The 130,665-nt window shown below is 31.3% G+C and overlaps 11 protein-coding genes and 1 non-coding gene across 20 annotated transcripts; 3 read left to right on the forward strand and 9 right to left on the reverse strand.

The window, feature by feature from the left end:
* Positions 1-16,037: 16,037 nt before the first annotated feature.
* Positions 16,038-22,160, reverse strand: LOC102667655 (AT-rich interactive domain-containing protein 1). Of its 3 annotated transcripts, none has more exons than XM_006602748.3 (3): positions 22,027-22,160; positions 20,206-21,349; positions 16,038-17,326 (listed from the first exon to the last, which is right to left on the reverse strand). In XM_006602748.3, the coding sequence occupies exons 2-3, from the start codon at positions 21,283-21,285 to the stop codon at positions 16,451-16,453; spliced, it is 1,956 nt and encodes a 651-aa protein (XP_006602811.1). In that variant the 5' UTR covers positions 21,286-21,349; positions 22,027-22,160; the 3' UTR covers positions 16,038-16,450. The 3 variants fall into 3 exon arrangements, with proteins under 3 accessions (XP_006602811.1, XP_025982496.1, XP_006602810.1); XM_026126711.2 differs by lacking the exon at positions 22,027-22,160 and adding an exon at positions 21,627-21,929 and having other exon boundaries at positions 20,206-21,455; XM_006602747.4 differs by lacking the exon at positions 22,027-22,160 and adding an exon at positions 21,627-21,928.
* A 10,251-nt stretch (positions 22,161-32,411) lies between these two features.
* On the forward strand, positions 32,412-34,508 carry LOC102666559 (Yae1_N domain-containing protein). The gene is made up of 2 exons (NM_001289237.2): positions 32,412-32,581; positions 33,836-34,508. Exon 2 carries the CDS (start codon positions 33,859-33,861, stop codon positions 34,273-34,275), a length of 417 nt encoding a protein of 138 aa, NP_001276166.1. The 5' UTR covers positions 32,412-32,581; positions 33,836-33,858; the 3' UTR covers positions 34,276-34,508.
* Positions 32,450-40,262, forward strand: LOC100527413 (uncharacterized). Its single transcript, NM_001248788.2, has 7 exons — positions 32,450-32,581; positions 37,236-37,385; positions 37,548-37,603; positions 38,509-38,632; positions 38,732-38,838; positions 39,703-39,772; positions 39,882-40,262. The coding sequence occupies exons 2-7, from the start codon at positions 37,304-37,306 to the stop codon at positions 39,983-39,985; spliced, it is 543 nt and encodes a 180-aa protein (NP_001235717.2). The 5' UTR covers positions 32,450-32,581; positions 37,236-37,303; the 3' UTR covers positions 39,986-40,262.
* Positions 40,263-42,976: 2,714 nt separating this feature from the next.
* LOC100786991 (protein DETOXIFICATION 34) lies at positions 42,977-47,386 on the reverse strand. Its single transcript, XM_006602749.4, has 8 exons — positions 46,455-47,386; positions 45,151-45,776; positions 44,726-44,782; positions 44,383-44,621; positions 43,946-44,064; positions 43,446-43,532; positions 43,257-43,315; positions 42,977-43,137 (listed from the first exon to the last, which is right to left on the reverse strand). Exons 1-8 carry the CDS (start codon positions 46,752-46,754, stop codon positions 43,107-43,109), a joined length of 1,518 nt encoding a protein of 505 aa, XP_006602812.1. The 5' UTR covers positions 46,755-47,386; the 3' UTR covers positions 42,977-43,106.
* A 2,679-nt stretch (positions 47,387-50,065) lies between these two features.
* LOC106797038 (uncharacterized mitochondrial protein AtMg00810-like) lies at positions 50,066-51,046 on the reverse strand. The gene has a single exon (XM_014770717.1). It carries the CDS (start codon positions 51,044-51,046, stop codon positions 50,066-50,068), a length of 981 nt encoding a protein of 326 aa, XP_014626203.1.
* A 6,648-nt stretch (positions 51,047-57,694) lies between these two features.
* LOC100812687 (probable E3 ubiquitin-protein ligase RHB1A) lies at positions 57,695-61,478 on the reverse strand. 3 transcript variants are annotated; one of them, XM_003552356.5, is made up of 5 exons: positions 61,309-61,478; positions 60,261-60,442; positions 58,805-59,171; positions 58,556-58,665; positions 57,695-58,079 (listed from the first exon to the last, which is right to left on the reverse strand). In XM_003552356.5, exons 2-5 carry the CDS (start codon positions 60,321-60,323, stop codon positions 58,065-58,067), a joined length of 555 nt encoding a protein of 184 aa, XP_003552404.1. In that variant the 5' UTR covers positions 60,324-60,442; positions 61,309-61,478; the 3' UTR covers positions 57,695-58,064. The 3 variants fall into 3 exon arrangements, with proteins under 3 accessions (XP_003552404.1, XP_006602813.1, XP_014626426.1); XM_006602750.4 differs by having other exon boundaries at positions 60,261-60,445; positions 61,309-61,449; XM_014770940.3 differs by lacking the exon at positions 61,309-61,478 and adding an exon at positions 61,077-61,260.
* A 2,792-nt stretch (positions 61,479-64,270) lies between these two features.
* On the reverse strand, positions 64,271-74,407 carry LOC100787532 (uncharacterized). Of its 2 annotated transcripts, XM_006602751.4 has the most exons (14): positions 73,866-74,407; positions 72,675-72,733; positions 71,550-71,667; positions 70,745-70,818; positions 70,276-70,344; positions 68,776-69,348; positions 67,169-67,704; positions 66,848-66,912; positions 66,677-66,756; positions 66,440-66,544; positions 65,980-66,119; positions 65,756-65,884; positions 65,023-65,175; positions 64,271-64,936 (listed from the first exon to the last, which is right to left on the reverse strand). In XM_006602751.4, the coding sequence occupies exons 1-14, from the start codon at positions 74,056-74,058 to the stop codon at positions 64,798-64,800; spliced, it is 2,433 nt and encodes an 810-aa protein (XP_006602814.1). In that variant the 5' UTR covers positions 74,059-74,407; the 3' UTR covers positions 64,271-64,797. The 2 variants fall into 2 exon arrangements, with proteins under 2 accessions (XP_006602814.1, XP_006602815.1); XM_006602752.4 differs by lacking the exon at positions 72,675-72,733.
* Positions 74,408-76,375: 1,968 nt separating this feature from the next.
* LOC102666938 (delta-like protein B) lies at positions 76,376-78,560 on the reverse strand. The gene is made up of 4 exons (XM_006603509.4): positions 78,116-78,560; positions 77,350-77,627; positions 76,911-76,972; positions 76,376-76,822 (listed from the first exon to the last, which is right to left on the reverse strand). The coding sequence occupies exons 1-4, from the start codon at positions 78,298-78,300 to the stop codon at positions 76,607-76,609; spliced, it is 741 nt and encodes a 246-aa protein (XP_006603572.1). The 5' UTR covers positions 78,301-78,560; the 3' UTR covers positions 76,376-76,606.
* Positions 78,561-85,658: 7,098 nt separating this feature from the next.
* Positions 85,659-86,718, reverse strand: LOC100813224 (brassinosteroid-responsive RING protein 1). The gene has a single exon (XM_003552357.5). The coding sequence runs from the start codon at positions 86,337-86,339 to the stop codon at positions 85,827-85,829; it is 513 nt and encodes a 170-aa protein (XP_003552405.1). The 5' UTR covers positions 86,340-86,718; the 3' UTR covers positions 85,659-85,826.
* An 11,719-nt stretch (positions 86,719-98,437) lies between these two features.
* Positions 98,438-100,666, reverse strand: LOC102668560 (uncharacterized). Of its 2 annotated transcripts, none has more exons than XR_005889729.1 (6): positions 100,239-100,666; positions 99,860-99,929; positions 99,703-99,781; positions 99,496-99,579; positions 99,259-99,419; positions 98,438-98,700 (listed from the first exon to the last, which is right to left on the reverse strand). It is a non-coding gene; the product is annotated as an uncharacterized protein (transcript). The 2 variants fall into 2 exon arrangements; XR_005889728.1 differs by having other exon boundaries at positions 100,179-100,666.
* Positions 100,667-105,998: 5,332 nt separating this feature from the next.
* Positions 105,999-119,077, forward strand: LOC100813760 (guanine nucleotide exchange factor subunit RIC1). 2 transcript variants are annotated; one of them, XM_003552358.5, is made up of 23 exons: positions 105,999-106,371; positions 106,829-106,936; positions 107,076-107,224; positions 107,931-108,012; positions 108,168-108,583; positions 109,142-109,574; positions 109,657-109,880; positions 110,132-110,327; positions 110,458-110,597; positions 111,020-111,194; positions 111,338-111,391; positions 111,821-112,000; positions 113,657-113,769; positions 114,169-114,348; positions 114,594-114,651; positions 115,916-115,975; positions 116,070-116,111; positions 116,225-116,352; positions 116,445-116,580; positions 116,674-116,751; positions 117,325-117,441; positions 118,355-118,417; positions 118,523-119,077. In XM_003552358.5, exons 1-23 carry the CDS (start codon positions 106,225-106,227, stop codon positions 118,607-118,609), a joined length of 3,366 nt encoding a protein of 1,121 aa, XP_003552406.1. In that variant the 5' UTR covers positions 105,999-106,224; the 3' UTR covers positions 118,610-119,077. The 2 variants fall into 2 exon arrangements, with proteins under 2 accessions (XP_003552406.1, XP_014626416.1); XM_014770930.3 differs by having other exon boundaries at positions 106,834-106,936.
* A 1,057-nt stretch (positions 119,078-120,134) lies between these two features.
* Positions 120,135-125,815, reverse strand: LOC100814642 (ferric reduction oxidase 2). Of its 2 annotated transcripts, none has more exons than XM_041012134.1 (9): positions 125,684-125,815; positions 125,099-125,338; positions 124,875-124,977; positions 124,537-124,734; positions 123,260-123,494; positions 122,049-122,376; positions 121,351-121,594; positions 120,540-121,246; positions 120,135-120,452 (listed from the first exon to the last, which is right to left on the reverse strand). In XM_041012134.1, the coding sequence occupies exons 2-9, from the start codon at positions 125,289-125,291 to the stop codon at positions 120,313-120,315; spliced, it is 2,148 nt and encodes a 715-aa protein (XP_040868068.1). In that variant the 5' UTR covers positions 125,292-125,338; positions 125,684-125,815; the 3' UTR covers positions 120,135-120,312. The 2 variants fall into 2 exon arrangements, with proteins under 2 accessions (XP_040868068.1, XP_014625860.1); XM_014770374.3 differs by having other exon boundaries at positions 124,537-124,740.
* Positions 125,816-130,665: the final 4,850 nt, after the last annotated feature.

Consider the following 130,665-nt stretch of genomic DNA (forward strand, 5'->3'; position numbering starts at 1 on the left):
ATAATGGGACAATATGTGTTTAACACGTGGTCAGTCTTACTCGGTTTAATCAAAATGATCACAAGTGATATATGTTGCTTATATAAAAAAATGTTTAATTTACTTTTCTTAATTTTGTCTCAAATTTCTTATACTATTTGATTTTATCATTATATTAATTATATACTAATAATATTTAATAAAGATACCGATGTAAAATTTTATTACATTATCACATCAACACATTCATATAGATGTGATATTTTATTGTAACTTTACGTAAGTTTACATAATGAATGTTAAGTTGAGAAATTTGAGTCTATGGGATATAAATTAAACAAAAGGATAAAATTTAGAAACGTGAAAAAATAAAGACATAAAGAATGCAATTAATCACAATAATGAGGATGAAGATGTTGTGTTCTACGGTGTTCTAGTAGATTTTCGGTTACGTCAAGGAACAATAATGTTTTGGAGTTTTGTTACCGTAATTGGTAACTGGGCTTTTTATAATAATTTCGATGAATTTGAGTTGTGCTAATTTTTAGAATAATTATTTGATCATCTATTAATGATTTGTATATGCACTAAAATGGTTAAAGTGATGTTTAATTTGAGAAAATATTTTTATTTTTATTTTTATTAGTATATATAAATAATTATATTTATTTATTATTTCTAAAAATTTATATAGAAAATTATTAAAATAATATTTGTTATTTTCATTACTTAATTATAGATATTTTAAAGTAAAAAAATAAAAATAGTATAATCTTTTAATTATAAATAAAAATAAATTAATTTTTTATTAGAATATTATTTTCTTTTCGAGTCGACTCTTGTTTTGTTTAAACTAAAATATAGAGTTAGTATTTTTGTTGCTAAAAATATAGAGATATTTCAAAGTAAAGCAAATCGATCAAAAATTTGACATAATAAATTAAAATGGATAATTTCATTCATTTTAATTTTAAAGCATGATAAAATTCAAATAAAAAATATAATATATTTTAAAATAATATGCCATTTATAAAATCTTTGTATTACGCATTCTTAATTTTGAAACTTTATAATAATACATCAAATCAAACCTGACTTTTTTTCATCATTTTGTTTGACATCTATCATAAGATTCATAGCTTATGTTTGGTAACAAATAATAAATTATAAATTATTTAATGTTTATTTTTATTTATAAAGACTTAAATTTTAATTTCATTTAAAAGAAATTAAGTCTCCTATTATACAAACTAATAAGTATTAATTAATCATGCTATGCTCAAAATCAAATAAGAAGTTCAATTTTTAAATTTGAGATGGATGAAGAATTGAATATAAAATTATAATTATGAATTAATTTTATTGATAAAACACTAGCGGCTGCAGTGGATACAGGAGGAGGAAGGTGGTTGGAATTTGGAAGGTACAACCAATGGTGATGGTGGTAGTGGATGACAGCAACAACTCTTACAATATATTATTATTTATGTCTCGTTTATTTTAAAAATTAAAACAATTTATTTTAATAAAATTAATTTTAAATTGTTAAATAAAAATAATCTGTAAATTTAAATCAAATTGAATTATAAATTTTTATTTAAATAATTTTTTAAAAAATATGAAAATTAATTTTTTAATGTCAAAATAAATAAATAAAATTAAGAACATAGCAACGGAAGGACTCTATTAATTATTACTTTTATAATTATACCTTGATAAAAAAAATAATGTATAAAATGTTAATAAATAAAAGAAATCAATATGTATTAATAAATTATAATTAATTTTAGTAAAAAAATAAAATTATATTTCCTTTCCTATAGACTATGCAAGTATTACAATGTCTTTCTTTTTTCTGTTTAAATATACTAATTTATCCATTTAACTTTAACACTAAACCAAATTACACTTCCATTCTCTAAGAGAAGCAACTATTGCCATGCTCTCCTTTCTTATGTTAAGTGTAATATAAATTATACTTTCCATCATTAGGAGATGCAACAAGGAATTAATCCATCAACCTCATTGTGTTCTGATACTCAGAATCATGATGAAAATTAAATGCAGAAGCACTAATGAAGTGATAAAAAATTTATAAAAAGATCAAGATTGATTTTATGATCTTAGAGAACTTTATTTCTTTCTCTGAATATTTTCTCTACAAGGATAAAGAGAAGAAGAAAGAAAGCAAAACTCACTTCTTTCTACCACTTACTCCAAATTTGATAATTATAATTTGGTCCCGCATCAAATTATAATATTACTAATAGTATCTACATAATTAATCTTTCATGATATATATGTCGTTAGCCATAATTTTATATTGATGAGACCATTTTAATATTTTGACTAATAAAATAATAACCATAACTTATTCAATTATGTGATATATATATATTATGATCCAAAATTGCTAACTGATGCAAGTATCACCTAGTCCCTCCTCTCGTGTGATAAAATATATAATTTAGTATATTTAACTTATTATCACAACAAAATATTCATTATGAAATTTTTAGTATATTTTTTTAATTAAAATATATGCTAAAATATTTTTAGTTTACTAAGTTATAATTCACTCACTCGATAAAGGTCTTTTGAAATATATAATTAAATTTAAAATATAAATATAAATATAAATTTTGAGATAAATTATCTATATGCCAATTTATAGGTATTATATGAAACTGAATAATATTTGTACATTTAATATACATATTTTAGCATTTTCATTTAATAACTAAACTAATATATTACATAATAAATATAATATTTAATAATAATATTATTAAATATAATTATATATTATAATAATAATTATAATAATTAATATTATATAAAAAAATTATAATTATTTATATATTTTTAAAATACTATATTAATAAAATCAATTAAATCCTACCCTAAAATGAATTTCATGAACTAGTTTTTGAACAATCATATATAAAATAAAAAATTATATGGAAATTATTTTTTCCGTCCAAAGTAGACTTTTTTTTAATTATTTTTTATTTTATTTAATAAACTGTACTAATTGCAAGGGAATTTAATAAATAGTGGGTTTTTAATGTAAATTTTTTAAATATTTTATTTTCATTTTTTTAATTACTAATATTATGTATTTGGGAATGATAATAGGTTTTAATTACTTTATCGTTAAGTATTAGAATGCATGTATTTATTTTTTTACTATTATGAAATTATTTATTGTCTTCATAAATTTTAATTTTATTTTAATTTTTAGATAATTGGTTTAGTCAAATCTAACTTAATCTAACCGATGAACACTCCTAATTTTATAGATATTTGTATTGTTTTCTAATCAAAATAACATTTCATCTAATAATTTATGTAACAAAAATTTCTATTAAATATCAACATATATTATCAAAGTAAAACTTTAATCAACTCTAATTAAAAAAATAACATAAAAACACCTAAAAAATTGTATCTTGCTTTTATTCTTAAAAAAAAATAGTATCTTAACTGGGGGTGACTAATTTAAAGTCCTCAATTTCTGGGGACTAATTCAGTGGGTTATTATATGGTGGGACTTGATTGCTTAGATCATCTGTAGTCCCCTCATCTAGTCAACAACTTTAAAACCATAGTTAATTGGAAAACAACTTGTTACGTTACATTTATCCAAAAAATAAAAGTTGTTACGTTACAATATTACATAGTAGCTAATATTGACTCATCTTGTTACTCACCAACATGCGCACGTAAGTTAATTAAAATAAATTAAACGTGCAACACAAATGTAACTTTTTTTTTATCAGCCAATGCAATTTAATTGTACAACTAAAATATCCATACAGTTAACGTTAACGTTGTTTTAAACATTGAGCTAAACCATATCATCAGTCTTCCATTACTTATCAGTTGTGTTTTAGTCTCAATCAAAAATGGACAAATTTACACGAATAAAAATACCAATCATTGATATATATATATATATATATATATATATATATATATATATATATATATATATATATATATATATATATATATATATAACAGCGTTATACACATAAAATTACCAACAATCACGTTATATATGTTGGTGGTGACGGGATCATGGCAAAGGTTGTCGGCGCATGATAACAGTTGTAATTATTGTAATGACAAATAATGATAGTCATAATGTTAAGTTTGAGATATTTTAAGATGTTATAAATTAATTAATTTAATATTTAAGATATTTTGATTTTTCTATTCAGTAAATTTTATAAAGATTTTGTGATTAAATGAGCTTTTAATTTGAATTTAAAATATTTTAATTTTAGTCTTTTATTTTATAATCTAATGATTGAGATTAATAATTTTCATAAGAAGATCATTCTCCTATAAAACCAATTAATAACAAATGTTGGATCAAGAATAAAAATAATAGATTGTTGAGATTAAAATACTTAAAATTTTAAATTAAAATCTAATATATCATCCAATATCTAAAAAGTTAACCAAACAACAAATAAATTTACAAAAATCTCAATTATCATTTTCTAAAATATCTCAATTAACTTAAACTTATCACCATCTTACAATTGTCATTGTCATCTCACCATTACAGCTACCACCACCTCCATCAATCGCAGCCACCTACATCATCATGACCTTTCTCGTTGTTATAATTATCAACACCATGACTATCCTGCAATCACCATTATGATTGTTACCGACAGCATAACTGCTATTGACAGTGGCAGTGACAGCCATAGTGATGATGATGTATTAACATTAGCTAAGATATTTTAGAACATGATTATTAGGTAAATTTTTTAGAGATTTGATAATATTATTTTAATTTAATTATTTAATATTTCTAATCTTGATTTAACGATGGTTATCAATTGTTTTCATGTAATAAAGTAAAAAAGTATTATGGTGATTGCTAATGCACATCCACTTTTTTTTTTAGTATGACCGTGTTAATAATCAATATCATAAATATTTGGAAAAAAAAATCAATAAACTTCTATGTGTTAGTAAGTTTAATATAAGGTTATTATAATAATTTATGATTTAATTTTAAAATAATCATTTCTCTCTCCCCTCTCATCTCTATTACCATTAAATTTTCATACCCTATTGTTTTTCCTCATTCTTTTTCCTCTCTCATAAACATTAAATTATGAATCCTCTTTTCTCTTTCATAAACATTAAATTATAATATATATTTATTTTAAAACAAATTAAGTGTGTTTGATTCAGATTCATTTAAAAATAATAATAATAATTGTTCTATTTAAATAAATTTGAAAAATAATATTTTTCTAAAAACAATTTATAGTAAAAAATAATAGTAAATTACATTTTTTTTTTATTTTTTTCAACCAACTTGTTGCTCTCTTTGAGCCACAGTTTTTTTAAAATAACATTTTTGTAATCTTTATGAAACATATTTTTTAATTACTCTTTTAAGAAAAAGGTAATCATTTCTTTAAAAAATTTGCGTAATCTTTCCTTTGTATTCAATCATATGTTTATTGTGTAGTGTATAAAAATCAACCTTTTATATTAGTATGATTTATTTTCACTTAATATGTTTTGAAATTATAAAAAATACTATGAATTTAAATTCACATTTTTTACAATACAAAATTTTCATAATATTTATATTATGTTGATAGATGAGAGAGGAGAGAGATTGAAAAGTTAATGTTTACAGGAGAGAAAAAAAAAAAGAGAGATTGATGATTTAATGTTATGCGAGAGAAAATTTACTTTTGTAAATTAATAAATCATTAAAATAATTAATTAAAATAATTACTACAAGTAAATTAAAAATGCATTTTTAAATTAAAAATATAATTTTAAAAGCATCCACATATAATAATAAAAACAACTAAGCATAACATTAATTTATCCAAACTCAAGTTATAAATAAACAACATTACAAAGATAATCATTCAACTTGGACGTGACAATTCTTAAAGTTTATAACGTTCTAATCACTTAACAAAAACTCTAATTAAACTTGGACATCATGTGGGGATGAAACTTTATAAGACTCCTAAAAAAATACGTTAAAACTAATTAGCTTATAATTATATATTACAAAATTATATTAAAAAAAACACAAATGGATAAGATATTTGGCCTCATCATTAGAATCAATTTTTCCATATTTTTACAAACGCTTATCTCCTAAGTATATATATTGCTTGGATCCATTAATACCAATAGAAACTAAAACATGATAATAAGGCTAAGAATTAGACTATCAAAAACAATAATTAAAACTTCCAATAAAAGGTAAGTCAGAAATGAATGGATTAGATTTAAGGTTTCACTCTACTACTCTAAGTATCTATTACTAATAGAGTATTATTCACAAAATTAAAAAAATACACAATTTTCTTTTCACATCAAATCAAATATATAATATATATTATTTATTAATGTAACATATTATAATTAAATATATATGACATATGCAGGGGTTGGGTACTATTGTACTCGTACCCGCACCCACACCTATATAAATTTGTGGGTAAATACTTGTCCATGTACCTAGCCTCAATATGCAACTAATTATTTTCTCCACTTATGGATATTTTTGTGGATACCCCTGAGGTTTGAGTACACTTTGTTATCTATTGAGAGGAGAATAAATACTATGAAAATTTAATGCTGATATAGATGAGAGAGAAAAGAGAAATGATTATTTTAAAATTAAATCACACATTACTATAATATTCTTATATTAAACTTACTAACACAAAGAAATTTATTGGTTATTCTTATATTAAACTTACTAACAATTCCCATATTATCATATTTAAAAACTCTATATTGTCATATTTTATAGTTGATATTATTAAATTTAAATTTACTTTGGTGATGATTTTGATCACTCAATTTAAATTGTTAAGATTGAGTCATAAGTCTCACAAAATTATTTGTTGGGTTTAGGTTAGTAGTATTTTTTTAAAAACCTAAAATTTTTCTGGCTGATAATTAGAAATTAATTTCTTTAAAGTATAAAGATCATTAAAGTGGATATTATTACTCCTAACATTTTTTTTAAGGTTAGCAACAATGAATGACATCAATGAACTTGTGATTCAATTATTGACTCTTATATATATATATATATATATAAGAATTTAAGATGTGAATATGTGATGTTGATGTTAGAGGTTAATTGTTAGATAATCCTACATTTCTTTTTCTCTCCTAGTTTACAATTCTTAATAGTGACAATAATGATGATGATAAAAACAAGAAAAAAAAGATTATTAATTTTCATTTTTTGAACATCTAAGATTCAATAATTCAACTATATATCCAGTTATTCAGGCAAAAGCTAGGACTCGATCTATTAACACTTCCATTATGAAAATCAACCAGGATTGAAGATTATAAACAAGTCCAATATTGATAGCCTGATTGTTGGCTTTGAGGTTTAATCACTTATAGAGAAAATGTTTGTTACACCTAATACATATTTAGTTTATTATTCTATATCATGAAAGAAGGATAATCAATTTACTTCAACAATAATTTTATAGAGTTACTTTACATCCTAATCATTGATTTTTTAAAATCTAATTATTAAGATTAATTACTCAAAACAACCATATGATAAAACTAAATGATTAATAGAGGAAAGTAATACTATTAATTTAAATGAGGAATTATATAGGAATAGTCGTAGCCATACGAAAACTTGAACCTATGAATCTCATCCAACTCGACTTTGACGAAGAAATCCCTCTTTGAGTTTGAATTTAAGGTTTCCCCGATCAGATTTAGGTTCTGGGATGTAACTAACTCTCAGCCTTGCTCCATCCCTGTCTCATTACATTTTTTTGTCACAATATATATATATATATATATATATATATATATATATATATATTAAAGTGAAAATTTATTTTTATAATTTTAAAATATAAATTAACTAGTTTCATAGTTATATTTGAAAAAATATTTTAATACTTGTCAAAGTATTTGAATACTCCATCTAATACTATTTTAGAGTATTTGAATATCATAAATATGCTTCAATTTTTGAATACTCTGTATTAGCGGCCCATTTTGAAAGTCCATTATCTCTTTTTATTTATTTATTAAATTTACAGATTTAACAATGAAAAATCTTTGTAAAAAGGAAAAATTCTGCCAAAATACTTACTCATTTGATTTCGTTGATTTCTTCAATACTTATTAAAGGTTTGCACAATAGGTTGTGTGATTGTGATGCTTGCTATGGTTTTATGTGAGATTGGAAATATTGATGGTTGATTCAAGTTCCTAAGCTTATCTTGACCTAGAATGTCTCAGTTGAAACTACAAGTGTTAACTAAAGTCAATGCCTAGATCACTTGTTTTTCATATTTTTCATTCATAGGACCGTATGGTAGGGATCATGGGTTGAAAGGCACAAATATGTTTTGTTTGGTATAACCAAGGATGAGTCTCAAGTTATGTAATATGATCGCTAACACTTCTTACACATAATTATAATGGGAGGGAGGAAGTAAGTGAAAAAAGATAACTAATGTTATATTAAAAAGTTAAAATAACAATTATTTTAAAGATAATTGTTTTCTCTTATACGACAATCATAATGAGACGAGAGAGAATTAAGTAAATATTCAATATACATCATCATTTTAATGTGATTCTTATTAAGTAAGCATCTAATATACATCATTATTTTATATTTAACATCTTAGTTGCACCATAGCTCGACCAAACTCGAAAGATCTCAAAACTTTTAAAAACATTTTTCTGTCTATCTTGAACATGTGCTAGTATGCATTATTTGGATTTATACAAAATAAGAAAAAATGGAATATAGGAACTAAAACTCAAATGAAACATGATCATAGGAATGAAATCTAGCCTAACCATTTATTTTTCTTTCATACATCAATTAGAGCAGTAATATTTGCCACAAAACACAAATGCACGTATATGCACAAATACATGTACATGTGTTTTATTTGTTAATTGAAAATTAAACACAAAATAAAATTAAAAAAAACAAAATTACCTGTTTAATGGAAATTATGGGAATACAATTTTTTCTCAACAGATAGTATTTCTCTATTAATCAATATTCTTTTGATAGTGAGACTAATAGTGTAAAACGAAAATAAACTGTTACCATGCAAAAGACAGATTAGTTGCATTCTTTCATTTCATAATTATCAAGTTTATTTATCATAGACCAAGGAGATAACCCATAGACTGAGTTGATCAAATATAAACACATACACGATACAAACACATGTAATTCTTAAGTGGTGAAAATTTTACACAATCCAAAGTAGTTTTCCTTTGTTTTCTCTTTATTATTTTCTAGAATGAACCTACATGAATTTTTCTTGACTATTTAAACAATCCCATGTGAATATTTTTTGAATTCATGATTAACAAGCTAAAATTTTACACATTGTTGTTTAAGGCAACTTGATAAAATGACTACTACCCATTAGGATCATGTTGGAGTGTAGGGCTAAAATTTCCATTCTTAGATGGCAATGTATTGGTTGATGATCAAGTGAGTGAAGCACATTTGTTGAGTATCCATGGTGCTTCTTTTCTAACTCATTGAAATGAATGATATCCTTTTAGATAAAGAATTCAATTGAGGTTCTATTTCCTCCTCATCAACCAAAATCTATGAGCTACCAAGCAATGTTTTGACTTTCATGGAATAAGTTCACATAATATTATTTGTTTTTTGTTTAAATATGTTTTTGTCTTAATAAATACTCAATTTGTGTTTGTTACCCAATAAATTCTTGTTTTGTGTAAAGTTTTTAATAGAACAACAATTTTATTTCTAATCCTTGATATTTTATTTTAGTTTATGATAAATTAGCGAATTTTGTGTGTGATCATGATAAATTAGCAAATTTTGTTTTAGAGACTAATTACAAATGAAAAAATATATATTAGTAAATAAACACAAAATACACAAATTTATCATGAATTAGAAAAAGTGTCAAGAATCAAAAATAAAATTATTATTTTATTAGTTATTCAACGTAAAATAAAAATTTATTAAAGTAATCACGAATTAAATATTTGTTATGGATTAAAAATATATTTAAGCCTTTATTTTTTAACATATTTTTCATTGAGAGATCCTTCTTTTCATTGCTTTCCTTATCTTCAATGAGGATCCATGCACAAGATTTTAAATTTCACATGACAACTATTGTTCTTTAAAATATAATTTCACGTGACAATTAAATAAATAGATTTTGAACACATATTTTCTAAGATTTTATATCAGTAGATAAATTAATATTTTTTTAAAATTAATTATTTAATCAACGAAGTTTTTTTTACTTTCCCAAACTATTTTAATAAATACTCATCAAATTTATTTAATCAATATTACATGCAGTAAGACATTATCAAATCATAATTAGTAACTCCCTGCTTCCAATTCAGCAACAAGCAAGTCAGTAACTTTCGAATGTTCTCTAGCGTTGGACAAGTCCTGAATTAGTTAATATCTTGAAATTAATAACTCTCATGCCTCCAATATGTTTTTATAAGTTTTACAGAAAGCGCATATTGGATTAAGTTATATTAGATTAGATTTCATTACATTCTAGAGCTATTAAAAATATGAATTCGTTTAAAATAAGTCTACATGAGTCTAGAGTTGTTGCTACCAATCAACCAGGAATCATGATATCCAATGCCTTAATCGACCATTCAACAAGATAAATATAAGAATAACATAAATATCAAATTGAAATAGATAAAATCATATGAACTTTAAACACTAATGAATTAATGATATATAAGCAAAGGTCTAAAATTCAGTTATTTAAGACTAGACCACTATAGAAGATAAGACCCCAACATAGTAGTTCTAAAAATGCATTATTACCTAGGAATAAATAAACTAATAAACTATTAAGTTAATTTAGGGTGTAATCACTAATCACAATACATTTCCTCCTTGGGTTACTTGATCAAAAGCTTGTAGGCAATAAGGTCAGTTTTGGATTTCCTAACATGTGTTAAAAGCATATATTACCATAGTAGGATTGTCTGGTTAGCCATCATCAATCTGTCAGAGTATTCATTAAACAAGCTTAGAGCAAGTGCTTTGGAAATATCGAGAGGATGAAAAAGAAAGTGGAGATCACTAACAACACTAATAATTTTATTCATACTTTTATCTATTTAATTACTGATTGAAGATACGTGGTATGAAATCAATATGAATCAAGAAATAAATTAATCTCCATTTCAAAATCGGGAAGAGACTAAAAATACTAGTGTACATTAACATTATTGTTGCTGTCAAGTTCCCAAGAAACCTTCCTAAGAAAACCTTAAGCTTAATAGTTAAAGCCTTTAAAAAAATTGAAATTTTAAGGCTAAAGATGTGCTTAATGGATTCATGAATTAGTAACTCACTTCCAGAATTACAAAACATAGCAGTGAAAAGTATGTCAGAACTCTAAACCAATTTTTAAAGAATCTACTCAGCAGCAACAAGAAAGGAACAAGAAAACATAATAAAAAAAACCCCAAACCCCTCTGCATGTAGATTATAGCAATGACAACAAGAGGGAATTTTTAACTGTATCACCATTTCACATTGGGCATTCAACAAATGCTAATAGCTACACAAAATAGCACAAACACCTCCACAAATAACAATTGATAGAATAAGACTAAATATGATAAATGCAAAACAAAAAAAACAAAAATGTTAATATAATGAAACAACCCATTCACAGGTACAACTTGTAATATCATCCATGACCATTAATTAAAAAAAAAAGATCTTTCAAAGAAATAAAGAAAGCCTAGATAATCAAAACATGAAAGCAAACTTGGGTTTGAACTGAAAACTCAAATCCAAGCAATCAACTAGCCAAAGAAAATAGAAGATTAAAACTTTTAAATGTAAAATGTAATTCAAAATGATCAAGCAAAACCTAGGGGAAAAAATCAATGAAGGCAATGTGTGGTAAACAAATCTATTGACAGGAAGAGAGTAGCTAGCCCTTACACTCTGAGGTGACTAACGGTGAGTGGTGACAGGACTGGGTGGCGACGGTGCGGTCTAAGGGAAGTGAACAACGCAGCACAGTCTAGGACGAGAAGTGAAGTGAACGAGTTATGTGAAGGTTTGAGCTTTGAGTGAGACTCAATTGTTAAGTTTCTTAAAATATAAGAGTAATTTTGTAATTTTCTCAAATCAGGGATTCCTGGGGCGGGGGGAATGATCTTCGTCCCCGTCCCATCCCTGTCATGTCCGCAGGGAGATATTTTTTCCCGTCTTTGTCCCCCTCGAGGAAAAAATCTCTGTTTGTGGGACCCTAAATAGGACAATCTCCGTAGGGATCCCCATTAACTGTACAAATTGACACTCCTACACACATTGTATAAACATTTCAAGCTTCTCACTAACCACATACATCGTTCCTTCCCTCTTAACACATAAATACCTTTGAAAAAAAACAGTTATTCTTTCTCCTCTCATCAGGAGCACACACACACTAACAAATCATCAATTTATCACCTATTCCTTTTTTTTCTCACTCTTACACACTCTCGTTTCTTTTATCCTCATTCACATTAGACCTCACATAAGCACAACACATAGACTTCGACATAATATTTTCTCTTTCTTCATGTCTCACCCACAACGATTATTCTCGTTGCTCCTACATCACCCTGATACACCAGTCATCATCACCACCAATCACAGCCCTGCCACCAACGAGTCCATTTTGCAAAACTAGCGTATACCAATGCAACACCCTACAACTATGGTTATTGCCATAATGTTAGGTTGTCAATACATTATATTTCATTTGTTTGGTTTCTAAACATAATGAATAAGTTAGAGGTTTATCATGGAATAATGGTAGAATTCCAAAAAACAATGGTAGGAAGATATCTTTAAGTTGGTTTTCATGCTCCGTTGATTGATGACTTGAGTGATAGATTTTAATAAAAGTCTTAAAACCTAGATTAGTATGTAAGATGCTTGGATCAAGAAATATTATAGTTTAAGTGATATTTATTTTAAGTCAAGATGCAATCTCTATTTATGCAATGTGAGTAATCTTATAGTGATGAATGAGGAAAACAAGGGGAAAAATATAAAAATGTGTGAATTTAAGTAATATTTTTTCTTATTTTTTAAAACTTTTATTTTATAGTATTAATTTAAATTAAATTATATAATATATTTAAAACTTAAATATTTCTACATCTACATTGCTAGAACCAACCACATTGGATCATACCTAATGAATTTAAAACTTTTATTTTATGGTTTTGATTATAACAAATGTATTAAAATTTGATAGACTAATGGATTTTATTGAGTATTATAAGAATACTATCGTCCAAGACATTTTGGTATTGAAATCCTTAACCTTTGTATTACTTTAATTATATATAACATTGAGTCCAATACAACTTTAGTCTTGTTTTTCTTAAAAGATTATCTAGTGTCCAATGCGATATAACTGAATAGGCATTTAAGAGTTTGTGAATGCTAACACTTAATGTGCTAAGTTGTTTTTAAAGGTCCAAATTGGAGATAAAAAAAACTTACACAATATTTTTATATTTAAGTCTTCCATTGTCCAAAAACATATAGTACACATGTGCCCGGAACAAGAATGGTTCATGCTTAAGAGTTTTGTACCTTTTAATATTCTCTCGTCTTTTTGAATTGCTTAATCATTTGAATTTCAAGTGTATACTAAGACATGTAAGAAAAAAAATATATTATCTACAAGACAATTCATTGTATTAGTAGTGGAATGTTGCTCATAAAAGGGTAGTAAGTACTACCATTCTTTCTCCATTTCATGCTGCCACATGCATATACGGAAAATTCTAAGAAAGAATGAACAATTTTGAAGAAGGCACCGAAATCCACAATAATAATCTCTTTAAGCCTATTAAGAATAAAGCACAATAGAGAATAACTTTTACATCCAAGTGAAATCATCAAGCTTTGTTTTTACTCTGATACAAGCCTTTCTCTAGATGATCATACACAAGTATTCATTGTGCAATCCTTTGCTTAACAAAGTTTCTATGTAAATTGATTGTAATATGTATCCTCTTTTTGAGAGTTATTTTAAATTGTAGTCATTCAAACTATTGTTTGAAAAGTCAGGAATAATTTAGTGATAAAAACAGTACTGGAATGTTTATCAATCTTAAAAGAAGACTAAAGAAGTGGCACAAAGAATACTTGTACAAACCAAAAATGATAGAGTAAAATACTTGTTTTGTAATATTTTTTTATTAGTGAAATCCTTCAAGGATTTGAAGGAGAACTAGACGTAACATAATATTTTCCAACCTTTTTTCTTTTCCTTTAGTTGTGTACTCTTCCTCATCATCTCCAGTGTACCCCGCACAACCATCAACAAAACCTTTCCTCTCGAAACTCCTTCTACCACACCAGAGATATAGATCTTGAAACTGTAGAAGAAGAACTCAAACACTTGTCCTCTTCCCTAAACACTTGATCTTGAAACTCTAAACACAAGGAAATCATTGATGTTGCCTAAAGAGGAAAAGTGAGTTAACGAAAGATTTTTGGTTCTTGTCTTCCTTTGTTGTGCGTGTAGTGCACTTGGTCAATTTTGAAGAAAAAAGGATAAAGAAAGTGAGAAGAGGTTGCCAACAGCGACAAGGGAACCTAATCACCCTTAGTGGCACCACGAAGCCTTCCATGATGTCCGCAACAACGTCTAACTAAATGTTTATCGCATGCTTCATTCTTACACCAAGACCATTTTTTCCTCCAACAGAAAATTGAAATAAAAAACAAAATCCAGACTGATTGGGGTTAATGTTGATGTATCATTTGGGTGTATGTGGCTCATGTGGGTTCCATTTCAAGTTCTGCTTGAAGGTAAAGTGAATGTGTGCATCTATGCTTTCACGTCTTTTCAAAAATGTTTGGAAAATGAAGGTTGATACCAAAGGAGGGTTTGGGTGACGACAATAATGGAACAATGATTATGGTGGTCATTGACTTAGAGTGGTGGTCATTAACTCAAAGAGTAGTGGGGCAAAGATGGTGGTAGTGGCCGCCAAGGAGACGAACCTAGGGAGGAATGGAGTTGGGAAATGAATAGTCAAGTGTGTGATGGAGTGTATCCTATGACTGTAAGTTAGATGAATCCAACAACAAATATAAATGGTGCACCGTAGACCACCTTTGCTAGGTGGTCCATAGTAGCATTTGCCCAATAGTATATTAGTGAAGAAACAAGGGGATATTGAATTGTGATAGTTTTGGCTGCTTACTTTGAAAAACATATATTTTAGGTTCATCCTAATGTGACTTGTACTTAAGTAGCTAAGGAAAAAAGATATCAACTTCTCAATGTTAATTATTACAGGTTTAAGTACTGAAATTTGCCTGCCAAAAATATTTTTTATACAAGTAGTTCCAATCAATATTTGTTACTCATCTCGTCACAATGATGCACATGCAACCACTTCAGTTCTTTAGATATTATATAAGAGGAATATTAGGCAGTCTGATGCTATTTTTCTATCTCTAAAAAGAGATGAGCGGCACGTGAATATTCACTACAAAAAATATTCATGGAAAGACAATACACGAACCAAATACAAATGGCTGTGTTTTCCCTGCTTTATATACATAAGGGTCAACAGGGTCTTGGTTAACTGTGTATATATAATATACTTACCAAAGCATGGATACAACACAGAATACTTGGCATAGAAAAAGGACAAACCTTAGATACAATTCCTTAAGTGTTTTTATTGTTATTTTCCAATTAAAATTAAGTAACCTAAACTTTAAATCAAACCTTTATTACCTAGATTACTAAAGTAAAACTCCAATTTTAATTAGAGAATAACATCAAAAACACATTAGAAACTCTATCTAAATTTTGTCCATAAGAAAAGTAATAGACAAGCTTGCAAATACCTGATCTAAAAACAATATCTACATAGCATTGCAAGAAACATTCAAATAGAAATTCGCATCAGAAAAAAGGTTGAAATTTAAATAACACTTCACTGCATTTGTTCATGAAACTCTATAACAAAATGTTGCTCTATATATTCCATATGCTGTTCTTTTAACTTTAAGTAACCCTTGTCAAAACCTGGTGAAAATAAAATGTGCAACAGTACCTGTAGCTGCAACATATCACTGCCAACAGACAGAAGGGATGTCTCAAAATTGGAAGCATGTAAACTAAAAGCAACCCCCAACTTCTTAGCAGTCGGATCTTCATGGTTGTCAGCTTCTGAAAAACATCATTCATCTCTCCTAAATTAACCCAACACCAAACCAAACTTTAAAGTTACATTTTTTTACTCCCCAAAATCAAGGGTGATTTAAAATTCTAAGCTAGGAGACAAAGACCCATTGATACTGAAAGTTGGTGCAGTGAAGACGCACAAAATTGTTGATTCACATTCTCAATGAAGCTCAGGATATGACTGAGGTTCACTTGTTATTTTCCCTTTTGAATGTGGCTTTTTTGGGGGATAACAAGGTGAAGCTGCGAGGTTTTGGTGTTTGATGTCCAAAAACTTTCCTCAATGGTGTGAATTCTGATTCATCATCATCACTGTCAATGTTATCAGGAGTATGCCTATTCTGATATGCTCTGCGCTGCAAAAGAAAGACATTGAAATAGTAGCTGACTAAATCTTCTCTGCTCTTCTTAGGAAATGTTTTGAAAAGATGATCCCAAAAACATTTATCAAGTGAAGCAGGGTTTGATTTCACCACATCTTTGAACTTCTTCTCTTCTTGCTCTGTCCATGAACCCCCAACTTCTTCACCTACCTTATGTAAATTCCATTGGTGAAACGCCTCACCCAATTCCAACTTAACTTTAGCCCTTCTCTTAGCAATGTGGAACCGGACACACTCAACAGAACCTTGTACTTGGCAGCCACATGAATTTTGTCTTCCCTCTCCAATGGGGTCCCTTTCAAAAAGACGACATTTGGAATTTACAGTTTTTGGAGGCCATATTTGGGTCCCCAACCACTTTGAATCAACCTCATAAGTTATGACAGTCCATTCTGGCACTTCAGCTTGATGGTTTGGCCCCAAAGGGATGTGCACTCTGGCACATCTATCAAGGCTTGAGTGAGCAGTACCGGAGTCAGGTAACAATTTCTCAGCACGATCTTCAGCATGAGAACTTGGGGTCCTCTCCAAATCCACATGTGTTCCTCCAGATGAAGCTAAGGAGACTCCTCCAGATGTAGTTTTTCCCAATAAAACTCTCTTGTCACATTTCAACCTCTGTCTAAGATTGTACATTGCCCCAACACGATCATCATACATAGAAGGATGCATTTTCTGTCCCTACAAAATGGCATAAGATTTTGTCTTTAATTTGACACAAGGGTGTTTTCAATTTTCAATAGAAACATGGACACTAGACATGACACAAACATAGACATTCTTGACACATTTAATGTACAAATAGCATGTTTGGATTTGATTTTACGATCCACGTTCTCCAACTATTTCAAGTCAATAACCTTAAATGACACAGAAGCAAGTATTTTTTGCTTCAACTGGATCCACGCTGACACGAGCAAACACCAAACTGAACAGGCTAAAAAATATAGGACAAACACACGCGCACACACACACTAAAGAGAGAGACGCTTAAATGAAACTAAGCATAAGCAGCATAACAAAAGATTTAAATTGATAATCAATATTTGTATACTCTTGCAGATCCGTTTCCTTCCAATTATAATGAACCTCACAAAAAATAAATAAATAAATATTAAGATCATTTAATAGTAGTTAATTGCACCCTGTAGTGGAGTGGGAACACACCTGAGCAGTGGTGTGCCACTATCCCACTCCTGGAGTAATTTCTTGTCCATGACCCACCTTTCTCTCCAGCGAAAGTGTTTTCTGACAAAACTACCGACGACCACTCCGGCGAAGAGAAAGAGATTAGGCAAAACAAAAAGAAAATGGTGGATAGGTGGTGCCTAATGGGAGAAAGAGAAAAGGACTAGGGTTTTAAACTTTCTTTTGCTTTTTGGGCCAAAATAGGTATTGCTTTTTGGGTCAAACTTTAGAGTGGGCATTGGACCACCACCTTAAATAGGCCACTCTCCAACCCAAACAATATTAATCATATATAAATACTATTTTTGCAGGGGAGGTTTTTTTTTATAATTAACCATATATTATTCCCATTGCATATGCATGGGTAAGGCTACATACAATAACCCTTCCCATACCTTCTCCTTGCGAGGAGCCTTTGGCACTGAGGTACATTAGTTTTATTTTAATAAAAAAATACTGTTACAAAAATATAAATTACTCTATAATATTTAAAAAATATAGAAAAAAATATTAATATGTAAGTATATATTATATAATAGAAGCAAATGTATAAAATACTATTAAACAAATATATATTATATAGTTATATAATAGATATTTTATATATAAAAATCTAGAATATATAGATATATTCAGAATAGCGATCAACCCACTCCCACTACAGTGTTTTTAGGGGGTGGCCACTCCACACCGCTGTCTACCAGTGACTGCTATAGATGGATCATTTTACAATGTAAGCACTCTTTTAAAAGGAAAATAAAAAACAAGTTGAATTATATCTTTCATAAAAGGTATATTCACCTCAAAATAACTTGCTATATTTTATAAAACATAGCAAGTTAAAAAAATAGAATATAAAACTAGCTATATTTTATGAAACATAATGAACCCTTCTCTCTAACACACGATTAGTAGTTAAAAAAAAATTAAAAACTAGTTAAACTACAAAATCATGAGTGAGGCTCATTAAAAAAGTGAAACCTACAAAATTTTGTAATTTTTGATAAATTTCAAACAATAATAAAAAGTGTGTTAGAGAATGTGTTGCTAACATTTTTCTTTTCTATAATAAAGAGCCTCACAAAAGAAAATAGAGATGAATTAATTTTTAATATTTTGTTATATGTTAATTTGAATTTTCTGAATGCTGAAAACAAATTTCCTCGGTGTCTTTTGATAATGTGTGAAACAATACAGATCAAAACAGAGGTAACTTTTATGGAATATTTTACTCCAAAAAAAAAAACAAGCAGTGATGTTCCGGGGTTAAAATTGGGTTTTTGAAGCCTATACCATGGCAGTGCCGCTATAGTGCACAAAAAGCCACTATTGCGGCCACTACGTCCGCTACTGAAAACCACTCCACTATTTGAATCTCATAGTGTGCTATTGACTACTACAGTTCATATTTTTTTTTATTTGTTTGGTTTTCACCAAGGATATTCCCCAACCAATAGTTGGAAACTAATTCCTTTCAAGGCGTAAAGATAACTAAAATGGGTTTTGCATCTCCCAACAAAATCTTCTCCATACATATAGCCAGGAACCTAACCCCTAACAACATACCTAAGGAACCCGTCTATCTACTAATTGTACTGGACCTTGTTGGTATGATTCATATTATATATCAATATCAATTATATAAATGGTCTCCAAAAAGAAACATGGATTAACATTAATAGAATTGCAGCATCACATTGAAAAAGATTAAAAAATTACTATTCAAGAGTTAAATTATGAAGTTCTGCAGCGAGATTTAAGTAATGAGTACATCATAATTAAAGACCCTATAAAGGAGCTCTCTAAAAACTTAAGAAAAAATTAATTATTCAAGAATTAAATTATGGAGGACAACAGGGCAAGATTTAAGTAATAAGCAACCATAATTGGAGACCCCATAAAAGAGCTCTCTAAGAACTCAGAGAGAGAAAAATATTCAACAGGAAAAAAATAAAAATCAATAAAAGATTTGCAATATGAATATTAAATATAATACAACAATATCAATAGGTGCATCCAAAAACCAAGAAAACAGGTAAGAAGATAGTAACCAGTAGTTATGAACAAATACCAATACATTAGTTAATCATAGGGAAAAAATGTATAAACGTGCCGTCCATGATTTCCACATATAAATCATGAAAGGGCCTAGACAAGAAAATATGATAATAGTTACCAAACATAAAAAATATCACATGATGACATATATTCAATTACATAATTCGAGAAATAAATTTATCCAAGATTTATAAGGATTTTTTCCATGATGTATGATCTCAGCACAAAACAATGACATAGAACCCTATACTATAGTTCATATTTCATTAATGACCGGCATGGCAAACAAAGAGCACATGATGTTTTCATATTACCTGCCAATTAAGCTGTTCACTGGTTGTCTCAAAATCTTTCTTCAGAAAGACAGCTTCTCGAAACAACAAAACCTGCTTCCAGATCTCCTGACTACTGTAAAACTTCCACTTAGACTTTTCAGGAATCGAACCGACTGTGGAATCACAAGGATTTTTAGCAATGCTAGTAATCCAACTTAGCATTTCTGACTTAGACTCTCTCTTCCTCTTACGACCAAATATCTCTTTGTCAACACCAGATGGATCCAATATCAAGACTTCATCACTATCATCATCATCATCATTATCACAGCACTTGCTTCCATCCGACAATCTAGGCATGTTGCTCTCTGCATCAGATGCATCCACAGTTAATATTTTCCCCCCATCAAACTCTTCCAGTATATTCCTCTCAGTATTAAGACTGCACAAGTTTCTGATAATATGCTCATCCGTCCCATTGTCCAGCATATCCAAATCAACAAGTCCTTTGCTCTGAACTTTCTTGTCCCCATTAGACTCTGGACTCACACCCTTCACCCTATTAGTATCACACAACTCCCTCCCATCTAGAAAGTCACATACATTATCAAATTCATCCCCATTAGAATCTGATTTCTTGCCCTTCACACTATCACTAACACACGACTTCGTTTCATCTAAATACTCATATACCCTCTCGAGTTCAGCCACATTTGACTCCGGTTTCACATACTTCACTCTATTACTACCACACAACTTCCTCCCATCCTTACAGTCACACACTATCCTCTCGAGTTCATCCCCCGCCTCTTCCTCACCAGAGTCATCCAACAAGGATTCAGCTTGCGCCTCCATCAAATGCTTGTGAAACTTAACTCTATCATCTATTAAACCACACTCAGGGAACTTACCATCAGTAGCATTCTTTAAGCATGCCTCTAGAGAACTCAAATGTTTACTATAAACAAGTTCAGCAGAGGAACCAACCTTCACACCCAACCCATATTCTTCCCCCACCAAATCCCACAACTTGTTCTTACAAACAGCATCATAACCACCCTTCTCCTTCACCACCATGAAAAGCTTATACAAATCCAATGGATCACCATTACTCATCATTTTCTAGACACGGATCTCTCTCATAAACAATCCACCAAGGAATTGATCAAAACAGCATGCACCCCTAAAAAATAAACCAACAAAAAACTTCGCACTATCAGCTTCAACTACAAACTCTTTTAAGGGGTTTTAGCAAAATCAAAGACAACTCCATCAAGAAACCACACCACCTGACCATGTATATCAAAATCAAATCCAAAAAAAGAAAAAAATAAATAAAGCACCATGTAAAGGTTCCATTTTTATTCTCCCAACGCCACTAAAAAAACGAATAAATACGGAAACAGAAGAACGAAAACTAGGTATGCAAGCATTCAAGGTTGAGAACTGAAAAAGGGTACCGATTGAGAATCATGGTTCGTGGCTTTTGGAGAAAGAAAACTATATTTTTCTCTTTCTACATCAAGCTTGTAAGAGAGAGAGGGAGAGATTTCAGAGTCCCGCCGCGCTTTGTTTCTGCGACTAAAAAACTAAAAATTGCCGATGGTGTTTTTTGGAGAATGAAGGAGGGTCCAAAGTTCAAGTTTTGAACCGATGCAGACCCTCTTCTTCAAAATCTGAGGTTTTTGAAAATCTGAAAAAGAAAATGCCTTGAGAAAATTAAATAAAAAAAGGGGTTTTCAGAAATTAAAAAGATAATTGTCAAATGATACCATTCTAGATTTTCATTGGAAGTAAAAAATAAAAAAATAAAAAAGATTTTTCAATGGAAGTGAAAAAGAGAAAGAAAGGGAGGCATACCAGTATCAATAAAGAGAAACTTGAGAGAAATGCTTCCACAACCAACCTAATGTGACCTCATTTAACTTTTGGTTTGGCACCAACTTGGCTCTTAATTTTCCAAACCCCAATGGTATTGTGTTTTTGTTTTCCTAAACCTCTTTTCTTTTCTTTTTAATATCATTCTATTAATATCATTCTAGAAGAGAGAGTGGAGGGGAATTTGAGGAGTTTAATTTTGAAAATAAAAAAGTTTTTTAAAGAAGGGAGAAATCGTGTAACACCGCCTTTTTTTAGGCAAAATTAAATAATTAGACATAAGTGATTAATATATTGAAATTGAGATTGAATCATTTGAATAATATCTTAGTTTGATTTTTTTGTAGAAATAATTTTTTATCAAACTTTATTTATTTTTAGAACAAATCTCAAAGTATTCAAAATATATTTTCTCAGATAAATCAAAAGATTAAGACAAAATAAAATCTTTTTATATGAGAAATTTGGATTTGGAGTCGTTTTACTAACCATGATTACTATTTAACCATGGATGAAATCGTTGAGTTGAATTTCTAAATAGATGCATAGTGGATAGTTGTTGGGGTTAAAAAAAAAGAGAGAAATATTTATATGAAAAATAGGAGAAATGACTCGTCAATGTATATAATCAATACAATTTGAATGTTATTCAAAAGTAGTTCATTAATAATGACATTTATAATTATTCTTATTTCTAGAAAATATAAATATCAATTATTTTTTTTATTTTTAATTCATTTATTATTTGATAGTTTTTAGTTCAAATAACAAGTATTTTTTGAGGAGACAATTATGTTTGAGTTAGGTAGGACAATTATGAGCAATAAGCCTTTCCCCCAAGTTTGCATATCCAAGACTCAAATCCGGAACCACTAGTTAAGATGGAACAACTTCCTCAAGTAAGATAATCCATGTGCTTGGTAGTTATTATTTTGAGAGTTTTGATTTGTTGTAAAATATTTGTTATTTTAAAAAATGAAAGAAAATATCAATTGTTCTTAATAATATTTTTATTTATTTAAAAACATTAATTATTGATATAATTCACAATACACTCCAATTATTTTAAATTTATACAAATACTTTAGGAAACAAAATCATTTTATCTTAGTAATTGGTAAATTTAATGTTTATTAATTGCTAATGTCTGTTGACACAAATGGTTAAGAATTTAGTAGGAAATATTGTCTTTCCTATTGTGGGTTCAAATCCCCTTGACATTTTCCCCCTTCTTGTGGGCAACCTTTTCTAAGGAGATCTCCTAACATCAAGAAGCTAGTTAAGTAGTTAGAAGTGGGTGGGAATGCTTGTAAGTTGACTTGTGCAATAATCCTCTACATGAACCTTTATTGGGAGACTCAAGATGCCATTGGTGCTTCACCTAATAGTATTAGGGTTCCTCCCATCTACCACTTTTAGTCTACAAAAATATATATATATATATATATATATATATATATATATATATATATATATATATATATATATATATATATATATATTACCTTCAGGCGACATTTGTAACACGGCCAATTTTAGTGGTTTAAAAATTAAATAGAAATTAACTTTCTTAGTAGCAATTAATTGAAATTTAATTGTGATCCTTAATCTTATGGTAATTGTCTTACAATTAGACTATGTTGACTCGGTTCAATCCAAATATAAAAATATTTAACAAATCCATTAAATTTTAAAAGACAAGTCTTATAAGTCTTGTGAGAAGAAAATTAAAATAAAAATCACAAGGTGTTAGAAAATAAAAATAACCAAAATTAATGCCTAAATTAAGGGATTACCTAAAGCATAAGAAAAATAGAAATGGATTGGATCCACTTTAATTGGCCCTAGTGGGCCCAAAGGTCCTACTCAAATTAGGGCAACATGAAACAAAAGGAGAGGATTTCCTTTAACTTGGTTGCCAATTTTTAAGAGAGAGAGAGAGAGAGAAGGAGCTCTCAAACTCTCTCTTGGCATCTCCACTTTCCATCTTTCAAGCATTCCTTTTTCATTTCTTGCAATAGGGAAGTTCATCAACACAAAAGCTAGCTTCTTTATCTTCTATATTTTGTTTTTCTCAAGACTCTAACGTATAGGAGGAGATCTCCTAATTCTTTTAAGGTTTTTTTGTTTGTAGAGAAGCTTTTCACTAAATATTTCGTGTTGAGCATGTGTTCTTAAAATTTCGAAGTTAGAAATGTGATTTTCTTGTTGCTTTGAAAAGTTGAGTCCTGCCAATGTGTAAAACAGTGAGTATTTCATAATTTTAAAGCTTAAAAATGATATCCTTTGTGTTGGAAAGATTGGGGGTTCGAAACCCTAACCTTGAGTAATTTTTTTTTTGTGTTTTGATTAAAAATAATTGGTTTTGACATGTTTTTGCGGGATTTATTGTGTTATCACCCTTAATACCCTTTAAAATATATTATCATGTCATTAAATGTGTATGTTTAAGTGTCCTTTGATCAGGAATAATTTGGTTGTTAATTGTCTTTTAATTGAAATGAATTGAATGTTGTTAATTGAAGATTAAAATTTGGTAAATGGAAGAGTTGTTATCCTATATATTTTAATTGAACAAAATTAATCATTGGAAGTGTTTGTTGATGCCAAATGACGTTGGAAATGGTCCCTGATCAAACTGCCTATGTGTTTGTGAAAGAATTTGAAATTTTGAAGTTGATTTGAGATGTTTTGTTAGATGGAATTTGATTGTTTTTATTTTTACTATTACAAGACTTAATTAGTGAATTTTATCATGTTTTTTAGGCCTTTTTTGTTGAGGAAATGGTGTGGTTATGTCTTGAGTTAATTGCGTAAAATATGGCAAAAAATGAAAGTGATTTTGGGGGCTTTTGGAAAGTGAAATTGAGCTAAATTAAAGTAAAAAGAAGTTGTTGTATATTTTTGTAATTTCTCTAAAATGATGATTTGAACTTAAAAATGAGAAAAGATGTGAAAATTAAGTACCAGATTGATATTATAAGTTATATGAAAATATATAAAAAAAAATTGTTAGCACATTATAATATTTAGAAGAATTGATAATTACGTTATCTGAAAAAATATATTGATATATATGAAAAAAATATTAATAAATTGGCATTTGAATGACAACTAATTGATGTATTGAATATATTTAATTTTAAATATATTATACTTTTTTTACCTTCAAAATTTATTATAACAGATTATATTAACTATCACTTTAATAATTTAAACTTAATTTAATCGAATAGAACTTTTTTTTATTATATTTATTCTACATGTGATTTTTTCCTCTCTTCTATTTTTAGTTTTATTTACATTTTAAAAAAATTTATCCATAGAAAATTTAATAGGAATATATAATCAATATTTATTCTTATTAAACATGTATCTTAAATTTAAATTCTGGATTGCCATGACTTTTAAAAATCCTTATTTTAATATATTAAAAAATCAATCAAGTAATATAATTATCAATTTAATATATAATAATTGTTAATATTTTTATTTTTACTCAACCATTTAATTACAAAATTTAGAAAATATATTTTATCATTTAATTAAAAATATTATAAAAATAACTATATAATAAACTATTTTATATTTAGTAAAAAATAGTATGCACATTTAGGAATGATAACAAAATTTGTACATGTATTTTCACTACCCATTTGTTAATAAACATGAGGTGAATATGATGGTACCATCCATGCGGATACATATTATTCATTAATATTAAAATATTAAAATATTCTCAATATGCTTTTATGAAACTTAAATACATAAATATTTTTTATTTGTACTTATATTTTAGAGTATGATTTTATTTGGACATATAGTTTATTATATATATATATATAAATACATGTTAGTATATATATATACTAACATGTATTTATCTTATAAATTTTTTACACATATATAAAATTTAAAACATAATTGATAAATGTATTATAAAAATAAAATAATAATGGAAAATCATAAGGGCCCTGTTTTTTACACTAGTTATATATAAGTGAAAGCATTAAATATTTATTATAAAAATTCAATATGATTTATTTATTATTTAAAAGTTATTATTTTATTAGTATATATATAAACTTACATGTGATTTAAATACTTTTTTTACGCGTACTTATTGCTGTTAAAGCTTAATGAATATGCACGAATAACACATTGAATATGTGAAGAGATTGCACACTTTATTCAATCATACAAAAATGACTTTTATAAGCCTTACAGACTTGACTCTCAAAACAGAATAACAATAAAAACAAAAACCACAAACCTGCATGGCAGCAATCTAGGCGTAAACTAAGCAACTAACCAGACCCAGTCAGTCCTATAAAATAGGACTGTTTATTGACACGTTAAAATAACTAACAATCCCTCCCTTAAGCTTTAGCTTATTTCATTAACTGCAAGTACTCCAAGCATACATCTAAGTTTTTCAAATTGGTCAAGCTTCAAAGCTTTTGTCATAATGTCAGCCACTTGCTTATTTGTATTAAGTGTGACAATTTGATCATTAACTAAATCTCTAAGAAAGTGAAACCTTACTGTAATATGCTTACTCCTGCCATGAAAAACAAGATTCTTGGACAGTTTTATGGTAGAACTATTGTCACAGAAAATATCAGTAGTTTCTTTTCCTTCTACTCCAATATGCTCTAGGATTCATTTGAGCCAAATACATTGACATGCACAATATGATGCAACAATATACTCAGCCTCAGTGGTAGATAGGCTTACCATAGGCTGTTTTTTTGAAGCCTAGGAAATAGCTGCCGTTCCAATCATGAACAATGATCCAATAGTGCTTCTTCTATCATCTGAATCCCCTGCATAGTTGCTGTCACTATAGGTTGTGAAACTCATATTTCTTCTCTTTTGATGGAAGAGACCGTGTTCAATAGTGCCTTTTAGATATTTGAAGAGTCGTTTTGTTGTTGCCCAGTGGGACTCCTTGGTATTGGCCATGTATCTACTGATTAAAATGACTCCAAACATCAAATCTGATCGTGTGACTGTCAAGTATATGAGACTGCCAACAACTTGTTTAAACTTTGTAACATTTACTGGAATTCCAGCATCATCCTTGGATAAAATGGTTCCTGGTACCATGGGATTTCGTACTGAGTTACTGTCCAACATATTAAAACGTGCTAGGATCTCACGTGCATATCGCCTTTGGCAGATGAAAATGCCTGCTTCATTCTGTATTACTTCTATTCCCAGAAAATGTCTCATTTTGCCCAGATCTGTCATGTCAAACTCCAACTGCATTGAGTGTTTAAACTCTTCGCATATAGCTCTGCTATTTTCAGTAAAGATTAGATCATCCACATACAAGCTAACTACTAAAATATTGCCTCTAACCTGTTTCTTGAACAAGGTGTGTTCACTGGAGCAATGTGCAAACTTTTCTTTGGCAAGGATGCTTCAATTTTACTATACCAGGCTCGCAGGGCTTGCTTGAGCCCGTATAGAGCCTTCCTCAGCTTGTATACTTGTCCTTCTCTGCCTTTCTTGATAAAACCAGCAGGTTGGTGAACATAAATTTCTTCTTGAATTTCACCATGCAAGAAAGCACTCTTCACATCAAGCTTCACATCAAGCTGAAACACTTCCCATGCATTCTGAGCAGCCACAGCTAACAACACTCTCAATGTATCAAGTCTAGCAACGGGAGCAAAGACTTCTGTGTAGTTGATTCCATATTTCTGAGCATACCCTTTTGCCACTAATCGGGCTTTATATTTTTCTGCATATCCTTTTTCATTGAGCTTTGTTTTGAAAACCCATTTCACACCTATGGGTACCACGCCTTCAAGTGGGTCAACTAGATCCCACGTGTTGTTTCTTTCAATTGCTTTCATCTTAGTGTCCATGGCCTCCTTCCATTTTTGACTCGTACTAGCTTCCTCAAAGGTTTGAGGATCTTCAGAATCGGTCATCAACATTGCTAGCAAGCTCTCCTCTTCTGCAAATAGATTGGTTTCATAATCTGTCATTCACAAGGGTTGTTTCCGAGTCCTTGTTGCCCTTCCTTCAACTGGAGGATCAGTAGATTCAGAATCAGAAGCTGATTCAAGCGGTTCTGAATTATTATTGCTACCTCTAGTTGCAACAAGTTGAGGTGTAGAATCAGCATTGTCACTCCCTTCTTCGTCTTGGCCCTCCATATCAAGAGCAGGAGGTGTACTCTCGGCTATACCCTTGTGCCAACTCCAGCCTTTGTCTTCTTCAAATACCACATCCCTGCTTACAGTTACCTTCTTTAAATGGGATCAAAGAGTTTGTAAGCTTTTGCTTCATCACTCACGCCCAAGAGAACACATGTGTGACTCTTGTCATCTAATTTGCTTCTTCTTTGATTTGGAATATGAACGTGTGCAACACATCCAAATGTCCGAAAGTAATCAACACGAGGTTTTATTCCACTCCATACCTCTTCTGGAGTTCCATGATCTACTGCAGTAGTAGGACTTCGATTTTGAACATGAACACACCATCTCACTGCCTCCCGCCAGAAGGACTTTGGAACTTGCTTTTCATGAAGCACAACTCGTACTGCATTCATGATGGTGCGATTCTTGTGCTCTGTGACTCCGTTCTGTTGAGGAGTGTAAGCAACTGTCAGTTACCTGGAAATACCTTGATGAGTGCAGAAATCTGAAAACTCCTTGGATATGAATTCCCCTACTCTGTCAGTTCTCAGACAAGCAATATGAGTTCCAGCTTCCTTTTCAACACATGCTTTGAAGCTCTTGAATGTATTGAAGGTTTCGGATTTTTCATGCAAAAAATAAACCCACGTTTTACCGGAATAATCATCAACAAAACTTAGTATGTACCTTTTGCGGTTGTTTGAAGCAAGTGAGATGGGACCACATACATCAGTATGAACTAACTGTAATTTAGTTGATGCGCGCCAAGAACTTAACTTTGGTATGGTATCACGGTGCTGTTTACCAACAAGACATGTAGTACATACAGCTGTGGAAATTTTCAGTGAGGGTAGCCCGATCACCATTTGCTTCTGTGGGAGTGTATTGAGTCCTCTAAAATTGAGATGACCAAATCGTCTATGCCACAATTGCGTTTCCTTTTCTGAGATATCTTCCACTTGGAAACACTGAGAATGTTGAGGACACATTGAGGCTGACAAATAGAACATTCGGTTCCCTCGCATGGACTGAGTGAAGAAGGAGAGATGCATTGACTGGTTTCTCTACATCTTCCCACACCTTGTCATATGGTCCATAGAACAGCTATGAAGTAGTTATTTTCTATGTTGTCAGAGCATAAAGGGGATGTTATGGGGGCATTGGAAACCTATAGAAATAAGCTTTTTCCTTGAAGGAATGCATGCATCCGCGAGCTATAGGCACCAAACGAACACTTTGATTTTTTGCGGAATTTGAAGCCTCCATGTCAGAAGCCAGTGACGATAATTCTCGTGCAAATGAGAATCATCTACCCTGTTTTCCATAATGTGATAATATGCAGATTCAACAGAGAACAAACCATCCTTGCTGAAATTCGATTGTCAATTAAAATTGATCTGATTTGTTAATATATATTACATGGTCATTCAGACAACCAATTAAAAATTAGAATAATAATAAAATCAGAATCAAATCAAGAATATAAAATTTTGTATGATAATCATTTAATATAAAATGGAATCTATTTATATTATTTGAATAGTTAAATAATTTTAAAAAATAAATAAATGAGATTATCACGTTACATCATTCCATAAAATTATATATATATATATATATATATATATATATATTATAGATATGATTAGATGATTTTTTTTATAGCAAGTGATTTCTTTTCTTATCAAAACATAATTTTTCTATTACTAAATGACTTAGTGTAAAATCATATACATTAAAGAATAAATATTTATATTAAATTCCGAGCCTCTCTGAATATACATTTGTGTTTTCTGATCAACAATAGCTAAATCTGTATAAAATTGATAATTAATACAGTAATTAATAATTTTTTATCAAAGTAATTAATAATTAATAAAGAATAAAAATTGACACCTTTAATAAAAAAAATAACTAAATATTTAACTTTATCCTTAAAAGTGTTAAACACTAATGTCGTCTCTGAAAGATAAAAAATTATTTTTTAGTCTCTAAATGTGCAAAAATAATGACAGATTAATCCTTTCGTTAAACCATCACCGTTAACGTTCAATTTTGTGCCTATGTAGTACATATGTTGGAAACTTTGTATTGAGTCACATTAAGACTAATTTGTTAGGAAAATATAATATATTTTTACTCTTAAGTAAAATATCAAAGTTACATGTTTTCACCGTCCTTGTTAGAGTGAGAGAAAGTTTGTGTTTTTCTTCTTTCCACCATTGTTAGAGTGAGAGAGACGACTCACGTGACCTCCATAACCATCTTGCATGAATTGCTAGAGATTCAATAAGTCCAACATTGATTCATTTCGACATGTCAATTGGATAAATGTGTCCATAGTGACTAGGGTGGATATCTCATATATGAAAACTAGTAGTTCATCCCATCAATCCTCCAGGGTCTAAATAACTCAATTTTCTCCCATGAACTATTTGGGTCAATGGATTAGTTTGATCTAAATCGTGATAAAGCTTTTTTGTTGTGTCATTTGAAGACAAAGACCAACCTGTTCGTCTACACCACATCGTTAACACGTGACACATTTGGTGCCACTAAAATACAAGTCGTTGACAAATAAGTCCTTTAACAATAATACTTAATGTCAATGTTGTCCCTGAATAATACCTCTATCTGTCAATATAGTCCAAGAAATTAATTCGACCGAAACCCATAGTATGGAACCAGTTACAATATTCATCAACTAACAACTTACATTATAATTTTATTCACTTACAACATCCCTAAACTAGCCACAACAAGTAACAAACCACTACCAACATATATAACAGAGAGTATTTTATAATCTTTAGCTCTTTGTGCAACCCATCAAACTTCACTCTCGTCTATTCTATCCACCTCTCTTCAATAGGATTCACCCAATAAAAAAATCACAACTTCCAACATGATGCACATCAACATGACAAACTCAATCAGTGCATAAATCTTTCATGACAAAAAATAGAGCTACAACAAGCAAGGGTTATGACATAAATGGAACCAACCTTTGGCAATGGGTAGTGTAGAACATCCTCCCTTTTTTTTTTTGTTTTTGAGGTTCGAATAACAACCTTCCTCCCATAGTTACATTCCACATAACACCCATTGCAACCGCTATTGTTGGAAGACTCAAAATCACCATGATGGCCACAATTGTGCACTTTCATTTTGCTTCCACTAAACCCAAATGCTAACTCTCAACCCATTTGATATCAACCCAAAATTTTTTATACAAGCCACTCATCAAAAGAAGAAAACAAAATAGTTGTATGGGAAAAGATGTGTGCAGATTGATTCGTTAGGGAAAGGAAGAATAAACTTATATAAAGGAAGAGAGGAAAGAAATAGTCGTTGCCATTCAACAATCACAAACCTTGGTTATAGTAAAGAAAAAAAGTAAATATTTTAAACTGACAAAATAGTCCATCGAGAACTTAGTGGCAAATTAATCCATCTGATTCATCAACTAACGTGGTTAACATTTGTATACACGAATTACCACGTAATTAGTCCAAATGACACATGTGTGCTCACGTTGAGGTTAACACTCGTGAGTTAATAGAAAGACTAATTTATCGTCCATTTTACACATTTAGGGACTAAAAAATAATTTTAGATCTTTTAAGGACAAGATTGTTAACGCTTGACACCTTCAAGGATAAAATTAGGTATTTACCAAAAAAAAAAAAACTAATACCTATAGATTCTCCACGAGCACTGCTATATCCTCCAAATAGTAGAGGCTGAAAGATTGGCCGAGCCATGTAAAATTGGCACCTACCAGTCCTTTTAAAGTTGAGATGGAGAGAGAAGTCAAAGGACAATAAAATGGGATCAATATGAAATAATCATGATTTTAAAAAGTTACACTCAAGTATTTTTTTTGGTTAAATTAATTTTTTATTTAAGTTTAATTTCATCATTTAATTTTATTTAATTTTAATTTAATTCTTTAATTTTTAAAATTGATTTAATTTGATTCTCTAGTTGTTTTATTCAATTTGATATTCCACTTTTATTATTGATTTATTTTTTTTTGAAAAATATGCATTTTGTGACAAGTTTTTGAAAGATCAAATTAGATAGAAATATCAAACTAAACTAATTTAAAAAATTAGACAATTAAATTAAAAAAAAAGACCAAGTTGAATTAAAAAATAAATTAGAGGATTAAAACAATTAATTTAAATATTTTTTTAAAAGTTGACAGATGACTACATTTTAATGGTTCGAAGGATGTCTCGGCAGGTGAGCTTGGGAGGAAATAATATCATTTCCGTTCTCAAAATCATAACAGTACTTCGCGTGCCCTAGCTCACTCCGTCGCTCCTCACCCTTCCGGCAGTGCTTGGTCGTGGCCGTCACGGTTCAAACTTCAAAAGGTGCGTTTCCGTTTCGTGAACCTGTCTTGCTCTTGATTGTTCTGAACAAATGGAAGTAAAAGACTGTTTTTTTTTCTTCTCTATTTCGTGATCTCGACTCTGTATCTCTCATCTATCAGTTAAATCAGCGTATGTGATTGATTTTAGATAGGCAGGCACATTATGCTTTTATGTGATATTCAGATGTGTTTGCAAGTTAGACCCGCAATTCAGGAGTTAGAACCGTGGTGGGGTTGTGTGAATGTGTATTATTTTAGGTCATAGTTACTAGAATTTTGTTTGAAAGAAATGTGTCAAATTAGTCAATACCCTCTATTTGTTTGATTAAGTGCCTGATTGTATTATACCTTTCAATAGAGCGATCTGTCTTTTGATTATGTAAACCCACTTGCTACCAATTGGGATCACAGCCGCAGGTTTTTCTATGATCACCCATGTTCCATTAGCTTCTAAGGCTTGCAACTCAGCATTCATGGTATGAATCCAATGCTGATGTTTGATGGCTTGGGTATAGGTAGAAGGTTTTGTATCAAGGGAGATAGAGAGGGAGTAGGCTTTGTGTTGCGGTGAAAAGGAATCATGCGAGAGGTGGGAACTGATAGGATAGGAACATTTGGATCACTAGTGGGATTTGCATGAACCTCTGTAGAAGAACCACCATGGTTATGTTGCGAGGCATTGATAAGTGTGTTTGTGCAGCACTGCTCCAAGATGGAGCTCTGCTACCATCAAATAATTTTGAAGGAAGTGAAAAGTATATTGAGCGACTAAAAATGATGCATCAAAGACGGCTATGTATATCTGCCCGCTAGCTAACAGAAATCTTACATACTGTTTCTATCATAACAGATTTCTAACTAAAGTAATAAATTTCTATCATAACAGAATGCACTGTCTACATTAACATTCCACCGGTGGATGTATGTGTATATATATATATATGTATGTATATTTGTAACAGAAGTTTTGCTCTATATTCTCTATGTGTGTTGTTTAATTTCTTATGAATTTCTTGATTATTGCATTTGGGCTTGGATTTGTGAACAATTACAATGTAGACTTCTTCCAATATTTCCTGGTACTGTTGACATTATGTTTTCGCCTGTTTTCTTATCATTGCTGACCCATGTTGTTTCTTTGTATAACATTTATTGATTAAGTTAGTGGCTCCTGCATTTTGGCTTATCACTTGGTTGAAATTGGTTATGGTCTTGTTATGCTATCTTTAGTTTGAACTCAACGCCAGTTTTGTAGCATTTGTTGTGTTGGAGTAGGCTATGGATGACTTGTTTGATTCTTCGCTGAACTTGGAGGACACCCATTACAAGGAAGGCTATGACGAAGGCTACAGCCATGGCCTTGTCACTGGCAAGGAAGAAGCTAGGCAGGTTGGCCTCAAGGTTGGCTTTGAGGTTGGCGAGGAGCTTGGTTTCTATAGGGGTTGTGTCGAAATCTGGACTTCTGCGATCCGGCTCGACCCAACCTGTTTCTCTCCACGGGCTAAAACATTTATTTGCCAGATGGAGGAGTTGATCCAGAAATACCCTCTCATGGATCCAGAAAATGCACAAGTGCAAGAGATCATGGATAGCCTCAGGCTCAAGTTCAAGATGGCTTGTTCTTCCTTGCATGTCAAACTTGAGTATAATGGGTATCCCAAATCTTCTACGGAGGTCAATGATATTCAATTCTGAGCTAGTTATGATATTTTCAGTCTTTAGGGATATCCATGTGTAGGGAACCTCTGAGTTGGGTTAGTTGATGAACAAATTACGCGTTATCATTTTACAAACATTTGTGCAAGTCAATGTATCGAATAATTATTTTATATTAAAAATGATGATATATACATTGTTTATGAACGTAATCTTGGTAAATTGTGTAGAGAATATTTAATATTTATACAAGAATCACTGCTTTCTTTTGTTATTTTTGTGCATAGTTGTTAGAATTGTGTGGTTTGTAACTATGAAGCACGGACACTCTAGTCTCTTGCCGTGTCCGGTGTCCGACACGCGTCCGTGTCAGTGTTCGACACCGACACGACACCCGTACTATATTCTATATTTTGGACATTACAGGTGTCCACGTGTCCATGTCCGTGTCGGTGTCAATGCTTCATAGGCTTGTAATTGATTCAACACTATTTAGTAAGGCCAAGGTTCATATTAGATGAGTTTCATGTTGCTACAGGAGCAAGTATTATTTATGCTTAAAATGCTCTTAACTTTCCATTAAGATAAAAAGTAATGAGAATTTTGATCGGAAAACACTATATGAGACAGTAAAAAGACAGTAAAATATTCCTCGTAAGTGTTAAGGATGATTTTTTTATTGTTGATCTATCCAAGGCACTAGCTATGTGAGGCAAGTGGGTGTTAGACTACAACTATTTTACATTGTACCATTAATAAAATTATAAATAAATCTGTGAAGTTTTAGGTTTCCCAATATGAATTGTTGAATCATGTGATTTATATCAATGGTATGGAAGTGCACCGGTTTATGCACCCGATTCAAAGTCATTTCCTATTTATCACGCAATATGAATCCTTTGCTTATTAAGACACATCAAATTGATTGTGAATTGTGTGACACTGACAATTATGCAGAAAAATAACAAAAAGCAATGATTATTTTATCAACATTCTCTACACAACATATCTAGAATAAATAAGCAATCATACATCATCATTTTTAGTATTAAATAGTTATTTAGTACATTGGTTTGTGCTAATGTTTATAAAAGTTTCTGTGTAATCTGTTTAACTATCCTAACTTAATATTATTCTGCACACAAGTTTTTCTAGAAGAAAGATTGAAAAAGTCCCAAGTGGTTCAAAACTAAATATGATATCATGCAAGATTTTGGATAACCATTATGCACAATCTTGACATGCAGCAAAAAACAAATTATTTTGACTTGGAGTGATCTCTTGCAATTGCAGATTTTAAGGATCCATGAGAGGTTTTTTTATATCAATTCCTGCATCTGGGAAATACTTGTTTTGGCTCACGGATAGTTGCTGGTCAGGTTGAATAGATGTCTAGATGTTGACATATTGTAGAAATTGAGCTCCTTGCCTACCTTGATTTGAAGTCATCCTTAAGGCCAACCTTCTAGTCTCTTCCTTACTGGTGATCAGGTTGATCGAAGAATTGAACATGTCATCCACATCCAATTTACAACTTGCTCCAACACAACTTATGCTGCAAAACTAACAAGAGTTGTGAACAATTTAAAACTAAGGCAGCATAGCAATAAGACCAAAACCTTTATCATTTCATAGATAAGCCATAGAGCATTAGGATTGTTGTCTACAAGGTTTTCCTCTAAATCAAACATGATTTATCATACCATAACAAGAAAGCAAAACTTTGATTGCTATCATGTGCTGCAGAGATTGAGAGAACAACCTGTTATGTCTAATTCTGATATATCACGATAGACGGTAGTCAATATAGTGTTGGAAGTTGATTCCTGAAGAGTGTTTTATGTGAGCATCACAATATTTGATGTTTGAATTTTGCTTAAAATAATTGTTGGCTTTAAGCCTTTAACCTATGATTTTTCTATGATAGTGTTTTAAATCCTGGATAGCGACTGGCCCCAAAACTACTACAGCAGGATAGTGGGATAGGCACTTTTCTGAATTTTTTATATGCATATAAACATTAATTTCTGAAAATAAAAATTACGCAAAATTCATGACATTCATAATTAACAATAAAAAGTCACAAGTGTCTTAAACAAAACATACAAGTAAATACCAACAAAAAGTTAAATACAAGTTTCCTAGATAGGAATCATCAATCATCATCTTCTAAATCCATGTCTGCTTTATCATTCTCACTACATACATTTGTAGATTTCATTTTTGGAAATTGAAATTCTAAAATAGCCCCTCCAGAAAGCCGTAATGTCTCTGTTTAGAGGGCTTTTGCAGAATCAACACATTGCCACTATCTTGTTCGCTATGGCCGCTATTCAAACATAAGAGTGTAGTTATGACCAGCTACATTGCCCCTGAAGCAGTCAGTGGCCACTAAGCTCCTATGGCGCACTATTTAAAGTTATATCATTTTCTTTTCTAAGGAGAGAAAAATGTCTAACTCCTAACAGAACAACACAGCTATAAATCCTAATTAAGAGGGTAGAGATTAGCAAATTCTAAGATGGTCACTTTTTTCTTGACACATGGTTTTCCTAGTAAATTGATTATTGTTGTTATTTCTTTGTCTCATTTTTGTACTCAAAAGCTGTTATCTTTATGTTCCCATTGTATTTTGTAAACTCCTTAAATGGGTTAGAGATAAATAACACTAGCCAGTTGCCATCTATTTAAATATATGTAATCTCAATCAACTTCTTTAAGAACTTGGGAATGAGGAGAGAAATTGATAGAAACAAACAATGAAGTCGAACAATTTTATTCAAGCATTGAGAATAGGAGAGCCATCTCTCCTTTGAGTGTTTCTTCATTCACAAAGAGCAAATGCTCAAATTACAAATGGTAGCAGATAGTAATGAATTCTCCTTCCTTCAGTTCTCCTATTTATTTATGTCACTAACTCCCTCCCTCTGACTAACTAATGTTCTACCTTTCGCCACTACCCCTTCCCCACATTTCTAACAACTCTAATTTTCTTGCAGTTATAATTGGTTCAGCTTGATCAGGAAGGAGGGTCATCTGCAGTTCAAAAGGTGTGAAAGCAAAGAAGATGCAGCATAGAAAATTGACTTCTGGAAGGCCTTCTGGAACTGATGGCTCTGATTACTCCTACCGTATGGTAGTTGATTCAAGTTAGCTTCAATCTTCTACCTTAATCTCTCTTTATTTTATTTTATTAATTAATGATATACATATTTTTAATACAGTTGCACTTAGTTGATTCTATAGCTTACCTTTTAGCTATATCTTCTCAATATTCTTATTGGTCTTTGTTTTGATATTATATCATTTAGGGTATCAACTGGTTGCAAAGGGGAAGAAATACCTGTCTCTGCACTTTATCACTGAGGTATCATGGATTTTATTTATTTTTCCTTTTATTATTATTGGATTTCTATGTCTACTGTTTGCAAAGAAGAAATGCCTGTCTCTAGTATAAACAGGTCAAATATTTTGAGAATTAGACAGTTTATGCCAGTTCTAGGCAGCAAAGAGTTTAATCTCTTGTAGTTTCTCTAAAATGGTTGAATCTTAATACCTGATAAAAATCATCTGCTTGTTCTGTGGGTACCGAATGAATTGGTATTCTCTACTCTCTAGGGCCTGTGTGATCTATAATGTCAAAAATGTTTTGGGAGAACCTGAAGTTATCAGGAGTTTAGGACCACTGATGTTATTTAGACAAGGAAAAGGGAGAGAATTAGAGAAATATAAATAATTGGAGGCCTGGGTAAACATGATGTATAGACATTTTTACCTAGAAAGCATTCTAACTGAAATTTCTGGATAGTAAAGGTCTCTACTAATTAATTATGTCCTTTCCTATAAAAAGAAAACATGAAAAAAAATGTTGGCCTTGTTTTGGTTCTAGAGGTACAACTCTACAGAACATGTTTATTTTCCTACACTGGACTAGCCTTGACTTATTTGTCTAAGCAAGATCGAACCCATTGGATTAATTTGAATTATTGAGGGTCGTTACTTATATTAATGAAGAACAGTTATTAGTTATGAAGTGTAGTCAACTATTTTGGGTTGCTCTCAAACTACAGTTCATTATGAGTGTTTTTATAATAAGAGTTAAGGATTCATCTCATGAAGTTTTAGTGGATGCAAACCAGGAGGAGCCTTGTAGTGTAATATCATTTCTTTAGCTAATGATTTGTGATTATAAATGCTGAATCTGTAACTGTTGACATCTTTGTTTTGTCTAATATATGTTAAATTGTTAAAATTTGAAATTGTTCCCCGCAGGCTGTGTTGCTGTTAATAGGAGCAACACTTGCATATTTACCAGGAATAGAAGCAGATGCTCCAAATACAGTTGCCTATTCATCTGTTATTGTTAGTGTTGTTTCACTAATAATTGGGAATATAGGTTGCTAAATGCCTAAACCCAGAGTTCTTTACTTTCCTTTGTATTATATTGAGCTTTTATTTGAACCTTTTATTAACCTATCTCTCAATTTTGTGACAGGTCGAAGACGAAGCCGGTCCGGTTTGTTGAGATTTTATGCTGTTGTATCATCTATAGTGATGCTACTCTTGATTGCTTCTCTTGCCACGCAGCATTTGCTTCTGAAGGTAAATATGTCAGTGTTTGACAGGAGATTTTATAAGAAAAACTTCATTAACTATCAAGATAGAAACACGACAGCCAAGAAATAAACATCTGATGTGAAACTAAATTCTAGGTGATTTTTGAAGTCAGGAACTAATGTCAATAATATAATTTTTATCCTTGTTTTTTGGTACATAATTCTTATTCTTATTTAATATTAGTCATTAGTCATCTTGATCATTTCATGGGGATTCACACCAGTTGTGCTCAAACAGTACTTCGAATGTTGGTGTTTTATTAACTTGTGGGGATTTGGTTTTAGTTTCCCTTCTAACAGAAATGTACTTGGTAGCTATGTTTTTAAATTTGGACTATTGAGGGTCTACACCAAGAGTTCTCATGTGCTTTGGTGTCTAGTTTGGATTTATTTGTAACGTATTTATTTTTTCTTCCTTTTACGAGCCTATTCCTCAGTCAAGGTTCTGTTTTTTGTGTAAGCCTCTTTCTCCACCCGAGACAAAACAAGTGTTTGAACTTTGAACCTTGTATAGGAAAAATCCGAGTTTAATTGTTTATTGTTTGCCCTTTTGTATTATTTCTTTTTCTTCTCTGCTTGGGCCAATGATCCCACCAAAGGCATATGACGTAAATGATATTGAACAATAAACTTGCAATTATATTAGAGTACATCAGTACAATAAATGTATTGCTCTATCTTATGGGCTCTACAAGTTATGAAATTATGGTTCCATCAGGTTTAATTGTCTTCGTTTGTAGTACTGTTACATATATGCATAACAGCATAAGTGCATTGTTTCATAAGTATATGGTTGGAAGTTGAGTGTCTTCTTTCTAAATACTCATTATTGCTTGGAACTCTTCTGTAGGCTATCCAGGATTCTAAACTTTGGAGAACAGGGAAGTATGATGTCAATGATTTATCGCATTTTCAAATTGGCAAGTTTTTCTTTTCAAATTCTAAATTTGTTGTTCTTGGTGCAAATTGGTGTCTTAATTTGATTATTTGTAGAATTGTAGTAGTAAGTGAGCTTCACCTCTTTTGCAGGTTTGCTGTTATACATGGTAACCTTATCCGTGCTTAAGCTTTGTACCGTCAAAGCAGTTGCTTTCCTTCTCTTTAACATGGTGCCCCCCAAGAAAACCTCTTAGCTCCTCATCGGTTTTTTGGTCCAAATCCAAATTTATTTTCTCATTCATCTATTTACAACAGATTGATCTATATCCATGACTATCTTCTATGAAGGAGATATTTTGAGGGAAACTCAGATTTTACCTACAAAACATTTTGAAGACATTTGTTAATTATAGGTTTTTGTTGTTGTTTTGTTATTGTTTTTGTGTTTCTTTTGAGTTCTAGTCTAGGGAGGATCTATTGAACCGTCACCATATAAACAAAACGTAGTGTTGAGGAGATAATATTTCACCCTATTCCGGTAGTGTTCCCTACTTATTTTGTTAGTTCTTTTTACAAAACAAATATTTTCTGATGAGAAATGAGAAAATTCAATTGCCCGCTGAAATTTTAAAATATTTAGGTTTGTATTATTTTAATTAATTAATTAATTATTATTATTTTTTTTGGGGGGGGGGGGGGGTGAAAAATAAATTGAAGATTAAAATGAATTACTTGCTATTTAGCGATTTTTACTAAAATATTATTTTTTAAAATTTTATATACTTTTTTTCATCTTTTAAATTAAGGGTAAATAACCACTTTTGTTTCTCAACGTGTAATTCGCTGAAAAATAGACTTTTGAAAGATGAAAATATAAAATTTAGTCCTTGAAAGTGTAAAAAGTGCAATCCTGTCGTTAACTTTTGTTTGTCACTGTTAATAAAGTAGTCTATGTGGCACAGAAGAATAAATTTGTCACTGAAATGATCATCAACGTGGATTGTCAGCATATGGACATATTTGTCATATTATTTTTTTGATTTTTCGTCTTTCGACTCTGTTGACAAATGTGTCCCTGAAAGATGAAAATATTAAATTTAGTCCCTGAAAGTATAAAATGTATGACAAATATATTTGGACGTTAATAATAGATTGTAATATTATTATTATTATTATTATTATTATTATTATTATTATTATTATGTGTTTCTAATTTACTGTTATTCGTTTAATACTTATGCAATATATTTTTGAACTATCTTTTAATATATATATTATTATTATTATTTATGATTTTTTCATTAAACCTTAATCTTTATTGTTAAAAAATTTTTATCTTATATTTTATAATTTTATCAAGTTTTTACTAAATTTCTTACTTTTAATCTTTAAAATTATTCTATATCTCAATTCCAACTTAAGTACTCTAATATTTAGATTGAAATTAATATATCAAGTATTTCGAGTAGAAAAAATGCAATGAGTAGCATGACCAAATTTATTTATTTATTTTTAAAAAATAATATAATCAACTATTTTTTTTTAAAAAAAGTCTCAGAAAATTTAAACTAGATAAAACAAAAGTGAAATTATAAATCTTTTTTTTAATCAATAAAATGTATATATATATATCTCAAATATGAAAGAATCTTGTGAATAAATCTTATATATTTCCATTCGAGACCGTAGTTATTATACACATAATATGAATGAAATGAAAAATAGTTACTAACAAATAAAGAGCTCAAATAAATTTAAATAAAAAAAATAAAATAATGCTCTAACTAATACAGAGATTAACTTAAAAAAAACTAGTACAAAAGTTTATTACGTGCAGAATTGTAGAATTGTATCTCTCGCTGATTTAGAGGCCGGAACGACCTTGCATCCCATTTGACATATGATGGAAGAACACATAATAAAGATTAATAATTAATTGAAGAAACAACAAATTTCAAGAAAGAAAAGACTTTTATTTTTTTAAATGATAACTCAATTGATTTAATTTTGTGAGACTTTTTTTTTAAATTCCACTTTAGTTTTATCTAGTTTAAATTTTGAGACTTTTTTTTTTTAAAAAAAAATAGTTGATTAAATTTTTTTTCTAAAATAAATAAATTTGGTCTCAAAGCCGATTGTGTTTTTTTTTTACTCAAAACTCTCGACATATTATTTTCAATCTAAATATAAGGTTACTTAAGTTGAAATTGAGATATGAAATAATTTTAAAGATTAAAAATGAAAAATTTAGTAGAAATTTGATAAAATTATAAGATATAAGATAAAGTTTTTTTTAACTATAAAGATTAATTTTTGAGAAGGAAATAAAAATAATAAATATATATATATTAAAAGACAATTTAAAAAATATATTGCATAAGTAGTAAACAAATATGAGCATTAAATTATAAACACATAATAATAATAATAATAATAATAATAATAATTAGTCACAATCTATTATTAGCAATCAGATATATTTGTTGTACTTTTATATTTTTGAGGACTAAATTTTGCATTGTCATCTTTCTGCATTTGTCAGCGGAGTGAAAAGATGAAAAATCAAAAAAATATTATGACAAATATGTCCATATGCTGACAATTCACGTTGACCATCATTTCAGTGACAAATTTGTCCTTCTGACTTTATTAACGGTGACGGACGAAAATTAACGGCAGAATATATTTGTCGCACTTTTTATATTTTCAAGGATTAAATTTTGTATTTTCATCTTTCAAGGACACATTTGTCAGCGAATTACACATTGAGGGACAAAAGTGACTATTTACCCTTAAATTAAATTACGTTAAAAAATTACTAATAACAATTTATGAAACTTATTAATATGTTAAACCTTCTACAATAAAAATTATCAAATTTTCATCAATTTTAAACCAAACATATCTTTAAAAAGTCGTCTAAAAAAGAAAATGATATGCACTATATAAATTTCATACACATAATATTATAAAATAGGTGAAACTAAAGTGATATATATATATATATATATATAATACATAACACTAAAATAATATAAGTGTTGATATAAGTATTGCGATTTGGTTCGATTTCAAAAACATAAACTGCAATCCGTACCAAACCAATCTGGTATGAGAAAAAAATTATCTGGACAAATGAAAAAAGAATCGATTTAGTTCAATTTTTTATTTTTATTTTAGATTGATTTAAATTTAAATACCCTTACAAAGTGTATTCAAAGAACCTAGAAGAACACGTGTACAAACGAAAAGGAATATAGTATGAATATAATTACAAATACAAACTGTACTAATTATCACATAAGAAAAGGAAGCTGGTCCACCAAAAGTGTCTTAACAAAATTTGCAGATGATTAAATTTCTTGAGCATATTGATCACCGAGTGAATGTTTGCTGAGAATTTGCCCTTCATTAATAAAACAAACAAAAACATAAGAGACTTCTGCTATAGCTAAGGCATGCACATCTTTGTCAAATAACAAATATACACAAATTATGAAAGGGTTTGAGTTTTGTTAATTTTACAAATTAATTTCAATTTCTTGTCCGGTCCATTTCCGCATTCGTTCTGATGCTTGCTCAACCTGAAATTTGAGATTAATTTGAAATGAAAAGAAGAAGGCCCAATATATAATTGTATTTGTTCATTTTTTAGTCAATTATTTTAGTTGATGAAATATTAATTTCATGATTGAGAAAAGCACTGATTCTCACCTCCTTGTTCCAGTTTGTTTTATAGACAATGTACAACAAGATGAGCGTTTGCAACATTGTCCCACAGATCATTCCAACCCAAATACCCTGAAACAACAGTTTCCATAGTCAATTTAGTCTCTAATATTACTAAATCATTCAATTTAGTTCCTTAAGTTGACAACCATTACCTAATTTGGCCCCTAATAGTAAGAATCGAATTAACTAATTAATAAACATTTAAGCCAAAAACTAAATTGAATGATGATTGTCCTGGTAAAGTATCAAGTTAGATTAGTTTAATAAATATGTACTGCTAGTGTAAAAGTTTTTATAGCCTCAACTAATCAGAAGATATATAGTTTTTAAGATTATTATAAATATCAACAAGCTTATTATAGAGTGTTAATACATATTTTAGTAATTACTTTTTCGTAATGTCGAAAGTTAAGAAAAAAAATTAATTTGATTGGACCAAATGGGTCAGTGATTCTAATTTCAAGTTTTAATTGATACTTTACCTCCACTCTGTAACCCAACTTGTAACCTAAAAGGAAGCCAAGAGGGAGCCCCATGATGTAATAGCAAAATAGATTGATGTAAGCTACCAAAGCTTGCCACCCTCCTCCTACAGCAACACCTGCCAGAATATAGAAACATTTCATAATTTTGCTTATGACATAGTAATAATTTATAAAGTAAATTATATTGATATTCCTGAAGTTTTGTGAGATTGTACAAAATTTTTCTATTTTTTCTACACTTACATTAATTCCTTTAGATGTTTGAAAAACATTACACGGATCTCCCTTATACATTACGCTAATCCCTTTAATTATTTTAAATTTTTTTTACTGTGTTCTTACAAGGGAGGTTGCTTTAAACGTTGAAAAAGTAGAAGAAGTCTATGAAATCTCAAGTCTAACTTACATCATAGAAGTTATTAAGATCCTAGTACCTGATATAACTGGCTGAACACTATTCAGAATCATGGTTATGCCAAGAAGACCTGCTAATTTAGAAACTGCTTTTATCATCTCTTTACTCTCAGTGAAAATGATGGCAAAATGATCTTTTGTAGCTAAAATAATGGCTGCACTAATTAACCCAATGATGAGGGACTCAATAATTGTGACAATGACTGAATATTTTGCTGCTCTTGGGCGTCCTGATCCAAGCTCATTTGAAACCCTCACACTGAGAAAATGAAAAAAATAAATAAAAAAATACATCATTCCTAGAAGTTGAAAAATAACCTTTACACTAAGGTGGGGAAAAGAATCAGCCATAAATTAATTTACCTAATTGCTGCATTGATCCCTATAAATAACATGCCTTCAAATCCATTGATAGTCATGCTGAAAGAGGAGAAACAGAACAAGTATCAAATCAGTAACCAAGACTATTTAAGAGAACAACGTTAAAATAACATAATTAATATTGTTCCACGTTGTCCTCCTGGAGTCCTATTTGGATAAACTTATCAATAAGTACTTATAGGAGAAAAATAAAATAAAAAACGTAAAGTGAATTAGCTTCTGCTGCAAGTCTAAAATTAGTTTATGTATAATATTTATTGTTTTCTATTTTTTCATCTCCTGTTTTCATTATTTTCAATAGAAATCTTTGAAAACAGAAAACGAAGCGAAAAGAACTTGTTAAGTCCTAGATTTGTTTCAATTCAACAAGGTGGGGGAAGTGTAGTAGTTTGGATTTGATATCATACCATATTGAAAGAGAACCAACAGCAATAACTGCATTGTCAAGGTGTCCAGTGAGCACAATCAAGATCATGAAATACCAAATCTCTAGGCAAAGCATGACTGCTGAAGCAACAGACAATTTCACAAAGGCCCAAAGATCTTTGAATGCTAACCATGAGAAGCCTCTCCACCCATCCTTGCACCAACCAATCACATAAGCCGTTTGAGCCAAAGCAATAATCCAAGCTGTTGTGCAATAGGCTACAGCAGCACCAGTTGTACCCAATGAAAACACTTTAAGTAAAATCCATAGAAGTATAACATGAAAAATAAATGCTCCAAAACCAAGCCATGCCAGAAACCCCACTTTGGTTTGTGCCTGCAAGAACTTTTGAGTGGGGAAATTGATGGCTAGAGAAAACATCTGAGGGATGGATTGAATGGTAAATGCCCCAGCTAATTCTGCAATTTCGGGTTCTTGTCCTAGGAGTAGCAAGATTGGCTCAGCATAAATGTAAATTGGTGTGAGGCAGATGCATGCACCCAATAAGATTAACCAAGAACGTTGCATGTAGACCCCTATCATTTCTACTTGTCCAGCACCAAATGCTTGCCCACATAAAGTCTCTAGTGCACTTGCCATACCAAGCTGCAAATTTGATTCAAAAATTCAATGCCCCATTTTTTTAAAACTCGAGAGAAAAAGATGTTAAAATATGCAATTTGCTCCCAGAAAGTGACAAATTGTGTTACTTGGGACCTCAAAAGTGCATGTCTATACAAATGAACTTGTTAATGTTTCCATGGATCAAATTGGATATGAGAGCAGAAAGTGCAACAGAAAACATGACCCTCCAACACAAGGGGAATTGGTTGATGAGGAATGATAAAATGTCCACTCCAAAATGGAGTGGTTTTAGTTATAGTGATAGAAAGAAAAAAAGAAAAGGAAGAGAAAGAAAGTGATAGATACGATAATAAGTTATGTGATACAAAAGGAAGAGTACCATAAGAAAAAAAAATAAGGTGCAAAGAAAATGGGTGTATGCTGAATATTTTCCTTGGTTGATTTGCTAATTGAAGTTAAAATTTGGGTCAATTAGGAAGGTTTTCTTATAGTTCAACTAGAATATGTCTATTGTCTAGTAACAAGTGGACGTCACATATTCATGTGGGGAGTTTATAAGTTTGGCTCTTAAAAAAGGTAAACATGACATACCATTCAAGAAATCAAGAAAAAATAAACCAAGCATGAATAGTCTATATTGCTGTGTATATAAAAAACATGGGAAAAGAATCCAAGAGTTGATAGAAGTTAGAAGCTAACCAAGAAGCCAAAAGAGAAATTTGAAACGACAGAGAGAGAGAGTGAAACTGAAGAGAGTTCTAAATCTCCAAGATGACCAACAAAGATAGTCGTGAAGGAATTGACAGCATAATTGCATAGTATGCTGAAGGCAATGGGAGCAGCAATTGTCCAAAGCTTTATAGATTCCACAGAGAACACGTTTTTGAAATCTGCAAAGCCACTCATTTCAGTGTAGTCTCCTCCATTTGTGTCAACAAGACCCTCAGGAGCATGGTGGAGCTCTGTGGTCTCCATGGAATTGAAACCATTGTTGAACATGAATGGTGCCTCATCAGAGGAGGATGAGCTACTGCTCTCTCCTCCATTCTGCTCCTTGCTTCCTTTACCTATTTTGGCAGATTTTCTTTGAACCCTTTTTTGTTTTTGTTGTTTTTCAGGTGTTAGAATTGCATGAAAAAGCTTAACTCATGCAAGAGAAGAAAAAAAGGTGCCTTGAAAACAAGGAGAAAAGTGGTTTGTGTCAATGGTTTTTATTTGTTTCTATTTTTTTTTCTTCCTTATTTGTTTGTTTTGATCAGTTTTCGTTTGTTGTTTTCTTTGGTTGCAGAAACATGCAAGATTTTTTTGGCTATAATTTAGGCTTGCCTTAGAATGAAATAATCTAGAACAAGAAACGGATAGGGAGACTGGGTCTCCTCCATTATTATTTTTCAGCAAAATTACCGTTATTTACTGTTTTTCTACGTTTTTCTTTGCGTTGGCCAAATGTAGAAATCATAAAATGACACTACATGATTTATTAGTTTCTCCTTGATTTACTAATTTTTCTTGATTTAACTTCAACATGTTCCCCCCGCAAAAAGTCAAATAAGTTACATTTCCTTTAAACTATTTTAATTGTTTGAGTTACTGTTTGCATTATTTTTTTTGAAAGATACCATTTGCATTAATTATTTAAGTTATTATTTGAATTGTTTAATTTATCTTAATTATTTGAGTTACTATATACTTAAATTGATCACTTTCCAATCTGACTCAATAAGGAAAGGACCATAGATCAAGTATCAAAAGAAAAAAATTAAATAAAAAGGATTGAGATAGAATGCATGAGGTCATAGATTTAAATTTCAATGTGATCATTATAAAAAAAAAAAAGAAAATCAAAGAGTATTTTTTACCTAATTAACCACCTTTGTCCATTGTTATTTTTGTTGTTGTTGACAGAACCTTAATTTGTCCATTAATACCATTACTACAAGTTTTAGGAATATTTGTTCATTACAATTGGTATTGGCTTTTAATATGTTAGCTTGAAGGTTCAGCATTAACAAATATAAGAATGAATCATATATTTTATCGTTTATCGTAAAGACTTTATCAAATCATTGATATTTACAAACTACACGTAATGTCGTAATTGTTTTAACCAAAATTGTATATAAAATAAATCAGTTTTTACTATAATATATAAAGTATAAATAGTGAGTTTTTTCTATGCTGATTTGTTAGATTTTTCTTTTTCTTGATTTAGCTCCCCTCAAGATTTCACATTTCAACTTACACTCAAGAACAACAAAAATTAAGTATCAAAAGAAAAATAAAATTAAAGAGTGGTTTATCATCCACCATGACCACTAGCAATATTGGTCATTAATAATTAGAATTAATTTTCAATATACTAGCTTAAAGTACGCCCGTTACATCATATATATATTTTTTGGAATTAATCATATATTTTAGTGTAAACAATATTTTACTAAATCATTAATTTATATTCATAATGTAAATATAATTATTTTAACAAAATATTATATACGCACGCAAAATTAGTCAGAAGAGCACATATGCAGTTCTCCGTGCAGTTGTAGTTGTCGCTATGGTCAAAAGATGTGGAGGAAGAAATAGTTCCAATTTTGTGTAGTTTAATGTACAAACATTATGTTTCATAGAACCGCAATGATAAGTTGTAACTTTATGTCTTTTAAGTGATATTGAGATTAGGGTTGAATTAAGGAAACAATCTAGGAATTTGAGTGACATTGAGGAACTAGGTGGGAATGATGGTGCTGCAGTGCAGGGGAATGAGCTTAGTAAGTATGGGTCTGTGGAGGTGAAGTTTTTCATTGAGAAGACGAGTGGGAAGTTGAAGATCTATTTTTAGGTTTAGTTTTTTGATCCTTTTGTTATAGCGGCTTGCAAGGAAGGGATGAATGGACATGTTTTTAATTTTAATTTTTTTTTGTTTAAATTTAACTCTAATTTAATTAAAATATAATGTCATATCAGATGACAAGTGATCAATTTAAATGTTACACTTAATCTGACTTAACAGGTAATTTGTCAACGTGTCAAGTTAATCGTCATGAATCTCTTTTAATGACAAGGACCTCACATAAAACTTTTCAAATTTTAGGGATTCATCTAAAAGGAAAAATTTATGAGATCAAATGTAAAATTTAGGTATATTTTAGGATCAAAAACATATTTAAGCCTTGAGTTTTTATATGCATAAATGTTATGTTGTAATTATTGTTGAGTTACTTGGCAAAGTGGCATTATTCTTTGAAAAGAAAAGACAAAGAAAAAGAAAACAATAGAAAAATGCAAAGAAGGTAAAGAAAAAAAAAATTGCAGTAAAAGGATGTGGCAGTGCAAGAGAAGTGGATTGAAAAGGAAGGAAATGTTGAAAAGAGACAAAGTGGACTTGTATTGGATTGTTGTTTTGAGATAGATTTGCATGCTTATTTTGATTCACTCCTCATTGTTTCTCTATTCTCTTTGATTTTATAGCTTAGTATCATTTCTTATATCCCACCTACACCTTAGCCTCATTATAGCTCTAATAAAGTCCTTTTGATCTTTAATTGCATGTGTATCAAGTGGTGGAAATTAGACGCTTGTCAAAATTTGGTAGTGCTAGTTTGCACGTAGTGCTTAAGTGTAAACACAAACCTAAACACTTGAGAGTCTAAGAGTGTACCTTGTGAGAATTCTATCACTTTTGGTTCATCTTTTAATTCTGCTTGTCTTCTTGTTTGCTTTAGATGTTAAGGATGTGTTCATTAATTGTTTTGAGTCCTTGATGCTTTGGATGTTTGTACTCTTACTTTTATACATTTTAAGGATTCAATAGAAGTGTGTAAATATTTTGTTCATGCATTGGTGTTTGATTTTGTTCATTCGCGTTTGGGTCCATAATTGAGTTTAAGATTTATGCCCGAGATTCTAAACTTGCTACCGGTTGAATTTGTTAAATGGAATCTGCACTTTGACCAATATAAAAGCACTTTATTGGCCAAATATACAAAATTGAGTTCATGGTTTTGGGAGGCCAAAATCCCCAGGAGAGCTACGACAAGAAGGAGCTCAGTGCTGCCTCCTTCTCATTCATCTTCGTATTTTGCTTCCTCTGTCTTGCTTTGCTTGCTCTCCTATTTTTTGTTTGTTTTTTCGTTTTCTATGGTATTAGAACAAAAGGTAAAAGCAATTGAAAATTGAATTCTTATTATTTTAGCTCATTGTACAATGTACAATATATACAATAACAGAAATAGAAAAGACTAACTAAAAGACTAACTTAACCAACTAATCATAATAGACTAATAGCTAAGCTAACTATGGTAATAATCCTAACTAGAGTTGGTTGTAATACTCCCCCTCAAATTAGGTGCATAGATGTCTAGAAGGCCTAACTTGGGCAAAAAAACAGAGAATTTGCAGTGAGGCAAGGCCTTGGTGAAGATGTCAGCAAGTTGTTGATGAGTAGGTAAGTATACCAGCTTGATAAAACCAGAGTGCACATATTGCCTTATGAAATGACAATCAATATCTATGTGTTTAGACCCATCATTTGAAGTTGGATTCTCAGCCAATGCAATAGCTGATTTATTGTCACACATGATCATTGTGGAATCAAGAGTAATCTGGAACACACGAAGAAGCTGCCGCAGCCACAATAACTCACTGGTAAGAGAAGCTAAAGCTCTATACTCAGCCTCTGCTGAGGACCTTGCAACAGTGGGTTGCTTTTTTGACTTCCAACATATGAGAGATGAACCCAAGTAGATACAAAAACCAGTTGTTGACCTTCTAGTATCCTTGCAATTGCCCCAATCAGAGTCTACATAAGCTGTGACGGTGGAATTGCTGTTTGCAGAAAAGAACAAACCTTGGGCAGGAGCTGCTTTGAGGTATTGAAGGACTTGATGAAGAGCTTGAAGGTGAGGTGTCCTTGGAGTTTGCATAAACTGACTAAGCTTGTTTATGGGAAAAATAATATCTGGCCTTGAGATAGTCAAATACATTAACCTTCCCAGCAGTCTTCTGAATTGAGTAAGGTCTTCAAGAACTTCACCTACAGTGCCATCCAATTGAAGACCAGGATCCATTGGAATTTTTGCAGGTTTGCAATTGGTGAAACCAGTATCTTCTAACAACTCTAGGGTGTATTTCCTTTGGTTCAAGTGAATGCCTTTTACAGACTTAGCTATTTCCAAACCAAGAAAATACTTTAAATCACCTAGGACCTTGAGTTTGAACAAACCTTGCAACTGTACAGTGACTTCAGTAATTAGAGGTTTGTTTGGGCCAGCTATGATGATGTCGTCCATATAGACTAACAGGAGAATCAAAGAATCATTGCTCCCTTTAGAAAATAGAGAGTTATCTGCAATAGATTGATTGAATCCCAGCTTGATGATGGAATTGGAAAATTTCTAGAACCACTGCCTTGATGCTTGCCTCAAGCCATACAAGGACTTGTGTAACTTGCACACTTGATGCTCCCCCTTTCCAGGATAACCTAAGGGCAGATCCATGTACACTTCTTCAAATAAATCTCCATTTAAGAAGGCATTGATGATGTCAAGTTGTGTGAGATTCCACTATTTTTGAGCTACCATGGCAAGCAATAACCTAACTGTAGTCAACTTTGCTACAGGTGAAAAGGTGTCAACAAAGTCTACACCCAACTACTGTGTGTAACCCTTGGCAACTAGACGTGCCTTATGCTTGTCTAGACTACCATCAGAGTTGAATTTGTTCTTATACAACCACCTGCAGCCTATTGTTTGCTTGCCTGGAGGTAAAGTGACAATGGACCAAGTCTTGTTCTCTTCCAAGGCTTTTATTTCCTCATTCATAGCATTCCTCCATTGAGGATACTTCACAACTTGGTGATAGTATTTTGGTTCATAATGTTGATCAATATTGCATATGAACGTTTGATAAGGAGTGGATAGAGCAGAGAAACTCATGTAGTCAGACATAAGGTAGGTAGTTTGATGTATGTAAGCATCTAGGTAGGAGGGGGGATTAGATACACGAGTTGATCTTCTAAGGACAGTATCAGGTTGTGTCACAGTGGCTGGTTCAGTTTCCTGACTAGGCTCATGTGGTTCATCTGCAGGAACTGGTTTATTTTCTGCAGTGATTGGAGGTTCGCCTGTAGTGGATGCAGGCTCTGTTTGAAGGTCAATTGTGTGTGTTTCAATAGGTTTGGGCAAGACAATGTGCTCAAAGGGATCCTCAATGGTTGCTGGTTCACTAGCAGATGTGAAGGGAAATTTATGTTCAACAAAAACAACATCTCTTGATATAATAAACTTCCTGTTAACTATGCCATACAATTTATACCCCTTATAACCAAGAGGATATCCTAGAAAGACAGTAGGAACTGCTCTAGGTGAGAATTTGTTTCTCTGATGCAATGGTACAACAACATAACATAGGCAGCCAAAAACTCTAAGGTGTTCATATGGTGGTTGTTTTTTGTAGAGAAGCTCATATGGTGAACAACCTTTAAGATCAGGAGTAGGCACTCTATTAATTAGAAAAACTGCAGTGTTTATACATTCTCCCCAAAAATGAAATGGAGCCTTTGATTGAAACAATAGAGACCTAGCAACATTCAACAAATGTTGATGCTTTCTTTCCACCACTGAATTTTGCTCAGGCCTATAAGGGCAACTAAACTGATGCAATGTGCCTTGTTCACTTAGAAAGTCATCAAGTTTTAGTTCTTTGGCATTGTCAGATCTCAGTTGCTTTATAGGCTTGTCAAAATTTGTTTTAACAAAAACAAAGAAATTCTTGATCAACTGAGTAGCCTCAGACTTATTTTTCATTAAATATAACCATGTAAACCTAGAACTATCATCAACAATAGTCAAAAAGTAATGCTTTCCATCATGAGTAGCATGTTGATATGGTCCCCAAGTGTCCACATGTATGAGATCAAATGGGGACTCAGAATAATGGTTATTTGAAATAAAAGAAAGCCTTCTAAATTTGGACAGGGGGCAGACCATGCAATCTTTAAAACTATGAGATGTCAAATGCAATGAATTTTTATTTGCAAAAAGTTTCAAAATCTCGTCAGATACATGTCCCAAACGGGAATGCCACAAAGATTGTTCACTAAGAACATTATTACAAACTGTAACTACATCATTACAATTTGAAGAGTGTGAATTCACAAGTGTACGTGAGGCGGCAAATGTGAGTGTGTGTGCTCTGTATAGAGAAGAAACAAATCAAGATGGAGATCACCTCTGCCAATCGTCTTGTGTGTTTGAGTGTCCTGGAAAAGAACAAAAGTGTCTTCAAACAACACACCAATTTTACAATTGGGAGTGATCTTAGGCACAAAAATTAGATTGACATGAAAAGAGGGAATATAAAGGACATTATGCAAAACAATGCGAGAATTTATCCTAACAGAACCAGTTCCAACCACTTGAACTCTAGTTCCATTTGGTAGAAGCACAAACTTGTTTTCCAAGAATTTGAAGTTAAAGAGAAATTCAGGAAAACAAGTAATGTGAGTTGTTGCTCCAGAATCAACAATCCAAGCATTAGGTGCTTGGAAATGGGAATTTAAAGTAGAGTTTGACATGCCTATGGTTTCAATACCTGCCGTGTCAGAGGAGTCTTGCTGAGAGGCACCAGGCAGTTGTGCCATTTGAGCTTGAAGGAGGGCAAGAACTTGCTGGCATTGTTGTTGAGACCAAGGTTGACTTTGTTCTCCTGATGCAACTTCAAGAATGTTATTCACTGAGTTATTTGCAGCTGAAGTATTCCTAGATTTCTTAAAGCTTGGAGGGTATCCATGGATCTCAAAGCATTTTTCCTTTGTGTGCCCATGGATGTTGCAATGAGAGCAGAACGGTCTATCCTTGCGAGTAGGTTTTCCCTTGGCATTGGATTGGGTTACAGCACAAGCCATTTCAGCAGGAGGAGCAGAATTTGGTTGAACACCAACAAGCCTCTGAGTTTCATCTTGAAGCAATAATGAGAAGGTCTCATCAATATCCGGAATCGGTTTCATCAACAAGATTTGACCTCTAGCATGGGCAAAACTCTCATTGACACCCATTAGAAATGACATGACAAATTCCTCTTTGATGGAAGTAAGAAGTGGAGCAACCCCGCCGCAATTACAACTGTGATTGGCCTTGAGTTCACCCAGCTCAGCTAACTATGGTAATAATCCTAACTAGAGTTGGTTGTAATATATGGTGTTGTAGAATCTTTGACAATGAATGAGAAGTCCATATTTTTGAAGAGGTCACTGCGAACAACGACAAGGGAGGGTGAAAATCATAGGAGAGCTAGACAACATGGAGTTGAGTAGGGCCTTCATCTTGGTATTTTGTTTCCTCTATCTGTATTTGTTGCTTATGCTAATTGTTGTCGTTTTTTGTTTTCTATGGTCTTGTAAAAGGTTTACCATGAACAAAAATGCCAACTTTTCCAAGGTGCTGACGCTCAGAACAAGAAGGTTTTCTCCTTGATTTTTTCTTGCTATTTTAATTTTGGCGTGAGTTTGCTTGCTAATTTTGTCAGATCGTTAATAGGAAATGGATGACAATCTAATAGATGTGTGTGGTGAAATTTTGAATGGGACACAAATGTTGCCTTGGTACATTTTTTGGTGTTTTGACAGAATTTAAAGAGGAAAAAAATGTTGCTAATGCAACAACTAGAAAAAAAAGGTAACTCAATATACTACTTTTTCTGACTTTGTCTTATGGAATCTATTAATTGGATCACTATATTGATGTAACAGACATCAGAGTAGTAGGGTGATGTACCAAGTACAATCACAGATTCAACAGTAGCAGTGGAAAGAGGGAAAATTGGTGCAGCAACTGAAATACCTCAACCAAGTGTAGCACCTGAAGAAACAGTTGTTTCCAACTCAAATTTGGCCCCACCGACTCAAGCTTCATTAGTATCTGAGACTGCACTAAGATTTGAAGAATTCCAATTCAGTTAGGAATGAGATTTTTTTAGAGATGGCATGTGATTTATAGGAATGGCCTTTTTCTTGTCAACAACATGATGGTTTTAGTTTGGGTGATTGTATGCAGAGGATGAGTAGTGCTTCTGGTGTCAACCTAGTTGGGATCATGGACTATTTTGATGCTTGTTGACTTGTTGGCAAGTGTACCAAATTGTCACAAGTAGTAAAGTGCTCGGAAGTCCGAGTGTCGAATCCACAAGGATTTTGTTTGTACTTAGACTAATGCAAACCCAATTTACAAGCAAGAGATAATAAATTTAAAATAAAAAATAGAAAAAGGTAGAAGATAAGAAAAGATAAAATTAGAAGATAAAGGAAAAGATAAAAGAATTAAAGATAAAATTAAAAGATAAAGAAAAAGGTAGAAGATTAGAAAAGTGAAAGATAAGAAAGATAAAAGATTTAGATAAAAAAAAGAAGATAATTTCAAGATAAGATAATGTTGGGAACTGACTTGCCTAGCCTGTCTAGGATGTATGAGTTTATGATTTTTTTCTTTACCAATTCAGGTGATTCTATCCCACCCACATCTATTCATTTACTTGACCCTGATGTCTAACGATGACAAGCCTATTTTACCTATTTATCCCCCAAATGCCTTTGCAAAGACTCAATAGATAAAATGCATGAAGTTCTAATTCTAGATGTTTGCTTTGACGCATGAGCATAATGCAATCACTCTATGTCTAGCAATGATTTTATTATGATATCTTTTCTTCTTGTTCTATTAGAAGTTATCCTCCCCCGAGCGTCTAACCCCTAAAACTAATGCATGCATATCTTCTTTAAATCTTATTTAGAAGTTACCCTCTTTCGAGCATTTAACCCCTAACATAATATAAAGATGAATATGCAAGATAAAAACAGAAAAGAAAATGAAAGAAAGAAAGTAAATGAAACCCCTAGGAGAGGGGGTTCTGTTGTGGTGTGTTCTTTCCTTTGGACTGACTCTCTATTTATAGCTGTTGAAGTGGGCTTTGAGCCTTCGTAGGCGCACTCAGCGCGACACCCCTCGCTCAGCGCGTGTAGATCGCGCACTTAGCGCGCATGTTGCAGGCTTAGTGCGTTCTTCTGTTGGATCGCAGCTTAGCGCGCGTGTTGCAGGCTTAGCGCGTTCTTTTGTTGAATCGCAGGCTTAGCGCGCACTTCTGTTAGATCACGGGCTTAGCGCGTGACACGCGCTTAGCGCGCGTATTGGGCTGGGCCTGCTTCAGATTTTCTTCTTTTCTTCAATTTTTCTGGCCTTTTTGCTTGTTACACCTCCAATTTTTATATCTGCAGCCAAAATTCAACAAAACATCAATTCTTTAATATTTAAGCGCAAATAACTGCTAAATAATTATTTTTAAAGACAATTTTGCCTTATTTTCTATTATCAAAATACAATTATTTAGCAGTTATCAATGCCTCTCATGTTGCACCCTTGTTAAAAAAAATAAAAGTTTGGGTGATTGCGAACATTTTTCTTTTTTGGGAAAACAATTAGGGGTCATTGGTGTTTTCATTTTGGAATTATTGTCAATGGTTTTTTTTTGGAGACAGTATTGTTGATGTAGACAATTATTTCACTTAAATTATCCAGTGGTTGAAGATTTTGGTCTTTTGTTTGGTTTCTGATTGCATCAATTTTTTTACATAATTTGCACTATATTTGCACAGGGTGGTACATACTGTTCTGCAATGCTACACAATTGTTGCATTATGCACTCTACATTTAGGTCATTTGCAGCAACATGCTGCATATTGCCTGCCCCAAACCACATTCAAGGACTTCTCATTTTACTGAAAGTGTTTTGGACAAAAATGTTTTAGTGTGCTGCATCACAATTTTAAGTGCTGCATAATGTGAACAATTAAGCTATGATCCTTGATTGATAGCAATATTGCAAGAATTAGGTGCAGCTATTGTGAAATTTTAGCTCTGTCCCTATACTGATACAAACTGTATTGTGAATTTTCTTTTAATGTTTCTCTTAGCCTTGATTTATAAAGTAATTTTATGTCATTTTTTGCTGTCGTTTTTGGAATGCTGTCATTATGCCTCTTAGGAGCATGATTTTGGACGCTGGTATTGGTATATTTTTACTATTTAAACTAATAATTTGGTTAAGATGACTGTCACTATGCCTCAGTCTCAAGTTACATGCTATAGTATATTTATACATGTGTAATGTTTAAAATGACTGCATGACCATATTACACATTTGTGTTCTACTTGTGAATCCTTAAAACAAATTATTCCTAACTTTTTTCAGCTAGCAATTTTTTTGAAGTAGCATCACAAACAGCCGTGGTAAATGTATGCAATCACGTGATTTTGAGAAAGAAAGAGACCTCGTATGTACAATCACCAATTGGTGGGTCCCATGGCATAAGCTTCACCAATATATGTTGCTAGCTGAAATTTGTTATCAATTTCTGAAAGGAACATATATTCTTCAGCACCAGATTTAGCATGACTAATTATTTCCAATTTCATAAATTATGCAATACACAATATGGACCCTTTCCACGGACGGTTTAACACACAGAAATAGCTACTTGTTTGATGAATTTCCAATATGTTGTTGGAATGCCTAACTGCCTTTTCAAATCGCATCCTAATTGCTATAGGAATTGACCTTATGCATTGGTTCTATCATAAATGGTATGCCACCAAAAATTAGTGGCGCAAGAAATGAAATAAGCATCTTTTTTTTTCCTTGGTCTTTTGAAAAGTCTAAAGATTACTAAAAAAAGCAAGGGAAGAATTGAAGAGAAAAAGAAAAGGTTATTGCAGTACTTATTAGTTAACTTCATAATTGGAGTTGGGAGGTATTAATGGAAAAGAATGGAGTGAAGAAAATTTAATAGGAAAAGGATCTTATTATTGTATTCTTGATAATTACTTATTGCAAAAACACTGAACCCCAAGAATCCACTAGTGTATATATATACACAATGAAAATGTAAATTAGGCAAGACAAATAAATATTGAGAATTTTTTTACAAGAGAATGGAGAGCAGTAAATAAAAATGCATCTGTGAAAATGAATGTTGGCATCTAGAGAATTGCTGCATTTTTTCACTAACAATAATGGGCAAATTCTGACCAAAGGAATTGCATTTGAACAGATATGCTATATCATATGGTTTAGCATTCTGTCAAAACCTCGTGACTAGAGGTTGGGCCTACTAAAATGAAGACTTTGTCAATGCACCACGAATTGAAAATGAATCTGTAGCTACCATCATCTAACCAATTATCATAAAATGATCTTCATCTATCTTCCATTCATTTTACAAGCTTGATTTTAGAACAATCAAACTAATTCATTGTCTGGTCAAAATATCATCTCCTGTAACATCAAAGAAAAAAGAGTATTGCCAAGAATACTATTGTCAACAAGGAGAAAGAGTATTGATCATCTCCATATTCAAAATATCATAATTGACTTCCTATATAAAAATGGTCGTACAGATATTATTTTATCGTTAAAAATAATCAATAATCAGCATCTAACTGGGACTGCTAGAGTTAGTTTGCCAAGAAAAGAAGGTAGGGGAAAACACTTTTGTCACCTCTCTTTTTAATTCCAATATTTGGTGCACCTGAATTAAGGTGCAGTTAACATGATTATGACATTTAGTGATGTTCGAATCAACTTATTTTGAAGAAATAATCACTTCTTTTTACCAGTTTCCTGAGATAACTAATGAAAAATAAGCAATCATTTTTCCAAATTTAAGCATTACCAAACATGCATTTAATGCAAATTGGAAACAAATCTAAGATGAGGCTTTTCATGTAATAGAGTTAATGCAAAAGCCAAACCTGATCACATATAGGACATGAGTCACTTCTTTCCATCCACTCAAGAATGCATGATAAGTGAAAATGGTGTTCACATTTTGTCAAATTTCTAGGATTTTCAACATCAAATTCTGCATTGAAAAAAAAATATATCAAATTATTATTCTCATCATTCACGTGGGAGAGAGAGGACTGATTCCTCTTGATTTGCATGGCTGAAACATGGAAAATCTCTGAAAAGATTACTTTTAATAACACAAGCAACAGTACCTTCAAGACAAATTGGACAGACATCCTCTTCTTCTGTCACTAATTCTTGAGTTACATTTGATTTTGATAGTTGTGCCTTCTTTGGAGATGTAGGAGCAGAATTGGCTTGAGCTTTACAATCTGATTCTTCAACATCTTCAAGTGTAATTGAAGTTTCAAAACTACTAACTGTTTCTCTGCCAGATTCAGAATCTGTTGATGCAGAACCTCCCAAGACCATATCATAAGGTAGAGGCACAGGAGGGGGCTGGAAAGTATCAGGCATGGATGCTTCCAGGTTCAAACCAACAAGAAATCCAGCATTGACTGAAGCATTCAAGCCATCATTAGATGTTAAAGACTCACGCTCTTCAAAAGTTGGTGGGCACTGCAAACAGGATTTTTTAAGCTTCAAATAATAAGCTCATCACAAATAATTATAAACCATAATCTAAAAAGAACAAACTGATAACCACACCAGATTACTGTTCTGGAAGTATTTATATTTTAAAATTGAACAGAATAATGAAAACAATCCATTTCATGCTTCAACTGAGCCACCTTCTAATTTGGCATCCCCCAGGGGATCATGCCTTGAAGTAAAAGAAAGAAGGAGCAAAAACAATAGGTCTTTTAGGTAGAGTTAGATTGCAAAGTATCCATAACAATTTTGTTCAAGTCAAGTCCATATTCTTTTCAGCATACTATCCATAAAGTCAAGTCCAAGCATAGAAAATACAAATTGAATATGAAGGTAGGTATGGATTTTTATTTGATTTCCTTTGCATTTATCCACCAAAACTTAGAGGGCACAGAACCAATGTAATAGAATTGGTTTTTAAGAAGGAAAAAGAGAAATAATTCCATTTGAACAATAATAATATTCCATTATTTAGCTTCCGCCCATACATCTTCCCCTACATTCAATCCATGTAGCAGCTTTCCAGAATTCACTTTGAGCATCATGAATGTGAATTCTGTCAGCTGCATAACTTGATTCAACTATAACAGTAATATTCACTAGCTCTCCTTTTTGCAAGGAATCTGATATTTATGCTAGAAAAATGTGCTGCAGTCCAGAAAATGGCAATAAATCCATGTTGTTATATTCCTACACAGGAAACTGTTTGATCTTTTAATTAAGTGAATATTCAGGGCCATTGAATCCAAAAGAAAAAAAAATGAAAATAGTAATTTTGTAAACAAAATAAAGCAGAAATCATATATTATGAATGCAGTGGTTCCCCTATAGCAACCATTTTAAGGCTTTTAATAGCAAGTTGATTATGAAATAGTTTGAATTTTCCTTCAACAGTTCAGCAAGTAGTCCTTCACTCAATCATTGCTAATGCTAATGATTAATAGGGGAGGATGTTGAAAATAAAAATGATGGAATGAGATTACTAGATAGATTCTTATCAGCTACCATACAGTCTTAAGTTACAAATCAGGTAAGAGAGGATAGAAAACTACTAACATAGTAATACACTGGTGCCCCTTGCAGATGAGGTTTTCTGGCAGAACAACAGCAACCTCCCATTTTCCACTAATTCTTTTGTTAAATCAAAACAACGTCAATCAATCATAGTTTCATTCTCTTCTGGTATTTGACATCAAAAGGGGATCACATCAGAGGCCACCAGACTTTATACATCAATTCTGCTATGACAAGCCAAATAATAGTATTAAAGATTAATCCACATAAGAAATGAATTTAAATTTCATAAAGCCACAATTACATTGATAGATATTTCAAATTACACAAACAAACACAAGGTAAAACAGGTTATAGGAAGCCAAGCCCTACATTTTGAGAAATGATTATAGAATCCATAAGATTTCCATAGAAATTATTCTAGGTACATAATAAAGCCATATAGCATATAGATTATAAGAAAAAACTCATAATGTTCTCAAATTAGAATTAGAGTTTTACCTCAATACTTTGTGTAATAAAGGTTTATATTAAAAGCCAGCATAGGTTTTTCGGGGTGAAACTCCAATTCAAATCGGAGAACAACACCAAAAGCACCAAAGGAACTCCATCTAATCTTTGTACTAGATTATAATGGTTGCAATAGAATATAGACATAAATACCTTGGCACGGAACATCAATCTTCATGTCTATTATGACTGTATTTTAACAAAAACCATTAACATCCCAGTTACAGATTACTTGAACTAGCATATAAATTTTATCAAAAAAATAAACTTTACAAACAGAAAAACAATCCAAAGAATCAATACTATAGAAAGAAGAAGAGGGGCAGAGAAACAATCCAAAAAATTTACCATCAGACACACGGCATAACAGAGGAAACAACAGCTTGACCCACAAAACCAAAACAGCCCAAAACAACAATCCTTTTGAAAAAAACAAGAAAAGGGTGGAAAGTAAAAAGCATCACAACCAAATTTAGAGCATAAAACCCTATTTGCAAGGCACAAAAGGGTGGCAAGTAGATGACCAGTTACACTCCATGAAAGCTGAGAAAAAGCGAAGGATGCAAGCAAAATAGCTTACCTTTTGGAAAGAGTAGATGAAGAGAAGGGTGAGAAACTATTGAGGAATTGGGTTTCAGGAAGGTGGCTATGGCTTTGGTTATGGTTCTCTGTATCTTTGAATATTTTTTGTTTGTTTTATTCTCGTCGACATAACACAGTACAACAGTGGTATTTTCGTACGAGACTACTAGTAACAAAATTTGACAGCTGAACTTTTATGTTTGATTTATCATTCATGAAGAGAAAAAAAAAAAGTAGTTGCTAAAATTTATTTTATTTTACTTAAATGAATAAATTTTCAAAGTTTGAAATTTACTTATTTTAAAGATACAAAATTGAAATTAATGGATTAATTTATTATTTTTTATTAGTTTTCTTCCCAGAATTATTTTTAAAATTATTAATTTAACAGTTATCAAGCATGGTATTAAGAAAATAAAATGCAAATACTATATAATTTTGTAATAACTGAGATGACTTCGAAAAATAAAACAATAAATTTTGATGATGAAGATATGAGAATTTTGTACAGAAGGTTGTTGGTTATTTATTTAAAATATACATCTTAAAAATTAGAGTTGGGTAAGTAGTGAATATAAAATTATTTTAGATTTAATTATAATCCTTTAAGCATATGTATAAATAAAATTACAACTCTTTAAAGAATACACAGATATATATTTACAAATTATTAATGTTAATTTCTTATTTAAATAAATAGGTTTAAATTAAATCTTGAATTTATTTGTTTCATTAAGCACATAAACTCATGAGTTAAATTAAAATAATTTATGAATAGTTGAATTCTTTTATACTGCTACGTACTATATTCATATTTACATTTTACATTCTTTGCTTTTTTTTAGCTTCTATTAATTTGTTATAAATAAATATATTTTTTTTGGAAAGAAAAAGTGATAGTATTATTGTTAAGTTAATGTTTGTGAGAATATTCTGGAGTATTGAAAAGTAAGTTTTGATTAGGCAATGTTAGGTTAATGTTTGTGAGAATAGAATATTCTAGGTAATTTAGTTTAATAAAAAAAAAGTGTTGAAAGACGATTATAAAAATGTACATTTTGTATAAAAATGACCTGGTCGAATTAGGCTTTTTTGGTAAGTTTTTTTTTCCTTTTATCAATTACTTTAATTGTATTTAACTTTAAAACCTCAACTACTTAGACATGTTATGAGTTTTTATGGTACCCATCTTTGTTTTAGTTTTTTATTATGTAACATTTCAATCCTATCATGACTTTTATGCCTATTCTCTCGTGTTTTAGTAGGATCCCCACTTACATAAACTGGTAAAGGTGTTTGTCTTTTTTGCTGCTTTGGTTTTTATTTTCTCATTGCAGCCAAAGAAATTACCACAGAAGTCAACTCAAATAGTTTTCTAGCTTAGCCACTGGGTCAGGGCTGCTTAACAAGATAAAGACTACAACAAGTGAATTGGAATTCAAACAAACAGAATAACTTATGTTTCACGACTTTATGCTAATAAAAAAGTTATTAATGAATTGAAATTTCTTAACATATTGACAAATGACAAGTGCAATCACCCGACTGATTGGTGTAGTGGTTAGACACCTTATGCTAACACACTGTGGTGATCATCTATTTAGTGAAAAATCTCATATTTAATCTTTACCATGGGCAAAAATCCTTTAGGCTAACAACAATTATAATCCAACAAGCAAGATGCGTCTCTGATCAAGTTGATTGGAGGTACCCATGGCAACAAGACATAAAAATGACAAGTGCATTTCTATCAATTCATATTTCTAAATGCAAGAAATTCCCCTTACAATAATATGTATTACCAAAATGGTAGAATTTCCTTCACAATAATATAAGTGTGAAATATGAATTGGGAGGGGGGGATTGACGAAAGAAAAATCTTTTCAATCCACAAAAATTAGTCAAATTAATTATTTATTTAATATTATCATTTTTAATCAAGAAAATAAAGAAGAGAAATTTAGACACAACATCTGTATAAAAGCATGAATGTAATTCACAATTTTTCCTTTTAACTTTCAGTCATCAATATTAAAAACCTCGAAGGAAAAAAAAATTGTGAATACATTTATTCCGGCAAATACTTGCAAAATCTGTTTTGAATTTGGTTTAGGTTTTAGGAGTTGCAAAATGTAAACAAGAAGACCAACGTTGCTCTGTGTTTTTTCACTTTTTTGTATTGGTCAGCAGAAATTGAAGAAGAGAGAGCAAACATCCACACAGGCGTAAATATGAAAAATAATTTTGTTCCTTGTGCCTAAATTGAATTCATCGAGGAAACAAGTATTTTGTTACTTTCCAAAGAAAATATTTTGTATACTGACATAATAGGTAGCTTTTGTTTTGTGGGGGAGAACCTAATAAATAATAATTGGTTAATAAGTTGCTCAACTCCCCATGAATTAGGTTAGGTTGGTCTATTTCTAACCACAAAGATTACAGACTATAATATATCTGTATAAAGAATTTTTTTTTTCTCGATGACTCCTGAGTTAAAAACAAATGAAGATGACGAAATCCTCATTAATTAGCTTAACAAAATAAATGCAATCTCTTATTCAAGTACAATTTTGTTTTGAGCTTGATTCTTTCTGTACTGGTATAAGTTATTTGAATTTTCAAATAATTCCTCAGCTACCACTTGAATTTTATAAAGCTGTGTGCATGGACGGCGGAACTTGGGTCCACATAACATTATCAAAATATTGATGTAAAATAAAATAAAATAAACCAGACATAATAATTATAAGGATAATAAAAAGAATTAGAAGATTCATACATAATAAACAAAAGGAACATTTGTTAGACTTCTAAAAATATCATCGAAATGTTAATATCATTTTATTTTTTTTATTTTATTAATGTTTTTATGTCAACCTTATATTTCATAGGTGTTGCAAAGTTCTCCATTTTTTAATTTTCATAAAATATCGAACTAGAGCAAGTTATAAAGAAACTGCTGGCGTAAATTAGATCTATCATGTTGAGTTATTTTTATAAGAAAGATCTCTAAATATGATACAGTTCAAAGGCAAGTTAACTTCTAAATCATAATTACATGAACAAAGCTCCTTCATCCTATGACAAAAATATATCCGTAGTTTGATTCTTTATCCTAGACACAGTCATGCCAAAATTATCCTATAAAGAATGGCAGAAACAAACCTTATGCTGCAAGATTTACAAGAGACTGCTTTGCTTGGTCATTGTTTTTGGCATCAAAATTCAATAGCAGTAGCCACACATTCTTGAGCCGTCTCCACAACTTGCCTCAAAACACCAAAATTTTTAACAAAAATGATTTATGGACACTCAAACCCAATATACATACACCCAGAGAAAGAGATACAAGAGAGAAAAGTGTAGATGTAGTAAGAAATATGATGTGATAAGAAAATAGAGATAGGGATAAATGAAGGGTGTTGATTGAGTGTATACACTATGCAAGTATCCATAAACCATTACTCGGTATTCCATTTACTTTATTCTAACCAGTTCTTGGAAGTGAATCCTGATGAGTCAATTCATAGTTTCCATTTGTAGGAAGCTGATTCTCAGTATCCTCAATATTTGCTTTTGAACAAAGGAAGAAGAAAGAAGATGTGTATATTGTAATATGCCAAATGCTGTAAACATTTCAAAAGAGAGTAGTATTAGGCAGGGAAGACGAAACGAGAGAGAAATAAAGAGGATAGTAGTAATTTTGTAATACCTATGCCAAAACCAGTAGGTTTCACTGGTTTCAAGTGTCCAGCTTATTGCTGCCATGGCCAATGCAAGAAAACCAGCCAAGGCAAATGCCCAGTGGTACCGTCTCAAAAGTGTCTTGACAAGATTATAGAGCCACTGCTTTATAGTTTGGAAACTGCAGTTAAAGTTCATTACTATCACTTATTTAGTTATAAATGTAATATTTGAGAGAATGAATAATTGTGTTATATTTACATTACTATCACATATAATATTTATATACATGAATTACACAATCTCAATACCTAAAGTTTAGGGACTAGAATGAGCTATCTAAGGAAACTAGCAAAGAACCAAGGCAAACAATGAAATCTGATCAGTATCTCTAATATCTGCTAATATCTGTCAATATCTCAACAGTAGCTTTCTCCATAAATTACCTTGTTTGGCATCATTTCCAGAAGTGAATCATCCTAGATCCATTTAACTTGACACTCTTGGGCAACTTACTAGAGTGAATTAGGGAACATACTCTATACGGTAGCATAGAGCTAGATCATGCCAATCAACCCCAACAATGAGGGGCTTAAGGGTGGGTTCACAACAATGACTAACCAAGAATAGGCAGGGAATGCATAAAAAATTTATAAAAAAAAAATTCATTGTACCATCAATTGCTACTGTGTTGTTTGTAAATCAATATAATATTGTATATCTTATTGAAACAAATTTATATCTAAGTTCAGAGAACTTACCAGTGAGAGAAATTAAATGAGATTCCAATTGAAAAGGAAAGGGACCTATACTTTGTTGAGATTTCTATCAACCATCCAATAAACAAACCAAGAGCACCAATCACAATTACAAGAATAACATTGGAAGACCTGCACAATTCAGCAAAGATAAATATGAAAAATACTTAAACACCTTTAGTGGTTGGTTGGCTGTGCCTAAATTGCCAGTCTACTAGTTCATGTACCTGGTTGCTTTTGTTGCAGCCATTAGGGCAGTAAGGATAGCAACAGCTGTGTGGATTGCTCTCTTAAGTACTTCATCAATGGTAGCTAGATAAAGGAAAGTGCTAATCACAGCCATGAAAGAGAGCCAGAAGTCCATGAACTGAAACATTGATATGTAAAGCCATTGTACTTACATTCTCAGAAACATAAATATAGCCATTTTGTATTATGTTGTATTTAGGGTCACCGGTCATTCTATGAAATCTATTTTTTGCTTCTCATCCATCCAAGCATGTATACATGTTAAATATGATTGATGCCCAAGGCTCATGCTTCCACAGCATAATTCATTCCATTAGATAGTCAAATTACAATGGTCTATTTAAGTTTGTAGCACCTATGCCAATGGCATAACATTTCTACTTCCAAAAATTCTCTATATATTTTCAGAAAGAGTAATACTGGAGGTGAAGCTCTAACCTGTAAGACATTATAGTTCAATGCACACCAGGTTCCTACATCACACGCATGATATAGTCCACTTGAAATCCCACTGGATGTGTATAAAACCCATTCTGCTAATGCCTGCACAAAGGAAATTATTTGTGGGTTTTGTACCATAAAAAAGGGGAAACTATGGGTGCTGTATCAACTAAAAAAATCTATATGATGAAATAAGAGTTATCAATAGTAGCAATACTAAAGGGAAAGAACCACCTTCTTCCGAAGGGCCCAGTAGGCAGGAAGTATGGCTGCAGCATTTGATACAATGAGAAAAATTGATTGCCGTACATGTCCTATACAAATTTTTAATAACTGGATTAAGGAATTTGTACACCATATTAGCAAAATGAACCAACTTTGTCAATATGAAAAATGAGCAATCACCTTGATGTGTTACAATCTCAATGCTACAGTCGAAGCCTCCATGGTTTCGATCACAAGAGCAGAAGCTGACAGCAAAAAGTAAATATTTAAAATGGTCAACTCCTTAATAAGTTGGGGAACAATTGCAAAACATGCAACCAGAAAAGTCCACAATACGGCATTCGATTTTTTTGCCATGTGTCTCAATCATTACCAAGGTGTCTAGAACCAAGAAAGTCTTCGCCGAGGACTTTCTTGGTTCATGTCTAACAACATAAAGAAAACAAATAAAACATAAACACCACTGATAAATTAAGAACAAGCAAAGGGCCAAAGGTAAACCTGTACGATGTCAATCCACTAGCATCAAAAGAAAATTTACATTCTCCATGAGAGGAGCATCGTTTTGGGCATCGCTCAAGTGAAATAGACATGATAGTAAGCCCTTTCATGGAATCACTGCTGGTATTAAGATGTCTTAGACCAATACCCCAAGTTCCTTCTCTAGCATACATAATATAAAAATTAACTTTGTTATCACTTGAGTCATATAGTGTGAAAAACATAGATGGATCACTCCTCCTTGTCTTGTTAGCATAATAATAGTCCCAGCTATCAAGAGATGGTAATCCACCAAATCTAGCATACACTTCATAACTGATCTTCATATCTGAGGATAGCTGTATGTGAATATTTCCTCCAGCTGCACCACGAGGAATGTTCAGAAGAAAGTAAGTCCAAATGTTATCAGGTTCTCCACTGTATGATGAGTCGTCTAAAAGTGGCTCGAGAGGGAAATTGGCAGAATCATACGATGCTCCTCCAACAACTGGTAAATAATATGACTCAAAGGGGGTTGAACCTCTCCTTACAAATGTCTGCAGACAACCATTCTAATCTTGTCAATAATTTATTCCAGTGCATAAATATTTTTAATCATCAAGAAATAGAACTGATCTACACTTAGTATTAACCAACCAAGAAAAACTAATATTTCAGTATCCTGTTGGTAGTACATAGTACTTCCTTGGTGAAAAACACCAGCATTTTAATTTTTATACGAGTAATATTAGTATTAATAACCTGAACAAACTCTTGAACCCTTTTCTTTAAGCATTGAGCATAAAGTATTTTGAATCTCAAAGATATCAAAAAGAAATTTATCCCAGTGAAGAAGCCAATAAGTGAAAATGGTGTTCACATTCCTATGCTACATTCATCTCTACCAGTGTACATATCAGATGTTGCCAGAGTGGATAATTTGCTAACAGCCTAACAGAAAGTTTATATTAATACTTTAATGTTCTTTTACTTTTGTGATTTACAAGATATGGATACATATGATCATACTCTGATTCTACCTATAAAACTTGTAGCCTAAAATGCAGTTTTGTAGACTCAAGGAATATCACATGAACACAATTTAGAGTTCATTGTCATATGTTACAAAGAAATCTCTTAGAGTGTGTTTGGATGGGAAAATTTAAAATTATGAGAAATTTTAAATTCTAAGAATCTCAAATACTTCAATTGAAATTCTTTTATTTTCAAAATTTTGTATTTGGATAAAAAAAATTAAAATTATGAGGGTGAAAAAAATGAATGAAAAAAAAAGAGAAGATATAGTTGGTGTGCTAGTTATACGTGTTCTTTTACGCTCACACCCGATCGATATTCCACAAACTCAGACGGTGTTTCTTGAAGAAGACTGTAAGAAGAGAATTTCAATTTCTCACCTTTTAGAAGGAAATTGAAATTCCAGATTTTTAGTTGTTTAAAATTCTGTTTTAAAATTCCAAAATTTTAAATTCTTCACAAAAAAACATCCAAACAATGAATTCTAGATTACAGAAATTCAAATTCTCTAATAAATTACTTTTCTCAGTTAAAATTCTCTATCTAAACGCACTCTTAAGGTGACAGAATCATGCAAAGAATTAGAATACTACCTGAAGCAAGTAGCTATCCATTGTACAATTTGGTCCAGCTTTCCCAAGTGGGCATTGAAGCACTTGAGATTCCACTGAATAGCAAACTCTTACACTGTTATCCTGAGTCTTTGTAAGATTGACTGGCACTATACTAATGTACCAACGGCCAATTAATGGTGAATGAATAACCAGTGGGCCTTTAGCAATATTAATGTTATAATCATTCGAAGTCACAGAAGGCATTGCACCATGGCGGACAAAACACATTAAACTAATATCATTTGATCGACTAACATTGAATCTGATATTTGCTGCCGTAATGATAATTTCTTCTGCCACATTCATAATATCCAGGGAGAAGAAGTTTGGCATGCCTTCATGAACACAAAAAGCTTCAAAATTACTTTTGCAGGTCACCAAACTTTCCAACATTGACTTGTTCATTTTAGCTTCCAAAGCATTAGAGACATCAGATTCTGCACATGAAAGTGGATAAACTGAACTGTTACAGAAATCCCCCCTCATCATTGAATTTGTGCATGCTTCCACACTTATATTAGCAATGAAGGAAAATGATGGACCACGGATAATCTGCAGAGACAGAGAAGTAATTGTTTATCCATCCATATGTGGTTAATGCATCAAGACCTTTGCTACGAGAGATAGGATGAGTCAAATAGAAATAAGTTACAGAATTTTATTTTAGCATGGAACGAATACAAAAAACAATATAATCAAATATTAGAGCTACTATCCAATCTGACATTGTATGCCCAGAGTACTACTCCATTTCTGGAAATTGCAATCTATTCTCTTGGCCTTAAAACCCACTTTCTAAGTTTTTGAATTTAGAATCTTTCCACTGGCTTTGAAAGAAAGTGGGTTTACAAAGAAATTATGTGTTACACTGATTTTTCATGCGAATGACAATTAAATTTGGTTCAAATGTCAAGCCCCTAATGAAAAAAATCACAAGTATACGCCCACATTGAAACATGGAAATTATCTTACTCCAAAGAGGACTCACTTGAAGAACAGAAATCATTGGCTGAAAATTCTATCATTAAGACAATAAAAATAAATTAAATAATAATCACAATATCTTCTTTTTCCAAACAATAGTTATATATTTAAAGTATTATTTGCAGAAAACTTAATTAATCACAGATTGAATTGTGTATTTATTAACAATATTATTATTTTAGATGATTTAGATTACAATAACATTGATTAAAACTTATAAATGTTGTCAACTGAATTGGCAATAAAGGGGTAAAAGTAACAAATGAAATCCACCACCAAAATCGTGATTAAAAAACAAAAATACAATTTATTTAGTTATGCACAGTATTGCAAAAAGGTAGTAACTTCGCCAACATTATATTAGCCCTACCAGTGTATAAATGTATTTAGAAGAGAGCATGTAAAGGATAACAAACTTTTTCAACAGTGATGAAACACACTTTGAATGTTCATATTTCTTTTGGATAAAAGTAACATTTGCACAATAAACCTTACCATCTTTGACTGCGTCCTTGTAGGTCCAATGCCATTGAAAAGACCAATGTACCAAACACCTGGAGATATCTGAAGAATAATTTGTTATGTTTACTGTCTATAATATTATAAAAGAACAAAACAAAATTCACTAGTGAACTAACCCTTCCCAACTAATAATAAGGGTGTTAGAGATATAAAATTAATCTTGTTCCATCACATAATAACCATTGCTCAAGGTAGAGTGGGCAAGTACATAGTCTGCATTTCAAGCCCTAACAGGCTCTAGGGGGGCATGTCGAAGATTGGCTTATCTTCACCTAATAGCTTAAACTTTTAAGAGAGTTGATCCATGACAATAGGAATTTCAATATTAAGGCAGGTATTTCTATGTTAAAAAAAGAAAATGGAGACACTGAGCAAGAAGACACAATGCCAATAAAAACAACTAACAAATAATGCTTCATGTAAAAGGGACCCATAACAATACCTGATTGTTTGTCAGTTTCATAGTGATATTTTTCTGCATAGGAAAGCACCGCTCCACATCTAGATCATTTATACCTAAAGAAAATGGGAAACAGAAAGTATTTATAATAGAGAGATGGCACTAGAAAGTTCAAAAAAAGATATTTTTCAATTTTTTCTTGTCAGCAAAGGAGATTGACAATGAGAGGGAGAACAAGTGAAAGGGGAGAATTGAAATCTGTTGTCTCCCTTTTCCTGTCCCTCTAATTGAATAATGACAAATCAGCAAGAACAATTCTCTTTTAAATGGAAATACCTTCACTCTTAGTTGTTAGTTTTTTAATAAGTCATCAACATTCAATTGCAAGGGAAATGAAAGGAAAAGGGATAGAAGATTCAAATCTCTGAAGTAGTACTGTCAAAGCATTTTGAAACAAAGAACAACAGGCAACAAAAAAAAATTATACATTCATGAGTTCAGTACCATCCATTACATGATAACCAAAGAAATCATCATAGTAGAGAATGTAAATTAATGAAAGAGGTGGAAAAACTGAACATGTTCAGTTGAGTCAAAACAAGAACCTTCTCCTTTAGAAATTAAGACACTAATTTAATAAATATTGGGAACTTGGTAGAGCTCCAACATTTCAATCATATTGATGGATTATAGGGTATACTAAAATGCAATTTCTTGGCCTTTCACAAAATGAGTTCATAAATACTTCTTAAAGAGAAATTTAAGACAAAATTTATGTTCTTGAACTTCAATGTAGAAAAAGTAGTACAATTAACTTTAGTTAAATGTATTAAGGTGGGTCCCCTACCAGAGGTGGCTGAATCCTTCAGAGATGTATTTAAGGCATCTGGCAGTGGAGGACTTCCATCTCTAAAGCATATTATTGGCAATGTGCTCATTGGAACCCTTTCAATTCTTGAGACATCCTGAAAATGATGTGTCTATGAAGTATGAATAAATGAGGAAAGCAAATAAACTAGATCCAATTAAAAGGAAAGACAATATCCTGAAGGGAACTCCATGGACTTTTTCTGTTGCACAGCCAGCAAGGACAATTTAAAAAGTTACATAAAAGAAGAAAATTGTAAAGGGGCATATAAATAGAATTTTTTTATCATCGAAGAACTATATCATTTGCACTTTTATGTCATACAATATGCATTGTAAAACAAGAGATATCAAAATAGAGAAATATGGAACCATCCAACAGTCACAACCATCATATAGATGCTACCTATCTGATAGGGACTTGGGTATTATGGGGGAGAATCTCACCACAAAAGCTAGCTGTCAAGGGGGGGAGAACCAAACCACTTATGTACTCTGTCAAGCATCCCATACTTATCTATGCGGGACTAAGGCACCCCATAATACCCAAGTCCTCTATCATAGCACCAACCCTAAGAGTTGATGCCCCGGTGACTGCATTCTATGATGTCTTTCTGGTCAGCCTCTTCATAGATAGCCCTTTCCAAGACATTGGCAACAACTCTAATACCAACTATAAGCATCCCCTAGCACTTGGGGAACCCTCCCTTAAAGGCTGGCCATTGTGGTTGTAGAACCCAAGGCATTATAAACCTCACAATAAAATCCCATACTTCGCAAGTGGGACTCAAGTCCTATGCCTTGCAATTGGATCCTAACATCCCACCACACTACATAGACCCCCAACGCTCATGCGAGCTGATTGCGCACTGACCCAGCTAGTCCTAGGAGAACACTGCAATGCTGGCATCACTGCTCGCTTGCAGCTGAAAATGGTGGAAGACTCTGATACTAATTGTCTAATTGATAAGAACCTTGGGAGATTCACATCATGAAAGCTACTGTCAAAGGGGGAAAACCTAGCCAAGCTACTCCATAATACCCAAGTCCCTATCACTTTCATTCTAAAGTGGTCCTATCTACAAAGAGGTTTGAATATACTTACAAGGTCTACATCTGAGTTCAATGCTATAGACAGTGCAGAAAACCATGGCGGCAAGTCAACTGGAGCAATAGAAAACATCAAAAGACAAGATCATCCATACGTCATCAATTCCTTATATATCTATAAAAAGATATTTATTCCATGCATGTCGAGGGGATAAAATGCTAATTTTAGTAAACTTTTGTGTTAGTTAACATTAAACTTCTTTTCAGATTATTTTTAACAATGAACCTTTTACAAAACTTTAATTCATTTAAAAGATATAATTTTTTATTAATATAGTTCGAATTTTAATTCCAAATTTTTATGACTCGGTATCATGGAGATATAAGGTTGATTAGGTGGTTAAGAAAGAAGGGAAGGAGGGAAAGGTTGCGGTTTCGATCCCTCTTGCCAATAGAACAAAAACTAACAAACTAATATTTAACATTTGCCGATAGAAAAAAAATCCTTATATATCTAAAATGAGTTGTTTTTAATCTTTAATGGTTTGTAAAAAAATGAAAGAATTCAAAACCATATAACTAATTGAGTAACCAAAACAGAAGGAAGGGAAAAAATTTAGCTTCTTCGGTGATACTATCTCACCTCTGTCTCCATCTGAAACTTAGCGAAAGTAAATGACACAGTTGATTATTTTCCATTTCTTGCTCATATAGGGATTCTAATGATGGTAGTTAGAATGCATTATATTTAATGCATCAGAAAATGTACTATGGAATTTAATGCATTAGAGAACAAATGAAAAACACCCAATCAAATAACATTATATCCTATGTTTCAAGTCAATTTATGGTTCTTACAGTGTTAAGGCTACACTGATAAAATACTGCCATATAATCTGTAAATGCACCCTGAAATTTCTCTCAGAATTATTAACAGAAAAGCATAAGTCTGGTAATTTAATAAAATCAACTCCTTCATAGCATAAAACAAGAAAAAAGAGAACAGTTACATTGATGCCAGTCTCCTAAAATTCCTTAGGCTTATATAGAAAACCAGACCAACAATAATCCTTAGGAATTCAGCAGACGAAGAAAGATCAAAGGAAAATTATTCTCCAAAAAATTCACCTTTACATTGAAATCCAATTGCAACCCATTAAAAATCAGACTAGATAGTGCTTCATGAACAACAAGACAAATAATAATCACTAAGAACAAAGGGGTCACTGCCAATAGGCTCACTCACCTCTGATATAGCGCAAATCAAAGGGCCTGAGCCTAGTCGCAGGGTATCTGAAGCTTGAAACAGTAAAGGTTTCACCTTCACCAGTGCCCACTTCATCATTTGCAGAGAAAAGGCAAAAGGAACAGGAAAAGAGCACCAAAACACTGAGAACCAGATTAGGATGATGACACCACAGAATCAAATTGAAACCCATGTTGGAGTGATTTTGAGGCAATTCTCACTCTCAGATCATGCAGACGCCAGAAAGTGAGTGACGCAGAAGGGTGTTGGTGGATGATTAATTAATTAGATAATAATGAGAAATCTTAGTTAGTGGGGAATGTGGTAGAAGACAACTAGAGAGTGGGAATTATGAGTCAGGGGTTATGTACTTAAAAAAAATAATCACACAATTGACACAAAATCTATGATACCATGAATATGATTATGATGCTGTTTGCTTAGTTAAAAGTCTTGTTGGGTTGACTTGAGTCGAAGGTGTTAGACCTCGGTTAATCAACCGGATCTGTGTGTTCTGTTTGGACTTTGGAATGTTCAGAACAAATGCTATTTTTGCATGTGAACAAAACTAAAAATAACACAACAAGAGGGAGAGTAAAATTAGACTTAAATTTTTAGTTTTTATAATTTAGTATTTTTTTTATTCTTATAAAATTATTTTTTATTTTTATTTTTTACAAATTATATTTTTTTCTTTTTATTTTTATAACACTTTAAATAATATTTTATTATTATTCAACATGCTGTCTAAAATATTTTAAGCTCTAAAAATAAAAACAAATATAATGTGCAAGAATTAAAAAAAAATTATATGAACGAAAAACAAAAAACACTCAATTTCAACAACTAAAAATATATTTAAATCATAAAATTGTTAAGAATATATTAAATAAGGACTTCTTTAGTAATAAAAATATACTTAATTCTACAATATATATGTAAATAGTAGTGTAAATAGTATTTCTAAAAAAATGTAAATATTAGTGTAAAAACTCATGCCGTGCACGAGTGTTATGCATGTATAATTTGTTTATATTATTCTTCTTTTTTTAAAATATATTTCTTAATTATTTTTAGTTTTATATAAGTATATGTTAATAAATAGATATATAAATATTTAAAATATGATAGTTATAAAAAATATTATATATATATATATATATATATATATATATATTAAATAGGTTTCTTGTATGAAAATTATGATGAGTATCCTTATTTTAGATAATATGTACATCCTTATTTTAAGAAGAAAAAAAACTCTATTTATGTGTGTTCAATCCTTATTTAATCAAGTATTAAATAAGTTTAACTGAATGCCTTCTTATTTTCTCAAGAAAAACATAATATAGGCATTCATATTTCAAGTAACATGTGCATTTTAATTATTATTTATATGTGTGTGCATATGTGATTCTTATTTATAAAGAATCTCTATTTATACACGACATTTTTTCAATGTTAAAGATTCTTTTCTCCCAGTTTGTGCAACTATGTGAATTAGTAACGGAATTCATGCTACTTCTTTCTAGTTATATAGCATTTATTGTCGTAATTTGTTTTTGTTTTATTTTTCTGCACAAGTATAATATAGCTTTAGAGAAAGAAACTAAAAAAATGTAACTTGAATTAATTTTATGATTTTCCAATTATCCATTGGTGAGTTAATTTTAAGAATACTTTTAGAATTACACTACAACAAATGCATTAAATGTGATAAGTAACAATAACAATTTCTATTACCCCTTCTCTAACCCTTTTTAGGTAAATAATAATTTCTTACATTTGCTCCTTTGTGATACTGTCTATTATTTCCATTTTCATGGTAATGTTGTTGCATCCCGGCTCCAAAGTCATTTTTTCAAATTCACTAATCAAAGAGCATTGCTTGTCAACCACCTTTTAGTTTTATCTTTATAATTAGAATATGAAATAATGTTTTTATTAAACTAAAATGTGGGTAATAGCTTTAAGTAATAGATATTCACAGAATATGGAAATAAACATTAAAACTACTACCCACACAATATATAAATATAAAAACGGATATTTTTCATATATGAATACGTGAATGATTATCATTAATTTATTTATTATACTACCCCACCCAAACCTGGTAGGTGTCATCCCCATCCATTATCTCAAGGAAAGGATGCCTATTGAGGAAAATTTTGGATGACTTAAAGAAGACTTGATTGAGATATTTATTTATGAAACTTGAAAAAAGTACTTAGAGAACCACTTTAATTAATATCTTCCCTAACCCTTATGGACACCATTCTGGTACTAGTATGTACCTCTTCTAACCCTTAGTGGGGTCAAGTAAGAAAATTTCAAATTAACAACTTTTTTTCCTTTTTTATTTCAGCCCTCTTCTCTGGACTTTAGGTGTTTTTAGCATTTTCATTGTCCAATTTCAGCCTTTTATTTTTCTCCAGATTGCAACTTTTTTAACCAAATTTCCCCTAAGATGTCCTAAGCAAATTGCTAAAGAAAGAAAAATGGGAAATATTTTGGACAAAACGAACATAAGCCCATGCATTTTCTGGTTTAAGATCCTTGGTAGCTAAAACTAGAAAAATGTGCTTGCATGCCATCTTTTTATTAAGCACAATCATATAAATATTAGTACTACTCAAGCTTACCAAATAAAATGCTACTGCCAATTATGAAAACTGACAAAAAAAACTACTTGAGCTAAGAGTGCTAAAATGTTCTGATGCTGGAAAAGGAAGTGCCCACTAATTGTGTGAAATATCACCATGGACCCTTTGGGGTACCATATTGTGGTTTTCATCCTCCTCATCACCATCACCATCCAATATCCCTTGAGTCTGCATTTCAGATAATTGCTGGAACCTTGCCTCTCTTTTTTTCTTGTTGAATAGTTTCTTGCCATAAATGGCACCAGCAGCAGCTCCTCCCACTGAAGAAACTGCCAAGACAGCCAGTGCCTTCTGCAATTGGCAATAGCACATGGTTATCAAATTGTAGGATGGAATAATAAGAACAACTAGATCTAAGGAAAATTTCTATCATACTCACATTGGAGTCACTGCTGCTGCTGACTTTAGATGATTTTGTGTCAGTTGAAATTGAGTAAAAATCTGTAGTAGAAAATCTATAGGGTAAGCCTTAATATATTAAGTTCTCTAACACATTAGTAACTATTAACTGTATAATGCATTTGAGATTCTTCAGAACTTAGGGTATTTTTATTCAATGCCATTAGCATAATTAAAAACCTCTTGCATGTTTGGATGAGTATATAAATAAAATAAATTAGAGGAATGTTTATGCAAGATCAAAACTTCTAGCTTGTAAGTTGGACAGAGTTTGAAGTCATTGTTCAAGATATTTCAAATGGTTAAACATGCATGTTTTAAAACAACCAAAACAAGTATATATTATCATATAACTCTCATCACTTCAACAGAATCAAAACTGGGTTGTGAATTGTGAAAGGAAGAAGGGAGAGTAGAACCTGTTGGTGTGGTTGGAAGAGAGCAATCAGCACTGCCTTTCCATTCAGAAGGGCACTGGCAAACATCACCTGTTTCAGCCAAGCATTCAGCATTATGGAAACAAAAAGTATGACCACAGGGTGCTCCAGAATGCTCACAATGCTCCCCAGCAAATCCTAGGGGACATTTGCAAGAGTACTTCTCTCCTTGAACAATCTCCTCACAAGTTGCCCCATGTTCACACCAGAAGGAGTTTGTCCCATCACACATGGTCATTTCTTCGTCACAAAACTTCCCCCTATAGCCTCAGGCCCCCAATAAATAATCTCATTCAGAAAGTTGACAAAATCAATGTTGAATCAAAAAGACTAATACTAATAAGATTCAGGATATGATATCAAACAAGGTCTTAAAAAACAGTCTACGCCTCAATTTCGGTCACAACGTTAAGGTTTTGGGGGTTACAATGACCACAACACGACCACAATTGGTCACATTTGTTTATAATTTCCTACGATATCAAGGATCATGACGAAACTACGATATCAACCGCAATTTAAAACCTTGATTTAAATATGATCATCGGAAGCAATATTGGAATTCTTTTCATTTAATTTTTTAAAAAGTAAGACCCTTTTACTTTGATAGGCCTAATTGATGACACAAAATTTTCCTTCCCACCCCTTAATTTTATTAATGCTAAAAATAATGAGATATGGCATTTCTCGCTTCAAGAAATTAATTAAACGAAGTATGAATGCTTGGAAGTTGAACTCAGTTTTTTACCCGAAGAAAGTTCTATCACCATTCAAGATGGTGGAAGGATCAGGGAGGTTGCAAATGCAGGCACCAGTGTTGTTGCACAGCCCAGTTTTGCAGCGATCATCATCACATTCCAAGGAATACACACTCAGTAATCCCAAAAGCAATGAAACAGCAACTACTTGACATATTCCTGTTGTGATTGACATTTTGAAGATTCTCTTTTTGAGAGAGAGAGAGTTTTCCTTCACTTTTTATTTCTTTTTCGTTGATACAGTGTTTAAGATCCGTGAGAGAGTTACTTAGGATTCAAGCAAAGATTAGAAAATTTGTGATGGATTGGTACTAGTGCCTACTGAGCTCAAACTTGGAAGAGAAGTTAAATATGTGAAAAAGGGGAAATTTTAATTTTAGTTTACCAATATTGGGCTTCACAATATCCTTAATCCTTGAATATTAATTGTTAGAACTTGGAATTTTCAAGGTCAACAATGGCATTTCTTGACAATAAAGTTCGCATGTGGTGTTTATTTGGATTTTGGAAGTCAAACCAGGTTGTGTTCTACTTTATTATGGAGTCTGATCCAAGGAACTTAAGGGAGTAAGATTAACTACTTTTTTTTTTTGTAAAAACTGGATTGGGTTGAGCAAAAAGTAAAGGCTGTTGGTGCGCACACCTACCAGTTGCTACCCAGCACCCGTTTTGCCTTTCCGTAAAATTGATACGGATTGTTGGGCAATCTATAAGTGGCCAATACATTTTTTTTTATTTTTTTTTAAAAATATGTTTTACGAATTAATTTAAGATTAATTGTCCGTGCAGAAATCGAATATGTGACTTTCGCATTATTAACACCACACTCTAATCAACTGAATTAATAAATCAATTATGTTATAAAATAATTAATGTCGCTATATGTAATACTAAAATTTCTAATGTATATTTAATGCACATGTAAATTTAGATAATAAATTTTGTGATAATTAATTTTGATCTAATAATTAATTTTTTTACATTTATAAATTATAAATAAAAATCATAGATTTATTAACATAAATATACTAATGTATTTTTTGATCTTATTATAATTAATTTTGATCTAATAATATATTTTTTACATATATAAATTTTAAATAAAAATCATAGGTTTCATAAAAATTCATATATGTAAACATATTAATTATTATAACAAAATTAATTTTCAAAAAATTTATTATCTAAATTTACATGCGCATTAAATATACATTAAAAATTTTAGTGTTATATATAGCGACATTAATTATTTTATAACATAATTGACCTATTAACTCAGTGGAGGATTGTGTTAATAATGCAAAAGTTACAAATTTGATTCTTGTTTGAGCCATTAATTTTAAATTAATTTATAAAACATTTTTTTTTTTTAAATCATATGGCTCACTTATGAATTAGACAATCCGTCAATCCATAAACTTTACAGATTACTCAATTCGTAAGTCTCATACAGATTAATATGATATTTATGGATTCTCTAAAAAATCCATATGAGATTTATGGATTACGTAATTCGTATCAATTTTATAAAACGTAAAATTGAAATTTGGCAGGTTATGCTGGTATAAAACCTAAAATTGAAATTTGGCAGGTTATGCTGGTACCGTGCGCAACACCCAACAGTAGAAGCACAAATTTAAGTAAGATTTGGGCTTTTGCTATATCCGCACCACTTTTTTGCTGAGCACACTCCCCTCCCTTTTTCAAAAGTCAAATGACATAAATGGCCTTTTTCCTTTAAAACCTCACGTCAGATACACTCCCTCTCTCTATAAAGCTTTTTTGTGCATGCTGCAAGCCCTCTTAAACCCTAGCACGTTGGGTTTCAATTTGAAACCACAACCAACAATCTCTAAACCCTTTTCATCCTTTCTCATGAATTTTCCCTCCTTCCCTCTTTTGTTGATCAAGGCATTAAAATTTTACCTAAACATCATTCCATTATATTGATACTTTGATCATCAAAAAAATACATGATGATTGAAACTGTGAGAAATCAGATACATGCGCGGAATTTTGTTTCTTTCTTTTCAATTTTTTTATTCTAGAACGATCAAGCTCGATGTATTCCGGAAAGCATTTTCCAAAATAAAATTAAAAAAAATCTCTAAAATTATTCTAGAAAGTAATTCCAGAATATAACAAATATATTCTGGAAAGTAGTTTCCAAAATTATTTTAGATATCTTCTATTATAGAAAGTACTTTCCAATATACAAAATACAAAGTTCTGGAGATTCCAAAATGAAATTGGGATGAACAAATATATTTGTCTCGCTGAATTGATAGAAGCTTCGTTGGTTGTGTTTTCGAATTGAAACCCAACGTGCTAGGGTTTAAGAGGACTTGCAGCAAGCACAAAACAACATTATAGAGAGGGGGAGTGTCTTTACCGTGAGAGAGCAAACAAATTTGGCGAAAAAGAATGGGATAAAAGAGAGAAGTGTCTCTGACGTAAAGTTTTGAAAGAAAAAGGTCATTTACGTAGTTTGACTTTTGAAAAAGAAGAAGGAAAGTGTACTTAGCCAAAAAGGGAAATGGATATAACAAATGCCTAAGATTTGCTTGAGCTTTGATATGCTTCCAATTGACCCAATGGTCTTGTTAGAGCCCAAATGTCATAATAGCAACGTAGGCTATATTTAGGGCAATAAAAAAATTTCAATGTACCACAAAATCAAACACTATTAAATTCTGCAAAACATATTTGACTTTTTTCCTCTGAGCAATACTACTACTTTAAATTCTTACTTTATTGTTGTCATAGTCTCACAGAAGAGATTGGTAAGAAAAAATATGATTCATGTCGATGAATAATATTAAGTTCACGAGTTGTTATATCAACCTCCAAACCTAAGAGATCATTTTCATTGCATTTGTTTATTTATTCATTCAATAGGACATTCTGGGGGCACTACTTAATGCCACATGCATATGCATAGTATTAGGAAAAACTCTCTGGCACAAAAACTCATTACCAGCATGCATGCATTTCCTGATAGTTTAGGCTTAGTTTTGTACATATTTTTTTGAATTTTTCTATGACATTGCTACATCTTTTGTGTATTTTTGGTTGCATTGAAGTTGTTGTATGGTGTTGAAAAGTCACCTTATATAATTGGAGTTACTTTTAACCTATTAATGGTCTTAGCTAATAATTATAAGTAAAAAAAGATATGTTAAAGTTTTTCATTGACTAAGAGTAATATTGAGATAAAATATACAAGACAAACCTCACTTTCTTTCAATTCTTCTAAGTTTGATTTCTTTTTTTATTTTCTTTTGAATTCTTCTAAGTTTGATTTCTTTTTTTATTTTTTTTTGAAGTTCTACCATACCTAATTTTAGATCTAAAATTAGGCTTAACTCACAGTGTGCATGTGGGAATCTCCCAACATCAGATTCTTTATTTTACAATTTTTAGCTTCGTTTAAGAATTATAAATCTTATTTTATTGTAGCAGATATTGTCTTTCTTTCGCTTCTTTTCAAATTTGATTTCTTTCTTTATTTTATTTTGATGTTCTATATCATGGGTATGTATGACTAAAATCCTCTTTTCTAAGATTAGGCTTAACCCTGGATGATTATTGGAATTATTTAAAAAGGCTAAACTATAAGTATATCTTTTTTTAAAGAAAAAAATGTTAATAAAAATTTTATAAATAGTTTAGAGTTTAATTATCTTAGATCTCTCATGTCCTAAATATAAATACTTTGTATTTTTATAATAAAAATACAGATATACACAAAAAGGTTGAGTTGACCTAAGATTGTTTTAATGTTATATCCTGAAAATACTCATTAATGTTAGTTTAATAGCGAAAGTGACATTGTGTTAAAGTAAGAATAATGAAAATAAATAAAAAATGATAATGCAATTTTTTTAAGAGTAGGTTACTTAGTTGGGCGACTTTTGCTAATCCATAATAGTTGCCCTCAATATTCACAAGTCAACTTTAAATAAAGTTACAATGTTATATTCAGAAAATGTTCATTAATATTAGTTTAATTAATAGCTAAACTATTGCTTGTTGAGTAGGTCATATGTGAAAGCAAAAGGATTTCAAATTTTCAATACCAATATGAGTGGACAAGTGGAAACACATCTACCTAGTTGACCGACAGGCCAAAGCCTGCATGGTGCTGGCATAGAGTCACCATTGTTGAAGTTAATGATGCACACATGTTACCTACCTTCTAGTAAGTATTACTGTAAACACATGTCTTTCTTAAAAGAAAATTTAAAAAAAAAACTATATTACAGTAACCACAACTAGCTAGTACTATTTTTTCTTCTCTTGGTCATATCTAGTTATTATGCACTATCATCATACCCATTCATTAATGATAGACTTTGATACTGTATGTGAACTTTCTTTCTTCTGGGTCTTTTTCACTCTCTCAATCATTAAAGATAATTAATGGTTGTCCAAACTTCATTGCCTTAAATTTCTTCACTTCGTTACTTTCCTTCTTTGACTTGTTAATTCACGCGTGTAGAGTACAAAATACAAATCTATCGTATGCTATATTTTTTTGAATTAAAGTAATAAAAATATAAAAAGCCTCTATTAATTAATCTCGTCAATCTATTTTTAAAATAATATTCAGTTTCGGAGATGTTCAAAACATAAATTAACAAGTGCATGGCAGTTAAATTTGAATGAACTTTATTTTACAGAGTGAATTTGTAAAAGTAATCTTTCCTTTTCTTCTATTTTAAATGGAGTTTTAAGGTAAAATTGAAGCATAACTCAATATACAATTAAATAATTTTAAATAAGAAAATTTTCAATTTTAATAGTATATTAGGTACTTATGAATAGGGATGTCAAAATGAATCTGACTTATTTACTGACCTGATTAATTCGATATATAGATTAAGTTGGAGTTTAAAAATAAAAAATATGATACATGTATAATAATTCTTACAATATTTTATATAATATTATTTTATGGGTTTATTTTTTTCTACCATATCTTTTATTACATTTTAAAATTTTCTCTCCTCTCTCTTTTCTCCTTTTCTCTCTTTTTGTTGTAAAATTTATTATACAAAGTGTCATTTCTCTAAAAATTAAGATCCAAACTTATTTTTGTCTAATGTGATCCAAATTTTATTAGCTTGAAATAACTTCATTCGTGATGGGTTGGCCAGTCTGTTGGTTGATTTATTTTTTATTATTTAAGCGGAATTGATAAAGTTATAAATGATAAACTCAATATTACATGTGTTGTTCGTCCATTTTAGAGTTAATATTTTATACACATTAGTTTTATTTTTTAATTTCAACTAGTACTTATAATTAATACATTCTATTATATTTTCATTATTATGTACTATATTTTATTGTTTACAGTACAAATAATCAACTATGTTTTTTATTTTAATTTATAATGATTTAAAATATTCTATTAATTTTTATATAAATTTCAATTTGTTTTTAATAGTTTCAATGTTTATAATTTAAAAATGTCCACGAACCATTTGCTTTAAGTTTAACCTGCAGCCGCAGCCCATCAAACACTAATCTAAATTATCATAATTTCAATTTGCCTTTAAATTAATCCAATCTAACTCATTCTAACCCTATCCTTATGTCTGGGAAAGAGAGTGAAGAAGAAAAAAAATAAAATAAAAAATTGAATGGAAAGGAAAGTGAAAGAAAAAAAAATTATTTTTTATTTTCTATAAATCAATTTTTTTATTTTTCTTTTCATTTTCTCTTAATTAATATATATATATATATATATATATATATATATTTTGTTGTCCATATTTTTTCTTTCTTTTTATTTTCTTTCCCATATTTATTAAAAATAAAAAAATGAAAAAAATTGAAATTTAAATTAAAGAAAAAGCATAAGAAAAGAAAAAAATTTATTTTTCAAAATCAATTTTTCTTTCATTTTCTCTCCAACTGAATAAAATAAAAAATATTATTGTACATACTCTTTTCCTTTCAATTTTATTTCTTTCACTTTCCATCCTTCCAAACCAACCCTAATTTCCTACCAATCATACCAAAAATTCATTAACACGTGACAAACTCGAATTTGTAGTTGAATCAGTATTATTACGAAGACCACTCATTAATTTCTATTTCGGGCAGGGCAATCATACCACCGTCCCGGAACAAAAAAGGGAAAGTTATTCCTATTATAAATTTACAAGTGTAACTTTTTGGCATACGACAAAGGTGAAGTTGTTAAAAAGGATAATGTTAATAATAAAAACATTAATAATAAAAAAATATTTCGATGAATATATAACTATTTTCTCTTTTACTTTTTAATATCATTTTTTATTTATTTTCTTTAGCCATGCATTATTTATTAAATTTGTTAGATTTTTTTAAACCTTTTTTCTTTTATATCTATTGCAGTGTATCTTAAAAAAGATGCAGATCAATATTTTTAAAAAAAAAATTGAAAAGTAAAAAATTAAATATTTAATTTAAATACACTAATAGTATAAAAAAGATTTCATTATCACCTCATTATATATAATGAATTGTCATCTAAGATAAATTTATTAACTTTTATAATAATTATATTAAAAATAAAGAGATATATTATGAATTTGATGGTTAAGAAAAAAAAAGAAAAAAACACAGATTTCATTTTCTCCACTAACAAAAATTAACATTCTAATAATTAATATTTTAAAAAAATACATTGGAAATGATATAAAAAATATTTATAATTAATTATTTGTATACTAACAGTCATTAAATTCTATTAAAATTAAAACTCACTGTTAAAAGAATACAGTATCTAGTTATCTTCAACTACAATGAATGATCACTAGATCTGGTCCCCCGATACCTGCCTGTTTCCATGTTCATTAACAATGCCACGGCAACCATAATAGACAAGACAATTAACAACCACACATTAATTTTTCAAGTTAACAAGCATCGTTAAAATAATACTACTATTTCACACTATAAATATTACTAGTAAAAAAGAATAACTCTAATTTCTATGCCCCGGTTTAGGAAGACCCAATATCTCTAGCAACATAACAAGAATATTGCCATCACATATCATAACAATACAAATTAAAAACACTTAATCCAAATCCACCTTATTATTAAATAACTAAAATTTGTTTTTCCTTTTCTTAAATATAAAAATATTTAAAATTTATTAGTGTAAAAATTTAAGTATATTTTTTATTCTCATAAAATTAAAATATATTCTTTTTTCAAAATAGGATTCAAGACATATGAATTTATGTGCATTGTTTTTTTTATATTAATTAAATAAATAATCAATATAAAAAATATCATATTTCATATCAATTAGATACATAATTAATAAAAAAATATCACATTTATATTATTTATTAATTATCAATTATATACATAATTGTTATAAAAAACCATCATTGCAAGTATGGATCGATTGACTCCAACCTACTTCCACGTTAAAAACTGACACAATTTCATTTTATGAAACCTAAAAACATAATGAAAATTTGTACGTAGTACACAGAATGATAGAAGTAAAAGTTGGAAAAAAGTATATACCAATCCAAAAAATTCTGATTTTTTTTATTGATACAATGTTTTTGTTTTAATTAGCTATATACATTTCGCTACACTAGCTGTCAAGTCCCCCACCATAATAATAATATGAAAAAAAGATATAGTGCTATATAATTATAAATATATAAGTGGAAAAAGAAAAAAAAATCAGAGAGAAGCCGTGTAATCGTCTTGGTAGTAAAACTGTGAAACTCCAGAAGCTGCCCACAGTCGCTGATTGTATTCTTCGAGCTTGTGATGCGGCACAAACGGAGTTCTGCAGAGCGGACACGTCTTCTGATCGTGATCGACCCAACGGTCCACGCACCACCGGTGGAAAATGTGCTTGCAGTTCGCCATACACCGGATTTCTTCTTCCGAGGAGAATTCGCTCAGGCACACGGCGCAGCCCGACGGCGGAGGATCCCCGTCGGCGGCTGCCAGGTCGCGGAACGCCGCCACGGGGAGAAACTCGCGGATGAGGAGGGCGGAGAGAGTCGGCTCGCGTGGCGGAGGCGGCGGAGGGAGGTCAGAGGCGGCGGAATCGGTGTCGAGGAGGTCGGAGATGCGGAGGAGGCGGAAGAGGGCGAAGACGAGGGAGCGCAGCCACGCGAGGAGGGAAAGCGCGTGGAGGAACATTTTCGGAACCAGCAGCTCCGGGTACCCTACGGGAAAACCCATCGTCGGGCGCGTGAGACTATACGCGCTTTGTTTTTTAAGAAAAATAAAATAAAAATGGATGAATTTTGAGTATTATATTCTTTAGAGAGAGAAAGTGGGAAGAGCAAGAGATGTTCTTTGTAAAGAGTGAGTGAGGGAAATGAGGAAGTGGGGGTATATATACTGGAAGTGTTTGGAGGTGATAGAGTTACTGGCTGTGACTTAGGAAAGGAGAAAGACCAATGAGAGATGACGTAGGTTAAGGGCAGGGTTGGTGGATGACGTGTACTTGTGAAAATGGGAAATCCAGTACGCTTCTTGTTTGGTAAACGAATATAAATCTAATACACTTTTAATTTTGATAAGTAATATAATGTTATTTTAATGGAGTAAGTAATTAAGGAAGCTTCTTGTATTTTTTAAACGGTTTTCAGTTTGAATTGTTACATTAATTGTTTTTTCTCTCCGTATTATTATTTATGTGAAATATTTATTAAAAAATTTAACTAATCATTTTAAATAATTTTTTTCTTCTCAATTTTCAAATTCAGCTTTACGGTATATTAATCCTACTTATGAATTGGACCCATTTTAAAAGGATATATTTAAGAATTCTACACCTTCACGCTCAATACATCTTACTTAATCGTTAAATCAAAATTGTGAATGTTACAAATTAAGGGAATCGAAAGTTTAAATAAGAAAAAAAAATCAAATCGTGAGTTTTACAAAAATAAAGAGATCAAACGTGCAGTTTAACCTTTATTTTTTGCATTCAAATTCTGAAGTATTTTAAATTGATTATGTATGCTTTTATAATTTAAATACTTTTTATTCTACATTCTAGGGATTCCTATATATTAGTTGATCAATATGATTGTTTCGAGTATATATATATATTGATTATACATATTTTTTCTATAAAAAGAATTAGACAGATATCTAGTCAGGACTACAATTTTTGTGGGTCAGGTTAATACCATATTCAACAAAAGAATAAACTTCCAAATGGACTAACCAACACTCCAACGGACAAGGCTACAATTAATAATTCCATCTAAATGAACGTAAGAAAGAGAGCACTGGAAGATATGTGACACGTTTATATTATTATTTTTCAATGATGTTTTGCTGATAATTTGATAAAAAATAAAAAAAATAATTGGATAATAATACTGTTTTTATTTAACAAATTGTTCTATTATATAGAGTCGTTTTAACAAGCCAAAAAGAGATCGAGTACATTTTGCAAATAAAGAATAATCTTAAAACAATGTATATAATTTTTTTAGATAATAATATGCATTTGGCATAAGTACTTATTATTTACGGGAAAAAATCTAATCATGTCAGGAGAAGATCCAAATTTAAATAACACTTACATTTCGTTTTCAACAGTTTGGATACCATGTTGTATATTTAATTTAATGATTTAATGATACGGATGGATATGGACGAATTAGCTAGGTTAAGTTTTTTGTTTTGTCTTCATAAATTAAAGTGCGTATGGTTTGCTCTATCCTTTTGCAGAAGCTATGTTACTTAAAAAATATTGCACAAGTCTCACATGCTTCAATAGGGAAAGAGTGTGTATAGAGGGCAAAATCATCATCATCATCCTTTTCCTATTAACAAAAGAAGCAAATTAATCATCTTCTGAACGGTCATATATAGAATCATAATCTACGTGTGAAGAGCACGAACGATTATATGATTATGAAGAACATGAACAATCCATCATGTCCTGTCTCAAGTACAAACATATATTTAATTATGTTCTATATCGATCACTTTCTAAAAATATGTGGTATATTCATATCATGAGCCTATAAAAATAAAAAATAAAAAATAATACAGTTTAAGACAAACATGTGTTTACGCTTTTCTGAAAGCCGCATAAATTATTAGAGTTCTTTTTTTTTTTCTTTCAATTTCTTGAGGTGAAAAAAAATACAACTATGATGCTTACTATCAATTTTCTAAAAAGAATAAGAAATCCTATCTCTTATTATGCGGCTGTTCCTGTATTCCAATCCACTACAATCCAAACATACACTATATAAGTATAGTACGTTTGAGGATATTTTGGAGAATAAAAATATAATTTAATAATTATGTATGGTTAGTGTAAACATTTTTATATTGTTAATTAATAAAAAATTATTATTTATATAATTTTTAAGATAATAATTATAAAAATTATCAAACTTATCATATATCATAATTTATAATAGATAACAATATAAAATTATTTTATACTAACATAATCTATTTTTCAAAAAAGATAACTTTTATTGAGTTGTATAAGAAAAAGGTACATATATATACACCAATAGTACTATAAAGATTTTTTACTCAATCGTGTAATCATAAATTATTCATGAACGAACGTAAAAGTGTATTAAAGAGGAGATCGAAATTTGGTTACACAATTATTTAAATATCTAAATTTTAGTAAATAATTATTTAATACACAATAATTTTTTAAAAATATTTATTATTACTTTTATGTGTAGAATTAGAAGAAAATTAAACATATATCAACTCAAAAATTCAAAAATATAATTTTCTTATATATTTTCGTTATTTGTGTTTTTAAATTTTAATTTTCCTTTTTTTTCTCTTATATATACGTAAAGGTTTCCAAAGAACGAGTAGCAAGATCCCATGTCCTCCCTTGGATCCGTCACTTAAGTTACCATAATGATTATCTAAAATCTTTCACACTAAAAATATACATCTATTAAATTAACACATTCTATATATCAAATCACTCTATGAGTACAGGTTACATAAAATCTTTTTCTATTAAGACCCACCACATAAATTATAATCCAAACACACCCATTTATATACTTCTTGCTCGTTGCGTGAAAAGTTTACAAACAAATAAAAATACACACAAATACAAAATGATGTTATTTCATCAAAATATTTTTGCTTGGCATAATATATTAATATTTTTTGTAATTAATATAAATAATGTTTTTTTATATGGGTTGTAGTACTCCTTATATTCCTGTTGGTAAATACTTTCTTTAAACAAAGAAGAAGAAAATATCCCTTAATAAAATCTTGTTAAAATTTTACCAATAAGGGTTAATTAAGTGTAAGGAATCATTTGTTTTCGCAAAATAACAAACTACTTATTCTTATGAGAAATTCACCTATTTAATATTTGTTCTTACAAGTTTTCCAAAGACCCTGAATTAGTTTTCTTACAAGAACTGTAATTAATTTTATTAGCCAAAAATATATGATGAAAAAATAATTTTACTTATAATTGATTGGTGACATTATATATAACTCTCATCATTCTATTCATCCTAGTGTAACACAATTTGCTAATATATATTATTTTAATACACTCGTTTTATCAATTGTCATTTATTGCAAATCATATAATTCTCACTTTCTATTTAATAAATTTTCACTTATAATTTTAATAAACTTTAACTAATAAAAAAATATGTTAAAAATAACTCTCCTCGAATAAAACATATTCCCTCATGGCACATGTTTCCATTGCACTTGACACTTGTTTTCAGTATCAACAGTTCAACACCGATGGGGTAAAATCTAGGTCAAACTGTTCTTTGGAAGGATTGCGTATAGACTAGAAAATCAATTACGCGTCAAACGTTCAAACTTGGTCAAACAAGTTTACTCGGCGATATCCGTTGGATCAGGCTAACATGGACTTACAAAGTGAGAGTTTTTGTTAATTAGTGTTATTAGGATATTAGTTAAGAAATTAAAACATAATATATTTATTGTGTAAATTATAGAAGAGTGTAAAAAAAAATTATGAATAGTATAATTTTTTAATAAAATTTTTATTTTAAATTTTTAAAATAATATCCTTAAAATACTAACTAGCATTTATCTAAAAAAAATGATATTCATACACTCATGCAGTTTGTTTTTGGTACATGCAAATAAAAGATGAGAAATTTTAGACTGAGAGAAAAAAAAGTAAAAAATTTGATAAATTATTAGATGAGCTGAAAAAGTGATAAATAAAATAAAAGGAAAGTAAAAATATTCTAACTTTTTTTTATTTGTTAAGCATAGTAATTAGGATTTTAGTCTTTCCAATAGTACTCAAGATATTTCCATAACTTTCAAACCATTAGGTGTTTATAGATTAATTCTCCATTGAATGAAAGTCATACTTAAAATTTCTTGTTTAGTATATTTCTAAGTTTTGAGTTTTTTTTATCGATTATATGACTAATTTTTGATTGAGGTATAATTATATTTAAAGTTTTTTTTCTCTAAGAATGTATTACGTGTGAATCAAATCTAAATCATCTGTACAAACTCAATTTATACTTATTGAGTAAATACTCTAAAAATATTAGTATATGATTATATGGATATCGTTATTTATTATTTATTATTAATAAAAATATTGTTTTTCACCTGTCAATTCTATCTTGATTGGGGGGCTTGACGTACGAAACTCATTATAAATCTCTTGAATCTTGTGTGACAATAACGAATCAAAACGATGAGTGAAGGAAAAGAAACCAGGAGCGTAGGACCATGCATAGTGGTTGAGAGAGCATAAACAAAAAATGCACGTCGAATTGAAAGTTGGAATGAAATCCTTCATTCAAGATTTATAATTGTTTTTCTTTCTCCAATAAACAGAATTCGCATTTGATAGGAAGACTTTACACGTTATATTCCTTAGAATATAAAAAAAAAGTAGTCATTCTAACTTTTTTTATTGTAAAAAAAAATAAAATTTCTTGTTGAAGATATAAAAAGATACACGTTAAATATATAAGAGAAAATTAGATCAATTCAAATCACCTCAGTCTAACGAGTAACAACACATTGTATCCTTTTTTTTTCACACACAAAGGTTTTTTAATGTATATCAAAAGTATATTTCATTCAGCCAATAAATATGGTCAATACATTTAAAACATTTAATTATTTACAAGCATACCAAGTTTTGTTAGCTATTTATATACAAAAGTTTAAATGAAACTATACAATTATTGATCTGTTGAAACTATACTCTTCTTGAGTGGCATTTTTCCTAACTCCAGTTAAACCACACTAGCAAGCTAAGGTTCCTTGTCAAGGTTTGACTGTGAAGTATTTCATGTTATGAAGTCACCAATATACGTACGCTCTAAGAAAGTACTAAGAGTACTCCTTCGAGAATGAAGTTTTCCATTTTCTACTTAATCACTAATGAAGTACGTGAAGAAATTTTCAGTAAATATTAGAGAACCAAAATCTTTCATTACTTGTTGTAGTAAAGGAAAAATTCTGAAAGCAACTATGGTCTATGGACCAGCCAAAGTCTGGCGTCAGTTCCATCAATCAATTCCAATTAAATATTAAAAGGACGCTCCCTCCTGTAATCCAGAAGATCCTAATTATTCATTCCTTTCCATCATCCAATACAATGATAATATTTTTTTTTGGGTTAGATTTTATAATGATAATATAATTGTATATATGTTATTAAATTAAATTTATTAAAATAGTACTCTAACTCAATTGACTGAGTAGCAAGTTGTTGTAATTAAATACTTTGAGACCTGTTCTTAATTCTTATGGGAAAAAAATTAAATTTAAAATACCACTTAGCGTGTGATTGTGGGATGAGGCTCCTCTGAGGATCGTTTATTTAACCAGGGAAAAGGAATCGGAAAGAAGAATAGAGAAATTGCAAGAATCAAAACCTGCGTCTCTTTAAAGAAGTACTGGATTCCCACAATATAAAGTTCTTAACAACTTTTGAGGGACTGCAATTACTTTTTAATTTTTTTTTTTTATAGATTCTCCATGGGAGGAGACAATCCTATTTGAGCTTTATATGATCATTATGGGTCATAAATTCTTCCTACTTTCCGTTGATTTACATGTTCGATAATAATTAAATTTTAAATTAATTATGATTAAGATTAATTAAGAAAACATAATTGAATAAATTAAACTATATTTTTTATTTGTAGAAATCAAACAGTGTTAAAGAATTTAGAATAACTCACCTAATACACTTAACCAATTGAATTGGACTCTTTATTTTTTTTTTTTTTATGTAAATGAGTTAGACCCTTGACATAAATTAAACTATATGATTTCGAAAACAAGATATTAATAAATAAGGCGTAACTTTTGTCCAAAAAAAAACAAATAAGGTCTAACATTTAAAATGTTTTATATTTGCCAACATTTAAATTTAAGTTTCTTTAAAAAAAATAAAATTGAAGAAATCAACCGTGAAGGTATAGATTTTTTTTTCAGTTTACGAATAAAATAACGCCATTCATTTATCATTTTACATTTCAGTATTTTACAAACTCTTCTCTCTCTCTCACTCACTGTTTTACAATTTGATTTATACATTTTCTATCTTTGAAAAAGTTTCTTTAAATAGAGTTTTTTTTTTTAAAAAAAAAAACTTTCTAAAATTTACAAAAAAGTAAGTTTTTCTCCAATATATATTAATTCAATGCATAAACACCATATATTTTAAAAATTAATTCGCAAACAATGTTTCAACGCACTTCGATGAATTACTTTATGTATGATTCTATTTTTTCTAAACATTGTTAACATATATTCATTTTTTTATAGGAATACACTAGAATTTTACAAAATTCTTATAAAATATCAATAATAACTATAAATAAAATACAGCAAAATCTAAAAAATATTCACAAATAATTAATTTTATGATCTTTCTCAACTATATCACTTTATTCTTTATAGAACTATCCGTGTTTTCTTGAAAAGGAAAAAGGAAGAAATTAATTTTTGATTTGGTGTGTTTACATCTTAAAGTGATTTTATTTTTAACATATTATGATTCTCATTATCGCATAACGGATCAAACTGGTTTTTAGTCATTAAGCTCATATTAATTGATAGTCAAATATGCTGATCAAATTAGATCACTTATGTTAAATTCATAAAAGAAGATAAATAACTAATATAAATATTATAATATAATATGTAACTTATATTAATTAATTAAAAATTATTAAATTGGTAACACTTGTTACATCAATTTTGTAAATAACATTTGGTTTTAATAAGATTTCTATGAATTCTTTAGAAAAAAATGTTTTCTATGAATTCTTGTTTGGGTAATTAACTTGCAAGGTGACCACAAAAAAAGTAAAAAGGAAGAGAAAAGAGAATCAAAGCCATGAAATCAAACATGCCAAGTATTTCAAAACGTATATGAGGCTATGAGCTATATCTCCCTGGCAGTTCTATTGAACAGATTTATTGACAATGTTTGATATTTGAAGGTTAAGCATATATTGCTCAAATAAAATCAAACAATTCTTTTATGTTATACACGTTGGCACGTTGCTGATCACAATAAATCACAATATTATAAATTACAATAGTTGTCTGACACAACACGATTGTAAACATGCTGTAACAGCACAGCATCAAGTCATTCATTAACCAAAACTACAATTCAGTCCTTGAGCTTAAATGATGATACCAAAAAGTTTTTCTGTCTAATTCATGTGAGTGCTTCACTTAATTAAGTATAAGAAGAAAGTCAGGAGGGTTTCAACAACTTCAATCACACTCTTAATTAACATTGGCTTATTTATATAAACAAAACAACAAAAGGGAACATAATTTCCATGCAGATGTAGTTCTGATTTTGAAACCTGGCCTACCTTGTGATCTGTCTCTGATCACATATATAATGGCCTCAACACTGTTGACCACACGAAAAGAAAGATATAGATAAAAGGGGGATTAACCTAATAAGCATCACGCACATATATAGGGGACCAAGTGAACAGGGTTTTGGACATGTCCATTATTCAAAAGGACAAAGGGAATCAAAAGGGGCAAAAGAAAATTAATATGGACCATTGGTGATGGTGCATGCGAACCCGATTAACCAGCATGCATAGTAACATGGCTGGGTTAACATTACCGAGCATATAAATCAACTGATATAGAGTTGTTTCAATTTAATCAGAGATCTTGAGTTCAAAATTCTAAATATGCAACTACATATTTCAAGGAAGAATTTTACTAATTTTACTCAATCGGTTTAAATAAGATTGTCTCTAATAAAAAATACGTGATAGATAAAAAAAAATGGTTGGATTAACAAGAGGACATGATCACCCTGATGAAAATGAATGTGGCTTGATTCGTGCACCATAATACATGATTCATATGAAGTGATATCAAGTCAGAGCTAACGTTTGAGGTTTGATTGGAGTGCTATGTTTTCGGCTCTGCCTGGCCATTCCAAGACACTAATGGCCCAACGGTTAGAATACCACATTGCAAAGCTATAACCTTTCTCTCAACTTTTTCAATAGCGCCAAGTTCCTACATATACTGACATGAAGTTGAACTGAAAATGTATGGATTATGGGTGAGACACGACTGTCAATGATATTAAGAAATTTGCCTTAGAAAAGAAAGTCATCATTATTTATTATTACATCAATTAATAATCATAGTTAGGTGAGGCTATTATCATTTGTACACTCCCTAAGGAATAATAACTGAAATTTAGGTTTGGTTCGGGGATCCTCACATCATATGATTTTTTGGTATCGAAAAATTTAACGGGAGAGAATGATTCTTCTGTTCACCCTAAGGAACGTCTTTAATTAGACTCAAAGAACCAATAGAAATATTTACATGCCACTTACAAAAAGAGGAGTAGAGATTTGAACTTGACATATGGTATGAAAGACTCTAATAGTCAACAATTAATTCCATTAGGACTCCTCATATCACATGTTAATTACTACAAATCAAAATAATAAAGTTTATTAAATATTTTTTTTACAGCAGAAGTTTATTAAATATTGAAAAACACAAATACTTAAATGCCAAATAATGTGTCCAATACACTTAATTTTAAGTTATTAAGATTCATGATAAATATTATTTTTATTATTTAATATGCGTTATGCATAGTTTTGAATTGCAGACTGAAATTAAAATTTTCACAATCGTGTATTATATATAACCATGGATTTGCTTGTAATATAATATTTCAATATTGTAATTGTAACAACAATTTAGATCGACATGTTTAGTAATTATTGTTTTAAGAAAAATAACTAGTTTTTTTATTAATAATATTCTTAAAAAGTTTAAAAAATAAACTAAAACTAAATACGTAATTAATTAATCTATAGGAATATTGCACATGTTATCTTAACCGATCAAACCTGCAGTATTTTTTATTTATTTATTTGATATCACATTCGAACCCATAAATGATTCAATCAAATATGCACAAAATGAATTAACGTGGAAGATTTCACTACCACAACTCCATTTGTTATGATATCATAAGAAATGAGCTTTACTGCTAGGCTACAATTTTTGTCTAAATTTTTAGAACAGTGTTGCCAACAGCTATACATGTGCCAAAAACATAGAGTAGGGGACAGAAGAACAATTGTTCAAGTAAAGGTCATTTGAAAAAAATGATATGCTACAATAGTACTAAGTATTATCCCAATACATAAAACCAATATGTTCAATCTGTGTCTCCCATTCGCACTTCACATCAAACATGCACACCCACGTGCTCACCTAAGGTATTGCCTTATCCCTCCAATTACTGAGTTGCTAATTCTTTGACTCTTGATTTGGATCTTTTAGTGTTAAGTCTTTCGGTGGTCCTCATGATCTGCTTAGTCTATGTCGCAACTCCATCATTTTATTCCTTCTGATTTCAGTATGATTTATGATGTGGACGCTTCAATTTCACTTCCTTTCATCTTATCTTATTATTATAAATATTTATCAGTGTCGTTGCGTGAGACAATTAGCCGAATGAATAGATTAAGTGTTTCAATGTGATTCTAAAATAAGATCAATCAATTTAGTAGTAGGAAGAGGAATATGTAAGATAAATAAATCTATTAAAAATGAATTTATATGAATTTAGAATATTTACATATATAATGCTTATTTGTTGAAGATCGACAAAGTGATCCTAACTATATCGAGTTTTAATATCATTATATTTTAGTTTCAATATTTTGGTGTTGATCACCAACAACACCGATCCTAACGACACCAAACTTTAATAATCTTACATTTCATATACACACAAAAGGTATCATAATAAAAATTAATATCATCATTTATACATCAAAGCAAATGTAAATTGTCATTAACACGTCATTTTTTAAAATTCAAAATAAGGACCCAATAACTTGAAAAAAAGGAAATAACATGAATTTAAAGCTCCCGCTAACCAAAAATATCAAAAGAACTCGCAATGCTCATGTTTTCAACATATCGTCTAAAAACAACAGGCCAAAGTTCCTTGGTCAACGGATCAACCAACATGAAATATGTGTCCACATGATCTGCCAGTGTGAAATTGTCTTTCACAAGATTTCTAACAGTCAAGTACTTCAACTCCAAGTGCTTAGATCCTCAAGAAGACTTATTATTCTTTGTATAAAACACAACAACATTGTTATAAAAAAAAATCTTCAGTGACCTAGCAATAGAGTCTACAATGCGAAGTCTTGTCACAAGATTCCTCAACCAAACAACATGAGTACTATCAACAAAACAAGCAATGAACTTTGCTTGCATAGTAAAAGAGTGAACACGAGTTTATTTCTTACTCTTCCAAGATATTGCACCTCAGTCATCCTAAAGATGTATCTAGAAGTCGATCTTATCATCAGGGCACCCACCAAGATCTAAATTTGTGTATCCTACAACCTCCAAGTTGTCAACTCTACTATACATAAGCATATACTTCTTAGTCTTCTGCAAGTACCTCATCACCTTCTTAGCAGTTATCCAATGATCACTCCCAGGGTTTGACTGGTATCTACCAAGAACGACAACTATGAAAGCAATATCAAGTCTAGTGCATACTTGAGCATACATGAGACTACCTAGAGTACTCCCAAAAGGTCTATCATTCATATATCGATTCTACGACACTTTCAAAGATAGTTTTAAACCGTCTTTGTAAGCAACATCTGGAAAGTCAAAACTTTCTACAACAGTTCTTAAAAAATCATATTAAAAAACTATTATTCTAAGACAGTTTTTTGGAAAATAATCATCTTAGAATATATTTTTTTAAAAAAAATTGAGAATTCTAAGACAATTTTCTCAAAAATTGTCTTAGAATGTTTACAATTTAAGACGATTTTCCAAAGAGTCGTCTTAGAATATAATTTTTTTAAAAAAATAAATAAAATAATATTAGGATTCTATAAGATTTTCCCAAAAATCATCTTAGAATATCTACAATCTAAGATAGTTTTTTAAAAAACTGTCTTAGAATGTTTTTTTAAATAAAATAAAATATATTTATGATTCTAAGATAGTTTTCTCAAAAACAGTCTTAAAATGTAAAAATTCTAAGACAGTTTCAAGAGAATCATCTTAGAATATCATTTTAAAAAAAAAATTAAAAACTCAGTCAGCATATTCAATTCTTCTCTGTCTATTTGTTTCTTTTGCTTCATAAATTATTTTATAAAGTAATTTGTTTCCTTTATTTATTAATATTATGAATTAAACCATAATTAATTCATTATAAGACATTATAATTAAGATATAGATAGCCTAATAACCATAATTGTAATCTATACAACAACCCATACATACTAGAGTAATAACCAACCCAATACCAGTAATCATCAATTGGTATATCAAATCCATTGAGAACATTGTAGCCAATTGTGTCGTTCTTGAAAGCCGAATGCTAAAACATAGTTTTCATAATTATTTTTACATAAATTTCTATAAACCACTAGCAATAAGGATATAAAAGCAAGAATAAATTTAATTAGCATGTATGAGATACATGCATCCATCTTGTGGCAGTAAATTCATTGAATGAAACTACTCTTTGTACATAGGTAAGAGGTGACAACCAGTTACCCCAAATCCACTATGGCTTAATCATACCTATATGAGTAAGAATCAAATCATTAATTAAAAAAAACTCCATTATATCTACATTTTATGTAGTAGTTCTTGGTGTAGCCTACCTTTTGGGATAATAAAATTTCCACTAACCATGAATATAAAGACATCTATAATTTTAACATGGGGAATAAAGATCTGTTGGGTTTGCATTGCAAAAGAACAAGGTGTTGCAAAATAAACCAACAAATCTAGATTACTAGCAAGATGTTTTAAGGGAATTCTAGCATCCACAAGTGCACTGCATGCTGCATTTATTGCACATGGAAGAAGTTACATATTAAGTCAAGAAAAAAGAGCAAAAGATCCAGAAGCATAAGTTATGAACTGCATCCTCTGAATGCATGGCATTAACAGGGTGAACAACTAGTATTTCCTTTTGGAGAAAGCTGTTTTGATTTGGCCTTTGGAATAAACTTGGCACCCGATCAAGCTACAAAAGAATACTATAATCATGACAAAGATTGTCTTGTTCCATTACAACGAATTTAAAACCAATGATAATGACTGATGACATAATTTTAATGAAACGTCTATAACTTGAATTTTATTCATTAATTAAGAAAAACAACACAAGCAGATGACACAAAATTTGGGTGACCAATATAATGCAGTATGCAATTTTGAGTTACTAAAGTTAGCCAAATATTCTTTTTATTTATTTTGAGTTAAGTAATTCAAAGTCCAAACAGACATTTACAATATAAATAGATAAAAATAAATAAATAATATATGCACATCAAACAAGGCTAATTGTTTTTCATGAAATAGAAACAACAAGAGCCAAATTTGGAGTCTGCATATAAAATAAATAAATAAAAAACACATGGGAAAAGAAAGTTGGATACAATGCTAATAAAATTGGATCACAGTTTTGCTACCCAAAAGAAACATGGCTAAGGTTATTGATATTCTTACATTTATAATGATTGTAGTATAAACTATAAACTGAAATGGACAAACATCAACAGGAAAGGATACTAAAAGCTACCTTTTTTTAGTTTCTGCTACTACCAAAGCATTCATGACATTTATAAAAGATTCATAGCATTCAATCACAACACACTTCATATATTCATCTGCACATATGCATCTCCAAAGATCAGAGTCTTTTCCTCGAAATTGAGCTTCCATATCCAATGCTATGGGAATCTACAAATGTAGACAACAAGTCAATTATATGAACTGGTAACAAACATAAGCATATGGAAAAATAAATCTCACAAACCTTGCTTGCAAGCAGAAACAATGGCCATTGAATTATTTTCAAGTTAGGATCTGATGAGTATGGAACCATCAAAAGATCCATCTCCTTGGAGTAATGCAATCATAGTTCAGTAATCAAAAGATGAAGGAGAAATAATAGAAGCTAGGTTTTAGGAGAAAAAACAACTAAAGAGTTTGGCTCTTAAGCCTTTCCTATCACTTATGATACCTTCCTCACGGAAACTGCAAATAACTTCATTCTATAATTGAGCAAATTTAGCAGCTTCCCTCCTTCTCCTTGCAGAAATCTACATAAACACGGAAAATATATGAAGATAAATAGTTATTCAAATAAAAAAATAAAACAAATGAATCTAGAATCTCACCTTTGGGATTCCACTTTGGTTTCACAGCTTCCAGCTCAGCTTTGTTTTTGTCGACGCCAAATCTGTTCTTCTGTGAATAAAAAACTTCGTACCCCATTGCCCAGAGGCTCTTCGCTATGCGAAGGTATGGGGGAGAGATATTGTACGCAGCCTTACCCTTGCATATGCAAAGAGGCTGTTTCCGGATTCGAACCCATGACCAACAAGTCACCAAGGCACAACTTTACCGCTGCACCAGGGCTCTTCTGTGAATGAAAGAACAAAAATCGATTAATTAAAGGAATTGAACCCAAAAATGAACAGGCTCGACAGGACCCACCCACGGACCCAACTTCCTTCCATGAAAGCAGATCCAACCCAAGTAGCATCCTAGTTAAACCTCTCTTCATCGACAGAGAAGACGAGGGAGACATTCATGACGACCATGAGGTAAACCTCGAGGGCAGAGGTGAAGGTGAGTAGGAGGAGTCGGGGAGCCTAGTAGCGAGGAAGGGGTGAGGAAGCGCGGGAGGGTGGAGAAGACGAAGATGGTGGTGGCAAGGTGAGGAAGGGGGAGCTGCCAGATGCTGAGTGAGGAGACACGACACATATAAAAAATTAAACCCTAAATCAAAGACGGTTCTCATGGAATTGTCTTTGAAATGTTGGCAATAATTATAAAATTACCACCACGCTTAAAACTAAGACGGTTATGAAACAACCATCGTTAAGCACACATCTTAAAAGACTCATTTTTAGTAATGATTCTTAGGACATTGGTCCTTGTTGAATTTGTCACCTTTGACAACTAGAACATCTCTAAGGTTACAATTCTACATATTGAATCTCTCTAAGACTATCAATGTAAGCCTTTTGAGATAACCCGAGTGTATGCCATGATCTATCTCTGTGAATCTCAATCCCCAACACAAAAGAGACCTCACCAAGATCCTTCATGTCAAAAAATCTTATTAGCATATGCTTTATCTCATGTAGCACGCCAAGGTCATTAGAAGCCAACAATATATCATCCACATATAGTACAAGGAAGATAAATTTGCTCCCACTGACCTTGAAGTATATGCACTAATCAACCTTATTCTCCTCAAATCTCATGAAGGTCACCACTTCATCAAATTTTAGGTACCACTATCTAGAAGCTTGTTTCAAGCCATAAATCGAACTCTTTAGTTTACATACCAAGTTCTTACTACTACTAATACAAAAACCTTCAAGTTGTTGCATGTATACTGTCTCACTCAAATCACCATTCAGAAAAGTTGTCTTCACATCCATTTGGTGAAACTCCAAATCAAAATGAGCTATGAGGGCCATAATGATTCTAAAGGAATCATTTGTCGATATAAGTGAAAGAATCTCTTTAAAGTCAACACCCTTCTTCTGCATAAAATCTTTTGCCACCAATCTAGCCTTAAATCTCTCAATGCTACCATTTAAGAACTCTTTTATCTTGAAGACACATTTACAACCGATTGCCTTGAAATTCTCAGGTAATTCAACTAGCTCCCATATGCCATTAATTGACATGGATTGCATCTTTTCATTCATTGTATGCTTCCACATTTTTTATTGAGGGCAAGAAACAACTTCTTGATCGTTCTTTGGATCAACAATATCTCCAATGTCATATGCATCCTCACTAAGATAGGCGTGAAAGTCATCACCAATAGCAAGTTTCCTCTCTCTAGTTGACCCCCTTAAAGGAACTTGTGGAATCTACTCAACTGGTTTGTGCATTCTCATCCACACTAGGAGGATCAAGCATCATTGGCCTAAGACCCAACTATATCTCTAGTCGCAACTATGGTCTCAACTAGATGTAAAAGGTTGTTTTCAAGGCTTTTCCCCACATAAATTCTGAAATTTTGGCAAGTTACATATACTCATCATGCTTCTCATCATATCTTTAAGTGTTTTGTTACACCTTTCGACTAAACTATTTTGTTCAGGTGTCTTTGGCATGGTGTATTGTGGAACTATTCCACAATCATGCAAGGTGAATGGCCCCATATGTTGCCCCGTGACACCATATTTACCACAATAGTTTCCACCATAGTTAGACCTTACAATCTTGATGACTTTTTCCAACTCCTTTTCAAATTCAGTTCTTAAAATTTGAACTTTTGAAGAGCTTCAAATTTTTATTTAATCAAGTAAAGATAACCATATTAGCAAAATCATCGAATAATGAAATGAAAAAAATTTATTACCACAAATTGAAGAATTTAAGGGTCCACTAATGTCTTTATGAATGATCCTCAAAAGATCAAAACTTCTACCAAAAATGAATTTATATGAGTTTAGAACACTGACAAAACACTTACTTGTTAAAGACATGATCAAAAAGATGAAAATGGTATATGTGTAGTATAACCAGCAGGAACCCAAAAATTAGGTCTTTCTTTGTCTCATTATACTAAAGTTTTTAATGGAGTAAACCCTATAGAGAAATTGATAACGTGACAACAAAGGAGACCTAAATTAACCCTAGGCACCTCTTATTATGGGCCAAGTGGTTGAGCCCACATTGTTTTTCCACATTAATCAGAATTAGGTATCCAAAACCCGTGAACAATTAATCATATTTTAGTGGGCTTAAGTATCATCAAATCAATTATAATATTAGCTTGTTTTTGGCAAAATAAGATATTACAATTAATTTTAGCCCACAAGAATATATTAGAAAATTCTAACAAAATTTGCTTCTTTGGATTTCCAAGTTACTTGGGCTTAAGGGATTAGAAAGTCATAGGGAAAAAAGAGGGGTCAGGGGGTTAGGGATTTGAACTTCTGAACAAAAGAAACATTTCACTCCATTTGATAGTGTCAATAGCACTGTTGGTAGTGGGAACAATAGTTTCCTTCCTCGACTACAGGACTACTTACTCGCCCTCAACCACAAACTGAGCCTTTGATCCATTAAATTGAAAATTCTAATTTTGGTTGTCAACACAATAATTTTTTTAAGAAAATCAAATTAATTAGTATTAAAGTTACTCCAACCCTTATACACATTTCAATTAAGTGAAAATGAACCAAAGGTTAAATTTTGACAAGAAACACCCTATACAATTAGAAATTTAGCTTAGAACTAACCTTACATGGCAACAGGAAAATAGGAAAAGAAAAATAAAAAGAAGTAAAAGAAAACATTAATTTATTTTCGCACAAATAGTTTGAGTTGATTTTATTCAGCATTTGTTTATTATCACTATTATGGTTTCAATTAAATTGGCAAACAATTACGTTTTGGTTATATCTTGTGAGAAAATACAATATCCTAAATAAAAGAAAAACAAAAAAAAAAACAAAGTAACAAGAATACAAGATTAGGAGAGGCTGAATCGGTCGAAGCACAAACTTGCATAGGCACTTTTTATTTACACCCCTCCCCCCTTTTACATCTTAATTATCCATTATACACTTTTTACTTAAGGAGTACATCCCTCGAAAACCATTTTCCCTGGAATATCATATATCTATCCTGGAAATATATTTTTGAAACTATATATCATAGTTCCAAAAATACATTCTTGTAACAGGTAATGTTATTTTGGAAAGACATATACAATAGTAATAAACTTAAGATTATTGAAGTTATAAATGCTTATCTTACCCTTGATGTTTGTTAGTCTTATTTTCATTGCATCATTAATATTTTTTAAATCATATCTAAAATCTTATTTTTATTCTACCTTTATTGTTCTTTAAACCCTAATTATGAACCTCATCTTCACCTCATGATATAGATAAAAAAATATGATTTTGGCAATGTTATGGCAAAAGTTATACCAAACTTTGTCTAGAGTGCTGAAATCTTTAAAGACGGAATGTCGGGATCCATTAAGAAGCTCATTCTTATTGATGGTAAATTAAGTTTAACTTTATAATTTAATTTATAGTATGCTTCTTATATTCTTGTCATCATGTTTTTAAATTAAATAAGATTTTAATTAAAATATATATTGACAATATGTATATTTATTATACTACAATCCAATAATAAATTGTTACATAATTGGGAGTAATTAACTTTTGTAATAATTATTTTTTAAGAGTTTACATTTAAATGATTTCTAATATATATATATATATATATATATATATATATATATATATATATATTTGATTCACAGTGTAAATTCTTTTCTAATAGTTAGTATATTAAAATTAAATTTTATGAAGCAACTATATAACACGTGAAGCCTTTTATTTTTTTTAAATATGAATTGTTCTTGGTATCTTTTTTATAATTCATTGTATATATCTACCTTTTATGAATCATTGAGTTGGAATAGGATATTTGAACGGTGAACCGAAAGGTAGATGTGGTGAAAAAAAAAACTATGTGTACCAATACAAAATAGATGAAGACAATGCATTGTTGGACACTTTGGAAAATGTGTGTTATGAGTACAAATTGGTGGCAAGGCATGACGAAGGATGCATAATCAAGTCCAAAGCCAAATACTACACCAAAGGTGATGCACAACTCACATAAGAGTTTCTAAAGAGTACAGATTGGTGGCAAGGCATGACGAAGGATGCATAATCAAGTCCAAAGCCAAATACTACACCAAAGGTGATGCACAACTCACATAAGAGTTTCTAAAGGATAATTGAAATTTATATAATGAAGGTGCGATTCAAAGTTAGGGTTTAAATAACAATATAAGGTAGAACAAAAATAAGATTTTAAATATGATTTAAAGAATACTAATAATAGAATGAAAATAAAAATAACAAACATAGGGTGTAAGATAAGTGTTTACAACATCAGCGATCTAAAGATTATTACTATCAAAAATGTTTTTCTAGAATAACATATACCTATTTCAGAAATGTATTTTCTAAAACTATGCTATAAAGTTTTAGAAATATATTTCTAGGATAGATATAAGGTATTCTGGAAAGGGGTGTAGTCCTTTAATAAAAAAATATAACGGATAATTAGGATTGAAAAGGGGGGATGGGGAGTGTACTTAGTAAAATTGGGAGATGTAAATAGTACATGCCACTTGCATATTGCTGTCCAACAGCTGGGCATATGACAACATTGATGAGTAAATAAGTTCAAAAAAACTAAAAAAAGACTTGCTATTTTCATCCCGTGTTTGCTAAGTACTCCCCTTTCCTATTCTTTATGTTTTTTTATTCTTAATTACACCCTTTTATTTGTTAATACATAGTTCTAAAAATTGATTTTTCAACAACATATATCAATTTTTGGAAAGTAACCTTTGCAACTACATTTAAACAAAATACACATAATTTTCAAAATTATTTTCCAGAGTTGATATATATTGTTCTGGAAAGTAGTTTGTATTTTATTAAACTATAGTTTTGGAAATTACTTTCCAGAAATTATTTTTTAGAACTAGAACATAAAAAGTAGGTAGGGGGTACTTAGTAAAATGAAGGTGTAAATAGTTAGCAAAACTCCAAGTGCTGAAACAATTACACCGCAAACCCTTTTGCTCTAAGTGCGAATTTTGATATCATCATACACAACTATGTTAAAAGCAAATGCTATTAATATTCTCTTTTAAACACTCGTTATGATTAACTAAAATTGATTAAAAATTATAAATTTTAGTGGATACAAATTTTTATTTAATATTTCTCTTATGATTTTTTAGTAAAATTTATTAAAATTGATGATTTTTAATAAATTTTAAGAGTATTAAAATAGAATATGAGAAAAAAATATCATTAACATTTCTTTTATATTAAATACGTTCATGTAGTAAAAAAATACGTCCATCCAATTTTCTCCTTAATTTTGTTTAAACTCATGACTTGATTATAATGTTTACTCAAAAAGAAAAAATACGCCAATTTCACTAATTATAAACAAATCTACAAATTGTAAGAGAATTTTTTTTTTAAAATACAGGTGGAGATGACAAGAATCTACACAGGTACATATATACTTATAATTTAATTACAATGTATTAGAAGTGTAAAGTATTCAATCATAAATGAACATATATAATAAAATCATTAATTTTTGTAATAATCACTTTAAAAATTATATAAACAACTATTTACTCTAATTTTTTACTTTGTATGTAAATTTATTATTTACTAGTATTTATTTATTCACTATTATTTATTATTATTTTGTGATGCAAACGATATTTTGATTTTATTTTTCATTGTGTGTAGCTGGGGGTGGCCCTGTAGTTGAATTTGGTTGTTGTTCCCAAATCCAAATCCAAATCCTGGATCAAAGCTGAAACATTTAGCGTCCTCAGGAAATGCTCGTGATCTCGGTTTTGCAGTCCCTCACATCGCTCTGCAGATTCTAGATCCGTCACAGATTGCACCAAGCAGAAAGCAAATCTGATAAGAAGAAGAAGAAGATGTATATGGCATATGGGTGGCCTCAGGTCATCCCTCTGGAGCAAGGACTGTGTCCCTCTGCACAGAAGATTGTGTACCTCAAAGTCATCAATCGCACGTTGCTCGTTGTCTCCCCCACTCACTTTGAACTCTGGAGCACTTCCCAGGTACATGGATCCGTGCAAGATGTTGATGTTACCCGTTGTGTGATTGAGTTCTGTGTAAATTTTTTGTCTTTGGGAGAGAATTGACATGGGATTTTGTGGAGGTGAGATTTTGCAATGTGGGTGCTTGAATTAATGTGTGTACGTGTGTGTGTTGTTTTTGGGCATGAACTGGGTTTTCATTGAGGTATGCTTGTTGGGAATTTGTGACTGTATTAAATTGTGTGTAATGTTTGCTTTTTTGGAAAAAAATGTGAACTGGGTTTCTGAAATGTTGATATTTGGAGTTTGTATTTGAAGTTGAGTATGATGGATTTATTTATTTGTTTTTAAAATTTTAGGGGAAAAGCTGAAGTGGTTTCATGGGGCTATGGGATGATTTGATGTAATGTGGGTATAGGGAGTTTTGGTGGGGTGAAAGCTTGGGCTTAACAGTGTTTTTGATTTTTTGTTGGTTCAGCATAGAGTGAGATTGGGGAAGTACAAGAGAGATTCAGATTCATTGCAGAGGGAAGGAGAAAACTTGCAGGCCGTGTGGAGCCCTGATGCCAAATTAATCGCTATTCTTGTAAGTATGCTAGTGTGTTGATATATGATTAGATTGATGCAATGAATGATCAACTTTACATTATGTTATACTTCTAATTATAAATCTGCTCTTGGATTCATATTTATGTTCCTTATACATCTATATTTTCCATTTGCAGACATCTGCGTTCTTTCTTCACATTTTCAAGGTCCAGCTATCAGATAAAAGAATACACACTGGTGGGAAACAACCCTCTGCTTTGTGCCTAGCTACTATTTCTCTTCTGCTTACAGAGCAAGTTCCTTTTACAGCAAAGGATTTGTCAGTGTAGGTTTCCTGCTTGTTTTTTTAATTTATAACTTTCCTTATCTATGTGAGTTAATATGATTGAAAATTGAACAAAAATACTACTGGAATGGATTATAGAATATGAGTTGGAATCCTTATAGTAGAATATAATTTTGTATTAGAAATTGTTGCTTAAATATAAATATATATATATGTATGTATGTATGTATGTTTGTATATATATATATATATTTATATTTTTTTTTACATTTTATGAAACCAGGAAAAGATATGTTTGTTTCTTTTTTATCATTGAAATTGATTGTACTGTCTTACTGATAAATAGGAAATGCAGAGAGAAGTAAAGATTTTAGGTATTTGAAAAGCAAAAGTAGAAGTATTATATTAGGTCTGAAGAATATGCTTTTTGGAAAATTCTGTATCGATTTGATTATGTAAATGCCAATGCTTTACAAAGTAACTATTGGCATCTGTCATATCATGGGTTATTAATTAGTATGGCAATTGAGTGTCTACATGGTTTCTTTTTACCCTACTTGCCTTATCTAAATTCTAAAGCCATATTGTAATAATTGTATATTGTTGAATACATCACTCTGTAATTCCTCAATGCTTCCTTGGAAGTGTCAAATTTTTGCACTTCACTCTGTGTATATCATTGTATAATTTGAAGCCATTTTGCAGTGTGATCTTGATACATCTCTTTATACATCTATTTTGCCAGGAGCAATATTGTTAGTGATAACAAACATATGCTACTTGGACTTTCTGATGGAACTTTATACAGTATGTCTTGGAAAGGGGAGGTAAATTAAACATACTGGACTAAACAATTTTGGACATTTTATCCTAATCTAACTTATGATCATTGGTATACTGGCAATATTCAGCCATGTATACCGAAATCTTTTTTGTTTTGATGTTTAACAATATTACTATCATTTTATGATCTCCTGAACAGTTCTATGGGGCTTTTCAATTTTATCCACAACCTACTGCTAGCTTTGACAATTCTCAAATGCCACTTACTCTAGAGAATGGTCTTTCTCCTAAAAGTCACCCAAAGGTTCTTATGTCCAATCACATTATTCCTAGAAAGTCTGAAATCAACCAACTGGAGCTTTGCCTTCCATTGAGGTTCCTATTTGTCTTGTATTCTGACGGGGAACTTGTCTCATGTTCTGTGAGTAAAAAAGGCCTAAAGCAAGTTGACTGTATCAAAGCAGAAAAGAGATTGGCTTGTGGTGATGCTGTCTGTGCTTCAGTAGCTCTAGAGCAGCAAATTCTTGCTGTTGGTACCAAAAGAGGAATAGTGGAGTTGTATGATTTGGCTGAATCAGTATCACTTATACGTGCAGTCTCTTTGTATGACTGGGGGTAAGTTTTATTTATTATGCATGTAAGGAATCGGTGTTAAATTGAAAACCTTCATGATTTACTTCTCCAACCTTGACACGCAAGTTCTCCCAAAGATTGTGTATAACTACTTGGGTTAATGTTTTGTGTCACGTGCTACTTGATGCTAATGCTATCTTATTTATTTATTTATTTTGCTTATTTATTTATGTTTTGAAAGTGTATCATGATATCATCACTGTTAACTTAATTGGGAAGATCTGCACATTCTAAGTTATTCCAGAACCAGTCATCCTAATTAAATTACATTTCTCTGCTGTCTAGTGAATGCGTGCAATTTCAGAGTGTCAGAAGAAATGTGACTATAGTGATAATTTTCTCTATCTTATCAGTATATTGGGACTTGTGTCGAATGTCATTTACAGATAAGGCTCTTCTAACACGAGCTTATCTATAAATCACACAAATAAGGATGCATCCACTATTGAATTTAAATGTGTTTAAATCATTATGTACTTTAATAAATAATAAAATCAAGGGTGGTTTGATGTCTTGAAATATATTGGGATTATTTTGCAGATATTCAATGGATGACACTGGCCCTGTTAGTTTCATTGCTTGGACACCTGATAATTCCGCTTTTGCAGTTGGGTGGAAGTTAAGGGGGCTTACAGTTTGGTCTGTTTCTGGGTGTCGCTTGATGTCAACAATCCGACAAATAGGTTTAAGTTCTGTGTCTTCTCCAATATCTAAGCCAAACCATGATTGTAAGTATGAACCATTGATGGGTGGTACCTCACTGATGCAGTGGGATGAATATGGATATAGACTTTATGCTATTGAGGTGGGGTCTTCAGAGAGAATTCTATCGTTCTCATTTGGGAAATGCTGTCTTAGCAGAGGTGTTTCAGGCACTACATACATCCGGCAAGTGATTTATGGGGAAGACCGTTTACTCATTGTGCAGTCAGAAGAGACTGATGAACTCAAAATGCTACATCTTAAGCTTCCAGTTATGTGTTTGATTGCCAAATTGTGAACACAGCAATTCCCACTGAATGGATATCCCTTCTAAAGTTTAAAAGTTTGTGCAGGTTTCTTATATTTCCCAAAACTGGCCTGTTCAACATGTGGCAGCTAGCCAGGATGGCATGTACTTAGCTGTTGCTGGTCTTCATGGTTTGATATTGTATGATATACGATTGAAAAGATGGAGAGTATTTGGAGATGTTACTCAGGAGCAAAAGATTCAGTGTAAAGGTTTGTTATGGCTGGGGAAGATTGTCGTTGTCTGCAACTATGTTGATTCATCAAATACGTGAGATACTTTTATTTACTTACATTTTACATGCTGTTGATACTTACAAATTTTAGTTTTGTCAAAATTCTTTCATAACCAAGTGGTTTTTAACAATGTACATGCATGGAAAAACCTAACTCTAATAGATGCCCACACACAAGAAGGAAAATAGGTCTCATTAAAATTATAGTTTCTGACTTTCTGTAGCATTCTGCACTGCCATTTCGTTCTACATCCATGGTCTCTTAGGTCTCCTTGTTTTATCTCAGGTATGAATTGCTCTTTTACCCAAGATATCACCTTGATCAAAGCTCATTACTCTGTCGAAAACCATTGCTTGCTAAACCAATGGTGATGGATGTGTACCAAGATTATATGCTGCTTACATATAGACCATTTGTTGTCCACATATTCCATGTGAAGTTATTTGGTGAATTAACTCCTTCAGGAAATCCAGATTTACAGGTAAATGCATACTTGCACATAGTTTTTCTACTTTTTTTTGTCTCAAATGTTATGCTCCATTTTTTATTTGAAATTTCTTCGATAAAGCCTGCATTGTTATACATTTTTTAAGTGATAACATGACAAACAGCTTTCTGCAGTACGAGAACTTTCAATTATGACTGCCAAGAGCCATCCTGCAGCAATGCGATTCATTCCTGATCAACTTCCAAGAGAATCTATTTCAAACAATTTGGTTTTGTCAGATTCATTAACAAGAGAGCCAGCAAGGTATTCTCCTTGTGAACAGCTTCACTTGCTCCAATTTGTTTTGCCATTTCTCTAATTGAAATGTTTCAAAATACAACTATCAGTGAATCAGAATGCATTACAACTGAGTATCCCATGCAATTATTGCCATAATAACAATTTAAATATATATGGCTGTCTAAATTGCATCTGAGTTCCTAGCTTGTTGAGTGGCAATTAGGATTAGTATGCCCTCTTAAACTCGGTTTTTTTTTGTTGCTGTTCTAGAGCCAATAGTGTTTTTTTCGCTGTTAATAATTCATCTTGAACAAATTTGTTTTTTTCGGTGTTTATGCCAAGCCAAGTGTAACTAGAATATGAGGATGGAAGCATTCATGCGTGGGGAGGGGGGGGGGGGGGTTATACTTTCATATGACTTTCCTCATGAAAGTGATTTGTTGTAGATGTTTGATATTGAGAGCAAATGGGGAGCTTTCACTTCTTGACTTGGATGATGGACGGGAGAGAAATCTCACTGATTCAGTTGAACTATTTTGGGTCACCTGTGGTCAGTCTGAGGATAAAACAAATTTGATTGAGGAAGTTTCATGGTTAGATTATGGTCATCGAGGCATGCAGGTAAACTGTTAAGGTCTTTCTTATTCACTGTATGTACATCCCTGAACTTTACTAGGTTTATGACTCTTGATTCACCCTCAAGTGTATTTGCTTTTTACTTGTCTGGTATTTTTTTTTTTTTACATGGATGTTCATTATTGCAGGTTTGGTATCCATCTCCAGGTGCTAATTCTTTTAAGCAGGAAGATTTCTTACAGGTCTGGATATAAATTAGCCGGAAAGCATGTTTATAACCTAGTAGGCTGCATTGAACATAATGCATGACTTCATAGTTCATTTATTCAAAGTTTTCTTTGCTTTACATTTGATATTGCAATTCATTCCTTCAGACATATTTTGTTGATGTTATAATTATAAAGAATCACATGCAACTGTAGATCCATTTAGTTTGTGTATGTGTGTGCTGTTGATTGGCTCCATATTCTACATGATATTATGGTTTCTCCCTAAATGAAGCACTAGCCAAGGCATTTGACTTGCTATCTTCTTTTCTCTGTTTCCTTTATTGAGCAATTCCTGCATCATCTTACAATTCATCTGGTGGATAGGCTATTTGAAGCAAATAAATTCAGTCTTTCCTTCATTCTGGAATCGATTAATTTATTGAAATTGGCCTCATTTTTTAGTTGGATCCGGAGCTGGAGTTTGATCGTGAAGTATACCCTTTGGGACTTCTTCCAAATGCTGGTGTAGTTGTTGGTGTTTCCCAGAGAATGTCATTTCCAGCAAGTGCTGAATTTCCATGTTTTGAACCATCTCCTCAAGCACAAACAATACTGCACTGCCTACTCCGCCATCTTCTTCAGGTGTTACATTGAGTTAAATTGAAGATTGTTAGAATTGCTTGAGCTCTTGATTCATATTTTATCTTTGGGATTTTTCTCTTGGTTTCCTTTGTCATTCAATTCTTAAAAGGAGATCTTAGAGCATGGCATGCATGCTCTATATGGTCCAATAGATATTATATATGCCCAAGGTAGTCAAAATCAGGATTTTACCTTAAATCAGGAAGGGGGTAAAATTAATAGATCTTAAATTGAATTGTAAGATTCTACAAAATTCATATACGTATGATAATATGCATAATATATATGCATGTTACTATGTTAGTACATATAATCTATATTCCATAAATGTCAAGCATCATATTCACAAGTCATAACCCGTAAGGTAGTAAAAATGTTAACTCAAACAAAAGTAAACAACATATCAAGTTTTTTTTTGACAAGTTACAACTTACAAGGAATGAAACTTAAACACCAAAGGAACAGACCAGAAAACCGAGAAGAAATAGTGGCTGGTGCAGAGAATATAACTTCAAACAGCAATGGTGGGTGGCAGCTGGCTCAGATGGAGCAAGAAGAATGGCAGTTAGGGGTCAGGTTTCAATTTCGCAGATGCTTTGTGAAGAAGCAGCAGCAGCTTTGATGTTAGAGTTCACAGTCACACAAGACAAAAAAGAAGCTTCAAGCAGCGTTGAACCGAATCAGGGGTCTCTAACTTTATAACTGGGTCAAAAACCTTTCAAACAGATCATGAAATTGGAAAGTGGCACGATTTTCACAATTTTACGAGTTACGATTAGAATCCCAATTGCATTCCGATTTCATATTGCCTTCCATTTCATTAGTGATTTGAATCTTTCGGAGGAATTAAAATCATAAAATCGTGTGATTTTATGATTTGAATTCTGATTTAGACTACCATGTATATGCCCCACCTTGGAGCTACAAATGTATTATATTAAAGAGGTGGAGTCACCGGTGTACTTTTAGTAGGTATCTTATGAACTTCAGTGTAATAAATGGGCATAGAAAATTCATGTGCATTGACATAACAAGTATCTAAGGAAAAAAAAGAAAAAGAAAATTGCAGGATTTCATTATTGATGTTGATCGTCTAGGAAATTGATAAGTGTAGTAATATTTTACTTTCAGGCACAATATATGAAATAGGAATTGGTCTTTAACTTTATTGAATTTGTTAAAGTCTTCATTCTTATTTGCCATAGTTAGTATTCCATTGCTTCAAAACATGTCAAGATTTTGATAAGAAAATAATTCTAAACTATCATAAAGGATGTGTGAATTGTGAAGTATTTTTTGTCCCAGTTTTCATGCAAGATGGAGGCATGGAGCATTTGCATGTCTTTTATGTTTCTGATAAGGATTGCATATTCTCTAAATGATGCTCTTCTCTTCTTATTTCTCACTTCTTTTGTATAAGAAAGAATTGATTTAACTAGATAGAAGAATTGTCATATATTCAAAGAGTTCTGGGAGCCTGCTATTATCTGGTTAAAGTTGGGGGTTGGATTTGTTGTGTTTCTTTTTTATGCTTTTATTTTAGAGGGATGTTCAACCTTGTTCTTTTAACTTATCATTTCTCTCTAATGAACTCTTGTTGTATAGAGAAAAAGGATATCTGTCTGATTCTTTCCCATTTATTTATGTGTCTACTAGAGGGACAAAATTGAGGAAGCTTTAAGGCTGGCAGAGCTATCAGCTGAGAAGCCTCATTTTTCACATTGTCTAGAGTGGCTTCTTTTTACAGTATTTGAAGCAGATATATCCAGGTACTTCAATTTTGGAAATGTTAGTACTTGAAAAATGGGATAGGACCAATTGACACAAAGTGTCATACTGTGTATAATTAAACTTTTAATAACATTTCACAAAAAGTAAATTTCATCAATGCAATTGTTGAATCATGGGTTATTATCCGCATGTTTGTGTAAATCCAATTAGCCGCTGAAGTCCACATTTATTAGATCAGCAGGACCTAATCTCGTGATCCCGTCATTCCTGCAATATGAAACATGATATTACTTTTATGCTGAGGCAACTTGGTACTTGGCTGTATTTTCTTGGCATTTTCCTTTGCTTGAGCATGGATGCAGTGATTTATTGGAGCAAAACTTAGTTGCCAATTGATGTTTGTGTTGGCTGTTTAACTTTCATGTCAATTATTCCAGGCCAAATGTGAACAAGAACCAGATCTCAGTTGTTAAACATGCTAAAAGGTCTCTTTTAGAGAAGACCTGTGACCTGATCAGGAATTTTCCGGAGTACCTTGATGTTGTTGTAAGTGTTGCAAGAAAAACTGATGGTCGTCATTGGGCAGATTTGTTCACTGCTGCTGGAAGATCAACAGAGTATGTCCTTCAAGCATCTATGCTTTGAATTTTAATTTCAATTTTGATTACTATGTGAAATGCTCTATTCTATATTTTTGTTTCATGTATCAGTCTATTATATAATAAACAGTTTTACCTTTTACTGTTTCTGCTCTACAATGTCATTTGAATTTTGTTCCCTTTTGGCTAGTTAGTGCAAGTTATAATGCTTTTTTTACTGCATATTTTAGATGTGTAATTTTTTTTGGGGGGTTTCTATATAGATTGTTTGAGGAATGCTTTCAACGTAGATGGTATCGCACTGCAGCTTGTTATATACTTGTAAGACTCACTTTCCTTTCTTAACAGGTCCTTTATTTGTAAGAATGTTAATATGTTACATTCTGATATTTCTTGCTTTCTTATACCTTTTTTGGGTAAAATTTATTTTAGGTCCCCCAAAATATTTCTTTTTTTTTTTATAACTTCCCTCAAAATATTTTGAAATTTGGTTTTAGTGCCTATAAAAATTTAATACTACCTCTGTTCCTTATTATAAGAAACAAGTTATAGTGTATTTTACACTATAACTTGTTTCTTATAAAAAGGAACAGAGGTAGTGCATTTTTACATTTTTACCTGGCGCAATGGTAAAGTTGTGCCTTGGTGGCCATGGTCTTGAATCCAAAAACAACCTCTTTGCATATGCAAGGGGAAGGTTGCATACAATAATTACAATTACCCTCTCCCATACCTTTGTGAAGCGAAGAATCTCTTGCACTGAGGTATGCACTAGTTTTTTTCTTTTTTTTAGTCCGTACATTTACTAAAAGTGATGTGAGTTGGAGATCTCATATTGACTAATGATGTGACCAAAATGTATATAAGCGGGAGACAACTTTCACCATATGAACAAGTTTTTGAGGTTGAATTAGGCCCAATCCCAAATTTTGAGATAGTATCAAGACCTATCCTAGTGGTTGTTATTGGGCCCATCAAGCCACATGCAAATGTTCAGGCCTTGGCATGAGGCGTATGTTGGAGATCACATATTGATTAGTGGTATGAACAAAATAGTGCATATAAGTAGGAACAACCCTCTTCCTATGAACTAACTTTAGGGGTTGGGTTAGGTCCACACTCAAATTCTAAGAATGTGGTTTTAGTCTCTCATCAGAGACTAAATACATGTGTTTCTATTAAAATGTAGGGGAGCTAAATGTATATAATTTTTATAGAGATTAAAACCAACTTTTCAAAATATTTTGAGAGACCAAAAATACATTTTCCCCATTTAAATCATAATTAGTAGGTTTTATATTTATGCCAAGGTTTCTTCTTTCTTATAGATTTGGTTTGCTATTTGATTGTTGTGTTGCATAATTATAGTTGACAAGGTGACAATTCTAACATTTACTTGGTTCTAAATTTTCTCCCTGGTTAGACAATTTGTTGTGTTTAACCCACACATGTTGCACTCTGTTACCCCTAAAAAAGAGAATAGATCATTTTTTCTGGTGTGATTGTTGTATTATATATGCTTTAGGGCTTTAGGGTTTTAGGCTTGATTAACAAAATTTAATCAATTTCACCTGAAATATAACAGGTGATTGCCAAACTTGAAGGTCCTGCTGTCAGTCAGTACTGTGCTTTACGATTATTACAGGTTTGGGCTTGATTGCTTCAGTCCTTTTTTTCCATTTGATTTATTTAACTCTAGTTACACCAACTTCAATGATGTGGTTATCAAACTTACACAGGCAACACTTGATGAATCATTGTACGAGCTTGCTGGGGAGCTGGTAATGTTTTGAAACCCTATCAGATTTATCCATTTAGCTGGTCAAGCAATATATCTCGTACAAGAGATCATGGCATTTTCCTTTCTGTTATCTATTTTGTTTTGGGTCCTCAGGTGCGGTTCTTGCTAAGATCTGGTAGGGAATATGACCAAGCATCAAACGATTCAGATAAACTGTCTCCAAGATTTTTAGGCTATTTTCTTTTTCGTTCTAGTGAGCAGAAGCAATCATTGGATAAAAGGTTCATCTGAACTTTAGTAAATTGTATTTCTTTTTGGTTGCTCTAGCATCAAAGTTGCCAACCATACTAACTAGTAATTATCTTTGGAGCAGCACCTCATTCAAAGAACAAAGTTCTCATGTTACCTCTGTTAAGAATATTTTAGAAAACCATGCTAGTTACCTGATGTCTGGGAAAGAGCTCTCCAAGCTTGTTGCATTTGTAAAAGGAACTCAGTTTGATTTAGTGGTAAGATCTTGCTGATTGACTTATTCTAATCGCTGTAAGATAATTTTCTTTTTAGTTTTCAGTGTTTAAATTGTTCGATGACACCAATTGTAGGAGTATCTACAACGTGAAAGATATGGAAGTGCTCGGTTGGAGAATTTTGCTTCTGGGCTTGAACTAATAAGCCAAAAGGTTTAAGATTTTAACATTTTCATTTCCTTGATTTTTACATTTGAGTGGCCTAATATTGGCTCTTTTTTCAACCTCTCTTTCTACAGTTGTTAGATGATGCATAAAATCTTTAATGCTGTACTATAGCTTTCCATCTTGTTTTATTTACTCAAGCCTTAGTTGTAAACTCTGGTGATACTACAAACTTTTTCTGTGTCCTAGTATTTTGGCACCCATTTTGTTGTTTAGATATGGGTTTATTAGGTAGGTTTTTCGCTATAACTTGATAAAATTGATCAATTATGCTCTAAAAGATCTCATGATATTGCAGGATTCTTTATCCTCCTGTCATTTTACTTTCCTTCTTTTCTCTTTGGTAAAATTTCTTTTTCTATGGAAAAAGTTATGATGTCAAAATAACCATAAATCATGATTAAGATCTTAGAAGGGGTAACTCTGATGTTTCACTGCTGAATCCACCAATTTAGAATGCTGCTATAATGTAAAGTCTTAAATCATTTGGCAGGAGCTTGTCTACATTTGTGCTGATATTTTCTTTTTGCTCCTTTATTGAACACTATTTTTTGTTATCAGCTTCAAATGGGAACATTACAGAGCCGTTTGGATGCTGACTTTCTCCTATCTCATATGTGCTCTGTCAAGTTTAAGGAATGGATAGTTGTCCTGGCTACTCTCTTAAGACGTTCTGAGGTATGTTTGGCTTCTGTGTACATGACAGAGATCTGAGATTATGCTGACATGATTTCATCAAAACTATGTTGAAATTATAGGGAAAAATGGAAAAGAGAGAGAGATGTTTGGCTTCTCTTTTCCTTTGATGAATGGATTATCCTCCATTTAAGGCTTGTTGTTTTTGAAGTAGAACTAAATTTAATAGAATTGCTTCTGAACCGTTGAACATAATTTGGAATCTGGGATGTGTACCTAAATTAATATCAACCACAAATTTTACATTGGAACGTGTGTATGGTGGGAGGAATTGTTTCTGAAAGTAAAACAAACAGGACCTTAAATCTACTTCCTTTATTGGGTGTGGCCTTTATAATGCATCTTCAAGCATGTTTTAATCAGCTAAGATGAGTTTTTTTTTCATCTTTTCATCATAGATACTACCCCAACCTTTTTTTTTTCTAATGCATACATTCCTAATCCTATCTTATCTAGAATGTTCACTCATTCAGTGCAACATTATCATCTATTTTACATTGAGTTTATTCTCTTGTTGACATTTTACAGCTCAACAATTAGTTCCATATGTAGGTCTTATAGTTGTGTGGAAAAAATTTGCTTTGAGCTTGAGTGTTATGTTTTAGTCACAGCCCCTAAAACACTCCTCCATTTCATCTATTCTGCTTGAACCCTATGGTTTACATCTCTCTTTTTCTCTGTCGTTCTCCAACTTAGTATGACTCGTTTCCTTTCTCATTTCTTTCTTTAGACATAATTGTAGTGTGGGAAGCTCATTATGACATGCTTTGGAAGTTAATGGGTAAACCAAATGTGTTTAAGGAAGATAGTTGTATGCAGTTTTGTCGCTCATGGGCCATTTGCCATTTTAGAAAGGGTTCACTTTGTTGACCAGTGTTTTCTTGAGATTTTTCAGGTTCTTTTTGACTTATTCCATCATGATGTTCGGCTGTGGAAAGCATACAGCACCACCCTGGAGGTATATCTATTTTTGTTTTCCTGATGTAGGTTATATTGTCTTGGCGTCATTGTATACTTGAATGAACAAAATATGATGTTCCTGTCTGTTTTCTATGAACAACAGTCACACCCAGCATTTACAGAATATCAAGATTTGCTGGAAGACCTGGAAGAGAGACTTTCATCAGTTGCAAATGTAGAAGGAAAATGAAAGTGAATATAGATTTCACATCTGGACTGTGGTACACATTTGTTTCCTGATGAAGAAATCTGATTGGGTGGTTTTCGCCTTGCCCACATATCAGTCTCATCGATCATGTCACACGTAAGGACTATGCATCCTTTCCATTGGATTTGATTGCGGGGACCAGAATAAACGTATTTGATTGTGGGAACCAGAATACTATGTTCATTTGCTGGTTTACCATGATCTTGGTAACATTTTGTGGTGCTAATCCAATGAATCCAGAATAGTAAATGTAGATAGAGGTTAGAAGTTTCTACAGGGGAGGCTTGTGCATGTCTGAGAATTTCATTATTCTTTTAACTTTTAATTCACATTTTGTAACATGTGTTTTTTATAAAAGCATAAACAGATCCATCTGTATATATTAGTTATATGCTGTTGATCAGCCTAACATTCAAAGTGAAATTTATGCACTTGTTTTTTCTCCCTTAATGGAGCATGTCATAGACTTGTTTGTTCCTGTTGTGCATGCTATTTCTTTAGCAAATGCTAACTAGTGTCCGTATTACACTAATTAAGGAACTAAGAATAGAAAGTTGTTTATTGGGACTCGTAAAATTGTGCTCTCCTAGATTTTTTGTTGGGTGAACCCTATGATTTTCACATTAAAAACTTTCATATTTTGATTCTTTAATCAATGTTTTTAGGGTACTAGTTAGCAAGACGCATTTCTTTATACATTGTTATTTTCTGTTTAGCTTGATTGTACTTTTGGTCTCCTTATAAATTGAAATTCTAAACAATCAATGTTTTGAAACAAAAATAAAAAGTTAAAACATCCAAAGTTTTGAAATGATGATATATTTTCTTTGTATTTAAACATAATCGGCTTTTAAATTTATTAAAAAAACTTTTTAATAAACATAATCTAACTTGAGAATCTTTAATTATGATCTGGGTTGGACATTTCTCTTTCTTTCATTTTTTCTTTTTTCCTTAAAGCAAACAGATAAAGACTCTATGACAAAACCAAAAAAAATGAAAATAATGTGTTAAATTTGAAGCATAAGCAGTAGAGTTGGCATCTTAGCATTTTATCATATGAGCAATTTAGTCCCTAAATTTATATGTCAATGTCATTTTAGTCCCCAAAACTAAATTTTTTTAAAATAAATTTATGAAATTTTTAGGGTTTCATTTACCTTGAAGTTAATTTCAAAGACTTGAATGAAACTCTAAAAAAACCTAGAATCCTGTATATCTTCTTAGTTTGATGGACTAAAATAACAATGAGATATAAATCTAGGAATTAAATTGACCGTTTAGGAATTATTTTTAATGAAGTCTCCCGTTCTAATTATATATATAATGCTTGATTTTAAAATCTTAAGAAATTTGAACACAACTTCTCGTAGACCAATGATATGTTAATTTTCTATTAACAATTGGTATCCTTTGTGACAAATTATATTTTTAAATGAAATTTTATTTTCCTTTTATGTAAAGAAGTAAAATATATTTCTAAGAAGCATTGTTTAGGACCTAATTATTTTTTAATAGCTAATTTATACTTTAATTAAAGCAACAAAACTGCTCAACAAAATTGTACCTACAAGTTAAAAAAAAAACCTACTAAACTTTAGTTAGCACTTAGCAGAGACCACTAGCTTCTAGTAGCTATATATGCCTCTATCCGCAGGTTGAGTATGCACATTTTATAACGTTTACTACCAGTTAAAGCTAAAGGATTCAAAATGCAGATTTTCTCCTAAATCAGATGAGCAAATGGCAGCAACCTCTTGCCTCATTTTCTTGGGTCCAGAAACAAAAACTCCCACTCTTGACCCTTCAAGTTCCAATAGCAGTCCTGTAACATTAGAAAAAGAATAAGAAATGATTTCATTTCATTGATGAATCTCTATGCCATAGTTAAAGTAATAGGTAAATGACTTACTTCTTAGATCAGGTCTTGCTCCATAATGCACCTTTGTAGCTTGAACAAGGGATTGCTGTGGGAGGCTTTCCAGTTCTTTATCTCCTTCATCAGTATTCAACTTTGGGGATTCTGCTGATGATGATCCTTCTAAGTTCTGAATCTGTTTTGCTTCTCTGTCGTTGTATTTCTTGTTCCAAAGAACAGCTGCACTAGCTGCCATTGATATGGACACACATATTGCAAAAATGTTGAGGAATGACCTCAAAGGTTGTGAAAATATTTTATTAGAATTATGGTCTATAGGGAAAATGATGAATCGGGTAATGATCCCAATTAAGATGAGGAAAATTATGAACGAGGACGAGATTATAGCACAAAGCCAAAGCCAATTGTTTGGACCTAAAATAGCTGATATGGGTGCATCTGTTGCCTTGGGTTTGAACCATATTTGTTGAAGGTGAATTTGGTTTTCCAATCTATGCTCCTCCTTTCTTGTGATGTAAGCCTTAATTTGTAGTTGCATGTTGGACATATCATAGGGGGTGCCAGAATTTGGAAGGATGAGGTCTAGCATTGAGAGATAGTAAGAGTTCTTGAATGCACAAATTAGGATAACTTTTGGGGTTCTATATCTGAATGTTGTGTTCAAATACAATAGCTCCCGGATGATGGATATAAAAGGGGTGATTCCACTCCCTCCACTAACCATCACAATAGTGTCATACCTAGTCAATAAAAAAGTAGAGTTATTATGAGGAAATTAGAGCACTTACTAAAAGTTAGGGGTCTAAATTGCTTATAAAATTGTTTATGCTTCTGAGATGCAGACCTTAGATAATTGGTTGATGCTGGTCCATAGGGACCTTCAACTGAGACATTGAGATGATCAATTGCAGAAGGGGTTGAAAGCATCTGGTAGAGCTTCTGGGACCAAGTTCCTTCACCTTTAATGACAATACTCATCATTTTTGGCTCCAAATTACTATTAGAAGTAATGGTAAATGGATGCCACTGAAGTTTGGATATACTTGGTACATTTATGAACATAATACTTGTGGGATTATAAGTCAAATCTGCCATAAACCAAAACACATGTCACATTTACTCTAAAAAAATCTTAACATGAAAAGTACAGCATTTCTCAAGAGGTATACCTAGAAGGCTAAATACCCTTTTGTTTGTCATCTTATTTTTAGGTTTCTGTTTGGTTCCTAAGTTTCACTTTGATCTCTTAAAAGTATCTATTAGATCAAAATAATTTTTCCTTAATTTTTTTTACAGCGTTAATTTTTTGCTGACGTGACAATATATGACATAACATTTTCATAATTTGTCATGTTTTTATCAAATTAATCAAATTGGTGTAGTAAAATGATGGAATAATTAATTTAATCTAATAAAAATATTTTAAGAGATTAAAGTAAAAATTTTAAACTTAAAAGACTAAACTGAAATTAAAAAATAAAACGAGAAATCAAAAGAGTATTTTAACCGATATGAAAAGTAAAATAGTGATGTTGATTATACCATGGCTCTTGGAGAAGTTGAGTTCTACAGTTTCACATGGTAAAACACGAGCAGAAACCAAACGAACTCGGCGTCTTGATTGCAAAAACCTTAGGTACCGATCAACCAAGAAGAGGTAGAAACCGGGGAGAATAGTGCATGCATAGAAAATGCCCACGTGAAAGATGAAGAAGACAATGAAGAGGGTGTAGAGGTAGTGAGTGTAGAAGAAGAGCTCAAAAACTTTTCGCCTATTGCGAGGGATGGTTGCAATCCACATGCACAAACCAGCAAGCAAAGCAACCTCTCCAGCTACATTTGATATCCCAGTTTTTTTCCATTCTAGCATCTGCTTTGATACAAAATCATAGCCACATGATAAAAAATACAATTATATAGATTTACCCTCAAAAGAATTACAATACTATATTATAGATAACAAAATAAAATAACTGTCAATGGGCATGCATAGAAGAATGTAGTAACAGGTTTGAGACATGGGTAGCAACTCATTGGATATGAAATGCTTGTTTCATTTGTAAGTGCTTGTACAGATTTTTTTTCTCAATGTAGATGTAAGTTGTTCATAATTTTAGAAATTTTATATATATATATATAAATCAAATGAATAATTAAATTAAAAATTTAAATATAATCGTGGTTGAATTTATGGGGAAAAAAACTGATGAACATGCATACACCTTGAATTGGTGAGTGAGCGTGAGTACGCCTCATTAAAGGATTACTGATTGAGAAATAGTAGTATAAAAAATTTAAAAGTTTTTGTAATGTTGCTGAGAAATTAACTCCCACTGCCTCTCTTCCTCTCTTTCTTGACGTGTCGAAACCTTTTTCTTGACGTGTTGAAACTCATTTAAGGGTATACTATAACATCTCTATCTTCTCTCACGTTTCCCTAGTCAAATTTATTGTCTCTGTTTCTTAGATTCATGCAATACTCTATAGAAGTTTGAACACATTAAATTTTCTCGTGATACATAATATATGATATGTAACAAATGCATGACAATAATTTTTAGTCTTCTGAAGACATCTTCCAACAAATTCTACTACTTACTAAATGAAGATAAAAGATGAATGTAACTAATATTTTTACTTCATTGAATATTAAGAAAATTAGCAAGATGATATAGGAAGATATTGCATTACTCATATATACTCAAATTTCATAATGCACCAAAAGAGAGATAGTAGTAGGGATTTTTAAGAACCTTTGAAAGTTTATCGGTAACTGTCCAATAGATGATGAAACAAATACCATGAGCAGTGAAAAGGGTCATGGCCACGTTTCCTAGCCAAATATGGTATTTGATGCAACTCTCTGGTGTGAGTCCAAGCAGAGGTAGCACTGAGGAACCACGAGCAACCGGGAAAAACAGGAATGCCAAGCATATGTTCCCAACTAGGGCCAACCTCACAGATGCAATATCTAGTTTCTTCTCCCAGCTGCCAAAAATGAAAAAGAAAAATAAAAAACTACCATCACTTCTAACGAATCTTATTAGGCTCGGACAAGTTACGACTCGGTTAGGGTACTGGATCATAGGATCAGGGATCGACCCAATGAGTCATTAGTTGACCAATATGATCCAATTTATATTTTAAAAAAATAAATAATTTCATAACTTGTACACTTAAAATTTAAAGTTTAATAAAATTATCATATTTAGAAACATAATCATGAACTTGTTTAAAATTTTGAGCATGCAACATCTTTTTTTCCTTCAGAATTCAGTATATATAAACAATCTTAAGTTAAAATTTAATACACACACAAATTAGTCAAGAAAAAATTGAAAATGATAACAACTTCATTACTCAAATTTCAAGATGCGATTATGTTTGGTAAAAATATAAGTAAATTTATAAACAACATAATTGTAAGGTATAAATTCAATTTTCTAACATGAGTGATGTTGTTCTTTTGAAAAAAAAAAATACATGATCCATCAAGTCACGAGTTCAAGACTAGATCATATCGAGTGAGACGTACCGGATCATATGCATAATTGATCCAAGTACAGGTGACTTGGACTGGTAAGGTGTTCAATTCCTAGGCCAACGGATCAACCCGGTTGATCCAAACTAAGTTTAATAACTATGCTTCTAACTTCTAAACCTCATCATTAATATTAATAATGATAAGTTACCATAAATATGATTTCTCTATGATCCCAATTAATATCAATATGATACACTTAAAATTTGCTGGTCAATGAGGAAAAAATAATAACACTATAATATAGAGATTAACAAGGATTATGTGATCCTTAACTATCTAATAATTGCTTATTAATCATACATTCTCTAATATATTCTTCTCAGCACATTTTCTTTTACCGATGCAAATTAAGTAAAGAACAAGACTTATACAAATTTGTAATTTCTAATATAAAAAAGAAAAGTCTTAAATTACATGTTTTTTTTTTAACCATGCATATACCAAGTTGTTGAAATGTAAGTGTTTAATAAGAATATATATCCTTACACTTTTAGACCGTGTTCTGCTGCTGATTTGTGGGTGATTTTGGCAAAGCCATTATGCAGATAGATTGAAAAGGACCAAACTAGGAGAACAATGAACATTAACAAGAAGACCATTTCTGTTCCAGAAACTATGCCAAGAGGGCCTCTCACAAGCACCAAACGCTTCCATATAGATACCTCACGTTTCTTGCCATAACTACTGCAGCTGGTGTAGCAAATTAAAGCCAATTATCAGAACTAGCTTTTCCTTATCTAACAAATTAAAACAATTTGCATAGAACAAATTAAATATGATATAAGAATCAAAATGCGGGTATCAAGAATAAGAAAATATTGGACCTTTCCTTGCCGAAACCGTTTCCTTTTTTGGCTATGTGAACGTACACACATCCCAAAACAGCTATGAACAAGATTGGAAAAGTGTATACCAGAAGCATTGCACCTGCAAAAGAAGATCATAATTGGATTTTAGATATCAAATATCAGATATATGCAAACTAAAGGAATGTAAACATGAAGTGAATTTTGATTCTTGCACATGTATAGCTGAATCAAAAAGAGACCTTGTGCACCAAAAATAGAATTAGTCTTTGCTTGAAGCCGAGGCTGCCATTTTTGTTGGTAAGTGTTTGTTGGAGTCACTATCCATACGAAAATCCAACCCAGAAACACAACCAGCACTAACAACCTTATTGCAGATTGAACCCTGCCATATTTTTCTTGAGAAGGAGACCTTTTCACCGCTTCTACATCCATCTTTGGTTTCTTTAACCTTTGTCTTCTTCTGCCTTATAGTCTACACACTAAAGAGAGAACGGTGTGAATTTGGAGAAAAAAGACTAATATTTTACTTATGTAAGGTCAAAAACTAAAACCAATAATATGACAAATTATATAACTTATAAGAAGAAATCAGAATTGAGATACTATGAATGAAAAGAAGAAAAAAAAATCTTACTAACCGGTGTCCTAAAAATCTTGTTACTTTAAAGTTCCTTAACACAGGACACACTTGTTAGCATATACCGAAAACAAAAGGCAAAGTTCACATCCCAATACTGTGTTTTGGAATGTAGAAAATAATATTATATTAATTAGTACGTGACAAAATCATGTGGAAAGTTGAAAATTAAGGTTAGAAGGTCAACCTTTTCAGTGTGGTGATTTGTGGCAAGTGAAAGATACAGCACAGAACAGACTCAAAAGATGTCACTTGAAAGAGAGGCAAATAGTTGGTGGAAAGTGCAAACTGAAATATTTGGTTTTATGAGGGCAAAGGGTGTTTTGTTCATTTTATTGGGAACCAAAATGAACGGTTAGTTTTCAAGATTCGTTGCTGAGTGAGTGCCTTCAAAATAGGGGGTGATCATAAGTTAATTTGGGATCACTTGGACCGTAAATTAAATCGATCTTGCGGTTAATAATTAAGGAGAACACACTTCACATAGGCATCCATGCTCGTGCCTGCTGAAGTTCATGTGGGTCTGCACGTGTTTCAAGTGTGTTGGCGTGTGTTGAATTTTGGTGTGCAAGGTACAATCGTGTACAATGGAATCAGGAGAATCAAATACTAACGAATCAAATACTAACGAATCAAAACAATTCAAATTTTAACGTTACTGTTATCACAAAATTAAATAAAAGAGAGCTTTTTAAACTGTATCCAATCATAGATTGTTATATGATATAAAATTGTTAATTTTTCTATATAATTATTTTAAATTTCTAAAACTGATTTCTAATTAAGTAAATAACTCTATAAATTTTTTTTACATGTGAATGAAAATTAAACAAAAGATAGTAATGGAAATTGTTCTTGTAGTTTCTTTTAATATGATAGTTTTTATTTTTTTTTATGAAACTGTTTATTATATGATCAAGAGTTTTAAGGACCACTTGAATCAATAATTTATTTTATTGGTAGAGTTATGATATGTATATTTTAAATATTTTTAGGAATATAAAACAAACCTTAATACAAAATTTATAGAGATTAGCACGAGGGAAAATAAATATATAGAATATAACGATATAATATTATTATAATAAATATTTTTAAAATAAATTATATAGAAGTATGAAAGGTAATATTATTTTAAATTAATTTAAGTTCATAATTTGATTCATGATATAATTTAAAAGTAAACAAGTGTTCTTTTGATTAAATACAATTAATATTTATATTAATCTTTCATTGGTGATCTCAACAGTGTCGTGCTTGTCCGGCTACACTTTAACTTCAAAAAAAATATGAGAAATTATAAACAACAATTCCATTTTGGGATGAATTGAGGTAAATGAAAGAGAAAAAAAATAATAAATATAACATGTGATGCGATGAAAACAAAAATAAAAAATGAAATATGAATAAATCATAAAAGAGGATGTGATGGGAGAGCATCATTACTCAACAAATAATGTTCTTTAAAAATTGGACAACATTCACTAAGATCAGTGACTTGTCCATCGAGAGTGGTGGTAGGAGTGGGTAAGCGGGTCGGTCCGCCCGCATAAGCTCGTATTGGCAGTGGATTGGGTTCGTCTGTCCCGCTTCTTACACGGATCAAATAAATTGATTCGTCCCCATTCTGCGGATTCCGCAGGTTAAACGGGTCAGTTCGCAGACCTAATTTTAAAAGAATTTCAATTTTAATAAATTTAAACATCTTCAATAATATTTGAAGTACCTTAGTCTTCTCCATCTCCACATTTAAGAGTACAACAACAATGAATCTGCACCAATAGAAATAGGATAAAAACAAATTCTAGAAAGAAAAGAGATGTACTTTGCATGGTGGCGCGGTGGTGGACCGAGGCTGTGCCGCTATGGTGTGTTGCGTGACTGTGTGTGAGTCGCGTTTTGTTTTCCTTGCAAGGAAAAGAGTGGTGTGACTTGCGAGTGTGTGTGACTGTGTGTGGAGAAAAAAGGAGAAAAAGTGTTATTAACCTGCTACAATGATAACTTGCTAAATTTGATGTGAACTACTTTTTATAATAAAAATATATTGAAATATCTTTAAAAATATTTATTTAACAATAGCTTAAATGATGAGAATTGATATTTTTATTATTTATGGCTTCCAGATATGAAAAAGATAGATTAAAAGAAAAAAAGATCGAAAAAATATGAAAAAAAATTTTTTAGCATGTTATCACTTATCTTTTTTTATCTTTATCATCTTTTAATTTAAATCTTTTATTTTTATCTTTAAATCTTTACTTATCTAATATATTTCTTCATTTGTTATTTTTAAAAGAAAAGTTTAAAGTGAAAAGGAGAAAATCAAACCTAATATAATTGGGTCAGGGTCACACAAATCAAACCTAATGCGGACTGCGGGCAACCTGCGGATCCCGCGGGTCAAACCCGCATAATCCATGGGTTAAGCGGGACGGACCCAAAAGTATGATATAATCATGGACTGTTTAAAAAAATTGGTCCATAACCCACGTGGATCGTAGGTCAATCCATGAACCTGAACCCGTTTACCCACTCCTAAGTGGTGGCACCTCCACCTCCCCCATCTGACTCACCTATAACAGCGTGCAAATGATTTGTGGCGAATAGATGTAAAATGTTATTCATTTAATAAAATACAAAATGCAATATTTTAATTTTTATTTTGATTGTGTTTTTCTGGTGTTATGATTTTAAAGTTGTGTTTTATATTACATCCGAAAGAAAATATTATAAATTTAGACTGAATATTAAATATAAGTAAGATATTAATTTAAAACAGTAAAATCTAAAATAACTAATTATTTAAAAAATTTAAACATTGAGAGGTAATGTTTTTAATGAAAAATGAAAGAAATAGTAAAAAATAAAATTTTTGAAAATATAAAAAATTAAATAAATTTTTTTAAAGTTATGTACCAAAATAGAGGTCTTGAGTGGCTCACCGAACTCTTTAACGAAATTATGAGGTCAAAACGCATGCCGGAGGAATGGAGGAGAAGCACGTTAGTGCCAATCTATAAGAACAAGGGGGATATACAAAATTGTGCAAATTATAGGGGAATCAAGCTCATGAGTCATACCATGAAATTATGGGAAAGAGTGATCGAACGGAGATTAATAAAGGAGACTCAAGTTACTGAGAATCAATTTGGTTTCATGCCGGGAAGGTCGACCATGGAAGCGATTTATTTATTACGGCGGGTGATGGAGCAATATCGCATGACCCAACAAGACTTGCACTTGATTTTTATTGACTTGGAGAAAGCGTATGATAGAGTGCCTAGAGAGATTTTGTGGAAAGCTCTAGAGAAGAAAGGGGTTAGGGTTGCATATATTCGAGCTATCCAAGATATGTATGATAGGGTATCGACTAGTGTTAGGACACAGGGTGGAGAGCCAGACGATTTTCCCATCACAATTGGTTTACATCAAGGGTCAACCCTTAGCCCATACCTTTTTACCTTAATTCTGGATGTCCTCACGGAACAAATCCAAGAGACAGCGCCGAGATGCATGCTTTTTGCAGATGACATAGTCCTCCTTGGAGAGTCGAGGGAGGAGTTGAATGAGAGGTTGGAAACTTGGAGACGAGCTCTAGAAACACATGGTTTTCGCCTAAGCAGAAGCAAATCGGAGTATATGGAATGTAAGTTCAACAAAAGAAGGAGGGTTTCTAACTCAAAGGTGAAAATAGGAGACCATATTATCCCTCAAGTCACACGGTTTAAATATCTTGGGTCTGTAATACAGGATGATGGGGAAATTGAAGGGGATGTGAATCATCGCATTCAAGCAGGATGGATGAAATGGAGAAAAGCATCGGGGGTGTTATGTGATGCAAAGGTACCGATCAAGCTAAAGGGAAAGTTTTATCGGACTACGGTAAGACCGGCGATTTTGTATGGAACAGAATGTTGGGAGGTCAAGAGCCAACATGAGAATAAAGTAGGTGTAGCGGAGATGAGGATGTTGCGGTGGATGTGTGGTAAGACTCGACAGGATAAAATTAGAAACGAAGCTATTAGAGAGAGGGTTGGAGTAGCGCCTATTGTAGAGAAGATGGTGGAAAATAGACTTAGGTGATTTGGGCATGTAGAGAGAAGACCGGTAGACTCTGTAGTGAGAATAGTAGACCAGATGGAGAGAAGACAAACTATTCGAGGCAGAGGAAGACCCAAAAAGACTATAAGAGAGGTTATAAAAAAGGATCTCGAAATTAATGATTTGGATAGAAGTATGGTACTTGATAGAACATTATGACGGAAGTTGATCCATGTAGCCGACCCCACCTAGTGGAATAAGGCGTTGTTGTTGTATGTACCAAAATAAAAAAATACTAAAATAGATTAAAATAATTTTTTAAAACTTAATGTATTAAAATAAAAATACTAAAATGTAATGAATAAAAAATTATATTTAACCTTAAATATATTATGGGTAACTTTTTTAAGAGTTTGTTCGATATGGGTAACTTTTTTAAGAGTTTGTTCGATACACCTCTCTGTCTATGTATATGTGTGGGTGTGTGGGTGGGGGGGTGGGGTGTGTGGTGGGGTGGGTGGGTGGGTGGGTGTGTGTGTGGGGGTGTGTGTGGGTGTGGGTGTGAAATACATTTTTCAGGGCCTCATTGGTGGCTATGTTCTCTCACATTATCTTGTCATTGTTAATTCTTTTGTGTTAGGCCAGATTGAAATTTGAAACAACTTTGTATTATAAATTTCTCTTATAATTTGAAAAATAATAAAAAATTAATTCATAATATGAATATTGTTCTCACAAATCTACTCCTAGGGTCCATTTGATACCTACTATGCTACAACACATAATCATTTAAGTTGCAGGACAACATTATCGAGCTAAAGAACTAGTTTAGAAAAGTGTGGATAACAGTTAGAAGAACTAAAAAAACTTAGAAAATTATAAGCTTCTGAACATGCTTAAAAGTAAGATATTTCTGAGTATGACCCATGCATTTCACATGTATTGATTCTTAAAAACTTTCAACATGAAGGATAGGGTATTTGAGCTAGAAGATGAAGAGCCTATTCAAAAGGGTTTGAAAGTCAAAAGTCCTTCAGAAAAGAGCTCAGGACTCGCAAAACTCCTCTAAAACTTCAAAAACAATCACCTTGGATGGAAAATGCTATAAAAGGCAAAGGAGCTAAATAT

Source organism: Glycine max, chromosome 18 (assembly GCF_000004515.6).
Source record: "Glycine max cultivar Williams 82 chromosome 18, Glycine_max_v4.0, whole genome shotgun sequence".
Lineage (NCBI taxonomy): Eukaryota > Viridiplantae > Streptophyta > Magnoliopsida > Fabales > Fabaceae > Glycine > Glycine max.

Excerpts from the sequence above, each read along its gene's own strand:
- LOC100527413 (NM_001248788.2), top strand. The coding sequence starts at position 37,304 with ATGCAGCATAGAAAATTGACTTCTGGAAGGCCTTCTGGAACTGATGGC. Across the intron at positions 37,604-38,508 it reads CTCTGCACTTTATCACTGAG|GCTGTGTTGCTGTTAATAGG; the intron begins GTATCATGGATT and ends TGTTCCCCGCAG. Across the intron at positions 38,839-39,702 it reads CGCAGCATTTGCTTCTGAAG|GCTATCCAGGATTCTAAACT; the intron begins GTAAATATGTCA and ends ACTCTTCTGTAG.
- LOC102666938 (XM_006603509.4), bottom strand. The coding sequence starts at position 78,300 with ATGTCAATCACAACAGGAATATGTCAAGTAGTTGCTGTTTCATTGCTT. Across the intron at positions 76,973-77,349 it reads TCTTCCAACCACACCAACAG|ATTTTTACTCAATTTCAACT; the intron begins GTTCTACTCTCC and ends TTTCTACTACAG. Across the intron at positions 76,823-76,910 it reads GCAGCAGCAGTGACTCCAAT|AAGGCACTGGCTGTCTTGGC; the intron begins GTGAGTATGATA and ends TGCCAATTGCAG.
- LOC102667655 (XM_006602748.3), bottom strand. The coding sequence starts at position 21,285 with ATGATGAGTAATGGTGATCCATTGGATTTGTATAAGCTTTTCATGGTG. Across the intron at positions 17,327-20,205 it reads GTGAACAGCTTAATTGGCAG|GGACAGAAAATGCATCCTTC; the intron begins GTAATATGAAAA and ends GCCATTTTGTAG.
- LOC100813760 (XM_003552358.5), top strand. The coding sequence starts at position 106,225 with ATGTATATGGCATATGGGTGGCCTCAGGTCATCCCTCTGGAGCAAGGA. Across the intron at positions 108,584-109,141 it reads GTCTCTTTGTATGACTGGGG|ATATTCAATGGATGACACTG; the intron begins GTAAGTTTTATT and ends ATTATTTTGCAG. Across the intron at positions 116,353-116,444 it reads AAGCAATCATTGGATAAAAG|CACCTCATTCAAAGAACAAA; the intron begins GTTCATCTGAAC and ends TCTTTGGAGCAG.
- LOC100812687 (XM_003552356.5), bottom strand. The coding sequence starts at position 60,323 with ATGGGAGGTTGCTGTTGTTCTGCCAGAAAACCTCATCTGCAAGGGGCA. Across the intron at positions 59,172-60,260 it reads GGGCACCAGTGTATTACTAT|TGCCCACCAACTTTTGAAGA; the intron begins GTTAGTAGTTTT and ends TCCTGTTTGCAG. Across the intron at positions 58,666-58,804 it reads CTGTCCAATTTGTCTTGAAG|AATTTGATGTTGAAAATCCT; the intron begins GTACTGTTGCTT and ends TTTTCAATGCAG.
- LOC100814642 (XM_014770374.3), bottom strand. The coding sequence starts at position 125,291 with ATGGATGTAGAAGCGGTGAAAAGGTCTCCTTCTCAAGAAAAATATGGC. Across the intron at positions 124,741-124,874 it reads AACGGTTTCGGCAAGGAAAG|CTGCAGTAGTTATGGCAAGA; the intron begins GTCCAATATTTT and ends TTGCTACACCAG. Across the intron at positions 123,495-124,536 it reads GCAGAACACGGTCTAAAAGT|CTGGGAGAAGAAACTAGATA; the intron begins GTAAGGATATAT and ends CATTTTTGGCAG.
- LOC100786991 (XM_006602749.4), bottom strand. The coding sequence starts at position 46,754 with ATGTTCAACAATGGTTTCAATTCCATGGAGACCACAGAGCTCCACCAT. Across the intron at positions 44,783-45,150 it reads GTTGGTTCTCTTTCAATATG|CATGACTATCAATGGATTTG; the intron begins GTATGATATCAA and ends CTCCTCTTTCAG. Across the intron at positions 44,065-44,382 it reads TGTTCAGCCAGTTATATCAG|GTGTTGCTGTAGGAGGAGGG; the intron begins GTACTAGGATCT and ends ATATTCTGGCAG.
- LOC100787532 (XM_006602751.4), bottom strand. The coding sequence starts at position 74,058 with ATGGGTTTCAATTTGATTCTGTGGTGTCATCATCCTAATCTGGTTCTC. Across the intron at positions 70,345-70,744 it reads TGAAACTGACAAACAATCAG|ATATCTCCAGGTGTTTGGTA; the intron begins GTATTGTTATGG and ends ATTATTCTTCAG. Across the intron at positions 66,757-66,847 it reads TGAGATTGTAACACATCAAG|GACATGTACGGCAATCAATT; the intron begins GTGATTGCTCAT and ends AAATTTGTATAG.
- LOC100813224 (XM_003552357.5), bottom strand. The coding sequence starts at position 86,339 with ATGGGTTTTCCCGTAGGGTACCCGGAGCTGCTGGTTCCGAAAATGTTC.
- LOC106797038 (XM_014770717.1), bottom strand. The coding sequence starts at position 51,046 with ATGGACGACATCATCATAGCTGGCCCAAACAAACCTCTAATTACTGAA.
- LOC102666559 (NM_001289237.2), top strand. The coding sequence starts at position 33,859 with ATGGATGACTTGTTTGATTCTTCGCTGAACTTGGAGGACACCCATTAC.